We start from the raw sequence: 144,179 nt of genomic DNA on the forward strand, positions 1-144,179 counted from the left end.
AGTGTCACAGCTAGGGTTCCCTCTGGACAAGAAAGGCGCTGGTTTCATTTTAGCTGTGACATGTAGAGCGATGGGGAAAAAAAAAAAATTTGCATGATGATTCATTTCTTTTATTTTAGGTAGCTAAAGGAGATTCCACATGCATGGCGGAAGGCACTTACCTCAATTATTACCTCACTGGCCTCTGGGTTGAAAGACTATGGGTAACCTCATAAGCCGGCCCAGCTGCCTGGGCCACAAGTCCAAGCACGTGCGGTCGGATGAGGCCTTCCTGACGGAGTGCTACCAACGGCGAAAAGAGTGTCTGCCTCCTCAACATGGGCACGATAAGAACAAGGACAGTGTGGCGGAGGCAGAAAAGGAGGCACAAGAACTTCATCACAAGCGAGAAGAAGGAGCTCATACACCAGTTTCTGACAAACCTCTCCACAGCTCCCCCGCCTCCACAATCAGGAGTACTAGTACTTTGGATAATGCCTGGCACAGTACCCCCTCTCCTATAAAAACATCACGCAATGGGACACTAACGAGAAGAACCATGCCCCCAGAGTTTTCTAGATCTCCCTTGGCTTACCCTGACAAGACTGCTGTGGAGAGAAGAGCAAGCTTTCAGAGGAGAGACTCCAGAGAAGGGAGTCCCTGGTCCTGGAAGACTGTGGCATCACGGGAAGTGACAGAAGTGACAGAGGTGACAGAAACTATAGTGACTGAGATCGTGGAAGTGACAGAGTATCCAACGGGAGATAAGGGGGGTGACCCCATAATCACAAGAACTGTTCGAGTACTGAATGGAGTTGCCCAGGAACTTGCTGAGGTTGATACAAAAAAAATAACTTTTTACCATATCAAATCACTTTATTCCATCAATTTCATCCCTGTTTTTCTCACTTAAATTAACATTCTGTCTTTTAGAACAATGCTTGGTCTCAAAGATTGTCATTGCTCTAATGTTCAAAAACTGCGTCTAACTACAACTTTTATTAAAAAAAAAAAAAAAAGTGATGAAACTTTGTTCACTTCACAGCTCCAAAGTGATGGACACTCAAGCTCAGACCAAGATTCCTGCGTGGCTAAATGGAGGGTATGTTTTATTCTCAACGCTGTTACCATTTTACACTAACAACATTTATTACATTTTCCGGCCTTCCATTCATTTAATTGAATTGATGTGGTCAATATAATGTGATGGTCTTCCTAAAGGAAACTAAGTCTACGTTGCCTCTGCGAAACATATCTACTGATTCTGAGACGTTCCTTCAAAGTCTGGAAGCCTTACTGACATGGGTGTGTGAAATAGAAGAGCTCACAGAAAATCAGAAACCTCCATCTTCAGAGGTCAAAGTGGTGAAAGCACAGCTTCAAGAGCAAAGGGTTTGTTTCTTATGACCTCATTTTACACTCCATAATCATATTAGATTACCTACAGTAGTGAAATACACCAAAATAGGCATGCTGCAGAAAGGTGTAGCAAGGTCAGATCCCTTCTCTGGTCAGGGGTGAATGGGCAGAGTTTGTGTCCACAATGGCCCCTTGTATGTTTTAGTGGCCATTTCCTGGGAACAAAGCAGGCAGGTTTCTCACCTTTCCGCTGTAACCTCAGCTATTGTGAGCGCGTCCAATGAGGTGAAACCTACTTGGCAATAAAAATCATCTTGACACCTGAGGAGGGTACAGGCAGAGTGATACAAAGGTAGGTTAAAAAAAAGAAAAGAAACATGGAATGGCTTTCTAGATGAGTGATCAGAAATAATGCCTAATGCATAATAATTTGATATGGGCCTCTGGACCCCCTCCCCAGGGAAATTAATTTATTAAATTAAACACAGTAAATGTCTACAGTAAGATTTCCATGTTTACCTTTGTCGTGTGCATGCCTATGAGCTAAATTGTTGTTGACACAAATAATCTTTACCACTTGACTTTTTCACTTCCTTTTGGTATAGTCATAAATCATTAACCGAGCATAATATTTTTTAGCTCCTGCAGCGCCTCCTTACAGATCGACGGAAAAGTATGCATACTATGATGTTAGAGGGTCCTCGGCTAGTGGAGGCCCACCCAGGAGAGGAGGGGGAGCAGGCCAGGATCAAGCTCTGTGCTCTCAAACAGAAGTGGGAGTCCATACAGCGGGAGGCGGAACAAAGGTCAACCACTTTTACAGGCAATGTCACACTTTAACACGTACATTTCAGTACATCTTATTTACTGTTTAACTATTTTTGTTTTGCAGGAGGGACAGTTTGGAGGGCATTTTACCTAGGGCTCAGATTTTCCAGGAAGGCGTAGACAATCTGCAGCAGTGGCTCATATCTGTAGAGCAGGCCCTTGCTGAACTGCGTAATGCTGAAAGAGTGATGCTGCATCTTTCTGAGGCCACAGACACGGCTAAGGTAGGAAATGTATAACTTTTCTACATACTGTATTTTTCAGTTGAAGTAGAACTTGACATGCAGTCATTTCTTGTCAGGCTGTCACTGATGAGATCCAGGTTAAAACTGCTGACCTTGCAAAAGTTCAGAAAACAGGTCTTGAGCTCATGGAAGTGATCTCAGGTAATAATTTATAACACCCATCCAAGAAGTCATTAGGATTTGATGAAGATATACATGAACCGAAGGTAACATTTCCCCTCCAGGTGTGTTGACATAACAACAGAAGGCAACACGAGGCCGGTTAATATGAGCCACTTACTGTAAATAGTCCGTTGTCATTAAAGCAAAGATGTAACAATCAACACAGGCATGTCTAGTTCATTCAACCCCTCCTTCCAATATACACCTCTCTGCAGTTTAGTAAATAAATGCCCTCAGTCACTATTAGAGGAACTACAGTAATTCATACAAGAGATTTCACGCAAATGTCTGTATTAGTCACAGCGACAGCATTGATTGTCTCACATGAACATTCCAAACTAAGATATGTTTTTCTTACCCAATGTTCGTTGCTGTGACTGTGATTTCAGTGGAGGAGGAACAACAGGTGCAGGACAAATTAGATGCTCTTCGTATCCGATGCTCCGTGCTAAATCTGAGTAGTCTGGATGTGCTCCAAAGGCTGGAGCAGGCTCTGGAGGCCTCCAGTCGCTGTACATCCAGCCAGGAGGACCTCCACCTGTGGCTGGGCCGCATTGAGAGGGAACTCTTGGGTGCAGCAGGTGCACAGACACATGCCGGAGATGCAGTCCTATGTGCAGCTGAAAGACAGAGGGTAAGATCAAGGGTTGAAATAATTGTATTCTAAAATATCCAAGTTACCATATTTTCACGACCATAGGGTGCACCGTATTAAAAGGCATAGTCTCAGTTACGGGGTCTATTTCTGTATTTAACAGATACATAAGGCGAACCGTATTATTGGGTGCCAGCATGGTAAAACATACGCTAGCTTAAAACATACGGTACCATGCATGCACGCTAAAACAATGTCTTTAAAAAGGCAGCGGGAGCAAAACTGAGTTCGGTTGTACTTTATTGAAGTATTTAACAATGTACTGACGTTATTTTTTGATCAATCCTCATCCACAAATCCATCAAAGTCCTCATGTTCTGTATCCGAAATGAACAGCTGGGCAAGTTCTCCATCAAACACGCCAGGTTCCCTCTCGTCATTGTCAGAGTCAGTCTTGTTGCCGGGGGCTGTTCAGCAATAATGCCAGCTTCCGCGAAAGCTTGGACAACAGTCAAAGCAGATACCTTGGCCCAAGCATCCACAATCCATTCACATATGGTGGCATAACTCGCCCGGCGTAGCCTCCCAGTCTTCGTAGACATCCGGTCTCTTTACGTACACCTCACTCAGCCACTCTCTCATTTTCTCCTCGTCCATCCAGCGCTTTTGATTGGCCTTAACGATGACTTCGGCTGGAAACTTTTCTTTTGGCAGTATCTTCCTCTTAAAAATCACCATAGGTGGCAGTTTCTGTCCATTACCATGGCAACCAAGCACAACAGTAAAAGCCGACTTCTCGTGCCCCGTTGTGCGTATCGCTACCGTGGTGGTCCCCTTCTTCTCTACAGTGTGGTTCACCGGGATGTCGAAAGTGAGCGGAACCTCGTCCATTTTGGTGATGTGGTGGGGCTGGATGTGTTTGTCAGCAATCTTTTTACTGCAGTAGGAGCGGAAGATAGCCAGCTTTTCCTTGTACTCCGGCGGAAGTTGCTGAGCCACGGTAGTCCTTGCACGGATGGATAGATGGCGCCGTTTCATAAAACGAAAGCACCAAGACAGACCTCCTTGAAAATGTTCGATTTTCATTTCTTCTGCAAGCGTTATTGCCCTCAGTCGAATGGTGACAGTAGGCGCCGTCAACCTGCAGGGCGCTGTTGGAAATTCAGCTACTGTGGGTCGAAGTCGAAGTCAAAGAAGAAGAAGAAGAGGTGGAAAGCGGGTTCTTCGGCAGAAAGAGAAGAGGAAAACACAGAGCCTAGAACTGAATGTGGGGACTTTGAATGTTGGGACTATGACAGGAAAATCTCGGGAGTTGGTTGACATGATGAATAGGAGAAAGGTTGATATATTGTGTGTCCAGGAGACCAGGTGGAAAGGCAGTAAGGCTAGAAGTTTAGGGGCAGGGTTTAAATTATTTTACCATGGTGTAGATGGGAAGAGAAATGGAGTCGGGGTTATTTTAAAAGAAGAGTTGGCTAAGAATATCTTGGAGGTGAAAAGAGTATCAGATCGAGTGATGAGGCTGAAATTTGAAATTGAGGGTGTTATGTGTAATGTGATTAGTGGCTATGCCCCACAGGTAGGATGTGACCTAGAGGTGAAAGAGAAATTCTGGAAGGAGCTAGATGATGTAGTTCTGAGCATCCCCGACAGAGAGAGAGTCGTAATTGGTCCAGATTGTAATGGACATGTTGGTGAAGGTAATAGGGGTGATGAAGAAGTGATGGGTAAGTACGGCATCCAGGAAAGGAACTTGGAGGGACAGATGGTGGTAGACTTTGCAACAAGGATGCAAATGGCTGTAGTGAACACTTTTTTCCAGAAGAGGCACGAACATAGGCTGACCTACAAGAGCGGACGTAGAAGCACACAGGTGGATTACATCTTGTGCAGACGATGTAATCTGAAGGAGGTTACCAACTGTAAGGTAGTGGTAGGGGAGAGTGTGGCTAGACAGCATAGGATGGTGGTGTGTAAGATGACTCTGGTGGTGGGGAGGAAAATTAGGAAGACAAAGGCAGAGAACAGAACCATGTGGTGGAAGCTGAGACAGGACGAGTGTTGTGCAGCTTTTCGGGAAGAGGTGATACAGGCTCTCGGTGGACGGGAAGAGCTTCCAGAAGACTGGACCACTGCAGCCAAGGTGATCAGAGAAGCAGGCAGGAGAGTACTTGGTGTATCTTCTGGCAGGAAAGGAGAGAAGGAGACTTGGTGGTGGAACCTCACAGTACAGGAAATCATACAAGGAAAACGGTTAGCTAAGAAGAAGTGGGACACTGAGAGGACCGAGGAGAGGCGAAAGGAATACATTGAGATGCGACACAGGGCAAAGGTAGAGGTGGCAAAGGCAAAACAAGAGGCATATGATGACATGTATGGCATGTTGGACACTAAAGAAGGAGAAAAGGATCTATACAGGCTGGCCAGACAGAGGGATAGAGATGGGAAGGATGTGCAGCAGGTTAGGGTGATTAAGGATAGAGATGGAAATATGTTGACTGGTGCCAGCAGTGTGCTAGGTAGATGGAAAGAATACTTCAAGGAGTTGATGAATGAGGAAAATGATAGAGAAGGGAGAGTAGAAGAGGCAAGTGTGGTGGACCAGGAAGTGGCAATGATTAGTAAGGGGGAAGTTAGAAAGGCATTAAAGAGAATGAAAAATGGAAAGGCAGTTGGTCCTGATGACATTCCTGTGGAGGTAAGGAAGCATCTAGGAGAGGTGGCTGTGGAGTTTTTGACCAGCTTGTTCAATAGAATTCTAGTGCGTGAGAAGATGCCTGAGGAATGGAGGAAAAGTGTACTGGTGCCCATTTTTAAGAACAAAGGTGATGTGCAGAGCTGTGGCAACTATAGAGGAATAAAGTTGATGAGCCACACAATGAAGTTATGGGAAAGAGTAGTGGAGGCTAGACTCAGGACAGAAGTGAGTATTTGCGAGCAACAGTATGGTTTCATGCCTAGAAAGAGTACCACAGATGCATTATTTGCCTTGAGGATGTTGATGGAAAAGTACAGAGAAGGTCAGAAGGAGCTACATTGTGTCTTTGTAGATCTAGAGAAAGCCTATGACAGAGTACCCAGAGAGGAACTGTGGTACTGCATGCGGAAGTCTGGAGTGGCAGAGAAGTATGTTAGAATAATACAGGACATGTACGAGGGCAGCAGAACAGCGGTGCGGTGTGCTGTCGGTGTGACAGAAGAATTTAAGGTGGACGTGGGACTGCATCAGGGATCAGCCCTGAGCCCCTTCCTTTTTGCAGTGGTGATGGATAGGCTGACAGATGAGGTTAGACTGGAATCCCCGTGGACCATGATGTTTGCAGATGACATTGTGATCTGCAGTGAAAGCAGGGAGCAGCTGGAGGAACAGTTAGAAAGATGGAGGCATGCACTGGAAAGAAGAGGAATGAAGATTAGCCGAAGTAAAACAGAATATATGTGCATGAATGAGAGAGGTGGTGGGGGAAGAATGAGGCTACAGGGAGAAGAGATGGCAAGGGTAGAGGACTTTAAATACTTGGGGTCAACCGTCCAGAGCAAAAGTGAGTGTGGTCAGGAAGTGAAGAAACGGGTCCAAGCAGGTTGGAACGGGTGGAGGAAGGTGTCAGGTGTGTTATGTGACAGAAGAATCTCTGCTAGGATGAAGGGCAAAGTTTATAAAACAGTGGTGAGGCCAGCCATGATGTATGGATTAGAGACAGTGGCACTGAAGAGAAAACAGGAAGCAGAGCTGGAGGTGGCGGAAATGAAGATGTTGAGGTTCGCTCTCGGACTGACCAGGTTGGATAAAATTAGAAATGAGCTCATCAGAGGGACAGCCAAGGTTCGATGTTTTGGAGACAAAGTTAGAGAGAGCAGACTTCAATGGTTTGGACACGTCCAGAGGAGAGAGAGTGAGTATATTGGTAGAAGGATGATGAGGATGGAGCTGCCAGGCAAGAGAGCTAGAGGAAGACCAAAGAGAAGGTTGATGGATGTCGTGAGGGAAGACATGATGGCAGTTGGTGTTCGAGAGGAGGATGCAGGAGATAGGCTCTCATGGAAAAGGATGACGCGCTGTGGCGACCCCTAACGGGACAAGCCGAAAGGAAAAGAAGAAGAATGGTGACAGTAGAGACGCTTCTCCCGGCTGTTCTTTGGTCATTAATCCATTGCTCGAGTTGGTCTTCTAACTCCGGCCACCTCGCCTTGTTTCCGCGGAAACTTCTTGACTTGGCGAAGCTTGTTTTCCTGCTTCTTCCACTTGCGAACCATGGATTTGTTGATCTTGAATTCTCTCGCAGATGCTCGATTCCAATGTTCCTCCGCGTGACTGATAGCTTGCAGTTTAAAGTGTGCTTCGTAAGAGTCTCTTCGTTGGTGCCATTTTCGGGGGTCCTTAGCCAAACCGATGTTGATTTGCACAATGCACATACCGTCGCTATATACCTACTGCTTGTATATCTTTTTTTCTGTGCACTGCATAATCTTGACTAAATTGTCAAATATACAGTATGTATAATTGGTGATTTTATAAATGCTATTCCACTTTATGTTTTAATAGATGGAACAGGCAGTGGTGAAAGAGGTGGCTTGGTTTAAGGATGCAGCACTAAGGCTTGAAAAGCTGAAAATTCTTCACCTGGATCCACAGCTCATATCAGAACAACTCAATGAGCAGAAGGTTGTGCACAATGAACAATAAGTAACCATGACATTTGTAATGTGTGTGATTTGTTTTAAAGAGGCACTAAACAGGCCCACAAAATGGCATGTAAATTTGACACACCACAGAGAAGAGTAATGTTGACAAGCTTACCAAATTTGAATACAAAAAAAAAATCGCTACATATATAAAATCAGGTTCCAATACTTGAATAATAAGGGCCACCTCTCAGCTCTCAGACGCTGTGTGCGTCTAGAATGGATGCGCCAAAGAGGAATCAAACATACTGAGAGGGTCATAGCTTCTCAGAATCAGAATCATCTTTATTTGCCAAGTATGTCCAAAACACACAAGGAATTTGTCTCTAGTAGTTGGAGCCGCTCTAGTACAACAGACAGTCAATTTACAGGACACTTTGGAGACATACAGACATTGACAAAAAACAATTGTGCGAAAAGATGCAGATTCCTCTAGCACTTAGAGCAGTTCGAATGACTAATATTGCAATAGTCCGGTGCAATGACCATTGTGCAAAGGGGGCTGAGACTTCAAGGAGTGTATGCGGTTTAAAGTGACGAGTAGCGCGATAATCTGGGACAATGTTGGTTGTGCAAATGTTACAGATACTCCTCAATCAGTGTGCAAATGGAGCAGATGCTACTCTGGCATGAGTGGCCAGTATATGCAAATAGTGCAGCATGGCGAGACAACTACAGTGAGTGCACGAGTAATACAAAATTGGCCCCACAGAAATGTGACAACGAACTCAAGTCAAAAAATTGCCAGCTTGTTGTAATGGAATTATAGGTTAGGTGTTTAAGAAGTTGATCGCAAGAGGGAAGAAGCTGTTGGAATGTCTACTAGTTCTAGTTTGCATTGATCGGTGGCCCCTACCTGAGGGAAGGAGCTGGAAGAGCTGGTGACCGGGGTGCGGAGGGTCCGAGAGGATTTTGCACGCCCTTGTCTTAGTTCTGGCAGCGTGCAAGTCCTCAATGGTGGGTAGGGGGGTACCGACAATCCTTTCAGCAGTTATTTCCTCATTTTTTTGGGAGCTTAAAAAACGTCAGCGAGCTGTTCTGTAAATTGAGGCATCCGGTAAAGACTCATTTTCGGAGTGTTGCCATCGTTAGCTTGCCAACTGCACGCTAGAGTGCTCAATGGGCCTTGTTATGGAAGTTAAGCACAGCTAAGTCACAACTGAGGAACATAGCCAAATGAAATGACATCACTTTGTCCATATATAGTGGGGTAGGGAAGTCGCGCTAGAAAGTATACGCCCCAGCCCAGTGACGTCACGGGGCTGTGTTTTTGTCCCGCCCACAAAATCAGGAAAATTCAAAAGGGAAAAAAGATGCTGAAGCTGTATCTCAATAATTCACCACTATATTGTCATAAGTCTTTGCATATGTTTTCAAACATATTGAATGTATTTAGAAACAAAACACGGATATCTGCTCAGAGCCTCTTTCATGGGGAAATTTAACTTGTTCAGAAACCTCAGAGCACTAACAAATCAGGTGTTTTTTTCTCCTGAATAGATTATGTCAGTTGAGATTCTCCAACACAGATTCAACATTGAGAAAATGGTAAAAATAGCTGAAATCTTGCAAACATACAGTGAGGAAAGTGAAACAAGGAATCTGAAGGTAATCTCTTTATAACGTGATACTTTAGGTGAAAAATTTGTTGTTTTTAAAAAAAAATCTCCTTTCATCTCTCTATGCAGACCCCATTAGATGCCTTACAGGAACAATGCGCCACCACCTCAGCCACTAATTCCCATGGAGTTCTGCAGCTTGAGCATGCTCAGTCACTTCTTGTTCAGTTCTCAGAGGGCCTTGCTGAGGTTTCACCCTGGCTAAAAGAAACACAAATCTTTGTTGGGCAGCTCTCCCTCAGCACAATTAGCTACGAAGCATTCCGTGAACAACAAGACGTTTTACAGGTAAACAAAAAATAAATGCCTTCTCCATATTGTATCATTTCGTCACTCTTTTAGTTCTCTTCAACCAAGAACCCCCCTTACCTAGTATTGTATGTGTTACTACTACTTTTACAGCTACTTTTTCCTGTTATCTAAATATCAAGGGCCTGGTTTTCCAAGATGCCAAATTTTGGGTGTTAAATAGAGAGCTCACTAATCAATTGCGTGCACTGTTGGTGGGCATGTTGCACGTGATCTACTAAGGTTGCAATCATTTTCTACAATGCCAAATAGTGGACGCTAAATTGGATGTCCACTCGCTCTAACAGATGGTGCACGCTGTTGGCAACAGGTGTAAAAGTGGCGGAGACGGCGTTATTTTAGTTTTGCGCTCGAGGTAGCTCCGATGGTTTTCACCATGGAAATTTGGGGAGAGCACCAAAGTGAAAAATAAAGTTTGAAGTGATGCAATTGCAAATGTTAGTGGAAGAGGCAGACAAGCATATTACTGAGTCACAGAAAGTAAATGTATTGCTTGGGGAAGCCAGCGACTGCATAGAAGCCATGTTTTGTTTGATTTGACTTCCCCCGATTGTGTGACAATTGGACGTACAGTATCAGCTCATCCTGTGTAACATGGCGTTCAATACGTGGGAGAGGCACCCATATTTCGGCTCCAACTCAGCCCTAAGATCATTCAGAAGCTCCGAAATTGCATTGCTGAATAGTTGATGGTGTTGAAACGAAACACCTTTGAAGCCAGCCTAACATTGCATCTTCAACGCAAACGACAGGACAACACCTTGGAATTCACAATTAAATGAAAATAAAAGTTGTCCAAAACATGTCAGATCGTATATCGTATGGTCAACTACTATCACACTTCTATCATGAGCTGGCATCATCTGACTAACGTCCAGCTTGACATTCTACTCTCCCCTATCACTACTAATAGTTCCAATAATTAAATATTTTTATTAAACTGTATTATTGTATTTTGAAACAAATGAATTCTAATATACCTACTAAATAATCATGACAATTATTTTTGTAACTAAATTATCAAATATAAAAATACGAACACATTAACTGTGTAATAGATTGAACGTATAAACTGACCAATAGCTACTTGGCTCCTCCAGATATGTTGTGATCATTATTGTTTCTGGCATTTCAGAAATGTTTACACAAGCGTAAAAAATATGTTCCTCCCTTTGCCTCTCATTTTGCCTCCGCCACCTCATCAATGTAATGCAAACCATATTTAAAGACGTAAAATCTGCCATTGGAATTTGTGTGAAGTTTACTAAATCACCTTTAGTATATCAGGCCACAAGAGTTTCAACTCAGTGTTGTTAAACTATTTAATGTTTTTCCTCCATTGCTAAGGTTCTGAGAGAGTCAATTGCCGAACATCGGCCATTGATCTCACGCTTATGCTCCTTGGCAAAACGCCTGTCAGAGCTAAACCCAGTTCAGGGAGAGGGATTTTGTCTAAAAGCTACTGAGGCTGAGGAGCAGCACCGAGCCATCAGAGACTGTGTCAGGGAGACTGCCATTCTACTTGAAGAGTCCTTACCCAGATTCACTCAAGTAAGGTTCTACCTATTGTAAAGAAAGAACATGCCAATGCAGTAATCTGAACACTCAGTGTCATTTTATTTGGAAAAAATTGGCTCATAGTACAAGACAATGGAAAAAATAATGACAAACCAGAGGTTATCTATTCAATGCAAAGATGTGTCACACTGTAGAATTAGTTCCACCAGATACTGATGATACTAATACAGATCTCTAATATGAAAGAATTGCTATTGTATTGTAGCTTTTCCACTCAATTATATTAAATACCATATATAGTTATGCATTTTATTTTTAGATTCAAAATATTTTACTCTTAATTTCGTAGAAAACGAGAGCAATCACTGTTACATCAACAGTAATTTTTGTTAAGATAATAATACCGCCGGCGGCACGGTGAACGACTGGTTAGCAAAGCTGCCTCACTGTTCTGAGGCCCGGGTTCAAATCCGGCCTCACCTGTGTGGAGTTTGCATGTTCTCCCCGTGCCTGCGTGGGTTTTCTCCGGGTACTCCGGTTTCCTCCCACATCCCACAAACATACATGGTAGGTTAATTGAAAAGTATAAATTGTGAGTGCAAATGGTTGTTTTTTTTATATGTGCCTTGCGATTGGCTGGCTGGCGACCAGTTCAGGGTGTACCCCGCCTCTCACCCAGTGTCAGCTGGGATAGGCTCCAGCTCGCCCACGACCCTAGTGACGATAAGCGGTACCGAAAATGGATGGATAATAAGCCATTCTTGTTACTGCAGCTGAATGAGAGGATGGTTCTCCTCAGAGAAAGTCTTGACTGCCTGCACAGTCGCATCCAGACTCCAACATCGCTTCAATGCCTGACCCTGACGATTCAAGAGCAGTTGCATGACAACAAGCACACGCTGTCTGAACTGTCCAAGTTGGAGCTGAGTCTCGCAAGTGTCAAGACACAGGCGCAAGACTTGCTGACTAACACACAGGCGGCAGGGGATACGTCCATTGGCACAGGTAATAAACACTGTGTAAATTTAACTTTTATGTTGCCCTAATCCATATTGTAGTCATCTACTCATCCTACTATTCTACACTCATTGCGTCAGTGCTGCTTATCAAGAAGCTCTTTGCTACATCCTTACAATACTAGCAATCCAGGAGCAAGTCTCCACTCTTTCCCAGCTGCTGGGCGAGACACATGGTCAGGTTCAAGAAAGGGAAAGCTGGTTGCTCAAACTACTGGATCTGTGCATGAAGTTTTGGAGTGATGTTGCTGATGTCACAGCAGCTCTCAATAATGCTCAGCAGGCAGTTTTGGATCTTAATGCAAGTCAGACGGACTTTGAAACAATCCGCCAGAGCTTGGAGACCATGCAGGTTAGCCTGAGAAATCTTAAGCCTCACTATAAAACAAAGTTTGACATAATTATCCGCTTTCATCCTGACACGTAATAGACTCTCAGGGAGGATATTGACACTTTACAAGGAGATCTAGACATGCTTGGTGTTCTCGGAATGGATTTGATGTCAGCATGTGGGGACACAGACAAACCGGATGTCACAAAGAGCCTGGACGAAGTAAGCGATACATAAAATGAATCAGTTGTGATGTTATGAGATGTGAGAACAACAATGTGTTTGATATTTTTAAGCTTTATTGCCTGTGGAACAATTTGAGTAAACTGTGGAATGAATGCCACACAAAGCTGGAGGAGTCCTTGCAAATGGCCTTAGATTATCAAGACACTATGCAGGTGTGTATTGGAATGTGAATCTTTTGTATTGAATAAAGGAGCAAGTTCTAAACATTGTATGTTCATAATTCATGCATCTTTTTTATTGCGTAATTTAGACAGCCTAACCTTTTGTATCTTAGGGACTTTTTGAGTGGTTGAAATCTGCAGAGCTGAGGTCAACTGAAGAGTTCATGGTTGGAACTGATCTGGAATCAGTCGAAGAGCAGCTACATGAACTCAAGGTGAGGATTCATTCTGAGATGACCACTATGGCTACTATATGAGTTCCTCCATATGTTCTGTTTGAGAAAATAATTTTGATTATGCTATTTTTAAATTAATGTACAATATATCACCAGTTCATTAACTCTGCATTTGTTTTCCTCAGGAATTCAAGAGAGAACTTTATCAGAAGAAGATTGAAATAGAAAGCCAAAACCATCGCTTTGTGTGTCGATTGTCTCCAGGCTCAGAGCGTCCATGCTCAGTTTCACCGCTGTGCGACTTTCGACTGCGTTGGGACAGTCTGGAGTCAGAGACTGTCAACAGACAGGTGAGTGTATGGCAATATAGATCGAAATAAAAAATGTGTGTTCTGCCACTATACTTACATTTTCCAGTATTCCAGTCATTATCATGCAGTCCAAGTCTTTCTTTTCTATTTGCAGCATCAACTGGAGTGTGCTCTACTGGGTCTGGGGCAGTTCCAAAACACACTGGATGAGTTGCACACATGGCTTGCCCATACTGCTGAACAACTGCAGGGCAAAAAAATAATCAGCATCGACCTGCAGGCTTGTGAAATAGAGTTGGCCAAACACAAGGTTGGCGATGATATAATAATGATCCTAAATAGTGAAAATGCCTGGAAAAGAAGTAAATAATTGTACACCAAGGGAAAGACGCTGAGGCAAATACCAACAGTAAAACCATATCCCTGAGCCTTTTATGATAAGCAGAAACAAAAGTATGTACTGTACCGTGAAAAAGTTTGATTTTAAAAAGGGTGTCCACAGAAATGTGTAACAACACAGTGCAACTGCTCCCAGTTAATTAACTCTTACCAGGACTGTATAACATTGACACATCAACAAATAAAATCCCATGAATTTCCTTGTGAAAGTAATTATGAAATGTCTCACTTTTCTTACAGGTCTTGCGTAATGATATTATGTCTCACGTTCGCACAATGGAGTCCCTGAACCAGGCAGGCAAGGAGTTGCTGGAGGTTGGGTCTGGGGACTGTGCACATGGTATTCAGTCTCGACTAGACCAATTGAGTGAAAGCTGGGAATTTGTTCGTTGTGAAACTGAACGTTATCAGATGGAGTTAGAGAACAGACTCAGTCAGGTAATGCTGTTCACTTGTAAGTTCACCAGAAGTACCAAAATAAAAGCTTGAGGAAGTCAGTGTTTATAGTGTCAAATAATGAATCCAGGGAAATAGACTCTTGGACATAGATTTATGGTGATAATAACTAGCTGAAATAACAAACACATGAAGAAACTTTACATGACAAGTGTCATGAACGGAACAGAGGATAGGACCCAAAAATGCCCGACTCCAAAACAAATGGACAGTTTCCAAAAAGAGAGGTTTAATAGACGGGCATAGGTCGGTACACATGCAGGCAATCCAAGAAAGGCAACAGAATCCAAAAACATGAGGCAAAGAGGCAAGGTCGATAATCGGAACAGGGTCAAGTCTTACTGTGAGTCTGTGACGTGGAAACAAGGAATGCTGGAAAACGACGACAAGGTACAACGAACTGGCAACGAGAAGGAATGAGACACGAGGTTAAATACAAGGGGTAATTCGGGTGAACGAGGCACAGGTGGTGAAGATGCTCACAGGAGCAGGTGTGTGTGAAACAGGGTGGAAGACAAAACCCGGAACACACACACACACACATGACAGACAAGTACGTTGAGTTTTTATGGCCCTTGCACATATTGGGCCATATTCTCCCGTTCACGCATAAGTCCTTTTTTACAGGCAGGGGCTTGCCTATTTTCCATTTACTGTATATCTGTTAAAAAGGTAAATCACAGTTTAAGTTTGAAAATGCCTCACACCAGCGCATGTGAAGTTGCCAGTCGGGATGTGCGGAGAGCTTCGGCTGGTGGGCTACACTTACATTTTGAAGGGAGAGAGTGTTTTTTCTCTCTATCTCTCTCTGAAATAAAGCTGATAAAAGTAATTTAATCAGTATACTGTGCTTCTGATTCAGAGCATGTTTGGAGGTCCATTAATTCTATTTCCCAGCGTCAATTTCCCTGGATAAGATGTTTTTTATTATTGTTTGACACTACAAACACTGACTTTAACAACAGTATTTAAAATAAATTTTAGGTTGACAATGATTTTTGTAAATGTGCATAAAAGTGACTCTCAAAAATTCACGGCAGTTTTAAAACATTGTTTGAAACTAAATGTGACAAAATGTGTCTGTTATTTTCAGGTTGGGCCGTTTTACAAACGGCACCCCATATAATATGACGCACTCTTGTGGCGAATACAATTGTGAACTTTCAGGCGTATCCAGCCTTCCAGCCAGCTGATTTCTCTGCTGTTTATTATGAGAGCTCCTTTGTTGGGTTGCCAAATATGTGTTGGTGCACGTTTTCTCAAGTGGAATGTATTTTTATGTCTTCTTTTGCAGGTGCAAGATATTACAATGGAGATTCAGGACCTTCTACAGTGGCTGGACAACACAGACATCAGGTTGCCATCTTCCAAATCCATGTGGGGTATGCCGGAATCAACCAGTGAGAGGCTTAATGCTCATTTGGTGAGGCACACAAACTCTTCTAACTCTTAGACATAGCTCAAATTTAACTTCCTACTTTCTTTGTTCTGTTCACTTGCAACAGGAGTTGTGCAATGAGATGGAGTCAAAACTTCACACCTACACAAATGTGAAACATGCCATTCAAAGAATGCTGGAAAGCAAAAATGTAGTGCGGGGATCAAGTACAGAACACAGCCTGTCAATCTTGGAACAAAAATGGTCTTCTGTGTACAACAAAGTTCAAGAGCGCAAGGTTTTTCCGCTCATCAGTTTGCTTTCCATTCCAACTACATCACACAATTAAGTGTTTATTGCTATTTTTTTTAGGCAAAGCTTACAAAAGGCTTGAGTCTGGCTAAGGAATTCCACAGTGATATCCAGGACCTTCTCATAAAGATGACCAAGTGTGAGGAGTCTATTAGACTCTGCACAGCTCCCAGCTTTGTTCTGGACACAGTTTATAACCAACTGCTGGATCATAGAGTAGGTCATTTGAATATACAGCATATTGTTTGATTTTCTACTTTGAGCATGGTGTCATGTAATGCCTCTCTTCTCTGTAATGAATGTATCTGTAAAGACACTGGTGGATGAAGTGAATGGTTATGGTGAGAAGAAGACCACAGTGGAGAGTGCAGGCAGTCGACTTGCAGAGTTTAGCAGGAAAGAGGATTGTGATGTCATTCATAACCTCATCATGACTGTCCAGGATCGCTACAAAAAGCTACAGCAGTGTATTACAGAGAGAGGCAGGCTGCTGGAGGAGGTCAAAATGAATGCCAAACAGGTAGTTTTCTATGTTCAATATCACCATCCATGTACGCGTATACCTTAACTGGGAAACATGACATCACAATTTGAAGTAACATTTGCCTGATACTTTCAGTTTAATGAATCTTGGCGCCTCCTGGTGGACTGGATGTTTGCAGTAGAAGAAACCTTCGACAACCATAAAGAGATTGCGCCGTCACATGAGGAGATTAAACAGCAACTAACTGAGCAGAAGGCACAGTCAGCTCTTAACAACAAACTTTTATATCATGTGTGCATGTTCACGGATCATGTTCATTTTCTTCAGGAGTTCCAGAAAGTGCTGAGATCCAAGAGGCCCATGTATGAGGCGACATTAAAGAGTGGCCGCAAACTTCATGAGAGAGCTCAAAGCAGCCATGACAAACAGCACCTGGAAAACCTCCTGGCTGAATTGAAAGACACGTGGGACACCATCATTGGAAAGTCTACGGAGAGGTCCCATGATCTGTTGTTACTGGCAGGAGAACATGATTTTCTACTAAGTTTTAAAGTTGCTCAGTAAACTTGTTTTTCCTCTTGCAGACAACACAAACTGGAGGAAGCTTTGCTGTTCTCAGGAAGGTTCACAGATGCTCTTCAAGCACTGAATGACTGGCTATATCGAGCTGAACCCCACTTAGCTGAGGATGTCCCTGTTAGTGGAGACAAGGACATGGTCAACAATCTGATAGACAAACACAAGGTATGGCACTAAAACAGAATTGTTCCATTACTATGTTCCTATATCATGTTTCATGTTCTGCAAAGCATACAGGACTGCATTGCTTAGCTACAACACATTCCCAAATGTTTTATGTCTTATGGTGATCAGCAGATCACCACATTTCATTCTATACTTTACTTTTTGACTCTTTAAAATTGTGAGAAATGATTTGGAACTACTGTGCTGTCAGCTCCTGCATTTTCTTTCCAGCCCCGCTGAGTGATTTCTAAAACGATTGGAACTACTGGCTAACACACTTTTATTTATTTCGATAACAATGGGCTTTCAGAATTATTTTCTTTTGTATGTATTATATATGTATACAGTACATGTACTGCACAGTCGTTGTATGTACACTTTGTGTCTCAAATCTCCTAAAGTTCTCCGAATTGTTTTTCTCGCTTAGGCATTCCAAAAGGAGCTGGGGAAGCGAGCAGGCTGCATCAAGACCCTGAAGCGCTCAGTAAAGGACCTGGCCAGGAGCAGCACTGCCGATTCACACTGGCTGCAGGAGCAAATGGATGAACTGGAGGGTCGCTGGGAGGTGGTGTGTAAGCTGTCAGTCGGCAAACAGGACAGGCTTGAGGCTGCTCTTCAACAGGTAGTTCATGCGTAGTATTAATGACGCTGTGGTATGTGAACTAATACTTAAACCTGTGTCACAAGATACTGTAGCTTGAGCTGATTTTCTTTGCAGCACCCAAAAAAAAGTCAGAACAAATTAAGAGTACCCATATTTACAAATTTTTACTTTAGGAAATTTAGGTTGCAAGTAACTTGTCACAATCAAATGTCTTGCTTTGTATGAATGTGTTATAGTTGACAGTATTGCTAACTATCATATCTTAATCTTTGCTCTCATGAGGCTGAGAAATTCGATGGCCTTGTCCACTCTTTCATGGAGCGTCTCACTGAGGTGGAAAGGCTTTTTAAATGCGGAGTCATACCAGATGAAGAGGAAGGTTTGCTTGTCTTTCACAAACAGAATGAGGTAAGGACCATTTACACTTCTATGCAGGAAACATGAGAGAATGTCAAATGTGGGATGAGGTCAGGGCCAGAGATTAGGATTCAATAACAAACTCAAGGGCAGGCATTCGGGCAATGAGGGGGTTCGTCACCCATGATCATATTAGGTCATTGAATAATTTATTACATGCAGAAATGCTGACGAAAGCTTTTATTTCCTTTTCCGCAGGAGACAATGGTTGCCTTAAAAGCTCAGACAGCTGAGTTAGAGAATATCCAGTTTCTGGGTGAAGAGATCCTCTCCTTTTGTCACCCAGACTCAAAAATAACCCTCAAGTCCTGGGTGGGTGTCACCAGGACCCGCTATGAGGAGGTGAGCAATTTTGTGACAGCATCATGAAAAGTGACACATTCGTTCCTCAGACAAGGGTTTGTCAGTTCCTGTTAGGAAAATGAAATGAAATAGGTAGGCCTGCAGGACTCATCATCAGAGAATCCTTTTGTGGTTTTCCGAGATAGGTTCTGACATGGGCCCAGCAACAGGGCTTGAGGATCCAGACCAGTTTAGCACTACTGGAGGAAGAAAGAGAGCAAGTCCAGAGGCTGTTGGACTGGATCTCTTCGGCACAGGAAGCTCTCAGTATCAGAGAAGAAGAGCCTGTGCCTGAAAACACAGAGCAAAACCAAGAACTTATTGAGCAGCACTCTGTATGTATTTTTTTTTTTAAGTCAGGCACAATTGTTCACTTTAGAAGTGTGCCTACTCAGAGCTACAGTGTAACCTTTACCACACATAGCAGCACTTGGCTAAATGTATTTTGCTCCTGCAGGTGTTCATGGAGGAGCTGAATAAGAAGCTCCCCGAAGTTGAAGATGCAACAAAGTCCTGCAAACACAAGAGGGTTTCTAAACCGCAAGTTTCCCCCAGCAAACGACCAATCACAAGTAAAGACATCGCTGTTAATTTACATCCCATAAAAACAATATAACCAGTTTCTTTAGCATTAATTTGACTGAGTTTATAATGAACTTCCACTCTTTCTCTACCCAGAGAGAAGGAGCACTCTGAAGTTGCAGCCTCCGGCAGCACTCCCCCTGGAGCACCTCGACCCCCAGACCCCACCGCTCAGTCAGCTGGTCAGTCAGTGGCAGAAACTTTGGCTCCTGGCATTAGCGAGACAAAAACATCTTGAACAACACCGGCAAAAACTCAAAGAGGTAATTGTGTTTTTTGAAGACGTCAATATGAAACACATACATTGTTAGTCCAATGTATATGCACCTATTATATATATGTAACCAATTATTTTGATGTCTCATTAGAAAGTAAGCCCTACATTTTTGCTTTTTTGCAAACAGATAGAAGAATTTGCCAACTTTGACTTTAATATTTGGCGAAAACGCTACATTCAGTGGATCAGCCATTTGAAGTCTCGCATCGTAGACGTGTTCCGCAACATTGACCGGGATCAGGATGGACGCATCAGCCAGAAAGAGTTCATCGACTACGTCTTGGCTTCTAGTAAGACTCTTGCCTTTTGTTGTTTTGTTTAAATGTGAAATTAATACATTACCTGAACTGATTTCACATGACCAGTAAATGTGATGCCATTTAAAACACAGAAAGCATGAGAAAGAAAAAGCAATTAAATGGAGTAGCATGAAAACATTGTGTCTGAACTAATAAAAAATGTCGCTCTGAAAGCCAGTGCAGCCAAGGACATTTACAAATCATCTTTCATATTAAATGCATCCATTCAGACTCATCTGCACCGCTGTCACTGACATCATTTCCATAAAGTTTAGCATTATTTCCCCGTATCAACTCACCAATGATGCATAAAGAGCCTCGTTACCATAGTACACCAAATACTATACAGGTACGTCTTAACCCTGGACATGCCCCCTTCACTGCAGAATTTCCCACCAACTCGCTGGAGATGAACGCGGTGGCAACCATCTTTGACATGAACAGTGATGGCTTCATTGATTACTATGAGTTTGTGAGTGCATTGCACCCCAACAGAGATCCCTACAGGAAAACTATGGATACAGATCAAATCAATGAAGAGGTACAAACAACGCATGCTTACTCGCAATACAATTACTTGCTGTGACTCACTTGTTGCTCAAATGGTTTGCCACACTTTTCGATGAAATTTCTTTTTGCAGGTGAGCCGTCAGGTATCACGATGTAATTGTCCCAAAAGGTTTCAAGTGGAGCAGATCAGTGCCAACAGATACAGGGTGAGTTATCATTTTTGCTTTTACATTTGCTGTTCTGAATATCTCTTGTTACTTTACAAGCTACAGTATATTCTTCACATTCCATTGTCATTGCAAATGTTCAATTGTAAGCAGTTTGGAGATTCCCAACAGTTGCGAATGGTTCGTATGTTGCGGAGCACATTGATGGTGAGAGTGGGAGGAGGCTGGACTGCTCTAGATGAGTTCCTGGTGAAGAATGATCCCTGCAGAAGTAAGGTTACTGCAAACTGGACTTGTCCCAAAAGCTCCTTTCCACAACCTACAAGTGGCATTCGTAGAGTTCTGCAATATACTGTGTGCCCTTGGTCTCCACATAAGTGGACAAACTTGTTGGTACCCTTCTGCTAAACCACTGATTCTCAAAGTGTAGTACTAGTACCACTAGTGGTACGCGGGCTCCCTTTAGTAGTACACGAAAGAATCACTGCCTTTTTTTATTATTTCATTTGTACTTTTATTTATCCACATTTTTTATTGTAACTTTGATGTACAATACACTATAAATGAATAATTTAAGTAGTTTTTTCTCCCTTTATTTAATTGCAGTGTTCACGTTCAAACTGTGCAATTTATAGGAATAAAATCTCTGTCTCATTTTGTTTTAACGCTTAGGCCTACCGCACTACTGTATTTTAACGTTGGTCGTGATGGTGGTGCGTATTTTTTTGTAGTTTTTTTTTTTGGTAGTTTTTTTTTTTTTTTTTTTAGTACTTGGTGTAAAAGGTTTGAGAACCACTGTGCTCAAGAAAGGAACAACCTAAAATGGTCAGTGAAATAAGAATCTATGCTGACACAACTTCAATCTGCAATATAAAAACAAGTACCTGAAAATGAATTATGCTGAATCAGACATTGCATAGGAACATGTTTACCCTAGGTGTAAGAGGAAAATCGAAGACAAACTGAAGACACGGATATGAATGGTGACTAAAAGAGCTGAGAACAACTTTGTACACAGTTAGAGGTGAACTCCGTCAAGATACATGAGAGTAACGATGCACCAACAAAATATTGAATTACCTATGTTTTGTCAAGGCCAGTTTCATTAGGTTTCTTTTATTATTCTGTAGGACCATAATTGAAAACCAATGCTGATTAATGTTTTTGGTTTATTTTCAGTCTATTTTATTCATTATGACCTTTTGTCTTTAGTTATTTCAATGACTATTGTGGCGGATTCTTTCTTTAACTAAAGCAGGGGTGTCAAACTCATTTTTGTCGCTGGCCACATCGCAGTTATGGTTCCACACGGAGGACCGTTATGGCTGCAAACCCATATGATTGCCTCATATTATTACATATACACAAATTAATGGATAATTACTTTTCAAATTAGAAGCCAGTAAAAACTATTTGTTCAACTACAGTATGAATTAATTTTATTTTAAAAGGTGGCTTGGTAACAAAAAATGCTTGCAATATCTTCATATTTTTAAAAGTGAAGCCAATTTGCAATTTTGGTATTTTAGCAAGAAACACAAAGTCGATGCACACTCTTGCGGGCCACATAAAATGACGTGGCGGGCCTTATCTGGCCCCCGGGCCACCAGTTTGACACCGGTGAACTAAAGGGTAACAACAAATTTGTGACCTGTACACATGCGGTCACGGGGCTGTTATTTGATTAATGGCTACTATGAAATAAAATAAAGGCTTTTATAGCATTTTAATAACTTCTCCTGCTCTTTTGCCAACAGTAAAAGGTCGGACCAATCTGAAGATCAAGGAGAAGTACTTGTCTCCAACAGGGAGCGCCTCGAAAGGTTTGACTGTCAGCAGGTCCAACTCGAGCCTGAGTCTCTACAGCAGTGCCTCCGCCCCCACTAGTCCCATGACACGCAAGGCAAGCTTTTACTTCCTCAAACCTTTCCCACCTTTGCTTTGTATAAGTACACTCTGCTGCATTTTAAATAATCAAGTTACATTTACCATTGTAGGTTATTTGACCAGAAACATCTGACTTTCAACTCGTCTTGCTTTTTAGGCTTTACTGCGCCGAAGTTTTTCAGGCGACCGTTGCATTCGTCCTCGAAGTTCCATTGCTGCATTGGGGTCTGAACTCCTGTTTGTCACAACAGAAGGGCTCAACTCTCTATCACCATCAGGTCAGGCGATCACCACAGTTACATGAATAATGAAGTCGTTTTGTTGTGTAATGTAGTTTATAGTTCACATCATGACTGCATGTATATATTAGGTATACAATATATCACTTTGTTTTCGATCTTCTTCACCCTCCAGAAGAAGCTGAGAGGCTGCTCCCCACATGATTGCGTCTGCCTTCAAGCTCTACGTGTGCGCTAAACCCCGAACAGCCTTATGACCTTGAGTGACGGACAAAGTGATAAGTAGGAGTGTTGTGATCGACGGGTTATTGAAGCAAACACAAAAAGCAAACCCTGAAGAGAAAGTACAGCCCAGGTCAGCATGCAGAAAGATCTGCAGCTTTTGGGTGTCTGCGGGAAAATAAAGACATTGGAACTGTCTCGTCAAGTGTGAAGAATCACATTTGTACTGTATTTCCCCACATCCAATTCCTACATGAGAACATAATTGCAAATTGAGTAGTTTTGCAAGGTTCTGCATGGAAACTTAATGCATGGTAGCCTTATGAGCAGTGATATTTTTATTATTTTTTATTTTTTTGCCCCATGAGCAATTTTTTTTCTGACTTTATATCGTCAGAATCGGAAAATGTCAACTGCTACGTAGTAATTGTCTGTTTAACTTAATAGCAAACATCAATGCTCAGTCATGCACGTTTGTACCGAACGGGACTGACATGAATAAAAAAAGTGTGCTCCCTTTGTGTTGCCCGCTGAGTATCCAAAAACACAAATACCAAAACCACTATGAATATGCGAGTCAGTTGTCAGTTGTCTTTGCAGCGAAGATGATATTGTTGGCAGGGCCACACCTTTGCATCTTTTACAATTTCTGATGCTGTGCTTTTAAGTGTTTGTGAATTGTTTTAATGCTCTGCATTTTTACGGTAGTTGAATCATTGAAAATGGTGTATCCAATGTATAAAACAATGCAATGACATTTTGACAAGCCAATTATTTGGCCAGGATTGGTTTTGATGTATTTTTATTGAACATTGCTGGGAAAGAGTAAATCTGATATTTCCTTTTTACTGCAGTAAGGTTTTCTTCTTTTCCTTTCATTTTTTTTCATATATTAAGCACTTTCAATGCATGACTACTTTGCGGTTCGATTTATAAGCAAGAAATGTAGTAGTTAGGAGATACATGTTTAAATCTGACAGTAATGTTTTTGTACATATTCATGAAGTAATCTCTCTACTCCAACAAGACAGATTTTAGAATTTAGAGTATTCATTTCTACTTGTCTAGCCAGCAAATTGTACCAAAAGTGTATCTTGTTGCTTACTTTTCTTCCTTTAATGTAGAATGTCTCTTGTCATCAGCCCATACGCAAACAACATAAATGCGCCACAGCTTTATTGCTCCTTTCAATCTGTGGAACATGAGCGATACCACACCACCTAACCCTGGGGTGACATGATTTTAAATTTCCCTTTGTGGAACTGTCAGTCCTCTACAACTAAACAAACTGGTCAGTGTTAACACTCTTCCTCTTTGACACCTTTGTTAATACTCAGCATAAAAGCACCATTTTTTATTCTTGTTTTTTTTTTACATTTGGCATTACAGAAACCAGCTGCAATACTGTAGGCCAGTTGTATTTTGTCTATGCAGTTATGAATTGATTCATTAAATATTTTTACAGCATAGAATACTCCTATATATATATATATTTCTTAATATCATTTTGGCCTCAATTTGTTTGTATTGGGATGTGGGTTTTGCTGTAAAAAACGACAACCTTTCCACTAAATTACTATGCACCCTTAACTTTATCTACTGTACATGTTTCTGTACCCAGCATTAATTACAATGTCCAATTTTGGTGACCTCTCGATTCGGTCATAATAATTTTCTGTCTACATGTACAAATAAATGCATCGTTTGTTATAAAATCCAAATATTTGTGGTGACTATTGCCTCAATTGCATGATTCTATTAAACTAACAAGCACCTAGTCATTTACTTAGTTGGGTGTAAATATGTATTTTGTTTCACCATCACATGTACTGTAGTAGTACTAATAGCAGCAGCTGATGTGGTGGAGTGGTAATAGAGTCGCGGTAAATATCGTAGAAAATATCGGCCATATATACATAGAACTCTGTTGTAAATATTACATCATGATAAAGTCCAAGTGGCAGAAATTTCATCTGTGGTTCCTTAGCTCAGTTTGCCCTCCTGCTGTCAACCCCACCCCACCCCCAGATCGTTCAGCAAACATGCAGTGGTGGAACCAGTCATACTGGTTTAAACACAGAGGCCAGCAGTTTTCACAAAGAAAGCAGTGTATTGTTCTATGAAAACACTGAGCATGACCCCAGGTCACAACAACACCCTGCTGCTAAGTTTTTTCCAAGCAACTACAGTGTATGGGAGCTAGCCTGTGACCTCTTTAGCACGTCCACAACAAGTAGATGTCAAAATAGAAAGGTTTACGAGAGCAATCCTTAAAAATCCCTGAAAGAAGTTCACATTCTCTTATTTACAGTATTTACATACACCCTCGTGCAGGAGAAATACACATTTAAGTAAGGATGTGTATTATGATCATGCATTAGGAAATCCAGGTGGAATATGCTGTCGCAGTCTGAAGAATAGCTACCCTCCTCAAGGGCTTGGAAAGCAAACTGGCATCTTTCAAGCAACAAGTCCCACTTACTATATTTGGGACTAAAATGGTTTTGAACGGGCTACCTTCCACTCTTCAAACGATGCCATCACACACTTGACTGATGTCACCCTCTTGAATGGAATTACAGTCTTGAAATGTCTCATTTCAGGTCAAACATGACCCTGAAATATTACCTCACTTGAGGACCAGGGAAGTGTTTGTTTTCCAGCAAGAAAAAAATATTTTTTAAGAAACTAATACAATTTCCGTACTGTTACATCAGTTTATTTTTGAAGACGACAACCTGAGGTCACATTATGTGTAGAGAATGCAACACAGTCAGATGAAGTGTCATCCAATGCAGTTAAAGCTCAAAAGGGTTCATTTATTACAGCTTGTTTTTATTCTGGACTAACGATAGAGTCCCTTATCCCCAACAAACACATATACATAGTACAGTACTTATACAAGTGCCGAAGCTGTGCAGATTAACTTTACCAAACATAACTGTAACTTTTAGGGTAAAACTTTTTAATTTTTTAAATTTTTGTATTTATTTATGATGGCTACTCCACGGGTTAAAGGTCCCATATTTTGGCTATTAAGACCGCCACAGAGTGCTTCTCTAAAATGGACTTAGTATAAAAGTGTCAATCTCATTCAAAAAAAAAAAAAAAAACACCTTGGTTTTGTCATACAAGTGTCCAGAAAAGGCAATCTGACGGCTACTTCTGTTTGACCCAGTTTTGTATGCACTTTGTCCATATTTGGCTAAGACCGAGAGGGAAGGTAGAGATCTTCACTAGTGACGTAGATAACCTCGAGAAATTTGAATGACCTGATTTCAGGCCTCTCGGCAGAAAAACATCTGGGACTGAGGAATGCGTGCATGATTTTAATTCATATTTCACATTTACAGAGGCACCATCGAGCCAATGTTACATCCCAAATACCAGAAGAAGTTGGTATGGTATGGTATGGCACCTTTAACTCCTCTAACGGAGACATCTATGTATTATGTTTGTTCTTGTGTTTGATTTTTTTTATCTTAATTTTTTTATACACCTGTTACCCTCAGATTATAACAACTGCCTTTCGTTTCGAACAGCTTCTGAGTTTTGTGACAAAGTAAACGTTGTACATTACCTGTGCTGTTTTTAACTCAACTAAGTTGTAAAATTTGAGTGTATTTCAGTTGATATATAGTGGATTGGTTGGGTCTATGTAGCCAGCTCGATTAATAATTCCGATTTTTGTTATAGGGTGGTTTCAAACTATTTATTTACTTTCTGACACTGTATGTTATTTTGTGCCAACGTTCCTATCTTCTTTCTTACCTCCCTCTAGCCTTGTTCCCTTCCTCCACCCATACATGTTTCCTCTGACTTTGGTTCCCAGGCTGGACCCCTGGCTCAGCCCTCATTGGTCACATGACAATATCCCAGAGATCCAGACTAGTAAAACACTGGAGTCAAAGTGAATAATACATACACCACTGGAGCATCAAAAGGCCACCACTGATTTGCTCTGCAGTGTCTTTATCTCTGCATACTTTTCTCCACGGGTGTGAAGCCTGTCCCTAGAACTGACTCAGCATTTTCATTTCCACAGGCAGGTTGGTAATATTTGTTATCATTTGCAATGACTGCAAAATACAGTAATTGCAAAATTAATTAATTAATTATGAATTACAAAGTATTAGATTCTTTTTTTATCATTATCATCCTCACCAGACCATTGTTAGTAAATCATTGTAAACTGATTTTTGAAATATATCTATGGTTAAGTGATAATAGATATATCATGTAAAAATACATTATTGAATTGAATTTAATATATTTTTAATGTTCCTGTTGCAATCAATGATTAGGAGAGAAGAATAAGATAATGGCAATAATAATTTTAATTAGCGATCAAAACTGTTCTTGAAGGGGATAGGAATGTTTCTCAGAACAAGTTTGAATAAGTTTACATTTGAGAACGGATTTCTGATTGGACATTCATTCAGAAACATGAGCTTCACACTTTGTGTACGCTCCTCCAGTGACACACTGCAGCATTCCACAAAAAAAAAAAAGAAAAAGCACATGACAATGGAATCCAACCAATTGCATTAGGATTATTTGGTTTACTTGACACATTGAATTATTTCAGCTATGTTGAACTATAATATTTCAACATATTTCAAAGCTGAATAGTTTTCATTGCACTGAAACAAAATAGTCAAACTAACTTTTAAGGCTATAAGTTTTGTCTTTTTGAGATCAAAAGAAAACATTGAGGGGAGACACAAAAAAAGAAGTAATATTTAATAAAATTGTTATTTTAGCCTAAATAATTTCCATACTTGATTCTTAATAACTTAGGACAGAAAGCATAAAGTTGTGTGCTGAATGGGGGAGCTTTGCATGTAGGTAGACAGCATAGACATCCATAGACATCATATACAGTACACGTAGACCCCCACTTAACGTGCTGAATCGTGTGTCACTTCACCGCCATACTGGATGTGGCTAAGTGGAGTAAGCAGTGAAGATGCTTCCTTCATTTGCTGCTTGGAGATGTCGGAACCGTTTTACACTTGAAGCCAGATATCATGGGTTCAAAAGTGAAAAATACTTTTGATTGTATTTTGCTATTTTAACATCATTTGGGGAAATTAATTGACTTATTTTGTAGCTTAATAGTCTTATTCATTTATCATGAGTTCAATACATTCAATAAAAATGAAATGAATACTATGGCGGGCACGGTGGTGACTGGTTAGCACATCCGCCTCACAGTTCTGATGACCCGGGTTCAAATCCGGCCTCACGTGTGGAGTTTGCATGTTCTCCCTGTGCCTGCGTGGGTTTTTTCCAGGTACTCCGGTTTCCTCCCACATTCCAAAAACATGCACGGTATGTTAATTGAAGAGTCTAAGTTGCCCATATGTGTGACCATATGTGTGAATGTGAGTGCAATTGGTTGCTTATATGTGGCCTGCGATTGGCTGGTGACCAGTTCAGGGTGTATCCCGCCCCTCCCCAAAGTCAGCTGGGATAGGCTCAAGCAAGCGAGGATAAGCAGTAAGGAAAATGGATGGGTAAGAATACTAAGGAGTCTCATCTGTATACAAAACACTGTTAATTCCCGTGGTAAAACCAGCCTGCTTCTTTTTTATTTCACTATTTGGCCCTAAAGTTACAATAGTACTGCTTATTTTTAGTTGCTCATAGTCAGAAAACCCATGTCAAAATTACATTTCAGGATCGGGTTATTATAATCAACGCTAGATGTAGAATATGAATATTTCAATACTCATTAAGTGTTACATTAATTATTAGCTGTAAAGAGGCATGAAAACATTAGAAAATTGCCCACATTGGTATGGTGCTTACCTATAGCTTAAACATTTGTAATTATTATATTTAAAGCACATACGTCATTTGCCTCTATGTTTTCCCATATACTGTATATTAGTGTGCGTGTGTATTTGGGAAACACATGCATCAAAAACAACAAATTTTATTTTCTCAAGTTTGTATGAGTGCTTATAACTCCCATTACATGGAAATCTGTTACTGTGATGATGAATATTTAGATATATTTGGGTCATTCCATAAGTGGAAGACAACAGCTAATTTATAATTCCATTACAACAAGCTGGCAATTTTTTGACTTGAGTTCGTTGTCACATTTCTGTGGGGCCAATTATGTATTACTCGTGCACTCACTGTAGTTGTCTCGCCGTGCTGCACTATTTGCATATACTGGCCACTCATGCCAGAGTAGCATCTGCTCCATTTGCACACTGATTGAGGAGTATCTGTAACATTTGCACAACCATTGTCCCAGATTATCGCACTACTTGTCACTTTAAACCGCATACACTCCTTGAAGTCTCAGTGCCCTTTGCACAATGGTCATTGCACCGGACTATTGCGATATTAGCCATTCGAACTGCTCTAAGTGCTAGAGGACTCTGCATCTTTTTTTGCACAATTGTTTTTTGTCAAACAGACAGTCACTCACCTGAAATAAATACATTTAAAAACATTGCTGAATAAATCATTTACAATTCAATAAAGTTACATTTTATTTGAATTCTTAATAAAATGATGTACTACTCTAATTACCGTAACAGGGTTATATATTAATGCTAATGTTAAGAGTTTTTGCTGAAGAGTCCATTCGAGCTGTTTTAGCGGCTATGCTAACTGGTCAAGAACAAACTAAGTACATTTGGAGTCATCACTTAACCTGTGTGAATGAGATGGTCTTTGTGTACTTTGCAGATTATCGCTTTATGAAGTTCAGTCTATTTATTTGCATTAGTTTAAGGTCAGATCTGCCACGTTCAATATGGCGTACACGCTGACGAGAGAGGGTTTCTGTGTATAAATGTCTATGCTTCGATCACCGCGTGTGTTTTATGAACTCTCAATTGTGGAGGCTGATAGGTCGTGTGCGCATGCGCAGCCCCGCCTCTCGGTCAACTGCTGTTCAGAAACCCGGAAGTATAATGGAAAGCGGCACGCGCAATACGCACACGCGCGCGCTGACATCTGCACGTTTACGACTGATGTAACAAAACAAAGTCATAGACGTGTGAAGGATTTGTGGAGAAGAGCGTTCCATGTGACCGGAACACGGTAAGCGGCATGCTATAACGACGTCCATATCACCGAATGCCTGTTTCAACAATTAGTAGTTTTTTTAAAGTACTTATTTCGAGGCAGTTACAGACATTCACTGCCATTCACTGCTTTAGAAGGCGAATATCCATGTTAACTGGGAGGGCTGGCACGGAATGAGTTTATATACGAACAATATTTATCTCATATCGTTTTTGTTTTTTTTTGCCCCCACAAATATATGCCTATATTACAGTATTGTCGTTGATTATATACTATAAATGTGAGTAGAACTATATAAAGAAAAGGTGAATTCTTTTCTTTGTATTTTCCATTTCGAGTCTTTGTAGGTGACATTCCCATGGTTCTTTTTATGGGAGCAGTGTGTTAGTGTGTGAAAGTTCATTGCATCCTTCACCAGAAGAGAAGGTCAAGTATACAGTTTCGAAGTGCCAACTACGTCATTTTCGTTCAGTTTGGCTTGTGTTTTGAGTATTGTAAGCATTATATGTACGAAACACAAGATTATTTTTTTTCAATTGGAGCATTATGTACACATTCATAAATGAAATCCAGTGAAAGTGCTCAATTTTTTTTAAAAAAAGTACTGTGCATGAAAAAGTATTGGCCACCTGCATGATTGCTTTTTTTCTTTTCCATATCGATGACAGTCAAATGTTTCAGATCCTCAAGCCAATTTAAAATCTCACAAGGACAACACTAAATAGATGCTGATTTTATTATTTAATGGAGGAGGGAAAAAAATCCAAGACTATCTGGCTCTTTGTGCAAAAGTAATTGCCCCTGAACCAAAGCTGGATGTGCCACCCTTGGCAGCTATAACAGAAATCAAGCTTTTGCGAAATCGAAGCCTTTTGCACTGTTGAGAAATTTCGGCTCACTTCTCTTTGCAGAATTGCTCTAATTCTGTAGTATTGCAGAGTTTTCAAGCATAAATTGCCCGTTTAAAGTCATTAGCACTGCATCTCAATTGGATTTAGGTTTGGACTTTGATTTGACCGCTCCGAAGCCTTCATTTGTATTTAGCCATTCAGAGGTGGACTTTCTCGTATGTTTCAGGTCATTGTCCTGCTGCAACTAAATAATAATTAATACATTTGTTTATTTTCCATTTTTATTGGTGCCCTGGTCTACTGAATGACAGTTCACTATACTGTATCATTATATGTTTATGAAAATAGATTATTTGTTGAGAAGTATCATATGCTGATACGGGCTATCTCCTGACGGATTAATTTGATTTCTACCCTTTATTTAGCTATCTTTAAATGCCCTACAGGGATAAACAAAGTTTTCTGAACCAAAGTATCTGTCTATCCATTTTCTATAGCTCTTGTACTCAAAGTTGTAAGAAACTGGAACCTATGACTTTGGGGTGAGTGGCGGGGTGCACCTTATATTAAATTATCAAACTAAACAAAGCTATTTAATTCCAATTTTGCACATTTGTTAATGGATTTAAAGCTATAATTATGCATTTTAAATCAGTTGTCTTACAAGAAACATTTCTACATTGTACTTGGGATTGTCCAGAAGAAGAGAGTGCACTACAGTATAACTTTTATTCAGGCAGATAAGTAGAAACCTACTCGTTTTTATTGAAACAAAAACAGGTCATACAACATTTTCTCTATATTCATGTGATCAAATTGACCTTTCTCCATGTGTTTCAGATTGTACAGAGCTTCGTTTCCTCCTTAACTTCCTCAACACTGCCATCATGTCACTGCTAACTCACGTGCTGGCATGTTTGTTTGGCACGGGCTCCTGGGTGGCAATCAACGGAATGTGGGTGGAACTCCCGCTAATTGTACCACAGATCCCTGAGGGTTGGTACCTGCCATCCTACCTAACAGTCCTCATCCAGATGGCCAACATAGGCCCCTTCGTCATCACCTTGATGCATCACTTTCGCCCAGGAGTGCTGGATGAGAGGCGGGTTGTCTACTGCATCGCTGTGTTGGGGATCATTGCCACATTCCTTTTGGCTTTCTTCTGGAAGAACACAGTGACTATATGGGGCAACCTGCACAGTGTGCCCCTCTTGATATTATGCTTCCTGCTCTCTGTGGTGGACTGTACCTCCTCCGTCACCTTTCTGCCTTTCATGATGCGTCTGTGCCCGCAGTACCTCACCAGCTACTTTGCAGGTGAAGGCCTCAGTGGTCTGGTGCCTGCACTGGTGGCTCTTATACAAGGTGTTGGTGTAGTGCGTTGTCATAATGTCACTGTGACAGTTTCATTGAACAAAACACTTGAGAATTCCACGGGTGACACTGAGGAGCTCCAAGCAATCTATCAACCAGCAAAATTCTCTGCTCAGATCTTCTTCTTGTTCCTCAGTGTTATGATGGTTGTTTGCTTGATAGCCTTCATCCTACTCAACCATCACCCTGCTGTTGCTCGGGCGAAGAAGAAGGACCTGTATTTCAGAGAAGAACTGACCCCAGGGAAGAGAGAGGAAGTTTTCTCTTTGCACACCCAAACACCAGAGCAAAAGCCAATGTTAAATCCCTTTGAGTCTGCTAGGAGGGAACCTTGCAGCTCCTTTGGCAGGGGCACATACAGTAACTCTGAGGTGGCTTTCATTTTTGTTGTACTGGCCTGGGTGAATGCTCTGACCAATGGTGTGCTGCCATCGGTGCAGTCTTACTCCTGTCTGCCTTATGGGAACCAGGCCTATCATCTGGCTGCCACAATGGCAGCTGTCGCCAATCCACTGGCGTGTTTCATTGCCATGTGTATGCCTATCAGGTATGCGTGCCTATTGGAGCGTTCTACAAATACTCATGTCTTAACATAAGCTGGTCAGAGGCTAAATATTTCTGTAATGACACATGGCTAAGTCTCAGGAGGCATAATAGCATGTAATACTGAAGTTGGAACAATAACAGAATTTGATGTGTAAATAGTCTTCTTTTAGCTCAATGTTTTAAAGACTTAATTAAGATTTTAAAAAAATATCGGATTTCCTTTTATGGGTCTTTGCTTCCAGGTCACTGATCTTCATGTGTCTTCTGACTGTGTTTGGCACTGGATTTGGAGCCTACATCATGGCCATGGCTGCTCTTAGTCCTTGTCCTTTGTTGGTCCACAGTGCATCTGGGACTGTTGTTATAGTAAGACTTGTTTCAACTCTCTCAAGCTATTCATTTACACTTACACCTACAGTACATAATATATCGGTCCCAATTGTAGCAGAGCAGCACAAGAGAACATTTCCGAACGCACCCCAAGCTGCTGTGGCAGAAGCTAAGGCGCCGTTTCAGCATAGCCAGTTGCAAAGACCCTCCTGATATAAAAAATCCTCCACCATCCTTCAAATCTGGCCTTTGGAACTACTTAGGTTTTAGTGTTAAGTATGTCCCAGATGGCAAGCGTGTCGTAGAGAAATTACAACGGTATGTCGCAAGGGTCAAACAATGCTTAATTACATCGGTGACATCACATTTATGCAGACATCACCCCAATGACAAAATAAGTGCAAGAGAAAAACAAGGAGCACGCATCCTACAAACTTTACCCGATGTATTTGGACAGCATGATTCAAAAAGGGCAAAATAAATTGATCGGGCCATTACTACTTTTATTGCTGTTGAGATGCGATCATTTTCTAACTTAGTGACAATGCCAGGTTTCATAACACGCTGCGAGTGGGCACTTGAGCCCCTTCATAAGATTCCTTCGCGAACCTCGCTGTTGCTCTGACCTCAGATGAGTGGACATCACGAGCTGCGCAGAACTACTTGACTTACGGCATTATATGACTGCAGAATGGGAGATGAAATACAACGTTCTTCAGACACTCCTGCTTGACAGTCACTACTGACAAGGTTCCTATGCAAGTATGGAAAGTATAGAATTTGATTTAATAAATTTCCTGGTCTGAAAAAGTATGGGGTAATTGAAACGATTGTATGGAAAAATATTCATATTTCCAAGACTGTTAAAACAGCTCTCTTTTCTATAACAAAAAAATTAAGACTATCGATCGTGTTTTCTTTTAATTCACTTGGAAGCGCAGCTACAATGTTTGTGTGACAGCCCACAGTATGATACCATGGTCTCGGTGAATGCTCAATTCTGACAAGCTCAGAAAATTAAATTCAGCCTTGAAACGTCTCAAGTAAAAAAAAAAATCTATACATTGTTCATAATTAATGCGCAGCACCCTTAGCTGTTAGATTACACGAGCAAACATGGCATCCTGACAAAGTCAGATTAATCTAATAAGTAAACGTAAAGTACTCTGAGGACAGAAATGAGCACATTTAAAATAATGAGTGGTGTTTTCAACACATTCGATGACTGGGATGCTGCTGTGGAATTGCGGTAAAATGAAGAGACGCATCCCAAATAGTTAACTCCGTAAGATTTCAATCAACTCGCAGACGAGAAGGACGAAATCACCGCAAAGGAAACAAAATAGGCAATTAAAATAGGAACAAATACAAATTGAACACTTCAACACCGATGTTTCAAATGATACCCCGCAACAGTTTTATGCTGCCATCCAGTCAACGAAGACCGACAGAGAGACAGCGTTGCCAGCCTGAGAGCGTGCATCAACCGTCACACATAAATATATAAAGTACATAAAATCACTTTTAACTTACTGTCACAATTTGAATAAACAATACCGGTGTGCTGGCTAAAAAAAATCTTCTTAATGTGTAGTTTCCCAATCATCCAGGCCATGAAAATACGCAAAAGTTCAATCCAAGCAACTGGACTCATTTAGTTTATAGATTTTATTTTTCTTGTTTTACGAAAACGACAAATGAATATGAATATACATATATATAGATATATCATTGTTTTATATTTTGTGTTGTGCTCAATTATTATTCTCATGTGTTTATTTTCTATGTTGTCTCCTTCAGGTGCTGGTTTGGATCATATTTGTTCTCTCCCTGTCCTATGTAAAGGTAATAATTGGAGTAATTCTCCGAGACGAGGGCCATAGTGCCCTCGTGTGGTGTGGGGCGGTAGTCCAGTTGGGCTCCATGGTAGGTGCCCTTTCCATGTTTCCACTGGTAAGCATCTATGGCCTTTTTAAGTCAGGTGATGCCTGCAACACCAAATGTCCCATGTAACAAAGAAATATGTTTGAAACACTGCTGTACAAACCCAAAAAATCCAACTTGCACTTGTACTGTAATATAGGCACATTAGTGGGAGTGAAGTTATGAGGCTTACATCTTCCAACTTTTCAGCAGAGCTGAGTGGTCTCAGGTGTTCATCTACCACTCATCTTATTTAAACAGACTTGGTAATAAGTGGTAGATTTCAGTCTTTATCACACTTCAGAAAGAGTAAGGACCACAAGAGTAGATCTAAATATATATATATATTTTTTTTATTTGCTTAGTTACATTATCCGTTCCTTTTCAGAAGTCAGCTGAGTGTTTTTTTTTTGTTTTTAATGTGAACATAATATGAAAGTATTCAAATATTTTGAGTGTGCACTTTGAAAATGTGGTACTTTTTCTTTTTTTAAAGAAAGAATTTGATTTCAGACTACATTGTTACATAATATTACGGACTGCTATATAAATGTACTGTGGTGGAGACACTGTTAAAACAATACAAAATAAACCAAAATAAATATACTCTCTTAGCTTTTATTTTTGTTGTATGTCCCATTTTTTTAAAATATTTTTTTCATCAAAACATCAAATGGCAAACACCAAAATTTTAAAATAAACTCATTTGACTTTCTATCAGGTACAGTTTTCTTTCATTTTTTGGTACTTTTTATGTGATGTGAAATATTAGCAATAAAGGACCTCTTCGGATGATGCAGTTTTACTACAAGCACAATTACAAACGGCATTGTTATGACATTATCATCATTGTTGACATGACGAGAAGTATTTTTAACAACTGAGAGATTGGGATGCTCTGTGCACAGCAACATGTCAAGTCGCTGCTGTCTTTGTGGAATTTTCCTAAAAACAAGGAATGAGCCCTTCAACCGCATCTAAAATCCTCCTCAACAAATAAATTGACAAAAAAAAAGATTAATGAATAATGTTCTATTTGCACCATTTAAGTCGGGTTTGTAGGGCAAGTGATGCCATTTGAAATGTCACGGTAATTTTGATGAGTTGACGTGGAGAACCCCTCAGAATTTACAGCATGTATGAGTTTATTGGTGGATATTTTTAACTGAAACTTGTCAGCCAATTGGAGAATGGGTTCCCCGAGTAGCAGACAAAATGAACGGGTCAATGAGGTATGTTGAAATCGTACATGCAAATCAGACGCCTTTCAGCGAAATTCGCCATTTTTAACCCAAAATAGGCCATTTATGTGGATCGAATAGATCCGATTAGGGGTTGCTGTCGCTGTCATCATAGACTGTTTCGTACTCCTGGAACGCTGGCAGCTAGATACATTCCACACACAGATGTAATTTCTGAATATTAGTCCGCGGCGGACGAATACGGGAGCGCATCTGCCTGAGGTTCCGCCTGTGCACTCGGACCTGCTTTTGATAAATCACAGAAGTTGACGAGAGCAGAAAAAACACTTCCGCCGCTTCTGCTGTTAAGAAGTAATGCTACTTTTACTCCGTTACAATGATTTAAATGTCGCTCGCTGCTTTTATTGATCAATTGTTGCTTATTTATCAACTATTTTGTGCGTGAGACTGCGACTTCGACTGGGCGGTGTTTGCTCCAATTCAATATATGCACTCGTGTCGTTTAAGTTTCGTTCCCCAATCAAATAAAGTCACATGACCTCACACATCGTCTTCTATTGGGCTTCCCGGGCACATGTATTAACGCTAGATAAGCCAGGCCGACTCATTGTCGTGCCTACGTGGCCACCATGTTGGGAAGGTCTTTGTTGCCCCGAAGGCAACGGCGCGCTACTCGTGTTTACATTTAGACGAACAAAAAGAACAGCTTTTATGTATTATAGCATGTTTGGTACTGTCTGCCCAAACGTGGATATTTGAGCCCACTTATAACTTGAGAAAACACCTTGCCGTAAATTGCAGATGTTTTGTTTGTTGTTTTGGCTGTGCATACACACGCACACACACAGCAGAATTTGCACATTCACATTTTATTTAGTTATTTTTATTTTATTGATGTTCATGCTGTGGTCTGACATCTGACAGCTACTTCTGTTTGACCCAGTTTTATATCCGCTTTGTCCATATTTGGCTAAGACTGCCCCTTTTCCTCTGATTGGTTGCCTCCGACTTAACCCTCACGACTTGTGAGCGCACGTGTGTTTGTTATGTTGACAGTGCTGGGTCTGGAACTGACAGGTAGGCGAAGAGCTTCGCGAGTGACTAGGATAAGCTCGAGAAATTCAAATGACCTGATTTCAGGCCTCTCGGCAAAAAAACGTCTGGAACTCAGGAATTCATGGATGAATTTAATTCATATTTCACATGTTTACTGAGGCATCATTGAGACAATATTACATCCCAAATACGAGAAAAAGTTGGTTTGGCAAAACACAGTATGTCCCCTTTAAATATTACAACATCTTGTTTTTAATCAGTGATTGCTTACGGTATAAGATATTGCTATATCAGTTTGTAATACAAGAAAAAATTGCTTTCTGCACCAATCCATTCTTCAACCATATAGCGAAACATATTGTTTGGGCAATACTTTTCTGACAGTGTGCATCCCCTCTGACAATGTGCATTATGTTTGCAAAGGCAATTTAAAAAATATATCAATCTTATAATACCCATAGCACATGTGATCTCATTGTGAAACATTTTAGCTAATGGTCCGGGCTGGTGAGTTTGTTTTAGGTAGGAGCCTTACCTTGCACATGTTGTAAATGAACACTAGATGTCTCTGTTTGAATGAAAAAAAAAAATAATTGCTGTACCTTCATGACCTCAAGCGTCATGATGGAAATGGTATTACACAAAATACATTAAATCAATTTAAAATCAAAATATGAGTTTTGCTCATATTAAGGCTTAATTATATTTCCCCCAATGCACAAAAATGCTGCTGTACTTTGGGGGTGGCCAAGTGATGCATAGCCCTGGAGGGGGTCTGCCCATATTACAGCATCTGCATCATATCCCCCTCACACTAAATCAGAGAGTGTATGTGTGTAAGGAGTGTTTTCATTTATCTTCCCTTTAATCCACAGGGACAGTTAAGAATGAGAAAGTCATAACAAGTCAGAGTCTGATTCAGATCCCAGCGGTTCCTCGTGAACATCTGGGGTCATCATCTCTGTGTGGCTCATACATCACCTGTTGGCTTTTATCTCTTCCAGTAGTTTCTATGACTTATGGTGTGCTTTGTTTAAATACTGCAGTTCAGTTTGGAAGGATTTGCAATGGGGTGACTGAGTCCATACGTTTAAATGGTGCCATTTGACAATGGTCAGAATAAATGTGGGTGGCAAGGAGTTATATGCAATAATTATTAAAGTACACTGTTCTTTAACTTCAAATGTATTTTTTCCGTGCTTCATATTCTCCTTTCCCCTCAACTTCCCTCTTTACGTACTTTTATGTGACCATAATTTCTATCTAAAACATATGAGTAAATATCCTCACTCATGCTGCTTTTTAATGTGTAGTTATGGGACTGGAGAATGCAGAGAATGATTGAATTTTGCAAAACGGCCAAGAACGATCACGCCTCACCTGCTGTTATGCAATCGTCCATTCCCCACTCACAACGCAGTGTCTGCTAAAACCTTGACGAGAGGGAGGGGGGCAAAGAGACTAGGCCGGGTGTTTTAGGGCTGGAAACCTCAGTGTCTGGACCAAAGGAGTGCAAAAATATTTTTTCATTTAAATTACTCAGGACTACATAAAAGTGAAACTAAGCCATTGTGTATATAAAACTGAGAAAAGTGAAATGTGAATGGCTACATCAGAGGAGTAGTTTTTGGGATAGGCTCCAGCACGCCCGCGACCCTAGTGAGGAGAAGCGGTACGGAAAATAGATGGATGGATGGATGATTGGTATTAAAGTTTTTAATGAGGCGTTTTACACGGAAATACATCATATCCAACAACCCCAATTCCAATGAAGTTGGTATGTTCTGTTAAACATAAATAAAAACAGAATACAATGATTTGTAAATCATGTTCAACCTATACTTAAGTGAATACACTACAAAGACAAGATATTTAATGTTCAAACTGATAAACTTGTTTTTAGCAAATAATCATTAACTTAGAATTTAATGGCTGCAACACGTTCCAAAAAAGCTGGGACAAGGTCATGTTTACCACTGTGTTACATCAACTTTTCTTTTAACAACATTCAATAAATGTTTGGGAACACTAATTGTTGAAGCTTTGTAGGTGGAATTCTTTCCCATTCTTGCTTGATGTACAGCTTCAGCTGTTCAACAGTCCGAGGTCTGATGCTATTGAATAGCATCCTCCTCTTTAAGCGCTGCCAAACTGTATTTACTGACATTGGTTTTCTGAAGTGTTCCTGAGCCCATGTGGTGATATCCTTTACACATTGATGTCGGTTTTTGATGCAGTGCCGCCTGAGGGATTAAAGGTCACGGGCATTAAATGTTGGTTTTCGGCCTAGCCGCTTACATGCAGTGATTTCTCCAGATTCTCTGAACCTTTTGATGATATTATGGACCGTAGATAATGAAATCCCTAAATTCCTTGCAATTGTACGTTGAGGAAAATTGTCCTTAAACTGTTAGACTATTTTCTCACGCACTTGTTCACCCCATCTTTGCTTGTGAATGACTGAGCAATTCATGGAAGCTCCTTTTATACCCAATCATGGCACCCACTTGTTCCCAATTAGCCTGTTCACCTATGGGATTTTCCAAACAGGTGTTTGATGAGCTATCCTCAACTTTCTCAGTCTTTTTTGCCTCCTGTCCCAGGTTTTTTGGAACGTGTTGCAGTCATAAAATTCTAAGTTAATGATTATTTTCTAAAAACAATAAAGTTTACCAGGTTGAACATGAAATATCTTGTTTGGAATTAAATATAGGTTGAACATGATTTGCAAATCATTGTATTCTGTTTTTATTTATGTTTAAAAGAACGTCCCAACTTCATTGGAATTGGGGTTGTGTTTCCTCTCAAATGGAAATGTGGATTCCATACAGAACTCGCCATGTTCATTTATTTGCTCCCCTGGACTCACTCCATTTGCACAACATACTTTGACGATTCAAGGAAAGCATTCTTTAGGTGCTAAAATCGTAACTTTGTCTAAACCTTTTACCTGTTATGTTGAATTTCACCTCCACATTTATCATTCCGATGCATGGGAAATTACCTTTCCCGTTAGGTCCATTATATTCAAATGGGCTTGGCTTTTTTTCTTCTTCGCAACATGACATAAAGTAATCAAAAGTTGAAAGCAAACACTCAAGGAGGCACTTAGCAAAAAGAAAAAAGAAAAGCTTTTATGATAAAACATTCATATACCGTGCAGGAGCCAGGTAATCTTTGAAGATGATAGGGTTGTCTTGTGGTCAGTTTCAATATAGTACAGCTTTGGGAGCCTTGTAAATGAATGCTGCTAATAACATCCCCGCCCACCCATCATCCACTGCACCATCCAGGCAAGACTACTAATACCTGAGTGTGTCTCTTCAGTGGTGTGAATGATGCCTTAAAGAGCTGTTGGAGGCTGGACCAAAGTAGGGTTCATTACCTTGACAGACTGATGACGGCGGACACACACACGCGTGCGCACACACACACAAAAACACACAACATTTTCAGTCATTGCTCAAACTGAAAAACAATAATATTCGATAAACCATAAACAAATTGTATGCATGCACTCTAATTTCTGTTAAAAACTACAATTACAGTAGGTTCCTTGAAGCGTTTGAGCGCTTATCCAAAGAATTCCATACCGGATCAGTCGTGGCCCGGGTTAACAATGTCAGCTACTGTGGGTCGAACTCGAAGAAGAAGAAGAGGGGGAAAGCGGGTTCTTCGGCAGAAAGAGAAGAGGAAAGCACAGAGCCTAGACCTGAATGTGGGGACTTTGAATGTTGGGACTATGACAGGAAAATCTCTAGAGTTGGTTGACATGATGATTAGGAGAAAGGTTGATATATTGTGTGTCCAGGAGACCAGGTGGAAAGGCAGTAAGGCTAGAAGTTTAGGGGCAGGGTTTCAATTATTTTACCATGATGTAGATGGGAAGAGAAATGGAGTCAAGATTATTTAAAAAGAAGAGTTAGCTAATAATGTCTTGGAGTGGGAAAAGAGTATCAGATCGAGTGATGAGGCTAAAACTTGAAATTGAGGGTGTTATGTGTAATGTGATTAGTGGCTATGCCCCACAGGTAGGATGTGACTTAGAAGTGAAAGAGAAATTCTGGAAGGAGCTAAACGAAGTAGTTCTGAGCATCCCAGACAGAGAGAGAGTCGTGATTGGTGCAAATTGTAATGGACAGGTTGGTGAAGTACGACATCCAGGAAAGGAACTTGGAGGGACAGATGGTGGTAGACTTTGTAAAAAGGATGCAAATGGCTGTAGTGCAAACTTTTTTCCAGACAAGGCAGGAACATAGGGTGGCCTACAAGAGGGGAGGTAGAAGCATGCAGGTGTATTACATCTTGTGCAGACGATGTAATCTGAAGGAGGTTACCGACTGTAAGGTAGTGGTAGGGGAGAGTGTGGCTAGACAGCATAGGATGGTGGTGTGTAAGATGATCTGGTGGTGGGGAGGAAGATTAGGCAGAGCAGAGAACCATGTGGTGGAAGCTGAGACAGGACGAGTGTTGTGCAGCTTTTCGGGAAGAAGTAAGACAGGCTCTCGGTGGACAAGAGGAGGTTCCAGAAGACTGGACCACTGCAGCCAAGGTGATCAGAGAGGCAGGCAGGAGAGTAATTGGTGTATCTTCCGGCAGGAAAGGAGAGAAGGAGACATGGTGGTGGAACCTCACAGTACAGGAAATCATACAAGGAAAAAGGTTAGCTAAGAAGAAGTGGGACACTGACAGGACCGAGGAGAGGCGAAAGGAATACATTGAGATGCGACATAGGGCAAAGGTAGAGGTGGCAAAGGCCAAACAAGAGGCATGTGATGACATGTATGCCAGGTTGGACACTAAATAAGGAGAAAAGCAACTATACAGGTTGCCCAGACAGAGGGATCGAGATGGGAAGGATGGTGCAGCAGGCTAGGGTGATTAAGGATAGAGATGGAAATATGTTGACTAGTGCCAGTAGTGTGCTAGATAGATGGAAAGAATACTTCGAGGAGTTGATGAATGAGGAATATGAGAGAGAAGGGAGAGTAGAAGAGGCAAGTGTGGTGGACCAGGAAGTGGCAATGATTAGTAAGGGGGAAGTTAGAAAGGCATTAAAGAGGATGAAAAATGGAAAGGCAGGGGGTCCTGATGACATTCCTGTGGAGGTATCGAAGGTATCTAGGAAAGGTGGCTGTGGAGTTTTTGACCAGCTTGTTCAAGAGAATTCTAGCACGTGAGAAGATGCCTGAGGAATGGAGGAAAAGTATGATGGTGCCCATTTTTAAGAACAAGGGTGATGTGCAGAGCTGTGGGAAGAATAGAGGAATAAAGATGATGAGCCACACAATGAAGTTATGGGAAAGAGTAGTGGAGGCGAGACTCAGGACAGAAGTGAGTATTTGCGAGCAACAGTATGGTTTCAAGCAGTTTGGAACAGGTGGCGGAAGGTGTCAGGTGTATTATGTGGCAGAGGAGTCTCTGCTCGGATGAAGGGCAAAGTTTATAAAACAGTGGTGAGGCCAGCCATGATGTACGGATTAGAGACAGTGGACCTGAAGAGACAACAGGTAGCAGAGCTGGTGGTGGCGGAAATGAAAATGTTGAGGTTCGCTCTCGGACTGACCAGGTTGGATACAATTAGAAATGAGCTCATCAGAGGGACAGCCAAGGTTCGATGTTTTGGAGACAAAGTTAGAGAGAGCAGACTTCGATGGTTAGGACACATCCAGAGGAGAAATAGTGAGTATATTGGTAGAAGGATCATGAGGATGGAGCTGCCAGGCAAGAGAGCTAGAGGAAGACCAAAGAGAAAATTGATTGATGTCGTGAGAGAAGACATGAGGCCAGTCGGTGTTCGAGAGGAGGACGCAGGAGATAGGCTTATATGGAAAAGGATGACGCGCTGTGGTGACCCCAAAAGGGACAAGCCGAAAGGGAAAGAAGAAGGCTGTTTAGTGTTGATGATGGAAGTGATTTGTAGTCACCTCATCATTTGTTCTCTATGCAAATTCAGTGAGCAGAGAACTGCAAGAACTCTCTCTTTGCTGCACACTGTCATGTGGTGGATCCTAGCATACTTGTGGACACGGCAGGTATGACGAGCAGCTTTTGTAACCTTGGGACAGAGTCTGTCTGGCCTGCTTTCAAGTTTTTGTGCTAAACTAAGTTGACAGACCCCAGTCTATGGCCTTATAAATGAGTGTACAGACATGTGCAATCCATTTGTCATCTAACTCTGAAAGAAAGCCAATCGCCATATTTTCCAAAATGTCAACCGCTTTGTCATTCTCAAATAAGGACAGTATAATAGTCTTTTTGTAATCATTGTTTCAGTGTGCTTCGTATTTGAATCAATAATAACAAACCGCACTGGATTTGTGGGTAGGATTATTCCTGTTCACAGTTCCACCCTCTGTGATGTGAGAAGTTGTAACCGACACTGAGACAAAAGGCTGACACAACAATCTCCAGCATGTGCGGAAATCGTGCATTACATGCAGGGTCAGTTTTAGGTCACAATGTGCATCCATTAGTGGCCTTATTTAGAGTCTGATTCCTTTAAGGAGAGTGATTGGCCAGCAAAGACAAAGAATCATTACCTTTACCCGCCCCCTCCCTGCCAGCAGTCAATAATGAAGGATCATTAAAATGAATAGATGGACATTCCCCTTTTCTCCGGATCCTTATTGCAAAATCAGTGTCAGGGGAAATGAAGATTGAGCTTGGAGAAGGCGTCTAAAAGCCTCACAGTGTTTGTCATGAACTCATCTTCAGTGCCCGTCTGCTTTATCTACTGTATGAGTCTGCACCTGCCTCAACTCTTGACTAGCCAGGGCTTTTACTGGAGCCCATTAAGCACAACTCTAATGTACGCTACAATACATGTATACTTCAATGTAAACATCATGCATATGTGCTAAAACATTTACAGCAATGGAAGGCTGATTGCTTGGGAAGGCTCCATGAAGAAATACAGCACACAAAGTGAACCAGAAAGGGCATATTGACTCCATTCACTTCCATGTGGAGAATTGAGAACAGTTGTGATTATATAAACACACACACAGAGATAATGTTCAGCAAAAGTGTTTTTTTTAAATGAATAGTGTCAAATAACCAACATGAGTATTGTAATGTAAAAAACAGTAAACCATTTATGAGTACATCTTAAATGATAAAGGTGAAATGAAAAGATGATTTGCATCGTTATAACATTCTTTCTAAGTCTTATTATACAAAGTGATAGATAAAAGTACATGTCTTAAAAGGAGAAAAAAACAAACTGGTAGAAGTTAAAGTCACTTGTGGAGAAGTCTTTGCTGACATTTGCTGTACTGGAGTATCCAAACTCATTTTCTGATGTTAAATGCATTTGAATATTGAAAGTAAAAATATTGGAAAAAGTGGATGCTTCAAATTCAAATTGTTTTTGTTTCAGTTTTATTTTAATCTATTGAGATTACTTCAGAGATGTTGTAAAACATCTGCGAGTTGGCTAATGTGCGACGCAGGCGTCTGCTGGCCTCAATTTGGAAGCAGCGACATAGAGAGAAAAATGTGCTACCCATTTAAAAAAACAAAACAAAAAAAACTTCCTGATACCTGCGTCTAATTTTCTAATTGTGGGCTGTGGTAGCCATGTTTGATGATATCGGGAATGTAAACACAAGGCTTTTGAGTGGTTGTGTAGTCATCACATAGTAAAATATGTTAAAATGGGAGAAAGCGAAGGGAATTTATGGAGAAAAATTGGACAGCGAAGCCAGAGACCAATACTGGGCTAAAAGAAACATTAGAAATGGGTTGTATCCTACAGAATTGCAAATGCAGAGTGGAGCACTGGTCCGGACTTACTGCCTCTGTGTTCCCAGCGGATATTTTCACTAACTTTGTGCGTGGCGTGAGTGCTTACACAAAAATTACTAGTCATTCGCCAGTCATGTACAGTTTATCAATGGGTAGGTGCAGGAGCTTTCCATGATGAAGCTGGCAAACAATGCCAACACCATCAGTCAGACTAAGGTACTGTATTTTCACGACCATAAGGCGCACTTAAAAGTATTTTTTTTTACCGCTCGACTGACTGGGAGCATTTCCTGCCGACACGCTGCTTATACAGAGGAAAAGTGGATATGGCTGAGGACAGCATGCGGACGTAAAGGGGGAAGGGTGTGTGAAGGAAGACGCTAAAGTCACGCCCCCAGTAGGTATATAGCCCCGGGCTGTGCATTGTGCAAAACAACATCTGTTTGGCTAAGGACCCCCGAAAATGGCACCTATGAAGAGACACGCTTAGGAAGCACAGTTTAAACTGCAAGCTATCAATTACGTGGAGGAACATGGGAATCGAGCAGCCGCGAGAGAATTCAAGATCAACGAATCTATGGTTCGCAAGTGGCGGAAGCAGGAAAACGATCTTTGCCCAGTCAAGAAGATGAAGCTGAGTTTCCGTGGAAACAAGGCGAGGTGGCCCGAGTTTGAAGACCAACTCGAACAATGGATTAATGGGCAAAGAACAGCCGGTAGAAGCGTCTCAAGTCACCATTCGACTGAGTGCAATAACTGCCATGTGCAGCAAGTGAGGAAGCTTGGCATCCTTCCGGGAGGCTTGACGAACCGCTGGACATCCGTGTAAACAGGGCGTTCAAAGTGAAGTTGCGAGCGGCGTGGGAGCGATGGATGACAGATGGCGAACACAGCTTTACTAAGACTAGGAGGCAGCGCCGATGTGGATGCTTGGGCTAACGTGTCTGCTTGCACTGTTGTTTGAGCTTTCGTAAAAGCCGTCATCATTTCTGAGGAGCCGCACGGCAACGAGAATGACTCCGACGAGTACGAGAGGGAACCTGGCGTGTTTGATGGAGAACTTGCCCAGCTGTTCATTTCGGATACAGAACATGAGGACTTTGATGGACTTATGGATGAGGATTGATCAAAAAATAACGAGAGTACATTGTTAAATACTTCAATAAAGTACAACCGAACTCAGTTTTGCTCCCGCTGCCTTTTTAAAAACATTGTTTTAGCGTGCACTCATGCTACCTTATGTTTTAAGCTTGCGTATGTTTGACCGTGCTTGCGCCCAATAATATGTATGTATGTGTATGTGCCTTATGTATGTGTTAAATACAGAAATAGCCCCCGTAACTGAGACTGCGCATTTTAATACGGTGCACTTTATGGTCGTGAAAATACGGTACATGAAGCTAAAGTTCGTAGCGTGTGTGTTTATTTTTAACCATGTGATTTAAAAGTCCAGTTTACTATATAAACTAACATTCACAGTAGAGATGCAACGACGAATCGATTAATTGACAACTAATTGATTATTTAATTAATAATAATGTTTGATAATCGATTAATGGTTTAGAGACCTTGTTTAACTTAAAATTGTCAAAATCCTCGGAATTTCAGCCTCTCAACAGTAAATATATATTCGTCACACTCTTTTGTACCTCCAATTTACAAGTTTCTTTAAAGGTAATGTTTAAGAGTACGCAGACAAGTCATACAATTAGTGATTCATTATTAAGCAAGACAGAATTCAGAGGGTAAAGTAAATGTAAACTGCTCCACAGACCAATGACCATTGTACCAGCTACAAGTTTATTCAAATGTAAGAATTGAAAAAGGAAGACAGACAAACAAGCAATAAGGAAATGAGATGAGATTATTTTACAAATTTGTGAATTGAATCACTATTGTGTATTCAAAATAAAATGCACATGTAAATAAAAGGAAAGCAATAGCAATGAGTCGCCACTGATGCTCACTCGTCACATTTTCAGGCTCATACATCTGTCACATGATGTTTGTAAAACCAAGCGCAACATTTCAAACATCACAAAAGAAAGAGAGTGTATCAATTTGAATGCTTGCAGATGGAGAGTAAAAGACTCCACAAGATTTTCCATGAGCCATCTGGTTGTTTTCCTGGTGGTCTCTTAAAGTGTCTTTTAAAACGGTCGTTTGTCGGAAGGTCTTCCACCATGTGATCATGTTAGCAGGTCATCTGCAGAAGGTGTCTCAAGAAAGGTTTTGTGGACACCTGTTGAGAAGCTCTGCCCTCGAAAACCAACACACAAAATCACATGCAAACACTCCAAAATCACTGATTTATCTTTATGGCTGGATTTACACAGCATAGTTCAGGTGACACGATTCAGATTTTTTGCACTCAGGTGGGGTGTCACAATTCAGATATGCATCATGGCAGTGTAAAAAAGGGGAAAAATGGATATTCTCATAAAATAAGGAAAATAATTGAAGACGGCCAGTGGAGCAATGTGGAGATTTCCGTCATTTAAATAAATAGGGGAAGAATAAACCCAGGCACAGCACAGTAGCATGTAACATTTAATATTTAATATTTTTATGATCCATTGATTATTGTTTACTTCCTTGTTTTCACTGACTGCTGCTCACACTTGTCGACTGCTTGCTAAATCGAATTCAGGAGTCTGTGCATGCGTTTCTCAGTTGGTCTCAGCCCTGACACCTGTGGGAAGCCACACACAATGTCCAGTGACATATCATCCATAATCACTTTGTCTTCTCTCCAAATAGCTCCTTACCTAATTCAAAACTACCTCCCGAATCCAATATTGTTTTAATTTTGTCATTAATATGTTGTGATTTTTTGTATCCAGTACTTTTAAGTCCATGAATTTCCCAATCTCTATTTTTTGATCGCTATGATATCCTACGATGTACAGTATTACTAGTATCAAATACGGGAGATTTGTAGTTCTCAAGTGATTTCTTCAGCATTTCACCTCGATGAGAACATTTCTCATTGTGCAAGCTCATTTTGTTAGGTATTAATTTATTATTACGTAGGGGATCTCATTTCAGAGATGGAACGTGAAATTGTTCTTGCAAAATTCACTCAGTTTTTTTTTTTTTTGTAGCAGTGAGTGCATGGCTTTTTGAAAAATAAAATAAGCCAAATCCAACAGAGTTCAAATAGAAAATTGTTGAAGTGTGCATAAATGAGTGGAAAGCATGGCCTGGCTGAGTCATTTCTTCACTGTCTTCCAGGGAATCACGCTGCCAGTGGAAGAAGACCAAGGTAAAGAAAGTGTGCCAGGAAAAAGGGGGTGTGTCTGCCAATGTGCATATATTGTGGCGCTATTTTGGGATTGCCACAGTCATACAGGGGCGCACCGCTGAGGCCTGCCCTCCGTCACCATGGGGATGGGCGTTTCATAACTTTGATGGATGAGAAAAGATTAGAGGAGTGGCAGGTGGTACACAGGCATGTGGCACAACTCCCACGGCGAGGAGCTGTTTCACACAACGACCCGCCACAAACCACTCTCCCCGGAAAACACGCAGGCCTCTGCTTGCAGCTGGATGATACGCAGCTTGTTGTATTTTATAGCTTGACACAACAGTAACGTTGGGGCCAGAAGTTTTGGCAGTGATTCAAATTTTGTGTCTCACTAACTTTGCTGCTTAGGCATTTTTTACTGGTTTCTTTTAAATTCTGAAAGAAAGAAAAAAAGAAGTTGTTGTCTTTTGTGAATAAAATTTGCGCAAAGATTCAATCCCTTACAATGCTGACCTGTTGTCAGAACCTGCAATTCAAGTAGGCAGACCAAATTTGATGTATTCAAAAGATAGTTCTGTCACTAATCATTACAACAATTTAGAAGCAATTCAACTAACAAATCTAAAAACTGAAGCAGTAAAGTTAATGGAACAAAATCTGTGTCACTGACAAAACTTTTGGAGCGTGATTGTTTGTTTATGATCGTGTTTAGATGGAATCAGGCGTTTTTCAAAATTGTAGTGTGACGTGATGGTGCTCGATACTTTATTCTTTGTGCATCAGAAAATGTTTAAAAGGAGAAGCTCCATCCATCCATCTTCCGCTTCTCAGGATTCACATCGTGGGGGCAGCAGCTTAAGCGGGGAAGCCCGGTCTTCCCTGTCCCCAGCCATTTCGTCCAACTCTTCCCGGGGGAAAGCAATAAAGTATGTGCCTGAAGCTACCGCTGTTGGCCAATGCTAGTCTGTGCATTTAACAGAACTCATATGGGTGTTGTTGCCTGACAGTGTACTCCGGCGGCCGGACTACGGCCATCGATTATACAAAGTGTCACGTTTTCAGAAATACGCAGATAAAAGATTTAGTGGTTCTTCAATCGCACATGTGATGGGTTGGCAGGCCCTCCAGATAACAAACTATTTGTATACAAGCAATTAAAAAGTAATATTTCCGGCACTGAAAAAGATAAAGCATAGGTGTCAAACTGGTGGCCTGGGGGCCAGATCCGGCCCGCCACATCATTTTATGTGGCCAGCAAAAGCAAATCAAAATTGCTCATTGTGTTCTGGTGTAATACCATTGAAATATTTGCAAGCATTGTAATAAGAAAGAAATGTAGTAAATAAATGTAATAGTTAAATAATATGTTTTTATAGGCTTCTGATTTCAAAACTGGTTATTCATCAATGTGTTGTGTATACTGTATGTAATTACAGTATATGAGGTAATCTTTCATTTATATGGCTTCACAGTTGTAGCGGCCCTCCGAACTACGATGTGACCCGTGACAAAAATGAGTTTGACACCCCTGAGATAAAGTATCAGTTCGGATTTTATTCTTTTTTAATACTGAATCTGACCCTGTATATCATAGAATACAGGTCGACAAGTTAAAAGAGTGGGTGAGACTTTCCAAGGAAGTCCGCTCTTTGCTCAGGCCTCATTAGAGATAGTTTGTCACAATAATTGTGACTTATGAATTTCCCCAGGGATCAGTTCTTGGAAACCTTGAGCCTGATTTACGCAGATCCCAAATAGATGGCACTAAATAGTGTTTCCGCTTTAACAGATTGCTTGGACTGTTGGTGGGTGCGTGATTTAGGATTGCGAGATTCCAAGTAGCGGCCCCTAAATTCTGTGTTCACCTTCTATTAAGACTTTGCAGGCACTGTTGGCAAAAGGGCTGCAAAACTGAACAGTGGATATGAGACACAAGTTAATAGCTGAAATCTTCCCAGCAAACAACATCAGGACATCATTGTTTTTCTCTCACCTTTACTGGTGAGCTGGGCTAGTAGATCAGCTACCACATCTGTTTCTTGTCCAATTAAGTTGTCGCCTGTTTTTGCATATGCAAACCTTCAGTAAATCAGTCAGGCTGCTTGTGTTCAACCTACGCGCTCCAATTGTGCCAAAACTCTAACAACAATTACTAGATGTATTTCGATGATGCACAGATATATTGTCATGTCTGTTTCTGTAACTAGTAGTTTTGTTTTCGTTTTATTGTTTCTTCCTGAACCTCCTACCTTGTGATATTAAAAATCACCAAATTGTTTAGGCACTTAGGGGTACTTTGCTAAGAACCAAGATGGACACATAGCTCTATTGGCTCCGTTCAATTAACTGTGACCCGAATGCAACCTAAACATAGTGAAGTAGCATTTGGCTTTATATTGCAAAAATTGCTTTGTACTGTATCTTCTTTTAATCATCATTCAGTTTAGTCTTCATTTTAACGCATTTGTTAGTGTATTTTATTCTCTGTATTTAGTTTTTTAATTAATGTGCCTGTGTCCAAACTCAAATATGTTGTAAAGGACCATGTAGTAATTGGGAGAATAAAAAAAAAATAAAAATAAAAAAAGTCATACACTAATAAATTATTCTAATATTTTATTTAAACAAAACATGTAACAAACAAGAATATTTTAATATAACCACAATAATAAAAAAAGGAAATAAAACATTCAGTTATTCAATCCTTAGCGTAAACACCAACACACAACAAACGTGTTACTTTTTTAACACCTCAAAAAATGATTGGGGACTTAAGTTAGGCACCACTACACCATTTATTAATTCACACTTAAATGCACTTAAAACACATGTCATTTCATTGTTCATAAATATATCCTATTAATAAGACATGTGGTTCACCTTGTGCCTACACAGAAAACCAATAATAGTAAATGATCTTGAATCCCAGAGGGACAATAAGGCACGTAATAGAAACCTTGCTCATATAGTTTAGTCATGCTTTTATACTATCATTCCAAAAATGTATGCAAGAGCTACATTGAAATCCATTATCAACTAAATAATATGAACTATTAGGACAATGTGCATGCTCCAAAAGACAGGTAACATAGAAATGGCAGGTTGATATGAGAGCAGGAAAGAGCACAACATTTGGTCTGGGAGCACTACTACTTGCCTCCATTTCTATGGTAAAGTGCATAATATTTGTGTATTGGGCGGAATCACTGGAAGTTAAAGTCTGAGAGAGAGAGAGAAAAAAAAAAGAGAAACTTCGACAATAATATCACCAAAGATAAAATCCTTTGGTTTACACAAATCAATTATTGCCAGTAAGAAGTAACAGTCCTGCCAGGTCCTCATTTAAATTACCAAGATGGGTAAAACTGAGGCGGGAGCATACTTATCCTTCTGTTCATTTACACATCAGATATGCAGTGCAAGAAGTAAAAGACTAAATTGCTTAGGAGTACTGTATTTTTGTTCAAATTCAGCAGGTAAGCATACCGTTGTTCAACTAGAAATGTGAAATTGTATCTGCGCCATAAAATGAAAATAAATGCTTTCTATTCTATTCTATGATAGTCTAATCAAAATGTGACTTTATATAGTCATGCCAAAAGGAAACCTTGGTCCTGGGTTGTGTGATGTTGAATGATTGTCTGTATATTACTGTCATGGTCTGGGCATGACAAAACAGGCACTAGGGTGAAAACTGTCATGAAGCGTACTAGAAATAGCACTAATAATAATAATAATAATAAACAATATACAGTAATGGGGAAGACTATTTGAAAGATTTTTAGCAAAATGAGTAGAAAAAGCATAAGGCATATGTTAAATTTGTGTTTATACAAAATAATATAATACATAACATTCAGTAAAAATGAACAATGAGAATTAAGAACAAAAAAAAAATCTATTTGTTCACATACTCCCTATGTCATTTCCAACCTTTGTCAATTTCCCGATAGACAAATCATCAAACTGATACAAAAGTCAATATAAAAACGTTGCACTTGGGTTATAATTTACCATAATTTGCATTTCTATGCTTGCAGCTATCTGTCATCTTCACTACAAGTAAGGCACCAATTCAGTTTCTGTAGTCTGACAGCAAAAATGAAACAAAGTGATGACGCATGACAGTTATTATTGTCCCATCTATGAACATAGCATCAAGATGACACTCCAAATGAAGATTGTCATTTGTCATTTAAGGCAAGTGTTGCCCTCATTATCACTTCCCGTTTGTACAAATAATATTACATACAGTATATACTTACATAATTGTAATAGTAAAACTGTGCCAGGCAGTCAATGTGAATCTGCAGAGAGTCTTTGAGGAAGAAGGAACTGATCGTAACTTTGGACCGATGGGATCCTGGTGGGGGTGACTCCTCTTCATCTTCTGGTTCCTCTCTCATTTGTATTGTTGATAGTTGTGTGTGTGTGTGTGTGTGTGTGTGTGTTTACTGCTGCTGCATAAAACTTGATCAATGATCTATGCATGACTGTGAACGGAAATGCTGGAAAGGTCGTTCCTGATGATCTCGTTAACTGTGGAAACACAAAAGTCGTAGGTAATTTTTCTAAAATCATACTGTAGCACCAAAGTGCATACGAAACAGTATAGTTATTGCTGGAGGTTAAGAAGTCACACTACAGTTGTGCATAAAAAAAGAAATGAAAAACAATCACATGATTCTACTTTAAATGACATTCTTCTTCTTTATATTACACGCCATCCCTCAGTGTCATCCAACTCAGTCACAGAACAAAATGTGTGTCTCATTTGGAATGGTTAAATTATTACCTCTTCTGCCCAAATGCTTATTTACACCTGATTATTGGTCTTGAAATCACAGTTGACATCATGAACGGAAATGCTTTTTAATGCAGCAATGATATTATGGCATGCTATCAGAGCAGTTTTCATATGCATATGACTGCTGACAGCCCCAAGGGGCCATATTTGCATGGTTGCCGGGAATTGCTATGATATGTCGTTAAGTATTGAAGATTTATACTTTTATGAGAATAAAAATCATAATTTTATGGGAATAAATCATTGTACCAGTAAAAAAACCAAAAAAAAAAACCCTCAATACTTCAAGAATAAAGTTGTAATAGTGCATTAATGTGTACATGCTTTTAAATGAGCTGATCTTGTCAGGTTACACTTACTGATGACTGCATGATGCATCTACAGTACATATTTCCCAGACATATGGGTCACTTCCATATAAGTTGTTCACTAACAGTAAAGACATGGCCCACTGAATTTCCTTTGTGAAATTAATAAATTTTATTGATATTATTATTATTTTTATTATTGATAAAAAAAAATCTAAAGTAATATTTTTCAAACTTTTAATGTTGTTTAATGTTTTTACCACTAGTTGTCTGAATTGAAGTTTGATGATTTGCAACACGTTTCCTGAAGAGGTTAATTTCATTTTTGGACATATATATATGATTTCTCTCCTCTTGCTTAATATGCCTTTTCTATAAAAACGAACACACATGCATCTTAGTCCTTTAAGGGTTTGTTTTTTTGGGTTCTTTTACAAATGTTTTTTTCTTCTTACACAAGCTTTGCCGTTAAAGCCAATGGAGAGAGCCTCATTCTGTTGTTGCTATACACCATAGGAGTGTATTGAGTGTGAGCTGAAGTGCCAGGATGAATCAGCCATTTTGCATTGACACATTAGCAGATAGCTAAATAAATGGCACTATTTCTGAGATATGAATGAATATGTATACATTTGTGAAAGTGTCATAACTATTGCACGACTTCACCATCATTGTAATTGTATAAAGACAAGAGTGTAATGGGTTTCATGAGTAGTTAGAATATTTTATGTACAACCCCAATTCCAATTAAGTTGGGACGTTGTGTTAAACATAAATAAGAACAGAATACAATGATTTGCAAATCATGTTCAATTTATATTTAATTGAATACACTACAAAGACAAGATATCTAATGTTCAAACTGATCAACTTGATTGTTTTTAGGAAATAATCATTAACTTAGAATTTTATGGCTGCAACACGTTCCAAAAAAGCTGGGACAGGTGGCAAAAAAGACTGAGAAAGTTCACCTCTTTGTGAACAAATGCGTGAGAAAATAGTCGAACAGTTTAAGGACAATGTTCCTCAACGTACATTTGCAAGGAATTTAGGGATTTTATCATCTGCGGTCCATAATATCATCAAAAGGTTCAGAGAATCTGGAGAAATCACTGCATGTAAGCGCCAAGGCTGAAAACCAACATTGAATGCCCGTGACCTTCGATCCCTCAGGCGGCACTGCATCAAAAACCGATATCAATGTGTAAAGGATATCACCACCTGGGCTCAGGAACAATGTCAGTAAATACAGTTCGGCGCTACAGCCGTAAGTGCAATATGAAACTCTATGCAAAGCAAAAGCCATTTATCAACAACACCCAGAAACTCCGCCGGCTTCTCTGGCCCCGAGCTCATCTAAGATGGACTGATGCAAAGTGGAAAAGTGTTCTGTGGTCCGACGAGTCCACATTTCAAATTGTTTTGGGAAATTGTGGACGTCGTGTCCTCTGGGCCACAGAGGAAAAGAACCATTCGCACTGTTATGGATGCAAAGTTCAAAAGCCAGCATCTGTGATGGTATGGGGCTGTGTTAGTGTCAATGGCATGGGTAATTTACACATCTGTGAAGGCACCATTAATGCTGAAAGGTACATGCAGGTTTTGGAGAAACTTATGCTGCCATCCAGGCAACGTCTTTTTTTTTTTTAAGCTGTACATCAAGCAAGAATGGGAAAGAATTCCATCTACAAAGCTTCAACAATTATTGTCCTCAGTTCCCAAACGTTTATTGAATGTTGTTAAAAGAAAAGGTGATGTAACACAGTGGTAAACATGACCCTGTCCCAGCTTTTTTGGAACGTGTTGCAGCCATAAAATTCTAAGTTAATGATCATTTGCTAAAAACAATAAAGTTCATCAGTTTGAACATTAAATATCTTGTCTTTGTCGTGTAGTCAATTAAATATAGGTCGAACATGATTTGCAAATCATTGTATTCTGTTTTTATTTTTGTTTAACACAACGTCTCAACTTCATTGGAATTGGGGTTGTACTTGTATCTGTAGAGTTTGAAGTTTTGAAGCCTTTACTAGGAATGGCTAAAATTTTAAATCATCAAAAACTTTTGGAAAATCTGACTTTAAGTTCTCCAAACCTGGTTGATTTTTTTTTTCAATTAAAAAAATGACATTTCATTAAAAGACCAAGTTCTAGAACACGACTCAACAGGCTTGCTGTACATACACGATGGCTGACATCATATTGGGCAAAAACGACATCATATTAGTGGTATTCGGACATACCATTAACCTAGAATCCAAACAACCTATTGTCCTTTAAAAGTCATATCGGCCGCATACACACATCTCTTTAAACAAGTCATCCTCGTGTCTTTCCTGTGCCCGCGGCTTTCCCACAGTCGGGCAGGCGCAGATCAGCCTGCTGCTTTTATCTGCTTTGTGTTCTTTGGCAGAACAGAGGGAAGTGACCGAGAAGATGGCGAGGACTTCGAGTCCTGCAGCTCAATGCAAACAAGAAGCTCCCCGCTTAGACGGCTGGTTGCGATAAAGCTTACTGATGTAGACAGAAGCAGACGGGGTCTAACAGTGAGAAGTCAAGACAGGAAGTCCACCCACCTTCAGGCAGTGTGTTAATACAAGATACTGTTTGGTGACATGCTGATTCAGTCAAGGGAGTCATCTGAATATGAAACAAAACTAAATGTAAGGTGAGGCACTCACTGGACATTTCAAGAGGCACAAGTGCACAATCTAGTGGGATCAATAAATGAGGTGAATTTGATAATATTGAGTGATATTACAATTGGGTTTCATATGTCTTATCGTTATATTGTAGTTTGCCACACTGAATTTGACTGACAAGTTTTCTAATATTTTGTCCTTATCACAAATTGATGAAAGTACAAACATCAAAGATTGCACTTTTAAAACAGATTACACACACACACACACACCTATAATAACGCACGCACACACATGCTGTATGGGACTCACCTCCCGAAACAGGAGGAACTCCCATTGGAAAAACACAACCTGTGCCAACACCGCAGGGTGTTTTGAACTCCATTTGGCTCAAAATGCTCAAGGTTATTTTTAGCTCTGCCATTGCAGGGCACGAAAGATGTGCGCACACATTTAACACTGAAACCATCCAATTTTTATAACACTCCTCATCTCTGGTGCCAAGCTGAGAATCAGCGGCAGGTAATTCGGAGGAGGGAAGGGACAACCCAAGAGCTTGGCAGGAAAAAAAAAGAAAAAGCTACAAATACCTTTTATATTGTTGTTGAATAAGAAAAAAATTATATATATATATATATATATATATATATATATATACCCTTTCTTCATCCACACAGTACTGAAACTGCAATGATGCATCACTGCATACTTTCCATACTTGATGATGTTCCATTCTGAGAAAACGGGTGCTAAAGTGACACAAAATGTGCAAGTTTCCCATTATTTTTTTTTAAATTTACATACACAGTGTCAAAGTGAGGACTATAGAAGCAGGATGTGGTCAAATGTCACCTCAAAAGACAACACCAAAAATGTTATCTTTAGAGCTTTAATGTGGCAAATTGCATGGATGAAATAGCCACTTCTCATTCATTATGACAAAACTTGCAAAGGCTCTATAAAAAGTAAAAAAAAAAAAATATTTTTTATTTCTTTTTTGGCATCAGTAAAACAAAACAAGAAGACAAATTCAGTTATGTGTCATGGCAGACAAAGGAAAGCTTTTCATTTTGGAATCAATCTCACCTTCTCTGAAGTGACTAGATAACCTCAAATATGCAGTATTATGGAACACAGTCAGACTTGCTTGGGAACATTTTGTTCAACGTGGAGTCTGGCTGCAAAATATCATTCTATTTCATAATGAGCATGGAGAGGTGGACCACTTTAAAATGAAGACTATTTTAAACATTATGTGTTAGCAAATTAATCGTGTCATCTCAGTGAACAGCTGAGCATACACTTTTGGTTTGGTTGTTTTTTTTTTCTGATTTAGTTCACAGTTGCTGAGTCTAATCATGGAAAGCTGTAACTGAGAGGATACCCTCTAATGAATAAACACAGTGGAAAAAAATGAACTGCATTATCCCCTGGTGAAAAAAGAAAAACATGTCGCATTCGACTGACTCAAACATAAGTGACATTGTTCATTAATAGCGGAGCCTTTGCAGTTAGCGGACCATAGGGCCGAACTGTCACGACCTATATTGACACTGCATGGGCAGCTTAGAGATCTATTTAATGAGATGTGAGACACAAAACATCAATACATTTTACATACATGTAAATTCTACTGAATGATTGAATGGGTAAACGAACCTGGCACATAGTCAAAGAAATGTAAAAGACTTCCCTGAGACCAGTAATGCTTGCAACATTTAGTTTAAGTCATGATGAACAAAAATAGCCCCGCTTAAAAGAAAAACCCACACCAGGCTACGTAGGTGGGAGCTTGTTGGTTCAGGTTTTAATAAAATAATATAATCTAGAAGGGTCAGTAAATTAGAACATCAATCAGACACCACCACTTGACAATAGGTTATGCTCATTACGGCAACAGCCACTTTATTTTGTGCCTCTGCCCAGATAAACACAGCAGAGAAAGTTGAGCAGGTTTAATGTTTTCGCCTCAACTTCAGCAGAAATCGAATGGACACATTGGCTACAGGATTTATTTTTCACTCATCATTGATCCGCAATATAGTTTGTTTTGTCAAAAAGGTGTCCAGACTGATGCAATCACTGACATATTTATCTGCTTTGTCTTCATTTTCATTAAACACAGATTTTATCTGTGATTTTAATAAATGTCATATGCTCGTTGACTGAGTTGCTACTTCTGTACATCCATTCATCCACCCAGGATTATCAGAGATTAAAAACCCAGAACCTCTGGACTGTGACGCTCAAGTGTTAACAACTACATCACTTCTGTAATTCAGCCTGAAATCAAATATAATATAAAGAAGAACGCATATGTGTTGGCCTTTGCTTGTTATAATGGTGACATGATACTTTTATTTTTGCCTTATTTAGTGTCAGATACCACAGTGCTTAGCTAATGGCAGATGGACCCGAGTCATAGATATGAATCTGGAATCAGGCAATTTCATTTTAAACTTTTAATTAAGTTACTTTCTTAAATTAAATTTAAACTATAATATATTTAATAGCCAGCATGGTGTCGACTGGTTAGCACATCTGCCTCACAGTTCTGGGGACCGGGGTTCAAATCCCTGCCCCGCCCCTGTGGAGTTCGCATGTTCTCCCCGTGCCTGGGTGGGTTTTCTCCGGGCACTCCAGTTTCTTCCCACATCCCAAGAACATGCATGGTCGGTTGACTGAAGACTCTAAATTGCCCGTAGGTGTGAATGTGAGTGCGAATAGTTGTTTGTTTCTATGTGCCCAGCGATTGGCTAGCGACCATTTCGGGGTTTACCCCGCCTCTCGCCCGAAGATAGGCTCCAGCACGCCCGCCACCCTAGTGAGGATAAGCGGCTCAGAAGATGGATGGATGGATGGAAGTAATCCAACCTTGAGGATTATGCCACAATAGGTTCACCCTGAAGCTGACCTGTTCTTTGCCAACACTGTTAGGGAGGAGTGTTGTGCACTTGGGTTCAATAACATCGGTCTTCTTTAGAAAACAGTGGATACCCTGTGGTCTGGAACCCATAGCCACTCAGAGGTTTCAGCAGCTTGAAACCTGATCTTCAGCTAAATCAGTTGTGACTGGCAACGAGCTGACGGAGAGTGACGCCACCTTCCATCAGCTTCTGAACTGACTTCAGAAAGTGGGACCTCTGACCTATAGGCTGTAACAGAGGTTTCCTGCCAGGGACTTCTGTTCTCACATTGAGTCTCATGATACCAAAGGAGAACAGCGCAGCCTCCTGAACTTTGCTCACTTTCACTGAACGAATAAAGTTTCAGCTGCGCTGGGGTCACGGACCTTCATGCTGTAGTGAATGGTGATGTTTCCTATGCTTTCTCAACACTCGTGTATGAGCACATCAGCCTTGTGAGAAAGAGGAGGCAGCTTCCTTCTATTGTGGCACTCCAGCTCTCGCTGCATGTGAGGAAGTGTGGCTGTAATACAGTATAAACACTACTCACAAGAGTCAAAGGGGACTGGTAAGACCAAGTTAAACCTCATTTGAACTTCATGTGGAATTGATTTGGTGGGGAAGCCAAACTAAGGGTCCAACTTGCTGGAGAGAGACAATTGAATTTCCTGCTACATATTACTTTTGTTTCCCCACTATATCAAATCTTCTCTTGGCCTCAGCAGAAACACATAATGGACAATTTGCTGCCTCCCACACCACAAATACACGCACACACACAAACGACTTAAATGGCTGCGAGGAGAGCCTCTGACAACGTCACTTATCCTGTGCAGATAACATAGCATGAAAAGAGAGAGACCTCAAATATAATGGGACATACTATAAGTACTGTACATATACAAAAACTCATTTGAAAGATATGATAAAGCACCTCATAAGTCAATTAAGTTTTGCAGGCAGACATCTAATCTATCATACATTGGGCCTAATGATCTGAAGATATATGAGGATATCAGAGTTCATCTCCAAAGCGACGCTGAAGTGTCAAGTCCTGGGATTTCCCATGTGGAAACACTCAGTTTACCACAGACACAGAGGATGGAGGCATCAAAGAATGTTCTAAAGCTCAGGCCACGTGGCACTTTGCGGACAAACATTGGCTCAGACTACGAAAGGTGAAAAAATTACCCATAAAATCCTCCATGTCCTTTCTCAACATTTGCATGTCTCTGCACACACCACTATACCACATGACTGTCAGGGACACGCCAAAGCAAAAGCTAGTGCTGTGACTCCTAATTGTGGGACCAATTTCAGCCAATCAGAAACAAACTGGCCAATGACACTCAAAAAAACAAAAACAGTAGTAGGCAACCATGTCTGCCTCAGCGTCAGTCAGAGGTTTTGTGTTTTAATCTCAGCTGGGGCCCTTCTATTTGTTTTTTGTTTGTTCTTTGTGTGCTTGCATTGGGTATGAATTTGAATTTTTGAATTCAATTCCAATTCAATTCTATATTTCGAACATGTGAATAAGTAACAAAAGCAAGATTTGAACAACAACAAAAAAATTATACATATTCGAAAAGGAGTAGGAAGAAGTAAATCTCATTTACTCCTACCCCTATCTCTACTTCCTTTTAATCGTATAGAACATGAATATAGTACTACAATAAGATAATATAATAATATTTTTCTCTCTGGGTATTCTGGATTACTTACACATTCCAAAAACATGCATGGTAGGTTAATCCGGTATATGCCTAACCGAATTCGACATTCGGCAAAACAGGTAGAAGCCCCTTCTCCTGGCTCGGGTGAAGGACGAAGGGGACCGTGACAAAGCACCCATAGAAACTTTAAACAGCTAGAATGTCTTTTTTTAACACAAGATGTTAAAACACGAGAACTGGGACTACCTCATCCTCGTTTCAGGGAAAATGTGTATGTGTTGTACACACAGAAATGTGAGGGCAGCATTTTGAAATCAATCCCCTCGGGCACTTGGTTGAAAAAATTATCGTTTTTCTGGCTTCCAAAACGTGGCTCCGTGTGGACAAAAAGTCAAAACGATAAAAAAAAAAAAAAAAAAAAAACCTTTGCGGGTACACTGAAATGCGTTTCTATGTGGACAAATTGCTCAGAGGTGTGAATGTGAGTGCAAATTGTTTTCTAAATATGCCCAATGATTGATTGTCCAGGGTGAACCCGAACCCAAGAAAACCTGACCAAGGAAAATGTGGGTTTTTACTTTAAAATTACAAAAATAACAACAACAAAAATAACGACAAAAAAAAAAAAAGTGATCCAAGCTCAGCAATATCCCAAATTAGATTATCTAAAAAGCTTCCCGAAAATTTCCACCTCTGGTTTGCTTGTTTTGGCTGCAGTGGTGCGTAACATTTGTCTTTGATCATGCACTCAACTGATGTGCCATTCCCTGTCACACCTCCCGCTGTGGCTCATAGCATCACTTCCTTCTCCTCCTCTTTTTCCTCATTTCCTCCAAGACCCAGGAGGCTGCGGGTGTGCCTATGAGAGGGTCGTCCCCAGGGAGGATAAAGGAAGAGGTGTTTACATGGTGGCTGCTGCTTTCCAATGCTCCAATCACTGTACTGACCGTGATATTTAGTAGTCAGCTTGGCACAGTATAGTTTGGGCAACAGTAAATAGTAGCATGGAAATATAATTCTTAAAACTGCCACAATACAAAAAATAGAAATAATATAATAAAATGTAATAATGTATGCCAATAATATGTAAAGTATATTTGATGAAGACACATAGAGTAATCATGGCTGGATAGCATGGTTTTCATTTTTGTTGTCACATCGTACAGCGCAAGCTATCGTCCTCAGAGAGCTTCCATGGCATCAGAGGAATCTCATTGTTTAACGGTATCAGTCAGAGGAAGGGTACAAAACTATTCCAAGGCATTGCATATAATATGGAACACAGTGAATACGGAAGAAAACTGGTCAGGGAGGCTGCCAAGAGCCTGACAGCAACATTGAAGGAGCCGCAGGAATTTCTGGCAATTATTGGATATTTAATACGTGACAACAATCTCCTGTCCTTATCATAAGTCCAGGCTATGGGGTGGTGTGGCAAGATGAAAGCCTTATAATAACAATAAAAATAATATAATATAATGTAGCACATCTGCCTCACAGTTCTGAGGACCGCGGTTCAAATCCGGCCTTGCCTGTGTGGAGTTTGCATGTTCTCCCAGTGCCTGTGTGGGTTTTCTCCAGGGTACTCCGGTTTCCTTCCACATCCCAAAAACATGCTTGGTAGGTAAATTGAAGACAAAATTGTCAGTTGTGGTAATGTGAGTGCGAATGGTTGTTTGTTTATATGTGCTCTGCGATTGGCTGGCGACCAGTTCAGGGTGTACCCCGCCTCTCGCCCGGAGTCAGCTGGGATAGGCTCTAGCACACCTGTGACGCTAGTGACGATAAGTGGTATGGAAAATGAATGAATGAATAATAATAATCATCATCATCATCGTCATCATCATCATCATAATAATTCATTTTATTTGTAGGTGCCGTTAAAGGATATCAAGGCCACCGTAAAAACATAGTATAGTATCGAAATACAATAAAAAATACAAAACATCAATTAAAATGGCAAATGATATGGGAAATGTTAAAATGAGTAGTCAGTCTGGAATAGGTGTGTCTAAAGATTATCTTACACATAATAATAATATATTAAAAAAAAAAAAAAAAAAGGCTTAAAAAAAAGGCTTAAAATATCCCAAAAGCATGTAGTAAAATGTGTCATGGCCCGATGAAACCAATATTGAACATTGTGGCCACAATTCCTAAAGGTATATTGGCACGAACACAACACTGGTCGTCACCAAAAGAACCCCGTACCAACAGTGAAGCATGGTGGTGGCAAGCTTTACATGCCTTACAGTAGTCGAGGTTGATAGAATTATGAACAGTTTTAAAGACCAGTCGGTGTTAGCACAAAACCTTCAGTCTGCTGTTAGAAAGCAAAAAAGAATGTCAGGAAAAGCCTACTAGAACATCCTAACTTCATCCATCCATCAATTTTCTGAAACGCTTATCCTCACTATTTAGGGTTAATCTGCGGCACTTAAAATGGTGGCAGTTGGGTGATTCCAATTGAACTTGAGTTTGAATGTGATTGGTTAATTCTGAACAAAGCCACATCCCCATTTTAAGAGGGTGTGGAACTTTGTGCAACCACATTTATCACAGTTGTTATATTTTTTTCTTGCCCTGTAAATTTTTTTTCAATTGCGTTCTACAGGTTATAGGTCACATTAATGGTGGAAAAGGTTTTGAAAGCAAATGATTTCATGATGATGATGAAGATTTTTTTATCTTTTACAAAAACCTGGGATTTGACAGAGGTGTGTAGACTTTTTATATCCACTGTACAGAGGGAAGCACATGACTGTGGGATTGAGGAATGAAAGGAGATGGATTGAAAGCTTTAGTATGGCTTATTACCAACAGGTTTATGATAAAATAACTCAACCCTCTGATAAACTCACTATGACTGATTCAGAATTAGAAACGTATGCTCCTGTGGAGGCTGATGCTGAATATGAGCATACTGAAACGATCAGACTTCAGCCAGTTTCTCTCGTCTGAGTGAGAACTTGGCTGTGTGACGGAAAAGATGATTTATAGCTGCATTTGTGCATTTGCTTGAGCTTCATTAAATCACCTGTTGCATGTTAGTTGTAAGGTGGGATTTTGAAATTGTATTATTTTATTTATACACAGAGAAACAGTGTTCTCCCTGTCCAACAAGGTTAACCTTAGTGCATGCTTTATTGTTCACTATCCATCATAGACAGATGGCTTAGACTGACTCCCTACTCTATCTTGTTTTTTGAGTGTCTGTGTATAACAAAAGTGTGGCCTTTGGTGAACATTTCTTCAATCTGTAAAGCCCCTCTGTGACAAGTTTAAGTTTTTTTTCTCCTTCTTGTATTGGTTGGTTTTTGGTCAAGTTCATTGTGATACGTAATACCACCTTTCCCAAAAATTTCTAACGATTCTGGCAAAACTACAACATTCTCCTCCACACACAAGCAGTCAGAAGTCACACAGAAGACACATTATTACACAGAGGGTAACTAAATCTTCTAAAGGTCCTTGTGGGTGCACAAACATGGTTTCACTTTTTAAACAGCTCTTGGGATTTGACTGGATGTGCTGAAGTCTTGTCTGATTAATGCTCTACATGTGCACTAAACTCAAAAGTTGCCCTCCAACCTTAAATCCTAAATTGCAGAAGACACAGAATGGGGTGTTTCCTTGGGGTACATCCTGATTTTTTTTTTTTTTTTTTAATTATATTCAAATATTCTAGACACCTCTTCAAAACCCATCCACAAGACATAGTTCTACATTAAATACTGATAAATGTAATCCAGCTGGAGGCTTATACTTTTGATATTTTGCATCTGAATGAAAGGTGAGGAGCGTCACGGTGGTCGACTGGTTAGCACATCTGCCTCACAGTTCGGAGGACACGTGATTGAAATCCGACCTCTCCTGTGTGGCGCTTGCATGTTCTCCCCGTGCCTGCGTGGGTTTTCTCCGTGTACTCCGGTTTCCTCTCACATCCCAAAAACATGTATGGTAGGTTAATTGAAGACTAAATTGCCCGTAGGTGTGAATGTGAGTGTGAATGGTTGTTTGTTTATATGTGCCCTCCGATTGGCTGGCGACCATTTCAGGGTGTACCCCGCCTGTCGCCCGAAGATAGCTGTGATAGGCTCCAGCACGCCTGCGACCCCAGTGAGGATAAGCGGTACGGAAAATGAATGACTGAATGATTGAATGTAAGGTGAGGACAGTGTGATGTGTACATCATTTTCTTTAAAGCCATCAGGGATGCATCGTCATAGGAGATAAATCATGCAAAAAAAATGCAATGATAACTTAAATCCACCTAAAGGTATGATCCGATGCAATGCGAGTTAACCATAACACCCAAATACAACCCCAATTCCAATGAAGTTGGGACGTTGCGTTAAACATAAATAAATCAGAATACAATGACTTGAAAATCATGTTCAACCTATATTTAATTGAATACACTACAAAGACAGGATATTTAATGTTCAAACTGATAAACTTTATTGTTTTTAGGAAATAATCATTAACTTAGAATTTTATGGCTGCAACACGTTCCAAAAAAGCTGGGACAGGTGGCAAAAAAGACTGAGAAGGTTGAGGAATGGTCATCAAACATCTGTTTGGAACATCCCACAGGTGAACAGGCTAATTGGGAACAGGTGGGTGCCATTATTGGGTATAAAAGGAGCTTCCCTGAATTGCTCAGTCATTCACAAGCAAAGATTGGGTTTGGTTCACCTCTTTGTGAACAAGTGCGTGAGAAAATAGTTGAACAGTTTAAGGACAATGTTCCTCAACGTACAATTGCAAGGAGTTTAGAGATTGCCACGGTCCGTAATACCATCAAAAGGTTCAGAGAATCTGGAGAAATCACTGCATGTAAGCGGCAATGCCAAAAACCAACATTAAATGCCCGTGACTTTCGATCCCTCAGGCGGCACTGCATCAAAAACCGACATCAATGTGTAAAGGATATCACCACATGAGCTCAGGAACACTTCAGAAAACCAATGTCAGTAAATACAGTTCAGCACGACATCCGTAAGTGCAACTTAAAACTCTACTATGCAAAGCAAAAGCCTTTTATCAACAACACCCAGAAACGCTGCCGGCTTCTCTGGGCCCGAGCTCATCTAAGATGGACTGATGCAAAGAGGAAAAGTGTTATGTGGTCCGACGAGTCCACATTTGAAATTATATTTGGAAATTGTGGACGTCGGGTCCTCCAGGCCAAAGAGGAAAAGAACCATCCGGACTCTTATGGAGGCAAAGGTCAAAAGCCAGCATCTATGATAGTATGGGGCTGTGTTAGTGCCAATGGCATGGGTAACTTACACATCTGTGAAGGCACCATTAATGCTGAAAGGTACATGCACGTTTTGGAGAAACTTATGGTGCCATCCAAGCAATGTCTTTTTCACGGACGCCCGTCCTTATTTCAGCAAGACATTACCAAACAACATTCTGCACGTGTTACAACAGCGTGGCTTCGTAATAAAAGAGTGCGGGTACTAGACTGGCCTGCCTGCAGTCCAGACCTGGCTCCCATTAAAAATGTGTCCCGCATTATGAAGTCAAAGTCAAATGAGATCGGCTCCAGCTCACCCGTGACCCTGAACGGTATAGAAAATGGATGAATGGAAAATCATTGCTGTCCTTCAGTCTTAAATACAGTTTGTGCATTTTAATAGTGAATCCCTTCTTCAAACTATAAAAACAATTTGCGAGTATGAAATTATTTCCATATTTGTTAGAATGTTGCTTTGAAAGCAGCTGGGCTTGGCAGAATACAATCAGTAGAGTCCAGGGACTTGTCGGAGTTAATAGCTGCTGTGGGTCACACACCAACAGTAGGACACTTGCAATTCAGTGGTTATGATCATTCCCTCCTCAAAAATAAACACGTTCACCCATTGCTTCGTAGGTCCCTATGCTGCAAAGAGATTAGTTTCGATCTTTAACTTTGCTGCTGTTTATCGCTCGTAGATATCTTTCGGCACAAAGGGGGCACGTTGAGTTTGCGTGTGTGTGGGTGCACGTGTATGTGTCAGGCAATGGGAGAAGCTGCCAGGGAAAAATCACTAAGATCTCAACCAACTTTCTTCCACCTCACTTTTTCCCTTCTTCCTCTCAGTCTGCCTGTCTGTGTCTATGTCTCACATCTTCATATGGCTGACCTGCTTTTTCTCATGCTCTTTGAATATTCCTGGATGGGAGGACATGATGAAATTTTTCTGAGCCTAAATTTTCCAGATTCCTATCTCTAATTTAGGCCCATCAGCACACTGGGTTTAAACATTTAACAACTCTGTTTAAACACATAAAACCACATGTTGACAAGTTTGAATGATGACAGATTCTGACAGATTCAGTGTTTTGAGAGTTGCACTTTGTGTTTACCTTGTCAACATGTATGGAGAGGGGTCCGTAATGGACTGTAACATTGAAACTGGGCTCATAAATTACTTTCACACTTCTGCAAAGTATTTCAGACAAATAAATCAGCGTTTTACTTTTTATATTTAAAGTCATCAAGACTACCTTCCCTACTGTATTTCTTTCTGGGTTTACGACTACAGCCGCACTTCCGCCTGGTTCTTTCAGGGTGTTACTGACTACTTCTGCCAAGTGTTGCAAACCCAAGGGCTTCCCCTATCTCCCACAGCTGTAGCCAAACTTTCTCCGGACTTCCGAACAGCAGGATACTTTTTCACTGAGGGAACACATTTTCGACAGTGGGGAGCTGTTATTAAAGGGTCTGTAATGGCGACCTGTTTCTGTTTACTGATGCTATAGCACGAAGAATTCACCCATCAAGCAATCCATTTTCTACAGTTTTTCCCATGGCAAAATGTATGTGTTAATGTCAGGTACAGAGATTTCCTACATGAAATATTAATTGATTGAATATTAACTTTGAACTGAACTTGTGTCGCTACAACATCACGATGACTCTCTTGTAGATCTGTGCATCCATCCGAATGTGCTCAGATTTGCTCTGACTTTTCCATTCCATATTTTGAATGCCAGCTGGAGATATCCTCCATTAAAGGCTAATGTATGGTTTCTGTTACTCTGCAGCATTTGTGGCGTTTTCAGCAAGCTCTCCAAAGAGGAACAGTGGTTAAACAGTAGTGGTAGAATGTGCTTTTAATCACAAATACAGCAGCTTAGTCACTGTCATTCAATCGTTACCTCAAACATGACTAAGGGAGGGTAGTACTGGACCGACCACAAAAACATTGTTCAGTCTATGTACACGAAATCATAACTCAGTCACAGATAAGGAACATAAAGCTTTCTTGGGAAAATAGACTCCCTCCGTGATCATCCTGTCAGTACAATCAACCACACTGACATTTGTCATATTCCGAGTTGGTAGCTCCATGATCACAAATACTGTGTACACAGATACATATCCAAGCCAAGCCACAGGCCCTGTCTGAGTCCTGACCCGCTACGATCTGTGTGTCTCTGTGGCTTTTCAACTTGTGTTCCCTTAACCTCAGAATGTGAGCCACGTAAACCGACCCTGTAAATGGCTGTGTCAGGAGAAAGTTTAGGAGCTACGTCATGCGTGATTAACTTAAGAAACGGAGCTTCAAATATTTTGTGCGGCTTGAATCAACAGTGTTCTTGTAAGTAGTCCAATTGCACTTTTCAAGCAATATTTCATATTTTATTCAAAGTGTGCTGTTCCTTTCTCTTCACAGCTTGGGTGAATTATAGAAAATAAGTTACACTTTCCTCCAGTAGCAAATCTGACAAATTGACGTTTTTACAGAATAAACACTAGTAATTGAAAATCAGAACCGAAGAATCACATCTATAATTTATGTGTGCCACATCCCCAATGAATGGGAAAATCAATTTATTTGTATAATTTAGGTGCAGTTTTTTTTTAGCAGACACATTCTTTGTCAGTGACTGTGGATATTATGACAGAGCAACTGAAACCAGACCAGATCTTCTGGTTCTTCTGCTAGGGCTGTGGCGCACACGCAGGCAAAAGCGAGCCAGCGCTATTGGACAATGAATGGATTTATTTTACACATTAATCTTTCTTCTCTGATCAGGACTAATTGTGTTCAAGATAGTTTTGAAAATATGTAATATGTGCAGTTTGACCCCATTCCCGCTTTCACATGTAACCACTTAGTTTCAGTTATTTCTTCAACGTGCACACAATCCTGACAATAGTGTCAAATATGTGTTACAAAAAAGAAAGCTGATCGCTACCAGGAATCTAAAGGCTCTCATGTTCAGCCAATGGTAATAAATGATGTAACGGGAGACAGAGGGTAATCCAAAGGCTTTCCACTGAACTGCAGTGACATGGTGGCTCAACTCTCCTGCACATCATTTCTTCATTTTCCTTTTAATAGTAATAAAGCACACAACTATTATATTGTATACAAGACCACAAGTTAAACCGGTTCCAGTAGACCCTCACGCGCTTAGTCCATAATCTTATGTGCATCCCTCTTTATGTTATGCAAGGCTACATGCAATACTGCTGCCCACTCTATTATTATTATTATTATTATTACCATTTGTTTGCATTTCTATACATAGTCATAACATTTATCTATCCATCCATTTTCTGATGGCGGACTTCGGTTGAAAGGCAGACTAGAGCCTGGAGGGGTTGCCAGTCAATCACAGGCCTTATACAGAGACGAACAAACATTCACACACAAGCATTCACACTGTCACAGAGTGAGTACTGACCCCCCCCCCCCCCCCCCCCCCCCTCCCAAAAAAAAAAGTCTCTGGCCAGTACTGTAGCTGAGGGAATACAGTACTTATGCATCAGTGTTCTGAGGCATTTGATGTGGCTACCAAATTCGTAATATATATATATATATATATATATATATCCAACCATCCATTTTCTGAGCCGCTTATCCTCACAAGGGTCGCGGGAGTGCCGGAGCCCATCCCAGCAATCATCGGGCAGCAGGCGGGGTACGCCCTGAACTGGTTGCCAATCGCAGGGCACATAGAAACAAACAACCATTCACACTCACATTAACACCTGCGGGCAATTTAGAGTCTTTAGTTAACCTACCACGCACGTTTTTTGGATGTGGGAGGAAACCGGAGTACCTGGAGAAAACCCACGCAGGCACGGGGAGAACATGCAAACTCCACACAGTTTTGTGTGTCAAGACAAACCTCCCCACCAACTCTTCTACTTATGGCTTGTCATGTTTAAGCTGCCAGGAAAACAGTATGCTAATAAGAAGGCATCAATAACAACAATAGTAAAATACCTACATCCTCTTTGTGGTCATTAATAATAAAAAAGCCATCACCATTTCTCTAGTACCTGTCAATATCACTTTGTCTAGAGGGCTGTGTTCTTGGCATTGCACTTAACCACATCCTTTTTTTTTTCAACAGACATTTATCTGGTCTTGAACTTCATAAAAGGGGACATAGGTTAAGAGGGTTGGGGGGTCACTTGCCCATGAATACTTACACAGTTTGCTGACTCCACTACTTAAAGACATACAGGAAGTACAAAAACATGCAGTATTTAAGCAACTCTGCTTTAGTTTGTCCCATTAGACACTTCCAACCTTGAATTTAATATACACCCTTCCCCCTAACTCTTTTTTTTCAGTCCTCCCCTCTGATCCTAAAGCCAGCCTTGCGGCACACTCCAATGTTATCGACTCAGCATGTTTTCAGCGTGGTGTGGACGCACTCTCAATCATCATTAAGGGTTTTGGAGAGTCCTGGGGTCTGGGAAACCTTCCAGAATGTGTAAAAGTTTCCATGAGGAAAGCCTTCAGTTGCTTTCAGAATCATCAGGGATAGACGGAGATCCTCTACAAGAAGAGAATACCCCTTTTTGTTCACCAAGGGAAGGAGATTTGACAACATTTTGATTTTCAAGTTGAGAAAACAAGCCTAGTCGAGTTTCAAATGCAGAGACCCCGAATTGAAGAGGAAACAATCACAAGTAAAACTACCCTGAAATGCAAAGCAATCAGAGCACATATGTTAACTGTCAGAAATTGACAGAGGCTGCTATGTTTTTTTTTTTGTTTTGTTTTGGAGAATAAGGGTTCTCTGTGTCCCAGAGAGGCAGCTGGTACAAATCGGACCCTCTGATTAGCACTACTGTGCTGCATTCAGCTGCATTTCATGATATCACCAGTCACTACAGCAGCTAATAAGACAGGACACACTGCAGTAGCCTCGCAGGACCAATGCCTGGCCTAGTTAGCATACTTCTCTTGCTACACGTACACACACACACACACACACACACACACACACTCACACAGACACGCAGACATACACAATACATATGCAGCAAAATCATATAAAACTGAGTTAAAAATCAAAGTAAATTACGAGGGCTATGACAAAAAATTGTGTGGAAAAAAAATTCACTTCGCATTTTGCTTTGATTAAATGAAACTAAAAGCTACAAAACAAGTTTCATGTTTTTCAGTGAATTATATTGCTATAGCCATTGATATCTTTTGACTTTGGTCTCAGTTATTTTTATTTATTTTTTTGATAGTGGTGTTAATAAGTATAGTGCACAATTTGGATTCTGACCAAAATCTTTGGGAGTACAAAAAATATTAAGGGGTTCATTTTTATCTAATTTGATCAATAACGGTAAAGACATGGCCCAGTGAATTTCCATTTAAAAATCAATTAATTTTACAGACATTTGAATTAATTTGAATGACAGTTGTTATCCGACAAGATGTCATAATTGTTAAGAATATTTTTTTCTAAAGTAATATTTTACAAACTTTTAATGTCAAAATGTCTTTTAACGTTAGGTGTCATAAAAGAAGTTTCATGATTTGTTTTCTGGAGATACTAATTACAATTTTGTATGTATATAGGATTTTTCTCCTATTGTTTAATATTAGTTTTTGGCACAGAATTTGAAGGGCAACATGTAAATTGTGCAACTCACAAAATTTTTATGAAGCTGTTTATGTCGTTACTGTTATGCACTTTTGTCTTTACCGTTGTGCAAGAAGTGTATTTCAGTGGACCACCACCATTTGCTGTGTCAGTAAGGATTTTCTTTTTCTGAGTGTCTGAAATTTTAAATCCTCAATAACGTTTTGAAAATAGGACTTTAACAGTGGCTGTTTCAGCATGGAAGACATTTACCCATATAAAACTAAGGCGACAAAAAAATTGCTAAAAAGTGTCTTCACTGTTACTGATCAAATTATATGAAAAGGACCCGAGAGTAAAAACTGCTGTTATGCTTGATGTCACTCAAGACTTTTTTTCCCTTTTTTTTTCTTCTGAGGCTTCATCACAGTGAGTATCTAAAAGATTACACATCCACCGGTCTTTTCCATCAATCCATTTCCTATACTGCCTATTGGGTCTTTAGAATGTTTTTTAACGATGCCATCACAGGCAGAACAACAACTGAAAGTGGGATGCACTCAGTCTTTATGTGAAGCAACTTACAATTAAATGTTTGCATTTACTGTTCATTCAACTTCCATTATGACCTATGGGACAAATGTATTCTAAATTCAATCAAAACAGGTCTACGACATCCTGGAAACAGATTTTACTCGACCTTTGAAGTTCCACTGTCCATGATGTCTTGGATAGCTTTTATGTTCAGTTTTATAAGCTCCAGAATGCACTGTCTGATGCCAGCAGTCTTCCAGCAACATTTGGCATCCCCTTGTGTTCAAAGGCCATGTTCAGCTAGGAGCAATGATACGGAAGCTGGCGATAGGGGTATTGCATTAAGCCTTGCTCACAACAAATAGCGCAGGTAAACAAAAGCTACTATGGAGATTGCGTATTGCAGTCAAGGGGTTTAATTCTCAGACTCCTGCCATCTTAACAGTGCTCCTTGTGGTACAGTAGCTCACTGTTGATAAGTTGAGTGATTTCTCAAGGGCTATATAAAATCTCATCCTGGCCAGAGAGACACATTTCCTTTGCCTGATGAGAGCTAGAGGCCTAAGCATTGGAGCGTGGGAGGCGCTGCACTCATGGGGAAGATCAAGTGTGCACCCATAGACTCCAAATAACCAACCCCCAATTGCTGAGGAGCAACACAATGCTACATCCCTGGCGTTAAATCACTGCTGCTAAGGTGAGGTCATCTGCTTGTCTTCCTCTCTAATAGAGAGCTCAGTTCACTAACGCACAGCGGTAATGCATGGAGAAGGGGAGCAGGAGGCACTGTGAGCAACCTTCCAATCTTATTTATTTGAACTTAGGACTCATTTGAGGAGTTTGCGAGTGAACTGGGAGCGGCAGATGCCTTTGGAGTATGCTGTTACCACCGCATACTTACCACGGCTCCAGAAGCTTACCACAGAATGCAAGAGAAAATGACAGGTGATGCAAAACTGTAGTATGGTGAGGTTTTTCATGAGGCTTCTACACTGTCAATCAATACACATTCCTGTGCGTCCCTAATGCAACTGTAATCACTGATAGAATACATTTGGCCACTGGGTGAAGAAAGATCAAGCCCTCTAAGTGACAATGGATGGAGTAGTGGCGAAGGGAAACTAGGTTACACAATTTGAACCCGGTGTTTCAATGGACTTCTGGCACATCTTAATTTCTGTACATTTGTGAAAAAGGACACCAATACATAATCAAACATAAAGCTACAGTTTCACTTAATTGAATTATTCAGAATGAAATGAGAGCTTCGGTCTGTCATGTTGGTAACATTGAGAACAACATTTATTTTAACATGGTTTTAGGTGTGTTGGATGCAAATACTGTATGAACAAAACAAAAAAAAAGAAAACTCTGGACTCTGGGTTCCACTTAGCAACAGTGATCTGAATGCATTGTGGCTGAATAGTCTCAGTGAATGGCATTTCAAATCCGGCTTGCAAACATTGTTGTTAAAGTTCTTGTTTTAATATCCCTCACATTACGTGTTCATAGTATAGAAATTATGTTAAAATGATCTGTATTGGGACATCGTTTTTGTAACAGCTCAATTATGTGACAATGTATTCCATCAAGGCTACGGGGTAGAACAAGAACAATCAAATTCAACACTTGTCTATCCTTTCTTTCATTTTTACAATTGACGGAATTCCGTCACAGCAACTTTAAGTCCTGTCTCAGCGTCACTCTCTTAGCTCTGCGGAACAAAACTATCCATAGTAACCTCCTGACGGGGAACAGCAAAATGAGGCCTTTACTGAAGAGGAAAGTGATTATGGATTGAGTCACAGTTCACACAATAATCGATGAAAATCAAAATCAAAAGCATGTTTTAGCCGAACCTTGAAAATCGAATCATTTATAACATTAACTGCCATAAAAGTGTAAAAATAAGTTATACACCGTACAATATACAATCAATAAAACACTATCCTTGATAAAGACTGAGGACCCATTTATATAGCCAATTGCCAGCTAATGTAGCAGTTGTCCCCACTATCTGAAAAGTTCAGCCTCATAACCTTCACTCACTGTTCCTTCAGGTCACTAATTCCTGTGGCGAATGGCGATCAATTCATGGCTCAACATCATATGAGCTCAGGTTGGCATGGCTAGACACTCAATTGGAACCCGCTGGAGTTCGGCATTGCTTTGACAACAACCCTTCTTGAGTCTTTTACTGTAACCATACAAAAATGCCACAAAAACCCAAAGCTAAAGCAAGACATGCAGAGTTAATTATTTGATGCTAACCCTAATGAGGATAAACAGTGTAGAAAATTGATGGATGGATGGTCTGAGCAAAGTGCAAGTGTGCAATGCGCTCACATCTCACAACGTATGATGATGTATATGATGATGTTTAACCTTCAAGATGTTAATGGCAAATGTTTCCCCCAAATTTTGGTTGAACTAACGACCATTGGTGTATTCAAATTTTGCAGCGCCACTGTAAGAAAACACATAAACAAACAAGTGTGGAATAACTTAATAAAGCTGAGAACAATGTCCTTCTTTGTCTGTATTGCCTGTTTATGACGACAAATGGGAATCATCAAAGCTGCCAGATATGCTGACAGCACAATTACAGTTCACCAGCAACAACTCCCCACTCCCCTGTTCCCCTTATGCCTCCTCTCGCCTCTGTGAGTTGTTCACACACACCCCCCCACACACACACACACACGCACACACACACACACACACACACACACACGCACACGCATTCACACTGCAACAAATACACACACTAACGTTTACAGGAAGGTTGATGAAGCAAGAGTTCAATGGGGGTTACCCACCTCTATTACAACACAGGGGACTGATACAATTTCAAACTGGCAAAATCCACTAGATGTGCTATGAATACATATCATAACAACAAGTGGTGCCTCTGCTAACATAGATAACAGGTTGGTGACCCAAGAGACAAGCTGTGGGATGGACACAGGAGGCAATAAACTCGGCCATACGCTCCCTTGGGTGTGTCTGATCTCATTGCCAGGTAGACCTGTGACCTTTTAGTCTCCCGTGATGACGACAGCTGCATGGCCTGGACTCCAGGGGGAAAAGACGGGAAAAGAAGGCCTCTGCCTCAGAGCTCCCGGCATCCCTCCCAAAAAGCCAGGCGGGGATTAGGAAACCCCTACCTATTGTTTTTGCTTCCTTCATTAGTCGATATGTCAACAGTTTGGTTTGCTACGCGTGTGCCACTGTTTTTGTTCTGCTGGAATCTGGCTGACCCCAGATTCTCTGTGATGTTTTGACAGATTGTTTCAAAACCCTATCAAGGCAATGTTGTGTTTTAAACTACTTGGAAAACACAAACAGGACCACACGCTATAAGAAAAGCAAATAAATATTTCGAGACTAAAATTAAACAGTTGAATTTGTTTCTGTTTATTTGCATTTCTGCTTAAATAAAACAGATGTGATGTAAATCTGAAGCCTGGATTCCGGAAGGAAAAAGTGGAGCGAGGTAAAGTAGGGCGTTGGTTGACAATGCGTGATGGTTTTCGATGAGTCATTTTAAATCCAATCAATGTTCTGAGTAAATAATCTACCGGTATATTGTTTTATATAATATTATAGATAATATCAAATGTAATTTGACATTGTATTTTTACCATCATGATATTGAAACTCACCATCATCTAGGTACATCTGGTCCAGTTCTTGGGGTTCTTGTTTGACGGTGATGGCAGGTGGACTTAATTCCTCATGAAGCAGGCTGGGTGAGTTCCCTCCAGCCTGGGCTGAGGTGGCTGCTGCCCTGCCCTGGCTGGGGCTGTAGGCCTGAATAAATGGACTCTCTGCATTCCCACTGGGAGTAGAAGCATGGGAGGCTGGGGAGGATGAAGGGCTGCTGTTGGCATAGGTAGGGTGGAATCCATGGGTTCCTGGACTGTTGAGGTGACTGGGACTTCCCTGAGTTTGGAGCATACCTAGGGGAGAGCTGTGGTCAGGAGATGCTGGGTGGGTAAGGATTGGCCTGCCATTCTCCTGGAAGGTAGTCACCAGCTGACCTGAAGGTGCTGCATGGGTGGGACTATTTGGGAGGCACTTGCTGAATGCAACAGGGGAAAGGTCGTGCAGGGTTGGGCTGGAATTGGGGGACGATGACGGTATGGAAGCATTGAGAGAGGGGCAGGGAGGGTAGCCACCAGCCAGACAAGCATCATGATCAGCGACAGGCATTATGGGATTAAGTCTGGGATGACTGAAGTAGGACTTTGAATGCATTGGCAGCACTGAAGTCCCCAAAGAATCATATTCATCACTGGGTTCTGTCTTTATCATCGGCACTGAAGGGTGGAAAGTAGAAAGAAAAATGGACATATTAAAAAACGTGCAGAGGCGTCCACGTGGCAAATGCTTGCATGAGGGAGGATGAGTAAAGCAACGAACATGCACACTTGTGGCAGCTATGCCGTTGACAATCCAAACAAACAACCAGTGACTATGGCTCAGTGTTTCAATGAGAAACCCTCAGTACTCGATCATGAAGAAAAAAAAAAAAGCCGAAGAATAGGGGGAAAAGAAAAATGGATGAGTCATCAGAGTGGAAAACCACAGCTGGTTCTAATAAGGAATAAGACCTATTTTCTTTGGACTTTCCTCCAGCTCTGATATCCAATAAAACACTACTTTAAAGCAAAAGGTTGCTGCTGCTGTTGCTGCTGTAGGAGAAAGAACCACAAGTCCCTTGGTTTTCTCTGCACTCTAGAAGCAATTGTTTCTCTTAGGACCAAAATGATAGGCCAAAAAAGGAGATGACTTGATTTTGATTGGGCTGCCTGGGCTTCTTAAGAGGCCAAAGAGTTATGCCTGTGGTTTCAGGAGCTTCAGGCCGAGGCTAATGCAAGAGAGTGCAGTGACCCCACTTCATCATCCTGTCTCTGGAACTTCCATTCCAGCACAGGCAGTCTGCAATGTTTCCTGATGCTTTCTGACAGACAGGTATCATATGCTTCTCTTCAAACAGGACATATGTATTGGAGAGTGGAGGGTACTGGACATAGGATACATTTTCTTTTATCGTAGTGTTGAGAGAGAGAGAGAAAGAGAGAGAGAGAGTGAGAGAGAGAGAGAGATTGAGAGACTAAGGAGAAACAACAATCTAGGGTGAATTTTTACATACATTCACATTTAGCAAAAATTTGTATGGTAGAATAAAAACACAAATGGATAAGAAAAGCTTTGAATAATATTGGCTATATGGTTTCTATTTGTACACAGATTAAATTATGGTGTTAGTTTGGGGTGTCCAGATCCAATATTTGATATTGGATAACTGTCTGAATTATGAAAGAGTAAGTAAGAGTAATGTTGACCGAATGGCAGTATTTTTCATTTAAGTCCCAAAAAAGTTTCCCGTGGTGGCACGGAACCGGGAAAGTTTAATATCACCATCACTTCATTGCGCAATTGAAGCAGCGTCAAAATAAACACAGCGTGAGAATTTGTGATTGAAATTGAGAACCACAGAGGCGAAATTACAAACCTCTCGCTCTCTCAAACAACCAACACTGCCCGAAACATTCGCAAAACATGGCAAACTCCCAAAGGATGGCCAAACGGCAGTGGTGAGTAATATTAGGTTTAAATACCTCAATACAGCACCTTGACCCTCATTACATTATTCCCATGTGTCACGACATTTTTGATAAAACTATCCCCCTGATGCATAAAGAAGTTCCAAAGTGCATTACTGCAAGCAAATTCTGTTTCCACCATATACTCACAGTAAAAAAATAGCTGACATGAAGTTGAATTGTTATTTTGGATTTTAAAAGTATAATTGGTATTTATTGGATTAATTGAGGTTATTTTTCTGTATTTTTTGATTTTTTATTATTTAATCTATTCAATTGTAGAATATGCTTATGTGTAAGTGAAACATAGTGGTTATGTTGCAATTTACATGTATATTTTTTGTTTATATTGGTTTTATTAAGGTTTTTCTCGATTTTCTAATTAAATTTCTATTTATTTTATTTACTTGTAATATATTCTTATACTTAAGGTTCAACTTTCTGTAACCAATTGGTTAATAATAAATGGGTCAGTTTTTGTCATACTGTTGCAGAGCAGTTGATGCCAACTATTAGGAGCATTCTAATAAAACAGCAGTGACATTTAATTAAAGGCATAAGGATGTCAATGTAAATAGAATTTAAATTAATATAGTTTTTCTTGTATACAATAATGATTGAGTGATAGGAAAATAAACTGCAATATATCAAGAGTCGTATGAAAAATAACCTGTTTTTCAATGTGTTGTTATTTTGTGGGAAGAGGATTTAAAAGACAGTAATCACGCCTGTCTGCCTCTGGGGTCCTGAGCTGTGGTGCAGTGATAACAAAGCAGGGAGCCCATTTACGTCAGTCCTGTCTGCTTTCAGAGCCCAGGGAACAGGTTGTCTGGAGAGCATCGTAAGGCAAGTCGCATGATTCAAGGACCTCCTCTCATGCCTGGGGAATAACATCAACCTCACATGGTCCATTCTACTGTCACACCGTCATTTTCTTTCTTCATTTACCTTCCTTCTCTCCCATTTGAATGGATGGCAAAGGTAAATTGAATCAATTGTTGTACTTTGGTTGAAATGTAACAGTAAGGTAATTTTGCTTCAGTGACAGTATATTGCCCTCTCTTAAGTTTTGATACTATCATTTTTGCCATTTTGTTAAAAAATGAAATAAAAAGGCAAAGGTAGGGATCAGAAGAGCAACATATTGAGGCCTGTGGATCAGACAGGTCCCATGCAACGTGTCACATCCGATATTAATCCAACAGATCTCTCTAAAGCTTAATCCATATGTAGGTCTCCTTTTCACCTCATATCAGAGTTCAGAAAACAGATTCCTCAGACAAGTCCTACTTCATCATGCTTTTTTCCCCCCACCCCCAACCTGTGGGTTATGGCCCAAAGACAGCTGATGCTTTGCACATGTTTTTTCCCCTCTATTTCTCGTAGCGTCTATGGGCCTGATTTACTAATATCAAGTAGCGGGTGCTAAACTGTGTGTTCACCCTAACAGATTGCACGCGCTGGTGGGAGTATTGTGAGTGATTTATTAAGATTGCAATCTTTTACGAATATGCCAAATGGTTCGATCAAACGCTAAGGACTCGGTGAGTCGGTCTCAGGGATTCACACACTGTGTGCATCCGTTCTGTTCACTGCACTCGTATGATCGGTGATGTCACAAAAATCATTTTGTTTTTCCAATTAGGAAGGGTTCGCTGAATGCATGTATAAAACTTGCAAGAACCAGTGCTCTAACCAATTGCGCGCACTGTTGGCAGCAGGTGTAAAAGTGGTGGAGGCTGCTGTATTTAGAAAAGGTTTTTGCACTTCAGGTATCTCTGATGGTTTTCACCATGTAACATTTGGGAGAGAACCACAAGCACAGATGATAAAGTTTGAAGAAATGGAATTGCAAACCAGTGACACTGAAATGATCCAGATGCATGAAGTGCAGTGTTGAAAGGAGTTTTGTCCTAGTTGATATGACATGACTCTTGTGACTGGCTCCAAGTAAGCCCTTAGATTGTTTAGAAGCGCGAAAATTGCATTGCTGAATAGATGATATGTTGAGATAATATTTTGGGGCCTTTAAAAAATGTTTACACAAATGGAAAGGTTCTACCCACCGCCTCTTACTTTCCCTGCGATTTGTTCGCACCGCTTTGCACCTGGTTTCCACCTGCCTTTCAGATGTGTTATGTAAAGCAATTGGTCTCAGGTTTGATCATTTACATTGCGCATGCTGAATTCATGTATTTGCATATATGCCTCGCACAATGCGCAAAAAGGACTGTCTGACAATGTAGTGCATTTGGCAATCCTGATTGCACCCAGTTAGTAGATCAGTTTCCACATCTGTTTGCGTGCATAATTAAGTTTGCGCCCGTTTTTGCACGCACAGACCTTTATTAAATCAGGCCTGACATGTTTGCTTCACTAAACTGTTCACCCCTGGGAAAAATGTTGAAATTTTTATGTTCCATCGGCAATAAATTACACTGACATTTACCACGGCAAAGGTGATAGTTTATTTGGTCACAGGTACCAGGTGCACCATGTCCAACAGTGTGCAATGTGATCACCCAGTATACTGTGGGTGGACTTTTTATTTTGGGAATGCGGTGTCTTACAATGACCAAAGCTATAGACATAACAGTATGCAGCGCAACAATTTTATTAGAATCTTAGGGATAATGTGTGTGATAATGTGCAAATATTTATATAAAATAAGAACAATGTGTGCGTCATTAATTTTCCTGTATGTGACAGAAAACATGTTTCTCTAACTCCTCCTTTTAGCTCTAACCACCAACCAATACACTGAGGAGACTGGGCATGAGTTTGTTTTAAGAATAGTTTGATATTAAAAAGGCATCTCCAAACAGCCTGTAAAAATAAAGGGGTTCCGAGAAGCTCATGCTTTGGTCAATGCCAGCCATTTTTGGCATCTGTTCTACAGTGTGGTTGGTAAAACTGGTTCTTATTTGAGGATCAACACGTCACGTCTATACTCATGCAAGAATGATTGGAAGAGGTCTCGGAAAATGTTCATCCCTTCAGTTAGATGGGATACTTGACTTGGCTATAAACGCAACAGCTGCAGTACTAGGTGCACACTCACAATCTAATGACATCCAATGCAAAGTCAAACTATGTTAGAAGTTCTGCCTCTATTCATAATTATGACACTAACAACAAGCACGGGGGACAATATGCAAACTCAGCACAGGAAGGTCAGAGCCGATACTCGAACCTCTCAACTGTAAGCTGGATATGCCAAGCACGACTCTGCTGAGTGGCCTTTCCATAATAATAATAATAATAATAATAATTAATAATATGGTGGAACGGTTGGTGACTGGTTTGCACATATGCCTCACAGTTCTGAGGAGCCGGGTTCAAATCTGACCTCGGTTGTGTGGAGTTTGCATGTCCTCCCCATGCCTGTGTGGGTTTTCTCCGGGTACATCCCAAAAACATGCATGGTAGGTTGATTGAAGACCAAATTGCCTGTAGGCGCGAATGAGTGTGACTGGTTGGTTGTTTATATGTGCCATGCGATTGGCTGGCGACCAGTTCAGGATGTACGCCGCATCTCGCCCGAAAGATAGTTGGGATAGGCTCCGGAACGCCCGCGACCCTAGTGAGGATAAGCGGTACGGAAGATGGATAATAATAATAATAATCATCATCATCATAATACACTATTCCTGCTGGCACTGTAATATGGATATTTATTTGATTGCATAAGTAGTTTCAGTTCTAAAAAATGTCCTGATATTATTTGGATTATTATTATTAATATTATTATTATTATTATATTCTAAAATATAAAAATCAAAGCCAAGCATTATTATTAACAATTTCATCTTATGTTTATCTTATGAAAGCTTATGTTTAAACAGTAGTTCATTACTCTGTTCATGCACTATTATTATTATTAGCGTGTTCTGCATACTGCATCTATATTACAAACTGTGATTGAAAAATACAAAATTCATATGTTTGAAGTGACTTAAAAAGTGTATGAGCATGAGCAAGGACAATCACTATTGCGAGACAGGTCGAAATATGGAGAATACGTCGAAGAACTTTGTGACCTGTTCAAATATAACACATTTGAAAAAGCAATCAAGAAGAACAAGTCGGCAGCACCAGAATGGAAAATAAAGGTAGTTTCACTCGCATCTGTGCCGCAGAGGTGTTTGAGAAGTCTATTTTAAGGGTGGGTTTTGTCTTTTTATAGATCAGCAGGCACCAAAGTGTGAAAGAAATGTTCTGTCAATAACGTCATAGACCACAAATGTGCTAGAAGGGGGACAGCGGTCAGGAAGAGTCCCTTTCATAAAGGAAGGTAAGAAAGTGTTGACAACAGTGTACATGTGTGCATGTGTGTGGGTGTCCTCTGAAGCCCAGCCTAGGATGTGGTTGCAGCGTTCGTTGTTTCCTTATTAGCTGACACACACCAAAAATGTACAGCAAAAAGTTTAGACAGGATTTCCTCATTCTTTGTTGCTGTATTGAAAACATGATTGCATTCAAGATAATCTAACTACTGTGGGTATGCTAAAACTAAATGTTGAGTTTAATGCAGCCTTTATTGTGAATGCTTTTACATTAAGAGATCTGTAACGATACCCTAGAAAGGGCATGGAGATGCTATTTGTATATTTGATATTTCGTGTATAATGTAATAAGTGGTTTTAAATGACTAGCACATCTCGAACAACAGTACTATCAAATTGCTTGTTGTTCACAGGCTCCTTGGCTTTAACACCAGAGAGATAATTATGCTCTATTGGCCCTGCCCGTGTGGTCTACACTGTACTTGTGGTTGACTTGGCAGCAAAAGAGAGATCTTTTAATTAGACTGTTATTTATGCTCAGGGAAATGATTGGGGATGCATAGTGGGGACCAATAAGACTTGCTTTCTTCGACGCAGTACAGTATATAAAATGAATATCGCCACCTCCTATGTCCAAATTTGGCCAATTTCAAATTTTTTCAGAAATCAATATTATTATCAGTCTCCACAGGGGTCTGTTTTTTTGTTTTTTTTTAACAAATTATTGACCAATCAAGTGTTGAATATGACTTGCACTCTTTGACAATGCAATGTAAATGGCTCACCAAACATTGTTTTTTTTTTTTTGATTTCCTGAAAAGTGATGGTTTTGGAGATACGGGCATTCTGCCCAACGCCAGCGATATACTAAATATGGCCAGAGTTTGTCTGCCTTGAACTGACCAAATTACCCACAATGCACTTATAAATCAAAGCGATCAGGGATCTCCAAATAGGGCTGTCCTCTGCATTTCTCTCAGAGCCTTGTCCAAAATGTGTCTTATCTCCAGTGGGCATAAATACATCTGCTGATAATTCTAGACAACACACCTTATTAAGAGCTGTATATAGTACTTCTAACACAGTGCATGATACCCTAGCAACACTAGACCCATTAGATGCTGATCAATGAAAACATCCTGCTGTCGAAGACTGAGTTGCAAGTACAATATTGTTGGTTGGAATCCCAAAACCTACTGGGAAAATCGTCCATGCATCCATCCATCCATCCATTTTCTGTACCACTTTATCCTCACAAGGGTCGCACGCATGCTGGAGCCTATCCCAGCTATCTTCGGGCGAGAGCTGGGTACACCCTGAACTGGTTGGCAGCCAATTGCAGGACTGGAAAATGTTCCTCTGATTTTTATGACATTAATTCAAAGGAAGACACCATCCATTCTGTCCTGTTATCCTGCTAAGGGTCATGGGGTGAGCTGGTGTGAGCTCGAGCCCAGCTGACTTTTAGTAAGAGGCGGGGTACACCCTGGACTGGTCGACGGTCCATCACAGGGCCTGAACCAAGATTCAAAAACAGAGCCTCTAGACTGCAAGGCAGATCTGCTAGCCAGATTTACACGTGTTAAAAGGTAGACTCAGATAGTGGGAAATTATATATATATATATATTTTTTTTTTTATAAAAGAGCAAGCTATGCTTTTTAACAATGTCACAGCAGGCTGATATCTCAGCTCGGTATATTGGTCATGTATGTAATGCACAATGTAATTTACAAGCAGAGCACCTTCACTCTCACCAATACATTCTTTAAATTCCAATGTGAGGGCCATCTATGAACACCGAGAGGAGTATCCCTGAGTGTTCAGGTTGCTACACGAATGACTGAGTAAAGCACTGCATGTGTGAATGCAGATGTGGACACATACACATCTCTGTTCATTGGTGGGTGCGTGGGTGAACCAGGCAGGTATTGTGTGTGATGTGGGGGTGCGAAAGTGAGGTCGCAGGGGGATTGACTTGTCTACATCAACACTGCTCCAAGGCTCTGTCACTCAGCAAGTACACCTCATTGCTGGGGAACGTAGTCTCACTGTACAATAAATACACCTCACAGGCTACCACGCACTGCCCGACAATAATGTAAAAAAGACACACAGAAATGAAATTGTGTTGACATACGAATGTAAAAAACTAGAGCACAATCATGTGTATAATATTAATGATGATTACCACTGGGAGGAAGATAGGTAAAGTTCTGGTACTGGCTCCTCTTCCTCTTGCCATTGCAAACGTAGAAGTTCACCAGAAGCGGGTTGGATATTCTCTGGTTTCGGTATGGTGGGATCTCAACAAAAAGTGAATTCTGAAACAGAAACAACATTTTTACCCCTTTGAGACAGATAGCTACACAGATATATAAATGGTTTAAATGAGCCCATCTGGACTGTTTAGAGGCAGTACAGCCCATGAGGTTGGGCCAGTGCCCGTGTTTGTGTCTGAGGAAACCCAAGGGCCTTAGCTTTATCCCTGTACAGCATGAGCAAAATAAAATAGCTAGCTTTTTTTGCTGTTTTTTTGTTTTTTTATGTGCACATTACTAACGTCACCCCCCAACTCTGCGAATCTGGATGTATGTGAATATTTTTCTACTTTCATTGTGACACAGAAACAAGGAGAAACATTTGTTCATGTATTACTTGGCTGTCACTCTGGTTGGGGTCTAACAGGACAGAAAAGTCCGCTGTGACAGAGAGCAGGTTTACATTGGCCATAGCTGTGAACAAAAGAGGTGGGTGGGACTGGGGTCTGCCGTCCAGATGATTACAAGGAAAATATGCAGGTGGTTGAGTGAGTGAAAAAGTCTGTGTGTGTGGGTGTGTGTGTGTGTGTGTGTGTGTGTGTGTGTGTGCGAGCCTGTATTTGCTAGGTTATCCCTCACCTTCCCTCACAGTGAAAGTTAGCATACTTCCAACGGCAATAAAAGTAAAAGCTGGTCGGCAGTCTGGAGTGCTTTAAGGCAGTCTTGTGACATAAGAAAAGAATTCCATTGCTCTCCTGCTTTTGCTTCCTTCTGCGGTATTTGCATTTCATCAGCCTCAGGTCTCAAAAGTACTGCTGCTCATATTTTTTTTTTTAGCTGTTGGGACTGCAGCCATGTATATTAGACCAAGCGCCTTTGGCCAAGTATCATAGTCCATGCTAACTCTCCTGATGCAACCAATTTAATTGAAAAAGAACATTAAGTTGCCGCGTTTCGGTGTCCATACTTTATCTCAGATCCTGTGCAAATTAGCAAAATGACATATTGACGATGAAAGGTGGTTTAAATCTAAACACACTGCTACCACTCAGTCATGTATTTCACTCTGAAGACTTATCTCAATGATAAGTTAATTGACTCATGCAGCTTTCTATGGCATAGAAAACAATTAACCTTTCCTTCTCGGTGATTCTCTTATGCACCATTTTTTTTTTATTAAACAATGTTAGTATAATATGCTGGTTTACTTTCACAAAGAAGATGAAAAGTGGCAGGTTAAAGTGGTGTAATTAGCTCTTACTAGCAGAGCCCCAGCACAGATGAACTAATTTATTACAAAGGAACATTTCACTGTGAACTAACCGTCTGGCTATGTTGGGAGGGTCATGGTGTTGAGTTTGTGCATGTGTGTGCTTGGTTATGTTATCAATGTGAATGTGAATCAACACAGTTGCTTGTGTTTACCATTCGTTAGAGCAGAGATTGAAAATTCCATTCAGGATTGCATGGGCTAATCATCAGTCTTTATGTAGCAATCCCTTAGCAAAGCTTACGTCATGAAGGGGGATAGATGAGAAGGAGACAGTGAGTAGCGAGTAGCGAGTGTCAGTGAGGATATGGAGAGCGAACAGTCAGATCATGAGGGCACTTACAGATTTGACAGAGTCTTTGTCAACTTTGGCTTCCGTCTCCCACAGATGATGACCATCTACATAACAGAAAATTAACATCATGAGATTAGCATTAAAAGCACGTGGGACATTGTCAATAATGTCTTGACATGTTTGCAATTCGATACGATATAAATTCACATTATATACAGTAAAGTGTGAAAGAAAATATGTGATAGTGTGATTCAATATAGTTAACAGTAATGAATTAATCATTTTATTAATTGGAGGTTTTCTAACGAAAGGTTAGCGGATGGAACGTGTTATGAAACTTGATTTTTTTATTTGCCTCCCTATCAAGTGTGGAGTTATGCAACCATGTATATGTTTTATGAGCTGTTTATTTCCCAAAATGTGTCTGTGAGTTTTCGGAATTTTGCTGGATTTTGATGCCACCTGTTTGTCTGCTGGACAAATTACATATTAGGTCTCCTGTAGGGATTACTGTTAGGAATCCTGAATTAATCAGTTATCCATCCATCTATCCATCAGTCAATTTTCTATATTGCTTATCCTCACTAGGGTCACGGGTGAACTGGGGCCTCTCCCAGCTAACTATTTTTGCTGTGGTGAGGAATTTCTTTTCCGACATGCAATGGGTGTCTACTAAAGCTCTGCACACATTCTGTAGACTTTCAACTGTAATATCATGCCACACCTTAAGTATCAATTGCTCAAGGCTCTGTATAAGCTATTAGAAGTGACCACATTTCCATTTGCATTTCTTTTTTACATGAGCAAATGATTCATTAGAGCAGACAGAATTCCAAGGGGGCACAGACCAGCATTTGTGCCACACCACACAAAGGAGCAGGATGAGCAATGTGGTACTGCTATTATACTTTATTAGACTGCGTAGTAGGTGTAACTTCCAGGCTTAAAGCAATATAGTACTTCCTGCTGCTGTGCTGAGGCGTGTCCCATTTGAGATATTTTAGCACCCTTGGAATATATGAAAAAAAAAATACTGTTAAATGTGTTTTTCGCATTACATGGGAAGTAAAAGAATTAAGGATCATGAGTGGCTTATTATAGTGAGTTGTAGAAGTAAGGTCAGAACTGCCTCCGCAATGGCTATATTAAATCTCAGTCAAATACAATAATATAATGTCTTAATATAATTTCTTAATTGATATAAAGGCCATCAGAAAAGAGCAGAGGTTTCATTTGAAAGATAGTACATATGGATAGTTGCACACTGTGTTAATGGTTCTTATATGAATGACAGAGGAAAATAGATTCACTGGATAGGATCACCAAGGGGCATGAAGGTGAATTAATTGTACAACACAATAAGGAACTCTAGATGAATTGGATAAACAAATTAGAAACCCTGTTTTTTTTCCTGGGCCATCAGGATTAGTGAAGGTTTGTCAAAGAAAGGGAAGGGAACAGAGAAAGATTAACCTTCCTTAGGTTACGTCAGGGGGACCAAAAGGGTATCTAACCAGCCTTAGCCATGGGAGACACTCCGAGACGGAAATTTTAGACTGTAATGCCAACGTCCTCTAGTGAACCCATCCATCCATTTTCTGTACCGCTTATCGTCACTAGGGTCGCAGGTGTGTTGGAGCCTATCCCAGCTATTTTTGGGCGAGAGGCTGAACCGGTCGCCAGCCAATCGCAGGGCACATATAAACAAACAATCATTTGCACTCACATTCACACCTATGGACAATTTAGCTTTTTCAATCAACCTACCACGCATGTTTTTGGGATGTGGGAGGAAACCGGAGTGCCCAGAGAAAATCCACACAAGCACGGGGCCGTATTTGAACCCGGGTCCTCAGAACTGTGAGGCAGATGTGCTTACCAGTTGCTCACCGTGCCGCCCCTCTCGTAAACATCTTTTAAAAATGTTTTCCTCTGTACGTGTCTCTAAATATTTCCTAACACGGTTTATGAGTCACAATTATCATTTGATAATTACTTAAAGACTGACCTCGGCTGAGGCCAGTAATGGCATTATTTTGCGACTCAAGAGTGCTGTTCGACTGATAACCACAGAAATTTCCATTCACCTGTTTTCCCCCGCCACATCAGCAAAACACTTCTGTTACCGTCAAAGCCTCTTCATGCAGGCTTCACCCACGCATGATGCAACCACAACATCATCAACGTTTGTGCCACCTTTCAATTGTAAATATGTGAGACATGCGCTTTAAGGAGTAACCTTTGTTAGAGTCGCGTCTAGGAGGTTTTGGGCTACAATTCACTCCCCATTAAGCAGCGAAATGAACTAAAACATCTTTCAATGTAAACTTGCATCACCTATGACTCGCTTAAAGGTGTATAGGAGCTTGACAAAAGCAACACAGACAGACAGGCATCATGTAATTAGTACACATGTAGGGATTTGCTTCTTCGTTCCAGCACTTTCACTTTCACAGTCCTTTACAATAAGATTTTACTATCATCTTATTTCAAGTACCAGAATAGACAGTCAGATGATAGCTTAAAAAGTGGAAAACTGGGCCACTGCCCCGGCAAAATCTCAACAGAGGTTTGGCGGAATAATTGGAGTGGTTTGAACTGCATATCGTCACTCACTGGCGGAAAACCCCTATGTCCAAATTTTTGGTCAATTTCATATTTTTTCACAAATGTATTGGTCGGTCCCCACGTGGGTCTGTTATTTCTACAAATTATTGACTACTCTAAAGTGTTGAAATGGCTTGCACGCTTTAGATGACGCGGTTTTAATGGCTCAACAAACATGTTGTTATTGTGGTTTCCAGATGGTTTTGGAGATGTGAGAAGTCTACCTGACAGCAGAGATATACTACATCAGTAGTAGGCAAATATTTTTTGCAGGCCAACCTGTTTTGGATATGAACCTGCCCCCTAACTACATAAGAAACTTCTGCCTCACACCTACCACATCTCAAACCACACCTACAAATTACATACTGTATCTGTCATTCCGCATATCATATTCTGCAAATTGTAATGATGGAACACAAATAACAATTTTTTTTAAAAAAGTGCAAGACAACTAATTTGCCATAGTGGACATTCAAAGCTAACAATTGACTGCTCACAAATGTTGTAACAAGAAAAGCTGTAGTTGGCAGTAATTAATTGGTCATCTGTCAAAAAAAAAGAAAAGAAAACTATTAAGACAAAGACGAGAAGGACGAAGCAGTCTCTGAACTCGGAATGCCGATGTGAATAACAATGCAAACAACATTGAGCCATAATTTATGCAGACCACATGAGGGGAACAGCCAAACTTAATAAATCTACTCAAAACTTTAGGAGCCAATTGTCACTATGCTGACAAGGTATAGATCGTTAGAATACTATAGATAGATAGATAGATAGATAGATAGATAGATAGATAGATAGATAGATAGATAGATAGATAGATAGATAGATAGATAGATAGACTAATCACAGCAAGACGTGCTCTCTAGCACCTGTTTAGCTGCCACCCAAACAACTGGTGAAAACTGAAAAAGATGCATCTGCTTCAGATCGTGATATCTAAATTATGACTTTGCAGAGGAAACATGAGAGTATTTGAGTCTGGAACAGTTATTCCTGGAAAAATTTACAAAGTTAGTACTTTGACTTGTAGTTGTGGTACGAGACACTCATTGCTTGGAGTTGGGTTATATCTTTTACTCAAGTTTCTGCGTGTTGCTCTTTTGTCCAGTGTTGGATGGTATAAGCAACAGCTCATCACAACTGTGCACAATATAAATGATATACAGTAGATCATGTACAGATGGATGAATAACATTCACAAGACTGAGGGCTTGGTTGTCTCAGATGCACAGCTTTTTCTGATCCAATGTTACCAGCCAAAATGAGCAGGTAACAGCCTAAATCATCAAGCCAAGTTTATCTGAAGATGTAATCTTGATAAACCAATATACAGTAAGATCTCTCTGTGTATAATATTTAACTGTCCCTTATACCCTATAGGAACAGCCTTAAACCATGGCACTAAAGAAAAGGGACTTCGGAATAGAATAAAAAAAAAAAAAAAATGTAACGTGGGCATCGTAACTGCAAATGGAAAGGGGATTGTTCCGTACAAATTCTTTTCATCTATAATCTGAAGCAAGGGTAGTGGCTGACCTTATTCTAATACAGTGCCAAAACTGGGTGTCAACAGTATTGAAGGCAACCTTGTCTGAGGGCAGTCTAGACAATGCTAGAAGTGCAATACATGAAGCAATCTGTCTGATGTTTAAACTTGCCCCAGGTACCCAGACTCAACAAAGTTGAGTTTGAATAAAATCTAACAGTGCCAATCACCATCTGAGTTCTATTAAAAGGTGTTTTTACTTCAGTTTTGGATACGACAAAAAGTATTTGACAGGTTTTGTTGTGCACTTCAATCTCTTGCAGATCATACTGCAGCTAGGAATTCTTTTAGCTTGGGCTGTAAGCTACAGCAGCCTGAGCCACACGTGGATAAGAGCAGACTTTAGTCTGCTGTGGCCCAGCCTGTGTGAGGCTGCTGAACTCTGGGCAACGCTCCAGTCTAACCAGATGTAAAAACTATCCAGCTCACAAGGGAATTCCCTTAGACTACCCCCAACCTCCTCTGAGTCAGAGTGTAGGATTACCCCATCTCTCCATCTCGCCCGTTTGTCTGTCTGTCTATCTGTTTTACCTGCTGCTAACAATCATTTCATCCAGGAAAAGCAGGGCAAGCCAGAACACACACTGCATGAGGTGTGCCAGGTATTCCTTCATACTTCAGCATTTAACAGAATCTAAACATTCAACTTTACATGCGTCTGCATAGTGTACAGTACTGGTGAGGAACTGATGATGGCCGAATTATAGATTCAATGCTATTTGTATTATTTAAAATTGAATTTTTACATAATTTTTTTTCTGCCAAGAAAAAGAAATCATCCATTAATCTGGCAGGGCTGAAACCTATCCCTGCAGATTAAATTCAGCTCAATTCAATTTTTATCTACACAGCTCCAACTCATAACAGAAGTTGTCTCAGGACACTTTGCACATGGAGCAGGTCTAGAACCACACTATTCACTTATTAAAAGACCAGCTGAACCACACACGAGAAAGCACTTGGCAACAGACAGAAGAAAAACCTCCCTCTAAGGAAGAAACCTCGAGCAGGCCATTTAGGCAAAAGGAAGGACATTTAGCATTTAGGCAAAGGGGCGAATCCTAAACTTCAGTCAATCGCAGGACACTGTGAATGAGGCACTGAGTGGGAATTTATCCAATGCTGCATAGATGTCAGCTATGTCAAACACAAAACTGCTACTGAATAAAATCATACTGCAAAAATTGTGTATCAATTAAATATGAGCTGCCTTGTGTAGAAAAAAATGGCAACAATATTTTTAGTTATTGTGAATGGACTGACAACCAGTCCAGGGTTACCCCGTCTCTCGCCCAAAGTGGATGGGTGGATTGTTAGTTCAAAATGCTAACATAATTTCACTGCCTACCTGCATATATGCCTCTTGATTTCTTTTTTATTCTTAATCAGTGGAGCTCAAATGATTGGACCCTTTGCTAGTTGCTGTTGAGCTAGGAAAATGTCAACACACAAGACCAGGTAATCGCTTCACTGTCAAGTTTCAGTGCTATAGTCAATTGCAAGACTTCTAAGGAAGCCCTATGATTTTCTGCCTTCCTTCTTCCTCACTCTTCCCTTGAATATTTCTTTCTTTTCCGTTTTGCCCAGCTACAGGGAATCTCTTGAAGATGACTTATTGAGAACACTTTTCACAGAATGAGCAGACAAAAACAAATGATAGTGTTCGTGGAGTTTGCATCAGTTATCCTGTTGGTCAAACAAATTAAAAGAAAGTATCATTATTTTGCAAGACAGATCAAGTTCTCCCACAGTGAGATCAGCTATGCACTGTGCTCAGTGTATATTGAATAGGTCTCCCAGGGTGATAGAAAAAAATCAAAACAGCTACAGTGGAAGTGTGAATCTCTTTTAAAAGACTGACAGTCTAATGTTCTGACAAGTAACACAGTACATTATTCTTTTGAGCATTAACCTTTTTATTCTACATTATTTGGGGAAAGGCAGCTATTGCCTTCTCGTACGCTCCGGCTTCACCGGCAGTATGTTCACACAAGAAATAGTAATATTATTGCATTAATCAGGGAATGGCAGTGCATAAACTACAACACTTTGAAATGTATATTTCGATTTTTTTTTTCTTAGAAAATCTATTGGATTTCATAAGATGTTCCAATGAACAATTGTTTTCTTGTCTACTCAGTTGCATAATAATGCCACTAATGATTAATTCAAATCTAAAATACAGGAAAACTGTATAAATAACCCACAATGCTCTAGAGATGATTGAAGGTTTATTTTCTATTAACTTTAACAGATGAAATGGAAAAGGTTCAATTAAAGCTTGATTATATTATTATTATATTACAGGAAGGAAGACAAGCAAAAAGAACAACTGCGTGAGCAAGCCCAGGGACAGGCTTAATGGACTATTCACGTGATGTGTGACACCTCTGACCGAACTTGGATGATGTGTGGGTATTGTTTACTTACGTGGGGCCACTCAAACATGTTTTATTGTAATTTATTTGTGAAATTTCTCGGAAATTAAGCAGCTGTTCTGACCAAAAATGGTAGCCAAAGTGATAACTTTCACCACAATGGTGAGGGTGTTGATTAGTGTGCAGTAGTTCAAACTTTATGAAACTGTTGGATTATGTTTTACTGCCAAAAGACTTTGTAAGTGTAGATCTGTACTAGATAAGTACTTTTCCACACTCATAATACATAGATACAGTAGTTTTCAGAAAGACCTGAATAGGTGCCAAGTGTGGAGCACAAAAGAAAGCTGTTACTATGGTCTTTGAAATAACTTGAAACTGATAAACACAACAATAAATAAAATAAATACTGAAAATTAACTAATACAAATCTGGCATTGCTATTTGTGGTGCAACAAAATCCATCCATCCATCCATTTTCTTTACCGCTTCTCCTCACTTGGGTTACGGGTTGCTGGAGCCTATCCCAGCTATCTTCGGGCGGGATACACCCTGAACCGGTCGCCAGCCAATCGCAGGGCACATAGAAACAAACAACCATTCGCACTCGCATTCAGACCTACGGGCAATTTAAAGTCTTCAATCATGTTTTTAGGATGGGGGAGGAAACCGGAGTGCACGGAGAAAATCCACCCAGGCACGGGGAGAACATGCAAACTCCACACAGGAGGGGCCGGATTTGAACCCCGGTCCGCGGAACTGTGAGGCAGATGTGCCAAGCAGTAGACCACCGTGCTGGCCTCCAACAAAATCATTTAACAAAAAACAATTACAACTTACTGAGACAATCTCTGAAATCAGACAATTTCTCTAACTCTCAATATGACCGAAGCACCTGTCGACAGGTATTGCATTTTGGCCCAGTCCTCATGAGCAAACTACTGTACTCCAGCTTCCTCAAGTTTCAAGTGTACTTTTTCTAAGCAACGTTTCAGCTGTTTCCACAGATGTTCATGAGGATTTCGATCAGGGCTCATCGAAGGCCACGTCAGAATAGTCTGATGATTTATTTTTAGTCATTCATGGGTGTTTTTAGCTGCGTGTTGGGTATTTTTTTTCACTTTTTTCTGACACCGGGAAGCACTTTCATGCCAAAATGCCTTAAAAGTCTTCAGATTTCATTGTACCTGCACAGATCCGAGTCATACTGTACAAAGATCGGCAAACCAACCACAGAATATACTGTAACTGCGCCTCTTCCATGTTTCACATTTGGTACTGTGTTCTTTGGTACACACGGTACCGGCAAAATAGTTAGTAACCTTAAGAAAAAAAAAGGGAAAAAAAAGAAAACCCACGGTAGTGACTGAAATAAAATTGACGAGACTGGAATTGGCCAAAATGCATATTGACGAGCCACAAATCTTGAGGGAAAAATTGCTTTGGATAAATGAGACATACAGTAACTCGACTTTTTTGGCATGTCTGTGTTTACACACACACACACACACACACCCACACCCACACACACACACACACACACACGCACACAAAGAAGACCACTGTACCTACTCAAACATGGATGTTGCTTTTCTGCCTTTGGAACAGGGTGTCATGAATCTGTGCAGGGTACAATAAAATCTCCACGCTATAAAGGCATTTTGAAGCAAAATGTGCTGCCCAGAATCAGAAAGCCTAGTCTGAGTCACAGGTCATGGTTCCTCCAACAGGATAACCACCCCCCAAAAAAGAAACAAACAAAACAGCTAAATGCAAAACAAACCAAATGGCTACGTACAAAACATCAGTCATTGGTGGCCTTCTCTGAGCCCTGATCTAAATCCTATTGAACATCTGTGGAAGGGACTGAAACAAGCAGTTGGGGTAGTTTCCCCACAAGGAAATGGCCAAAATCCCTGAAAGAAATATGAAGTAGTCTCATTGGGAATCATTTGATTGGAGTGATTGCCTCAAACGTTTACAAATTATACACTTAAAGGGTGCTATGATTTTTGTCCAGGCCAGTTTTATTACTTTTTGTGTTGAATAATAAAATGTAAAATTGTTCTACTGGAACACAAAAAGAGCAAAGATGGATTCCCATTAGTACATTTTCATCCATTTTTTTTCTTTTCAATTTATTGCTTTTGACATTTTTTTTCTTTAAAGGAAGAAAGCCAACATTTGCGTGCGTCCATGTGCGTGTACTGTAGGTGAAAATGTGTTTGTAATGGGCTTTTGACTTGGGAGACCCTGGAAGTGGTGGGTCATAAAGGTTTACATAAACGCAGACTAAGTACTAGTCAGGGAACCTCAATTTACTGCTGGACACCACAAGGATGGAAACCATACAAGTGAACTCTTGATGGCAAGCTAGGGTGCAGGGATCCCAGTAGTGCAGAGCTCCAAACCTGTTAATGTCTTTAGCCGATATTAAGGACAGGGGTAAGAAAAATATGAGGATAAAGTGCAGGGTTGTTTGTGAAAAGAGAGACAGAAAGGAAAAAGTGCAGCAAGAGAGGAAGAGAAATTGTCGTTGAAGGAAGGAAAATACATCCTACACGAGGTCATACATCTCATATGGCACGAGGGGTTAGACAAAGGTGCTCTGGGGGAACCCCCTCCATGACGACGGCAGAAAAAGGAAGAGCCCCATTTGACCAACTTCATCTACTTCCTCTTCCTCCACCTTTAACTCACCATTTTAGGTGCTTAATAATTTTAAACAGTATTTGAAACTGGACAGCTATGGAGGTGAGAATATTAGCATAGTTATTAGCTGTCATTATGAAATGACTAGTCTGTGAAACAAAACCTGTGTTTTTCCCCTCGGCCGTTTCCATATTTTATTTTTAGAGGTCTGTTTTGAAAGTCGTTGAAAGAGGAACCAAAACATCATAACTTGACAAGACCCTTCATCGAGGTGGTCCATGGGGAACTACTGATTCAATCAAGCATAAAACGTAAATTAATAATTCTAATTCCTTTCCTACTGTCCAGAACATACAAAGTGACAATTTCCTATCACTGTGCTTGACACTTCTCTACCAAAACGACAATTTCAAATTTGAGAGGTTGTTTTGTTTTGTTGAGGGGTTTCTTCTTTTACCCTAAAGACAAAAATAACTATATTCACTGAATCAGTATTGTGATTTGAAATTATTTATTTGTAACTGTTTTTCCTCACCAAATTAAAACATGAAGTAACGTTATGGGTAAAGACATGTTATTTAAAGACACATGCAAATATATACAGTATTCCCTCGCCACTTCGCGCTTCACGTTTTGCGGTTTCAGGGCTTCGCGGGTTTTTCCAAAATATTCATAAAAAAAATTCATCAAAAAATAAAAATGAAAAAATACAGCCATATCAGCAGCCATATTGCGGAAAGACTTGTTGTTTCATGCTGATGCACGAGAAAGAAGGTTTCCCTGCATGCCAGCCAAAGAGATGAGTTGGCTCAGAGGCTTTGTACATGCCTGTACTGTATTGTACATGCCACGGGCACTCATACAAGGCGCGTGATTGGTTCCCGGCGTGACATCAACCAATGAGAGTGCGAGTGGATTTATCCCGTGAGCTGATTGGCTGTGCATCATCGCAGCCTCACCAGCATCTTCCCTTGTTGTGTCTCGCCAGTCTCGTCCACGCTGTTGACTGTCTCGCATACTGTATCTTAGTGTTGTGTTCGTGAGAACTTTTTGGGATTAGTTAAGCCCTTACAATGCCGCCTAAGCTCTGTGCCCCTGCGAAAGCTTCCTCCGGGGCGCCCAAGAGGAAGAAGAAGATGATGACCAGCAGCGAAAAAAGGAAACTTTTAGATATGATCAAAGAGGACAGAAGTTATGCATCTGCAGCACGCCATTACGGCGTGAATGAATCTACAGTGCTGTACATCAAGAAAGAGGAAGCAAACATCTGCAAAACTGATTCAATAAGGAAGCGAAACGCGTGGTAACTCCGCGTAATAAGAGACGGGGTTATGTCCTTGTACAGGAGAATTTTGAAGCAAAAGAAAAAACAAAGACAACAACTACCCATCACCATGTTTTTCTCCAAGGTAAAATCCCAACTACACCATCAGCGCCTCCCGCAGAAGAGTCTCCGAGTGAACCTTAAGCCTCTACGAGTCAAGTGAGGGCCTCTCCTCCGCCACCAATGCAAGCCTCTTCGCCTCTCACAGAAGGCAATGTTGATGAATGTTAATTACTGTATAAAGTTTTATAATTAAAGATTTAAGTCAATACGTGTACTGTTGTAATCTTTGTCTCAAATATGTAAAGTATAAATACTGTTTACATATTTTAAACATTCTGGTACCCACATACACATACACGAAAATTCCTCGTGGGGGGCAAATCCTACTTCGCGGTTTTTCACCTTTCACGGGGAGTTCTGGTCCCCATTAACCGCGAAAAACAAGGGATCACAGTATATTTATTTATCATTGTTATATAGTTTTATCAAATCATGTATTCATATTTATAAACCCTTAAGCCTTACAAATCATTAAATACAGTACATTAAGACAATGAGTGTAGAATATCCAAGTATGGTGTATATTTGAATGTTCAGCAGGTTTTATACCACAACACATATATTATGAAACTTAAGGTTGAACTACGATTGTACTTTAAATGTAAAAAAATATATATATATCTTTCTTTTGCTTTCGTGTTAACAATTATCTGCCGGCGGTGCTTTAGTTGAGTGCCCAATCAATGAGGGTCAGTATTTTGTTTTATTTTTTTGCCTCCCACACAAAGAAGGAAATGTTTTTTCATCAAAATTAACGAATCGCATCTTTGGCATGACTCACTGCCAAGTAGTCAGGGGGAAGCCGAGGTTGAGAAAGAAGCAGGTGAAAACAAGTGAAAAGGGTCAAATGTCCCAAATCGTGGCATAAGACGGACTGAGACAAAGAGAGTCCGTGAACATGGCGTGATTGTGATTCATTCCTTAAACTTGTGGCGAGTGCCAGTGAACCGGCTATGGAAACTTCAGCAAATGTAAATAGCTTTGGTTAAAAATATAGTGGCCTAATGCGCACCACATGTGACTCGATGGCAAGTCCTGCTGTATTTTGACGGGTGGAATTGAATGTGCAAGCATAGTGAAGGGAGAGGAGAGGAGGCACATTTGAAAGAAATATTAGATAAGATTGGAAATGTATACTTGGTAAATATGTACTGGTCACTGCGACTTACCCTGGGCCTTTTCCACGAACACCACTTTTGAGTCAGGGAGGAAATTGAGACCACTCAGGACCATCATTTTGCCTCCAGTTGCAGGGTAGCTGTCCATACTCTGCTTTTCCACCAAGGGAAGCTCCTGTGCTGAGCGCTGGGCTGTAGGTGGGGAAGAGCCACATATTTAATAAAAATTTGTCCCAGATTATCGCACTACTCGTCACTTTAAACCGCATACAATCCTTGAAGTCTCAGCGCCCTTTGCACAATGGTCATTGCACCGGACTATTGCAATATTAGTCATTCGAACTGCTCTAAGTGCTAGAGGACTCTGCATCTTTTTGCACAATTGTTTTTTGTCAATGTCTTTATGTCTCCAAAGTGTTCTGTAAATTGACTGTCTGTTGTACTAGAGCGGCTCCAACTACCGGAGACAAATTCCTTGTGTGTTTTGGACATACTTGGCAAATAAAGATGATTCAGATTCTGATTCTGATTCTGAAAATGTGGAAAACTCAGATTTGGGCAGAAAAAAAAAATCACGCATTTTGTCTAATCAACAGGCTTCAACATAATGTACTATTTCAAATTTTCACATTCACTGGGTTGCAAAAACATTTTTTTTGTAAGTTGTCCATGTTTTTTTTGTTTTTTTACTGATTTAGGACAATTTTGCATCAGTGAATACGAAAATGACCCGTTACTCTTGTTCAGGTCGGAGATTTTTGCTAAGTTGATTTAAAAAAAAATAAATCTGATTTTCTTACTAAATCGATTATTCTTGTAAATATTTCTTATCTGAGATTGGTTTTCAAAGAGAAAACCATAAGCACCCCTGATATAAAGCGAAAATACCTGTACATGCAAACAAAAATGTAAAAGACAAAAAAAAAAAGAAAACGTAGCCGTAGTACAAAATGTTGACCTGATTGAGCAAAACCAACATGATATTTGGATTCAGCACATCAAAACTGTCCCAAATCAGCTATAAAATCTTATACAATAAATTTGTTGTAGACCAGTGTTATTTGTCTACCAATGTCCCAAAAGGTTTTGTTTTTCTGATTTAAAGGCTCAAATAAATTCTGGGGCTAGCTTTCTTCAGTAGAAATTGATAAAAACCTATTGAAACATTTGCGTTTTTTTTTTTTTTTTTGTCTACATGTCACTCAAACTGAATATGGTATTGATTTTAGCATGGCAGCAAGCATTAGCATTGAGCCAATGTCCCACAGTACAAAATACAGTTGCAGGACATTAATCATCAAGACTAAATGGTAAAATGCCTCAGAACAATAATCCTAAATTTTATTCCCATTTCTCACTGTCTAAATTTAACTGGCTACCCTGTATGCTAATAAAATGCCTTATATGCAACATGACTGAAAAAGGAAAGAAATGTGCTTCAATGTGCTCATTCAGCCCTACGGGGTCCTGTATCCTTGTGAAACCTGCGGTCATAAGACTGCCTAAACATGCTCTCTTTCTCCCTCTCTCTACACATACATGTATGTTCCTCATCATGAAATACAAATTGAGATAGATAACATATGTCTGGCATCATGCATGATATATCTATTACCTTGGCGAATTGCTTTGATGATAGGAAACTTATTGGGTGCAGATGCTCTAGAAAATAGATGTTTGGTTTATTGAAACCATTTGATGCCACCTCTCAATTGAGTGCAAAGCCAAGAGAAAGGCTTCTCATTGCGTGTGTGAGAGGGACTATTAGGAGAGTAATACTTACAACACTCAATGGGGTTTGAGGAAGCTTGTAAGGACACGGTCCTGCCATTGGGCTGGTTGATGTGTACTCGGAACACCAACCTCACTCGGGTGTTTTTACGTCCAATATCTGTTTCCCCTTTGCGAAGCTCAATGTCTGAGTTGCGCAGCTTTAGGATGCCTGCACAATCAATTCTGGGGCAAAATAAAAACAAACATATAATGGTATCATTTAGCACCATTTAAAATTACGACATAGAACTAAGAATAAAATTGTGGACTTTTTGCATGTGTTTTCATGCTTACTACAACTAAGAAAACAACATATTTGAGTTTCCCCAAAGAAGAAACAATAGTGAAGTTACCGTTGGAAGTCAATTAGAGCATTTTTTAATCAAAGAAACACATCACATCTCAGTTTAAAGGGTCACGCTGGGCATCTTTTGTCCTTTATCCTTATATGGGCTATTCTCCTATATCCTTATGTGAGCCTTACACTTTTACTACTTACATAAATCAACAACATGAGGAATTGTTACTGTATGCAATATGTATGTGTGATTGTTCCACATATGGTGCCAGCTTTTTGCTCTTAGCTAAGATGTCTACTTATGTCATCTTAGTAAAAATACAACACATTCTTGTTAACATATCCCAGGCCTTCATCATACTAATAAATTCTGGATGGCTCAAATATGTCCCTCTGTGCAGCAATATTTGGCAGCTGTTTTTCTCATGAAGTCAACACTGTGTATCTTTTTCACCTAAGAAAGAATATGTCCAGGTATATGAACTTTCATGGGTTACTTAGGCATATGGGATGTACAGTGTCTCTCATCAGATATTCTGCTTTTGGCGCTAACAAAAGATGGTGTAAAGAAAGAAAACTGTGATTTGTTTGTTTATCTAAAGGTAGCGGCTACTAGTCAAAATGTGTAAAGTGAAACATACTATATAATAATAATAATAATACTGGACATTTGAAGCTCTAAGATGACTCACATAGCCCTCATGTTGTTTTCAGGAAGCAGTGGGATCTCCAGAATTTTGGTGTTGGATTGCAGGACTTCATGACTGGCAGTAGAGACGGTTTTGCCAGTGATGCGGTGAACCTGGTAAAAGGCATGGGGGCGCAGGAGGCGGTCGTCCGCAGTCCCTATGAACAGCTGTAGGGTGAGGGGCTCACTTTCCATGTAGCCATAAAGCTGGCGGGACAACAAAGGAGCCAGGTAAGAGCCAAAACCAGGTTTTAACTAACACAATTCCTCATTTATATATACTGTGTGTCTATTTTATATAGATATATTAAAAACCATAAAACCATCCATTTTCTACACTGCTTATCCTCACTAGGGTCGCAGGTAAGCTGGAGCCTATTCCAGCTAACTGCGGGCATGAGGCGGGGTACACCCTGAACCGGTCGCCAGCCAATCGCAGGGCACATACAAACAAACAACCATTCACACTCACATTCACACCTACGGGCAATTTACAGTCTTCAATCAACCTACCGTGCATGTTTTTGGGATGTGGGAGGAAACCAGAGTACCTGGAGAAAACCCACGCAGGCACGGGGAGAACACGCAAACTCAAAACTATATATATATATATATATATATATATATATATATATATATATATATATATATATATATATGTATATATATATATATATATATATATATATATATATATATATATATGTGTGTGTGTGTGTAACTTATCAAACAGTTTTGAAAAGGACTTGAATTTTTGGACAATTACAAACTCGAATCGCCAATTTAATTTCAGCACCGAGGATTACTTTCTGACTGTCTAAGGTAACACAATTATATAATTCAGCCAAGTGTACTGTATAATGGCACAGAAATGTGAACAGATATGCTTGGCTATAAATTCTAGAAGACAACTGATACTTTATGAGGGATTTCTGACCTGACCAAAATCTTGGTTTGTGCTGGAATCCAGCTGTCTTCTGCAGACCTCCCAAGATATGCTCACTCGTTACAGTTCAGTGTTTATGCAGTGTTATGAGCAGATGTTGGGGGGTTGGGGGGAAGATAAACAATATATGTTGACTTAAGATTTCAGAAAGGTCCATTTGTTACATCAAAGAGGTGTTGGATCCATTCAGTTGGCTACTTGACTGTATGGCTTCTACTGTGAATGATCACATACTCAAAACCAAGGCTCAGCAAGCCATGGCCATGTGACAAAATCACACTAATTGGTCAATTACCCCAGCAAACACCAGCACATCACCTCAGACCAATTTTCTTTGAGCTCAGTCCGAGTGAAAACAGAAGTACTGTCGAAAGGAATAAAAGACCCCGGCTGTTTGTCTAATAGCCTGAGTCACCTAACAAAATAAATACCACATGTAACCTATGACATGATCAGATTAATGGGTTTATAATTAGTTTTGAAAGGGCATGGATAACATCTGAGGATAAGGAAAGCAGGCAGAGGACCAGAAAGGTACAGTATGTCACTTGACATTTGTTGAAATTAGTGCTTCATTGGCAACCTACTGTATTTCTTTGCACGGGAAGACATTTGAGATCATGCTATAGGGATTTTCATTTTGGTAGCAATGACACACTTTCAAAATTCAATTCACATATTTAATGTATATGCCTGAAAAGATGCTGGCTTGCTTAAAATGAAACTAATTATTCCTACATAAAATAATGATCAACTTTAGTCAATTAAAGGTTGACTGGATTTGTTCTGTAATTTAGATTAATAGACTTAATGGGTCTAGCACTGTGATCTCTGCTTTTCTTACAGTGCACAATTATAATTTGTATGTTGAAAAAGTGTGGTTCATGAATTATAGACCAGATTGAAGATTGTTTGTTGCAGATATGAAAGGGTGTAAAGGGACTGGTGAAATAAAGATTCCAATTTCTATTGTATTTTTCTCTCCTCCCTGCACTGAGGGTCTCCAGCAGCTGCCTCAACCTGTGAGCAAGCTACACATGAAAGTCATCAGTGAGTTAGGCCGAGGTCAGGAGCTTCTTGAAGTCTTGCCATCCCAAGGGACCACTTCATTTATGTGGTGATCTCACCACCAGAGCCGTTTTTTTTTTTTTTTTTTTTTTGCTTGTTATACTTTACTTACGGTGTCACCAGGAGTAATTATCCATAGCTACACATGCTACTAGTTACTTGTGTATTGACTCTTGAGAGTAATATGGATTATTGTGTGGTATAAATCTGACAGATGACAAGCATTGAATTTATGATTTAATATAACCCAGAAAATCATGGCACGAAGCTGTTTTTCAAATGTTTTGGTGACCTCCAACCAGTCCCTCAAGTTGTCATGTGGCTACATGGAGAAAGGCAGTTGCGGGGACTGGGTATTAGCTTGGAGGGAGGTTCTTTATCCCCTCACTCATCTTGTGGTAGTGCACAATGATGGTGGCGTCCCCATTTCAATCCTCGTGAGCTCATGGAGGAAATGGTTCATGAGGTCAGGTAGTTCTTCATGCTGACTTCTCAGCAGCCTCTTCAAGCTGACTTCCAACTATTTGGACCATGTACCATATGTGCTCCTCTGACCCTCTCCCGATGCCACCAAGCTACCCCTTCTAGATGCACTTCAATGATTCTCATTCAAATGCTTGAGTAGAATGCACAACTTTCTTTTTCATGTCCTTCCCAAAGGGGGGACTCTAAGGTGGTGCTCTAAACTTTGAGTGTGGCCTGTCACAGAGGCCTCCCTCAGATATGAAGCAGAGGTTGACCAAATGAGCCTTCCAAGTTAATTTTTTTCTTGTCGTTTATACTGCATATTTATTTTCGAATTCTGAACCGAGGCTTGATTTGCAGATTGCCAACTTCTGCCACTGTGCCAGCTCGTACAACCCCCACTGCAAGCAAGTGTGGCTGAGCAATTTGTCAGCTAGAAACATTGTGGATATGGCAGGTGATGCATTAATTGTGTAATTGGATGCAGCTGTATTGTCTGGGTCAGTTGTGATGATGTGGAGAGGTGTCAAGCTGCAAAAGAGGGAGGAAGGTGCACCCCTCGCGACTTCCCATCATTCATCTCCTTGTGAGCCACCGCAGAGCCATTATACCTTTTGATAATTCCACAGAAAAGACACAGAATTGTCTGCTTCAATTGTTCAGTATTTGTGTACTCTTAAAATGACTTGCTAGAGAATAAGACATTTCCAGTCCGATTGAGTGAGACTACACTGTGCAGGCCTGCAGAGGCGGACTTTTTTCCCTGATTTCATCACTGCCTGGAGAAATGTCATGACTTGTAGAAGTACACGTGGCGCAGAGATTTGGGGAAAAGAAAAGAAGATCAGTAGCAGCAGCAGCAGCAAAATACCCCTCCTTAGGCAGGGGAAGGGGAGGATAAACAGAAGAGTGGAGTCAGACTTTTTGACAATATCACATCTGCCTTTGACACATGCTGACAGTCATGTAACAAGTGTTTGCTGTATCCAATTTAAACTACGCTCATCACAGCTATCCCTTCTTTCTGAAATGACTTTATGATCACAATGTTTTACTGATTAACAACTTGATTTGGCATTAAGTGCATTCGTTAACTAGGTAGTCTTGCTGAAAATTGCTTGTGATATAATAAAAATACTTATTTGCAATCAGGCAACCCTCATCTATTCATTTTCTAAACTGCTTTTCCTGTTAAGGGCTGTACAGCAGCTTGAGCCTGTCACAGCTGCCTTAGGGCAAAAGGAAGACTACATTACCATTATAAATTTGCAAAGAATTGAGCCCACGGCAGTACCATGAAGATGTGAACTACTACACTACCAGTAGACAGTGCCCTCGAGTTTATGGTAACTAATTTTTCATCCTAACCTGTAGGATGATTCGGGCAATAGGGCTGCGCGGTAAATCAAATTTTATATCAAGAGATCAAAAGTTCAGCTTTTTTGTTTTTCCAGGTAGCGTGAACCTTTTTTTTGTTTGTTTTTGTTTTGCTGGGGATATGTTCCAGGGTTACGGATCAGCTAGAGCCTGACCCAGCTGTCTCTGAGTGAATGATGGGGTACACACTGGACTGGTCAGCTATTCACTGGGCACATATCGACAAACAGCCATTCACATACACTTTTTCAGACAATTTTGTCTTTGATGAGTCTAGCATGCATGTTTTTGGAATGTGGGATGAGGCTGAAGTCCCTGGAGAAAACCCACAAAAGCACGGGGAGAACATGCAGATTCCACACAGAAAGGCTGGAGCTGACATTCAAACCAGTATAATAAAATATACAAATAAAAACAATAAATAGGATACCCGGGCGGCAAAACAAACTGACCATACAGGTCGGTCACCTGTTCCAATACCTTTTATTTCATTACTGAAAAGGTGCGTTGCATTGTGGGCTACCGGTTTCTAGGGTAAACATAAACAACGCTTGCTTTCTACTTGAGCCTGCTAGCTAGCCGTCAAAGGGAGAGCTGTGGACTTCGAACCGGCTGGATCCACCAAGGATCAAGGTCCCCCCCCAAAAAATACCGGGGATATGTATTTTGGGCGCTAGCGTCCAGCCTATATGGGTAATTAATATTTTATGGGACAACAAATCAACAACCTGTATTATAGTGTAAGTTTTCTGAGTGCAACTCCCATTTAAGAGTGGCATAAATACCCCTTTGGATGTTGAATACAGCTATGGCTTAGCACGCTAATGACGCTATGGTATAGCACTAAAGCCTTGTTTATATAAAAAAAAAGTGGTGGCATTACATGTAATAAGAAATGAATTGACATTGTATACTGTCTATGGTATTTCTTGGCAAGATTGCACAGAAAGCGAACCCCGGATCCAAGGTGGACTTACACGTGCAAAGGACCGAACACATGTTTCCCTGAGGTCTTTCATGTAGCAGTGGTGGAAACATACTACAAATGTGATGTGTATTACATATACGTTCAGAGGAAGAGAGATGGGTATTAAGTCACGCACATGTTAATAGGGATGATGGCCACATCCTGTTGAAATTACACTATGTCTGTTGCTGCTTTAGACTTAATGAGAGAGTGAGTGAGGTTGTGTGTATGTGTGACTGAGGAAGGCAGAAAGCCCTATAGGCCTGTCATTATCCTATATGAACTAGCCATATGCAGGATTGTGCTGTGTGTTAGGGTTAATACGCCACAGGTGTTATTGTCTTTTGTTACTAAGGGCCTGTTGAATGTCTGTGTGTTTCCCGACGGAATATGAGCCTGAAAGCTGTTGCATCATCTTCATCAGAACCCGTATTTTAGATCAGTGCCAGTTCACAATAATCACAATGAAAACAATTCATATTGCATTTGGTCTCTCCCCCCCCCCCCCCCCCCCCCCCCCCCCCCCCCCCCCCCCCCATTGTTTCCCTCTGGACAAAAATACATCACTCAATGTCAGAGAGATATAGGTACACTAGGTTGTTGGTTTTCCAAAGCACAGCTTTGAAAATCATTTTGTGGACTTTTGGCATATTTGTGGTAAAAGACCAGATTGTTTGGAAAACTATGAGAGGAGCCAATTGATTACCGTGGACCCTCTCAATTCCGAATGGTCGACTGCTTGTAAATAAAGTGAAAAAGCAGCCGTGGGTGTTGCAAAAAGTCCCAATCATGAGTCAATGACTGTCAAAGGGAGTCAGAAGGATGGACCGCAAGTCCAGAATAAATTACAACATGCTAAAGAAAATTGAGACGGCACGGTGGACGACTGGTTAGCAGATCTGCCTCACAGTTCTGAGGACTGGGGTTCAAATCCCTGCCATTGTGGACTTTACATGTTCTCCCCGTGCCTGCGTGGGTTTTCTCTGGGTACCCCAGGGTGCTTCAGCTGCTCCCTGCTCTAGTGTGTTCCACTAACATGTGTATGTGTTCACTGTGATGGGTTAAATGCAGAGAACAAATTTCATGTACATGCATGCATGTTGATGACAATAAAACGTGGTTCTTCTTACTCTGGTATCTTGTTCACGAGTGAGGGAAGAATGGAACGCGAGATTGACAGACGGATCGGTGCAGCGTCTGGAGTGATGCGGACTTTGTCCGTTGCGATGAACAAGGAGCTAAGCCGAAAGGCGAAGCTCTCTATTTACCGGTCAATCTATGTTCCTACCCTCACCTATGGTCAAAAGCTGTGGGTTGTGACCGAAAGAACGAGATCCTGGATACAAGTGAAATGAGTTTCCTCCACAGGGTGTCCGGGCTCTCCCTTAGAGATAGGGTGAGAAGCTCGGTCATCCGGGAGGGGCTCAGAGTAGAGCCGCTGCTCCTCCGCAGTGTGAGGAGCCAGATGAGGTGGCTCGGGCATCTGTTTAGGATGCCTCCCCGGTGGGGTGTTCCGGGCATGTCCCACCGGGAGGAGACCCCGGGGACGCCCCAGGACACGCTAGAGAGACTATGTCTCTCGGCTTGCCTGGGAATGCCTCTGGATCTCCTCGGAAGAGCTGGAGGAAGTGGCTTGGGAGAGGGAAGTCTGGGATAAGTGGAAGACAATGGATGGATGGATGGACTCTGGTATCCTCCCACATCCCAAAAACATGTGTGTTAGGTTGATTGAAGACTTTAAATTGCCCGTAGGTGTTAATGTGAGTGCGAATGGTTGTTTGTTTATATGTGGCTTGGGATTGGCTGGCGACCAGTTCAGGGTGTACCCCGCCTCTCGCCCAAAGATAGCTGGGATAGGCTCCAGCACGCCCGCGACCCTAGTGAGGATAAGCGGATGGATGGATGAAATTTAAGTTGCATTGAGACTCAGAAAAAGCACAATTTGGAAATGACAGTGAGTTAAGCAACCATAGTTCTGTGGAACAATTCAATTGCCCCACTCAACCATGCCACAATAGATGAAAGTATTAAACATGCTCTCACCCCAAAAAATGTAAGAAATTATACCCAATGTTTTTGAATACTACAGTATATGAAGTGGACTACGCAAAACTAACGATCTGCTGTAAAAAAATGGTGCAAGCACATGCTGCGCTGAATGTTGTCATAGTGTCTACTATAGTGTCAGACCTTATCACTGCACTTGAGAGCAAAGCAAAACATAACTGCTTGTTTTGGGACATGACAACAATACTAAATGAGCAGTTCAGCATTTCCACTTGAATGTCTGTCATTTTCTCCAGGGCACTGTACAACCACTGTATCCCTCATTGTTTTCAATCTTGCTTTTTTTTTCACCTCTAGTTGCTTTCCAAAACACGTCACCATTCACTATATGTTTGCCCATGAGCATGACTGAGCTTCAGTGCAGGGTGTCCTGCTTGTGTAGGTTTGGGAAATGGTTAAAGGATGAGCACTTCAAAAGGAGTGACATTCTCAACTCCCCCTGAGAGGGGGGCACTGAAGCATGGAGAGGGGAGGTGCAGTCCGGAGGGCGCTGTGATTGTGACTCTTTACCACAAACATCCCCCCTGCTTCTACTACTACCACCATGCTCAGCCAACCTCAGGGCTTCCAAGGCCCTAATCAGCAGGATACAGAGCATCTCCAGAGGCAGCCGAAGCAAGCCCCAGCTGCGCCGATTCCCTCTGCCCCTTCTCATTCTTTCTACTCTGTCTTTTGCAAACACACTTCCTTGGCTGCTTCCTTCACCCGTGCCCCTGTGTCATTATTGACTTATTCTCCTTCACTGCACCTCACCCATCCACCGCCTGCCACTCATTACCACAGGGCACTGGGGAATATGACATGTCCTATCCTTCATGATTACAACAACACAACTGAAGACACATTAAATGAAACTTGAAGGATGAAAAATAATACTTCGTATCTCACACTCACTGCATTTACATTATACACTCTCTATATCAGACACTCAAGCACATAGGGTGGGCAATTAATTTTCCAAAAGGGCCACATGAGAAACTGGAACACTTGTCAAGGGTCATGCCAACATGCTAACCTCAACTATGTTCCAAGTAATCTCATGTATTCATATAACACGATAGATTGTCTTGTTTTAATAAGATGCTAATTGTGTTGATATGGTATATATTGTTATAATTAAGAAATACACATTTGAAACAAAATTATAAGTAGCCATTCAAATAAAATTATAACATATCACTATTTAATTTTTATTTAAAAAATAAAGTTGTTTTTTTCCCATGTCCCTTTAGGGACTCCATAAGTTTTTAATAATAATAAAAAAAATAATTCTACATATTTTAAAGTGAATCACTGATGGTGTAGTGGTACACTAGCTTGACTTTGGTGAAGGCAGCGTGGGTTGAGTTCCCACTCAGTGACTGTGTGAATGTGAGTGCGAATGGTTGTCCGTGTCTATATGTGCCCAGCGACTGACTGGCGACCAGTTCAGGGTGTAATCTGCCTTTCGCCCGAAGTCAGCTGTGATAGGCTCCAGCGCCCTGCGACCCTCAACTGGATAAGCGGTGTTGAGAATGGATCGATGGATATTTTAAAGTGGTATTTTGTGCACCAACCGCCAACTCATATTAGCCTCTCCTAGTTAGGATTCCTAAATAGATAGCTAGATAAGTGGGAAGTATAAAATTATTCACAGTGATTTATAATGATACAATGATGAATTATAACACTCCCAATTCATACAGTCTATGAAGCTGTTGATATGCGTATTATCAAGCCAAATCCAACTGGCCCTCTTCCCACCACCGTGCAGGAAATAAGAATGTTACTAACATTAGGACAACAGGTGGGCTTTTTTAATAGTCTTCTTTTTTGAAAAGTAGTCGCTAGACGGGTCAGAAAGTCACTAGATATTTTTAAATAGTTATTAAAACATACAGTCGGTACGGTAAGTATTCACACCCCCTTAGGTTTTTCACTTCTTTCATTTTTTCCCTCATTAATGTACACACATCACCCCATATTGACAGAAAAAAAAACGGAATTGTTGAAGTCTTTGCAGATTTATTAAAAGAAAAACTGAAATATCACACAGCCATAAGTATTCAGACCCTTTGCTGTGACACTCATATATTTAACTCGGGTGCTGTCCATTTCTTCTGATCATCCTTGAGATGGTTATACACCTTCATTGGAGTCCAGCTGTGTTTGATTATACTGATTGGACTTGATTAGAAAAGCCACACCCCTGTCTATATAAGACCTTACAGCTCACAGTGCATGTCAAAGCAAATGAGAATCATGAGGTCAAAGGAAATGCCTAAAGAGCTCAGAGACAGAATTGTGGCAAGGCACAGATTTGGCCAAAGTTAAAAAAAATATTCTGCTGCACTTAAGGTACTTAAGAGCACAGTGGCCTCCATAATCCTTAAATGGAAGACGTTTGGGACGACCAGAACCCTTCCTAGAGCTGGCCGTCCGGACAAACTGAGCAATCGGGGGAGAAGAGCCTTGGTGAGAGAGGTAAAGAAGAACCCACAGATCACTCTGGCTGAGCTCCAGAGATGCAGTCGGGAGATGGGAGAAAGTTCTAGAAAGTCAACCATCACTGCAGCCTCCACCAGTCGGGGCTTTATAGCAGAGTGCCCCGACGGAAGCCTCTCCTCAGTGCAAGACACATGAAAGCCCACATGGAGTTTGCTAAAAAACACCTGAAGGACTCCAAGGTAGTGAGAAATAAGATTCTCTGGTGTGATGAGACCAAGATAGAACTTTTTGGCCTTCATTCTAAGGGATATGCATGGAGAAAACCAGGCACTGCTCATCACCTGTCCAGTACAGTGAAACATGGTGGTGGCAGTATCATGCTGTGGGGGTGTTTTTTAGCTGCAGGGACAGGACGAGTGGTTGCAATCGAAGGAAAGATGAATGCAGCCAAGTACAGGGATACCTTCTCCAGAGTGCTCATAACCTCAGACTGGGCGAAAGGTTTACCTTCCAACAAGACAGTGACACTAAGCACACAGCTAAAACAACAAATCAGAACAACTTTGTGACTGTTCCTTAATGGCCCAGCCAGAGCCCTGACTTAAACCCAATTGAGCATCTCTGGATGGCTGTCCACCAACGTTCACCATACAACCTGAAAGAACTGGAGAGGATCTGCAAGGAGGAATGGCAGAGGATCCCCTAATCCAGGGTTGAAAAACTTGTTGTATCATTCCCAAAAAGACTCATGGCTGTAATAGCTCAAAAGGGTGCGTCTACTAAATACTGAGCAAAGGGTCTGAATACTGTGTGATATTTCAGTTTTTCGTTTTTAATAAATCTGCAAAAATTTCAACAATTCAATTTCTTTCTGTCAATATGGGGTGTTGTGTGTACATTAATGAGCAGAAAAATGAACTTAAATTATTTTAGAAAATGGCTGCAATATAACAAAGAGTGAAGAATTTAACGGAGTGTGAATACTTTCCGTACCCACTGTATGTTGGCAACACTGTGGCCACAAGTCGACCAGTCCACACGTGTGCACATCAAAATAAAAGCGCCACATATAGACATTTTAATTTGACTTCATGGTCACTGTGACGGCCGGTCAAAAACTGTGGACGGGCTGGACGTGGCCCGTAGGCCGTACTTTACCCAGGGCTGCTCTAGCATGTACACATGCTTGACTAATCCTTGCAAATTTCTCTTCCTGCTAACTGACATGCTTCGAGTTGTTTCCATGAGTCCCATATTACATCCAAATTGACTCTGCACACATAATCCGAGGAATACATCCACTCTCAATCAAGTGTGGAAATAAAGTATGAACTGCAGTATGTATGTGAAACATTTTTGGGTAGCAAGTACCAAGTGCCGTCACTTCTGTCTTTGTGGATACTAATTTTACATTTTTTTAAAGGAAATATTTGTAATATTTCAGAGGCCTTATTTAACTCCATGAGAGGTGAAAAATAGTGGAAACTCCACTCGTTATGATACATAGGAGTTGTATTCATATTCATACACCCATTGGTTTATGAATGTGTGTGTGAATGAGTGAATGTGAGGCTTTGTAAAGCGCTTTGGGCACTGTGATTGTGTAGATAAAGCACTATATAAGAGCAGTCCATTTACCATTTACACCACTCCAAACACGGTAATAACTCTGTCTTTGTAAAATGAGATTTGGTTTTACTTCACTCAAGCTTTGTATTTTATTAAATTGTGCAGGTGTACCCAAAAAAGTGTCTGGTCAGTGTAAAACGTGAGTATTTAAAGTTGTTGGTTGTTGTTGGAGTTGTTGGTATTTACAAAACCCAAGGGTTGACAGGCCTGAAGCTGTCAAGTGCCTTTGACACCAAGCACACCAGGATGTGCTGACAGCATCATTAGGTCATCGACATCATTACATCATTGACAAAGCAGCTGTGTTGCCAGCAAAGTTTTAGGCTAAATAGATGAAGTGGATGGACCACCAACCTCAAACTTTGCTGGTTAATTATAAAAACGTAACCTTTGGAATTTGTGTTTTGTGTTTGCTCCACCTAATAATGATAAAAAGCCATTTTAAACATTTGAATCCACCCTTGGCTACTGAGCCTTTTTAACTCTAGTTTCCAGAAGTCAAAGTCAAGTGTTCTTCTTTCTTCATGACATAGTTGCTCTGCTAGATCACCAGGTTGTGTAAACCAAGATGCCCACAGAGTGTGAAGAGGCTGAAAGAAGCTCTGTCCTATGCTGTTGGCGAGACTAACGTGCTCCTTAAGTGTTTGCCAAGCACAACGGTGATGGTCCTGATCTATACTAATTGAGTCTAATTGACGCTAAGACAAACATTTTCAGCAGCAGAGTGACTGTTATTGAAATTGAATTCAAACACATTGCAACACTATAGATTATAGGGCAAAACTTCAGATTCCCTTTATATAGAAACTGCCAATATTTTAGTCAGGGAAAGATTTATTTCACTCATTGGACACTTCGATGGTCATTAGGTATCAAATGAGATACATCAAGTGAGTTATTTTACGTTGGCAAATGAAACTCCTTAGTTTAATGACTGATGTTTCTAATATTTTGGTTTTAAGCTTCAAGAGAAGGCTAACATATTATAAGCATTTCTGAGAATTATGCAGTGAAGATCTACAAAACTACACACTATTACAGTAATAATGAATATATTGACTTTGTAAGATATGAATTTTAGAAGTTTATATTGCTATGATTGCATACAGTATATTTTAATGGTCTGGCCATGTAACACTAAATACTGAACTGGGTGGTACATAATCAACAGCAACCTACTCTAATTCCCAACATGCCTGGATTGTTTTCTCTTTTTTTGGGGGGTTTATCTAATTAACAGAAGAGCAATTTTACAAAATGTCTGCACACTTGATTGTTTCCTACTACATGTCTCTTGCAGTACGGTATCACGCAACTTTACGTAGGAGGAACCAGTCACTATCTGGCTTAGTTTGGCAATTTTAGGCACCACTGAATTTGCCAAATATTTACTTCCTGCTCTCTCAGCAGAATGACAAAAATGGACAGTATCTAAGAATTTGGGAAAAACCTGTCACAGAGTATCCAATGATCCTTAGATACAGACATAAAAGTGGTCAGTCTGTCCCCGCTGATGCAGGCAAGTTATTACATTACTTTCAGAGCAGAATCAGTTAACCTGTTAAAATGTAGTGTAGTCAGCATACCTGGACAACTGGGTGGCCTCCAGACAGAGCCTTGACTGCCCCACGGCTGCCTTCAGTCTCATAGTGAGCCCTGTGGTGGGACTTTGGCTGTAACTCGATCTGTAAACTGTATGGACCGGAGCAGGACGGAAGCTGCCAGTCAAGCGCTGGCAGGGATGGGCTGCAATAACAGTGCACATTAAAAATTAACATTAGTGTAATTTCTGTAACAGTTTTAATGTAAAATTACTTAACAAAATCCAACTTTGGGACTGTGGTGAAAACATGACTGCTGTTTAATATTTCCAGCCTACTTTGAACACATGTGACACACGGCTGCAAGTCTCTACATTTGTCTTTTCATTATTATCTATTATATTCAAAGAAACTGTTTGAGGTTTTATATTTTTCCCCACAGGCTCCAGTTCTGTCAAAGAAGCCCAAGTCAGTCTTCTGACCTTGTTCAAATTGGCCTAAATTTTGGACACCTTTTGTAATTCTTAATCCTTCTCTATTTCATCATGGTCCGTAATCTAATCGTCTCATCCCTTGAGCCTAGGTAATAATGTGTATCTCTCTCTCGCTCTGTTTTTTTTTAAATGAAATAAAAGAGAGACCAATCTGCTTTGGCTGCAACTTCAGTATGTTATACTTTATTGTCGCAAGTGAGAACTGACACTGTGAGCTAGCAAGGTGGGGGGGATGAAATTTCTGGGCTACAAAAACAATTCTCACACATACACACTGTCACTCAGCTCTGTTGATAGAGTGTTGATCTATTTAAATTTGATAAGAAGAAAAATATAGTCACACTTAAATACCAGACAATAGAGTAAGACAGTGGAATGGGATCGGCATGTGTACCATGATATCTGCCTGTTGGAGCTAGAACCGGCCTCCCTCAACATCATTGTTCTCTACATGGCGTGTAAAACGCTTGCTATGTGACCACTGCACAGATATCTTAACCAAAACAAACACGTATAAGACAATGGTAAACGCAGAATCCCTGACCTGAAGCGTGGCTCAGCTGAAACCAATCTCTGGCATATTTGTGGAACTTCCACGCTGTTTGTTGACCCAAAATGAACTGATTTCCCACCACAAGACTTTATCTGTCCGGTTGGCGCATGACATCACCGTGGCTACAAAACGAGGTGGTCTGATGGCGCGACAACCACAGCAGAGAGACGGCTGATTAACCCACAGACTGTTTCCCCTTCAGCCAGGCCTGTCACTGTAACTTCCTGTTGCTCACTATCTTAATCAAACACTTTATTTCCGACAGGAAGGTGTGCTATTGGCATGGAAAATGATGCCTTAATGCATCATTTAAATCAACAATTTAAATCTTTAAGAAGTGTACTTTGTTGAAAAAAAAATATGTGGATGACATCATCGTGCATGGTACTGTACAGGTAATTTTGGATTTGCATTGCCCATCTTTATATTTTTGAGCTCAAAAAGGGTAAATAATGTATTTAAAACAAAATGTGGTGGTTGTAGTGGTTACGCTCCTCTGTATTTTTAAAATTTGTGTCAAAAAATTGCAAATACACGAGTACTTACAGTCATCCTAGATTTATCGTCAATCTATTTGTCTGCGTATCTTTTGATGTCACAAGAACCATGAGGTACCCACCTGAGGTAATGCTTGGGTTTAGACCAAGAGTAGGGATGCTGGGGCACCTCCAGAAATCCTCCACAGTAGTTCTCCTTCTTTAAAACGAGGCGAGAAGGATAGTCCTCGGGGGTAATCGCCCCTTCATGACTGATCTCCTCTCCACTAGGCTCCACTTTGAGGCTCATGGAAGGTGAATGATCGACTATCTTGCGTGTCTTTATCGGGATCCCTTCTCCCATGTCTACCACTCCATCTGTGGTCAGAGCATTGATAGCAGCCACAATTGCAGAGTTGGTGTACTGGTTGGCATTGGCAAGCCAGTTCTCATCTGTGACACTGATTCTAGGGGAGCCATGTGGGGAGGGGGTGGCAGATTGGTGAGGTGAACATGAAGTCTGGCGGTAGGGAGTGTCATGGAAGCTGTACTTTCTCTTCCCAACTCCAGCGATGCTGATATTGTTGCATCCACCTCCTCCACCGAAGGAAGGAGAGTTAGCCCTGGAGTCACGAGGCTGAGCTGGCCAGCCTTCCTCAGCCACTGCTCCAATCTGTGGGGATGTGGAGGGCGAATTGTGAGGGGAGGCTGCAGGTCCGCCGGCATGCGGGCAGGACAAAAGTGAAGATGAGCCTCTGGGAGATACGCAGGGAGACTGCCAGGGGGAATTCTGTAGAGAGTTGTCATAGTTGTAAAAGCCAGACTCGTAGGAGGATGCTTCAGAGTTACAGCTGCGTGAAGAAATGCTGCTTGCAGGACTGAGGCAGCTGGGATCACGGTAGCCATCTGCATTGGGCAGTGTTAGTGTCACAACGGAGTTAACACCTCTTTTGTTGATGTGGTCCTCACAGTTTCTTTCTTCTACTTGATCGTCTGGGCACTGGCTGTACGCAGTGATTTCAATACGAGGGCTTTCCAGGGCTGGAGCCCCATTTGTTCTCAGGCCATGGGGTAGGTAATAACCTGATGCTACAAGGTTGTCATTTTGGAAGTTGTAGCCTGTCTGATGGCAAGATGTAACAGAGATAACCGGGCTGGACTGTAAGGTGTGGTATTGGGTGGCCAGACATGGGTTGCCCATCCCGAGAGGAAGGGACAGGGTGACATTTGGCGTGTAGCTGAATGCATCTGAAAATAAACAAGCACATTTTCAACATGGAACCGTGTTTCCAACAGATTAAGGTGGCCAGAGTCATTATACTATTGCAGTAATTAACGGTGATTACATGTGCAAACAATACCCCTATACAAATCTTACCAGCGACAGACTGACTCCTTTCTTTATTCTAAGAACATCTGGAGAAGCTTAGCAATCATTTCAAAGTAGTTACTGTATATGTGGTTCATCTGTAGTCCCAAGTTGCACAGCCACCCTGTTTGCTGGATAAGTTCATTTAAGACTCTGCTTGGCACTCCTTACTGTCAAATGTACACTACAGGAATCCATCCAGCAGCAGACTGATGGATGCTTTATTTGATTGATTGCATCACTCACTGAGTGAATTAGGCCCTCCCCTGTGGAAATCTGACAGCACTCTCGCTTCGCTCTGGGCTTGTGATTAAGTCAAAGAGAGGCTGTTGCAGCATTACATACTCATACTCTGAGGTGCAAGCATGAGAGAGCATGCAAGATAAACAACAACAGACACACACACACACAGACCCTAAATCCTTATAGGTTTGCCTCCTCTGCCAAACAGCTGCTGTTGTATCAACAATTGTAAACATCATGTCTGTCTTTTATTAACATTGACAATGAGGGTGAATGCTCAAAGAGTAGACACCATTCAGTCAGTGTGCCAATCAAGGGCATCCCCCTTAGGTATATTTGTTCACTGCAATGCTGTGCATAACATGAAATCTGCTGCACACCACATCGTATATGGGTTGGCCAAAGAAAAAATTAGCTTGTGGGAGTCTCTTTCAGAGTTTATAATGTGCCGTGCATCACACAAGTTTATTATACCACAAGTGCAATGGCATGCGTGAGGTAGAAGCGTAGCATGCCGTATAGCTAATCAAAAAATTGTACTTGTTCGTTGGTAAAATGTGCATTTTGTCTTTAAAACAGTGTTAAACATGACACCTACCTCTGACTTCAAAATGTGTAAATATGCTGTGTTCCATGTTAACTTGTTATTGTCATTTTAATGTAATCAATTCATAATTACAAAACCACAGTATTGTAACATTGCTTAAAATATACATGGCATTAAGAAATAAATGCATTTTCATGACTCACCTCTCTGAGGCTGATAAACACACTGGCTGTGCTCAAACATATAACTAAAATCAAATTCTTGCTCTTCTTGTTGAAAACTCATCTCTACTCGCCTAAAGATTTCTCCCAGCGTAATCTCCTCTGATGCTTTTCTTTTCTGGTTAACGCTCTTCTCGAGCCCAGCAGATGACATACTGTGTCTGTCTGCTCCACCCAGTGTGACACACCTCCTTACTTCAAGCCTGACTTACTTTGCTAAGAGTTGCAGCCGTTTTTTTGTACAAATCAGCTGCATTTGTCACACCGTACTGCACCTAATGGGGGTTTTTGCTCTTCCTGTCTTTTATGATTTTGCATCGTTTTGAGGTTTCATCTTCCACATTGACAAAAATAAATCAGCATTTGCTATTTGAAAGTCCCACTACGATCCGCACTATTCAAATAAAAACAAAAAACACTATCACACACACTATACCCTTGTTTCCAATTATGCCATTGGTTTTAAAGCACTCTCAGCACAACCAAGCATGCATGCCTAAAGAATGAATATATTTATCCACAGGGATCGTGGTTTACAGTGGCGTAAGACTGACGGGACCTCAGGGACAGATAGGTGGTTGCCCACATAAGCCATCTGTATCTTCTGGAGCTAAGAGTCCAGGGCCAACATTCATTACACAGGCTGAGTGCAGTCCATGGCAAGACCCCAATAGGATGTGTGTTTTCAGCTGTGTGTGTCGGACTTGTGAAGTTGTGTGATAATAAAGCAGGCTTCGGCATACTGCTGAGGCTGTGAGTGGTTAAGCATGACTCCCTGCCAAGCGAGCTCCTCGGCATCCCTAAACGGACACATCACAATTCTATGCCGCTCTCGCTCACACACATATGCACGCACAAACACACACGCCATACACACACACAAACATCTGTGACCAATTATAAGACTGTAGGCCAAAATGAATAATAATAAAACCCGCACCCGTTCATCTGAAATATCAAAGCCGAAATGAAATCCCAAATCCGCAAAACCAGTGACATCAGCACTGGAAACCACACAAGGCAGACTATCAACGACTTTTGGAGTACCCAATGAAATTTTGCAACATTAATCATATATACAAGAGGCAATGCAACTTGCATTTTAAAACCAGGCTGAAGCATTACACGAGCAGAAGCAATGCACAAAGTTTGTAGACACTTGATGAAACCTGACCTCAAACCTCCATGTACAGATAAACAATGATAATCCTGTGTACTTTAATTCGGATTATTATCTGAGGTCCTGTGAGACTAAGTGCAACGCACCCTGCTAAAAACTGAACAGGAAGTTATGAAACACCTGCCGGGGACACCTAATGGTGCAGATGATGTCCATGCTGCTTAATGTAGTTCACTAAATTCAAAATTATACATTTAAATTTTTTTTTTTTTTTTTTTTTTTTACAAATACAATTTAATTAATTAACTTAAATGATGCACGTCATACTAAATCCACGTAACATTTAACAGAGCTTCCTTATACAACAGAATTATTCTTGCTGTACTTGATCCCACTTCATCTGCTTTTCACTCAGAAATGTCGACAAATTATATTGCGGAGATGATTTCACTATCAGTTTGTGTCAGTGCATGCGAATCCTGCCATCAAACATATTGCAAGCTCAGATAGTGAGGAAGGCATTACCTTCTTCTGCAGATTTCATTTCGGCCAGAGAGGTGATTGAACGAGTGGAGTCCCCACTCCTTGCTGGCTGGAGCTTCAAAACTGAACTTGGAAGAGACGCTCTGGCTGAGTATCCTGCATTCAACAAGCGGTGCACAACTTTCTCCGGACTAGAGTCTGCATGAGCAACGAAGAATAAAATAGTGCACGCTAGGTAATAAAGTCACGGGTAAAATACCAATCTGAAGTAAAGTTAATGAATGGATTATTAACGTGGGGAGTATTGCACATCGGGTGAGTGCTGGACGAGTGAATGAGGAGGTGAGCGCTGCTCAAGAGTCTAGTGTGGCTGATGTGAGTTATTCTGCAGTGTGCCCATTGAAGGTCTCCAAGAGTCTCCCCAGGTCAATGACGCAGCGCGGCTTTGTCAGAGGGGCAGTCTCTGGTTCTTTTAAAGCTGGAAAACACCCTCAGTTCTCCGTCAGCGCGCCGCCCATCCATGACGCCAGCGACCGGCTCCTGCGAGATCCGAGTCGGAGCGATGTTTTCCACCGTAAGATCCCAAGGTGTGTGTGAGTGAGTGCGCGCACCCTCACTTGCGCGTGCGCTTGTATTTGCATACGCGCCCTTAAATAACCATCACTGTAGAGTGTAAATTATTCTTATTTTTTAATTACCGTATTGTTTTGCCTTAATTTATTCCTATATATCCCTCAGAGATTACCTGCCCTGACACTGCTAAAGATTCAAGGTGATTTTGTCACATGCAGTTTTACTTATTGTTCCCTCACATGGGAACGTGCAAAATGCAACGATCAGGAAATACAGTACATTTTAATTATAACAACACTAACCTTAAAAAAAGGAGGCACAAAAGCAAAAAAAAAAAAAGAAGCAAGACAGCATTTGTTGTACCTGGAAAGACAATACAAATAAAAACAAACTTTAATACAATAGAACATTTCATACTAATTAAAAAGAAAACATTAATTAACATACTGGAGAATGCATTGCGTCCTCGTCATTTGCCAGAGAAAAATCTTCTTGATGTCATATTCTGTTTTGTTCATGCTCAACTATTGTACTGTATTTATTTATTTATTTGTTTATTTATTTTTAATCACATAGTTGCCTGCATTTATACAACAACAAGAGTAAAAAAAGTAACGTGTTCCTGCATAACTGACTCAATGACCCTTTCTACAAATAAAGTGGTCTCTGGATCCACATCTGAACCAAATTATTTGTTGTTATATAGCAGCCATTTGCTAAAATCATTTCATTTAATTTGTTTTCCTCATTAATGTACACACTGCACCCCATATTGACAATTATTGACATTTTTTTCAGATTTATTAAAAAATAAAACAAATAATATAACAGGCGGCATGGTGGTAACTGGTTACAGCGTCTGCCTCACCGTTCTGAGGACCGGGGTTCAATCCCCGGCGCCACCTGTGTGGAGTTTGCATGTTCTCCCCGTGCCTGCATGGGTTTTCTCCGGGCACTCCGGTTTCCTCCCACATCCCAAAAACATGCATGGTAGGTTAATTGAAGACTCTAAATTGCCCGTAGGTGTGAATATGAGTGCAAATGGTTGTTTGTTTATATGTGCCCTGTAATTAGCTGGCAAACAGCTCAGGGTGTACCCCGCCTCCTGCCCGATGATAGCTGGGATAGGCTACTGCGCTCCTGCGACCCTTATGAGGATACAGTACAGTAAATACAAGTGTCAGATGTTTTTAAACAAAATATTACAGACTGCATACTGTATTTTAATTACTTGTGGTGTTATATTCGTCTGACTTTGATGCAGGCAGCGTGGGTTGATTTCCCACTCAGTGACAGTGTGAATGTAAGATTGAATGGTTGTCCATCTCTATATGTGCCCTGCGACATACTGGCGACCAGTCCAGGGTGTAATCCACTTTTCGCCCAAAGGCAGCTGGGAAAGGCTCCAGTTCCCCGTGAACCTGAACAGGAAAAGTACTATTGAACATGGTTGAAAACTGTTCTTAAACAATGAAAATGTAGCGCACATAGAAGTTAATAAAACATGTTTTGTAATGTATTGTACCTTAAAGTTAAATACAGCTGAACTGTAATTAGGCATTAATCCTTTTGTGCGCCACTTGTGAGAGCCCACGTACCACTAGTGGTACTAGTACCACACTTTGAGAAACACTGCTCTAGGCTATTTATCCATCAATCCATTTTCCATTTACCACTTGTCCTAAGTAGGGTTTGACAGTATGTGAGCTGGAGCGTATATCTGAGACTGGGCGAGATGGGGGGTACACCATGGACTGGCTGCAAGTCTATTGCAGGGCTGCATATACAGTGGGTACGGAAAGTATTCAGACCCCCTTAATTTAAGTTCATTTTTTTGCCTCATTAATGTACACACAGCACCCCATATTGACAGGGGAAAAAAAATAATTGTTGACATTTTTGCAGATTTATTAAAAAAGAAAAATGGTTCTAGACCTTCATTGGAGTCCAGCTGTGTTTGATTATACTGATTGGACTTGATTAGGAAAGCCAAACACCTGTCTATATAAGACCTTACAGCTCATAGTGCATGTCAGAGCAAATGAGAATCATGAGGTCAAAGGAACTGCCTGAAGAGCTCAGAGGCAGAATTGTGGCAAGGCACAGATTTGGCCAAGGTTACAAAAAAAGATTCTGCTGCACTTATGGTTCCTAAGAGCACAGTGGCCTCCATAATCCTTAAATGGAAGACATTTGGGACGACCAGATACACCACTGATACAGTTTCACTAAATAAAACGGAATAAATAATCACCTACACCACATATCATGCTTAAGTCAATCTTCATGGGGTTCAGCGTATATCACATATTGATAAACAATAATCACCTACATGCAGTATATTCCATCACGGAGCACTGATATAATTTGTGATTGTTAGGTAGTACAGATAAGTATAACCACATGTAGGACTTGTTTACTGAAAATGTAATTCCATTAGTTCCCTCAGGACATTGGAATACTGTGGGGATTATGAAAGTTGAGTATTCAGCAAAATAGCTGTCAGTTCTCATGAATAATACAAATTTGAAAATTTTAATGATTCTTGGAGCTCAGATTCTAATGACTGGCACTACGAATGTATATGGCCCAATACAGTCAAAATTACGCGGGTTGCAAATCATGTGGAAATATTTATAGCTTTAAAGAAAAAGCCATACATCAAGATGAGTTGGACTATCGCTGGCCACAAGGGCAATTAACCGCAGCTTAGACAAGCTCCTATGTAATACATTTTGGTTGGGGGCCAGATTTCTAGGGAAAAAAAAAAAGACTGCTGCGGGTCTGAAAGGCTGATGGCAAACCCAAAGGATGATCACATAATCAGAAGCAGACTCAAGTTTGGAGGTAGGCACAAGCATGGGGAGAAAGTGAGTGTGTTGTGTTTTCTTTGCCTGCAGTAGCTCCATCTCTGGCGTCAGCTGTGGCTTGGCTGATGTGCACGTGTGAGCTCAAAGATGAAAAAGCCGCATCATATAGTCGACGTGAATTATGATACAGACCTGCGGTAGGAAAAAAAAAAAAAAAAAAGGAGCCCTGCAAACTGATTGGCACCGTCAGCAGGATGAGCTTTCACTAGTAGACAAGCAGTTTTAAAACCTTGTGGCATGGCACGGTTCAGTAGCAGTTTCTTGTCTTATCTTGATGGATTCCGTGCTACTGAGCAAAGAATCATTAGCTTCAGTGTCTGTCAACAATAGAGCATTTCAGACCTTCTCTGGAGCAGCAACTCGTCAAGCTATTCAGCAGCCTATATGTCATTACAAAGGAGCATATTCTCAAAATCTGATAATGTAGCGCTTCGCTTAATATATACAGCCATGTGTTAAGCCAACAGCCTGAAAAAATATTGATTGATTTAGCATTGCTCCCCAGTCATATCATAACAATTTAGAAAATGAATCAAAACTGATGCACAAGAGTCAGACTTTTTTTTTTTTTTTTAAACATACTTAATTCTTCCTTGGGGATCTATCAGACTCGTCTTTTGTCTGTCCATAAATTTGAAGACCAAAAGACATGTTTTCTTGGGAAATTGGTGTTGTTCCCTATTTAATAAATGTAATGTTTGTTTCATAAGCTTTTTATATGTATTTTGTCAAAAGCTTGGCTGTACCGTTGTGGAATTGGGACTCATTTCTACATTTAAGTCCTCTACTAAAATTTAATTCTACACGAGATGAGGAATATCCATTCTGAGACTGGTAATGTGCCAGTACAAACTTTAAACTGTTGGACGACATGCTCTTTGGAAGAACTAGTCTGCTGGTTTCAAAATGTGCTTTGAACAGCAACGACATGACACTTTTGATTGTCAAAAACTCACTTCCAAAATGTAAAAGTAAAATACTACTCGAGTCACTATTTCTGAGATATTATTTTCCAGTATTGCGTATTTTGTATCTATTTTTCTCTTAATATATTAGGTTGTAAATCATCAAATGAGCTTTCACATGACCAGTATAGCACTCTTCTACCTTCAAGGTACTCAAATGGTATTAACACCGTGGGTTCATTCATCCACTGATGATGCAGTATTGGGAGCAACTGGGGGTTGTATTTCTTGCTCAAGGATGCTTTGTCATTTTCATCCTGGACCTGGGGATGGAACCTACAACCGTCGGAAGACCACTCTACAACCTGAGCCGAGCCATTTTCATCTGGCAGCAGTTTGGTCACTAAGTATTTGGAAAGTCACAGAGATTTAGGATCACAATGGATTTAAAATAAAACAATCAACAGTTTCAACTTGAATTTAAGAGGTTTCACCCCCCCCCCCAAAAAGAAGAAAAAAAGGGTAGAACTTAAAATGGAAGGATAGCTGTATCATTGAGACAATAATTTGTTGACTGCTTAAATTTCCTCAGGATACCAGTGGCAAAGGATTTAATTTCATGATGATTTTATTATTGAAAACAATGGTTAATGTCAATCGTCCAAATAGGCTTGAGCCTCCAAAAATTTAGACCCTCTATATTCAATAGCTTTTATTTCTAAATGGTACTTGCCATATTATCGTAAAAACTCATAAGTTAAAGCTGAAATGCAGGTTTTCTTCCAACATCGTTGGAAATGATGTATAAAGGCAAAATCATAAAAAACTTTGCTCAAGTACCTCTGCTACCTGCCTTGTTATTTTCTGTTGTTTTTCTCAATTAAATGTTGTGATGCGGGCAGCACGGCGCTAGACTGGTTAGCACATCTGCCTCACAGTTCTGAGGACCTGGGTTCGAATCCGCCCGCGCCTGCGTGGAGTATGCATGTTCTCCCCGTGCCTGCGTGGGATTTCTCCAGGTACTCTGGTTTCCTCCCACATTCCAAAAACATGCATGGTAGGTTAGTTGAAGACTTTAAAGTGCCCGTAGGTATGAATGTGAGTGTGAATGGTTGTCTATGTGTGCCCTGCGATGGGCTGGCGACCAGTTCAGTGTGTTCCCTGGCTCTCACTCAGAGTCTGCTGGGATAGGCTGCAGCAGGCCCGCGACCCTAGTGAGGATATGCGGTGCGCTACAGAAAATGGATGGATGGATGTTGTGATGCTTTCGAGTTAACAAGCCAAAGATCAGATGCAGGGTCTGGAAGAGCTTGAGATATAAATATTTTAATTTACAGTACAGCTGCATCTGGCCTTGTGACAACACACGTACAGAGCAGCCACAACATGTCTGTGGAGAGCATGAGCGACACGCTGAGATTTATGAGCTGCCTGCGCTTTGCTCGTGTTTCGCACAAAGTGATCACTGCTCACGGTGTGTAAACAGAAACATGCGGCCTTCGCGTTCACAATTGAGATGTTGCACTGGCATCTTTTTGTGCTTTCGCTTCTTTATCGAGTTGCATGAAGGAATTGTCAATTGTTGAGCAGTGCAAAATTAAATACATACTGTATGAGTATGTATCAGTTTATGCCCTTAAATTGGTCTTTGCTTGCTACAGTGTTTCATTGTGGTCCATCATAGACTGGGAATCATCACCATTTGCTCTGACTATATAATAATGACAAGAGTGGATTTGGCTTTAATAATACTGTAGTTGGCATCCTCTCAAATGTTTACTGCGTGTGGTTATAGGCTACAACTTGACCTCACCAGGGAAGATTTGCTCCCATTAGCACAGACCAGTGATATTAATATTCTGAATTTTGGCTAAGTTTTTCTTCTTTTCATTGTTGGTTAGGAGTCCTAACCAAGATATTTAGATAAACAGGGATGCTAAAAAGTATAGCTAATGTTTGGGAAATCCTAGCTCTCTCCTCCCCTGTTGAGCCTCTCGCATTACATGCATATAATCCTTGTTTGACATATCCGGAAAAATGTGCACATTGGCATCCCATCTTGACTTCCCTACACTATTATTATTTGTTTTTTTTTACTAACCACAACCTGAATCAGACAGCTTTTAATACCATTTAACGCTCCATTGTGTTCATCATGTTGATACAAGTTTATTAGTCAGCCATCCCAGTTGTTAATCCTCAGCATCAGTGGCAACTGTAACCACTGACATGATTACTCATCATCTTCTGCCTTTTTTATTTTTCAGATATAGCTGGTGATGTGGTTAAATTAAGATTTTAGGCAAATTGTGAATCGTTTTGGTCCTTTTTTCCTCTTTCAGAATTTTGATGCTAAGAGGTGCATACTTCATCGCTCCTAATAGAGAACTGCTTGGAGCTATCTTGGGCATGTCTGGACTCTGCTGTATGTTTAGCTACTGGGTTTTTCAGAGATTCCTCTTATGAACAGGAAGTAACATAAATGTCTGTCTCTTCAACCATAGAAGCAGGGTTGTCATAGTCACATGGCCATTGACGGCAGAATGGGGGGGGGGGGGGGGGTGTTATGTTTTGACATAACATCCTTCAGAAAGAACAAATGATTAATACAACCAAGCGTGGTTATATTAATGCAAAACTTGAGAGTTGAGCTTCCCACTTCCCGATTACTTGATGATTTATGTATCCATATCTATGTATAGGCTACACAATGTTAATAAAACTTCATCTTCGACAAAAAGTGCAGACACTTTGGCAAGGGTTTGTGGACTATAATCTGTGGTGCATTTTGAAACGATTTGCAAAGTGTCCCCACTTAGGTTGAAACTGATGAGTAAAGCTGGTAAATGAGTGTACCTTCATGTATTATCTTTTTAGCGTCACATTAAAGAAAACAAAATCATAAAGGTCTATTGAGGCTGCGCATTATTCTCGACAAAGAATGGTTCTGTGGGGTAAGAATGTTCGCTCACTGTTAACTGATGACCTATTACTGCACTTGGTCTAAGTTTTCTTTCTCTACTACTGGTTTTGCTGACAGTGAGTTTTGATAAGAGCTCCATGATGACTACTCTTATCTTACCCACATGTGCAGCTAATTCAAAGCCTGTGGCCAATAACACTTGCTATACGTCAAAGATATTTGACCTGTGAGACAATTTTCCTACTTCAACACGGATGATTACTCAAGCAAGATCTCTGAAAAGGACCATATTATCAGTTTGATAATATGATAACATGATACATAATACACAACATAATATGATAATGCAACTTGGCTGCTCTCTGTGACACACGCATGCAGTGCAGTAGTAGAAATAGGGGATTAGTCACAAACAATCATCCTTTGCATTTGTTTTGTTTTGTAATTTCCATTAAAACAACACATTATATGTATATCGTGTGCATTCTTGCTAATACATAGTGTACATTCTTACTGTGCCAAGTGTACACAATATACATAATCACAGTAAAACATGAAAACAACAAAACTCTTCATCAGCAAGTGACACACACATTCTTCTCTCACACACCTTGTAGTTGCTGGTTCTTCTTTGGAATAAGTTTTGCCAAAAAGCACTGAAATGAGTTATTCACTTGATACGCACTGAACTAAGCTCTCGTCAAGTATCCATTTCCCATGGCGTCCTCCATAATGGAAGTAAATCTTTTTAACGAAATAAAAACCCACAAAAAAAACAAAAGAAAAAGCAAAATACCCCTTGAGTATGAATCCATGCTGTAAAGATGTCTTTTGACATCAATTGCAAATCCAAGTTTGAGGAAGTCCATACTACTGAAAGACAGACTTCATTTCTGCCAAACTGTGACATGGAAGCGGAGTATTGCTTTCCAAGTGTTTTCCCCATTTCAAAGAAACTGTTTTTGTTTGGCCACTCATTACCTTTGTTGTATTGCAGACAAGTAGGACACACATACACCTCTTACCACCTCTTACAAGACATGCTGAAACATGATCCTCGCCATTGGGTCTTTGAGCTGCATTCTTTATCTCTACAGTTCAAAGTTGAGCATGGCCACCGTAAGTGCATCTGTGATGGACTGTCAGGGTGACAAGTGACTGACAACAGGAAAAGAAGCAATAGAAGTTTCTTTCTTCTCAAGATTTACAAGGTCTTGCTCAGGTGAGCTTGTGGCCAACCTATTGTCCTTTCTTTTGTGTTGGTATTCACAACGATCAGTATATTATGTTATCCATCATACCAAGTAACACAGAGGTGCAACATTGAATGACTGTTATTCTAACAGGACAGTAGAGCAAAAACATCAATATTGCAGGACATTTATTTCTGGGGGTGGGAGTGGAGGGGTCAGAAGGGATCAACTCATGTCTGCTTCCTCTTTTTTTTTTTCAATAATTTCTCAAGTCAGTACCTTCCTTTTTTATGTACGCTCTGTGATGGGACCCCTGTTGTGTTTCCTGCTGTTTGCCTGGAAACCATGGCAGCTGTCCAGTTGGCCGTTGTGTTTTTTTTTGGGGGGGGGGGGGGGGGGGGTTGTTGGGAGTGTGAGGGGCTCAGAGGGTTACGAGGTCCGTGTTTGTTTCCATGTTTGGAGGTTTATCCTTTTGATGCTGGCAATATGGCATTTTGCTAAACATGCCCCCACCCACCCCATTTTTAGAAAGTCTACGTCTCAGTCACTATATCGCCACTCTAGTCCATTAAACAGATGAAAGATCTTTATGTATTGTCATCCAAAGGTGTTTACAGGTTCTAATCTGTAAATCATTTGATAGCATTTTTATTTCTAAATGTATCACAGTTATAGACACATACAGGGCCCTATTTTAGTGATCGGCATAAATCTGGCGCAGCGGGCGGCGCAACTGTGCACCAGATGGAGGTTAGACAGGTGTTGCTAATTTCGTAGACGAGCGCAGCCTGGCAGATCCAATGATGGGCAGGATGTGCCACTGTGGGTGTGTTTACACACTAATCAAATTCGCTAAAATTGCGTTAATCCAGCTGCGCCGGCAGTTTGACACGGTCTGAGAAAGTGTAAGTTCAGACTAACATTCTGTCACCAAATTGTCACTCCGTCAGGCGCATCTCCAAGGACACTCCCTCCCTGCACCAGAAATCCCAGTTTGGTGCAATCCGGTCCACCAAATTGGCAAATGGGCAGCGAGCCTTACGCTTGCACAAAAATCAGGATACACCAGCATTTACGCCCCGCCACAGATGCGTGGTCTAGAGAAATAGAGGCCATAGAGTAAAAGATATTCATGCCGTGTATATAAATCCATTGTGTTTGCCATTCAATTTGTCAACACAGGTATGAGGTTTTTTCCACTCTGATGTAAAAGCCATGATTATACAAATTAAGTAGAACAGCACTCATAAGGTCGAACAATCCTAATGTTGTTCAACCTCGGCATGCATATGCCTAAATTTGATCACTGAGGCTACATTTACACAAGCACAATCTATTATAAAAGGGATTTTGTTCTTTGTGGTTTTGTACCACTGAGTTGAAGAATATCCCGGTTTGATCAATCCAGAGTGTAGTTCGCCTTTCGCCCCAAATCAGCTGACATCTCTCTGACAGCTCCAGGTCTCTGCGACCCTGGACAGGATTAACGGTATAGAAAATGGATGGACATTAACATTAGTGTAAATACTTGGCTCATAGTATTTGCAAAATTTGGTCAAGGTCCTATTTTAATGTGAAAATTTGAGATGTATTCGATGTATTATTAAGTTCAAAGGCAAAGAATAACTAAGTTTGCAATATGCCTTGATTCAGTTACACTCGCAGCAACAGAACAAAGCCTTATTTAAAAAAATAATGTGATTCACGCCATGTTATTAGTCAGCCCCCTCAGTTGATTCACCTCCATCTGGCACGGATACAAGTGGTGTGAGAATGTATCACATGAGGAATAAGCCACATAGTGTGACGCTCAAGGTTTGGGCGACATCTGAGGCCGAGGCTTGATCTTCACATCCTTCACATCACTTGTGTACTGACAGCATGGATGTCGGGCTTCAATCAGGCTGTGTTCTCATTCTTGAGGCCTTTAACAACCACTCATATTCACAGGCATGTGTTACATATGCTTGACAGAGGCACAACGTCCAGATTAGAATGAGTCTCCACATGAAAAATAAAGCATCTGGTCCGAATAAGTCACGAGTTGCTGTATTCAAATATTTCCTCGCATTTTCATACAGACATTAACACCAGTGGCGCAAGAGGGTTTTTTTTCTCTCTTTTACTTTTTACGCCAATGAATTTGTGCTGAGATGAAACCTGACACAATTAAGTGGTGCTCAACAGGGAGAGATTGTGCTGCCATGCAGTGTGGCTCAATCTGACACCCTTTCCTTTCACCATGCATCCTTAAGCAAATTCCTAAGTTCTCGGAAAGCCGATCCAGTGGTAGATGTTTCGTTTATATCCTAAAGTGGTGCTTCTGACCTCAGACAGTGAGTCCAATAAGGAGGAATACCGTGATGCTGCAGTTTGGACCCTCTGCACTGAAACCAAATAGCATAATCATGTAATAAGGGATCCCTCATCATAAAACATCGGAAAACTGGCTTCTTCTCCTGCTGATCACTTGCATGGTTTATAATAAAAACACATTTTGAGTATACAGTAAGTAAGTAAGCAGTTTCAATTGTCAAATTTCTTTTCAACAACGGTTGGGATCTGGGATTCATTTTTTTTAGTTGTTTCACATTAGTTGCTGCCAATGTTACCATCGTAATGGCTACCCACAGTATAAATCAGCTTTTTCATTTTTTACAATGTTTCTTTTGAGGTTTACTCAGAATGAGTCACAAACATAATTAATGACAAATACAAGGAAGAATGATAGATAGATCGATAGACAGACAGACAGACAGACACACGCGCACACGCACACGCGCGCACGCACACACACACACACACACACACACACACACACACACACACACACCAATAGATACTTCGCTGAAGTGTGTGCCCATACTGTATTACTGGCACTTGGTTCATTGCCAGACATCCAAATGCCTTGTGACAATATAGATACTTCTGTGTTTTCTAACTGGGCATGGCTGTAGTTGCACATTGCAAGTTGTGTACATAGAGATTCTTATATACAAAGCATTGGGTGGGATGTAATGTAACAATTGTTTATTCTTAGGGAGTGGTATTTGTTCAGTGCAATGACAATATGTTGGATTAATTTGGATGTTCCAGGCTTGAATCTATGTTTGAATCTATGTTCATTAATATGGCTAAAAAATGTAATGTTTTTTATTTGTAATTTACATTCTATAATTCTTAATTGTCACACAAGTGTTAAAAACATTAACCACACAAACAATAATTCTTTAATTTTTTTTTTAAACCTGTCCTGTTCAGCTGCATGGCCTTGCAGAATGGTGGCTCTGTATGCCTTTGTGCTGGAACAGTTTTGTTGTGCAACAGGGGTTTGAAATACTCCCTCTGCTTATTTTTTATTTATTTTTTATTATTCTGATGGGCGGCACGGTGGACGACTGGTTAGAGTGTCTGCCTCACAGTTCTGAGAACCGGGATTCAATCCCCAGCCTCGCCTGTGTGGAGTTTGCATGTTCTCCCCGTGCCTGCGTGGGTTTTCTCCAGGCACTCCGGTTTCCTCTCACATCCCAAAAACATGCATGGTAGGTTAATTGAAATCTCTAAATTGCCCATAGGTGTGAATGTGAGTGCGAATGGTTGTTTGTTTATGTGTGCCCTGCGATTGGCTTGCAACCAGTTCAGGGTGTACCCCGCCTCCTGCCCGATGATAGCTGGGATAGGCTCCAGCATGCCCGCGACCCTCGTGAGGATAAGCGGCTCAGAAAATGGATGAATGTATGGATTATTCTGATGTTTATTGAAAATGCAGCCGGACAGAAAATGGTTTTAGGGGACCGACAGAGGGATAGAGTGGACAAGGGCTGAGAACCACAGCAGAACAATAGTGAGTCTGAATCAAGGGTGGTCAAACTACGGCCCGCGGGCCACATCAGGCCCGTTGATCATTTGAATCCGGCCCGCCAAAGATGGGTACAGAATCGCCCAAATCATGTCAAAATCGTGACTAAATTCATTTGATCTTGTCCTGTCATGCCGAGTGGTTCCGCCAGGTTGTCCTATAATGCCGAGTGGTTCCACTAGGTAGAGCAGTAGATACAGTGATACATTGACTTGACTTTGGCTATTCTGTTTTTACTCTGCTACTGCTCCTTTATTGTTCTCCGCTTGGGGTGGATGATCGCTTGTGGCTTGCCAAACAACAGTACGGCGCCGTCAGGGAAGGTTTCACAAAGCCACGTCTGCAAAGTATTTACTGGTCTTTGTGAGGAGATGAAGCTTATCCATTTTTTGGGTAGAGAGCGTAGATTTGCGAGGTGAATCGACAGAAGTGGCATTCGAAATCCTCGTTGTTGGCGCTTCACCTGTACTCTGGCACGCTTTCCTCTGTGGAGACGGTATTCTCCCACTCAACTATGCGCTATAGAGTGCGGCCGCTCCACTCATGAGTAACTACAAGAAAAACTTTGTGGATTTCTGAACATTGGCGAAAGAAGTAAACTCTCTAATGTTTAGCAAGTCTTCCCAAGTAAGTCGCATAATGTCTCCAAAGACACACGAAAAAGAAAGAAACATGGTCAATACTAGAGAGCACGTTACTGAGGCGTCCACCTGCGTAGGCACCATCTTGGTTCTTCTTAAAACCTCTGCCTTCATTTTTATGCTACTGGATTTGGAGAGTAGGGCTGGTCCCTGGCATAAACACCGCATGTGGTTGTTTAGGGCCAAAACCGCTAGAGGGGCCACATTAATTTCTGTGTTGCCTGCCACAGGCATATAGGAAATACAAATTATATACAAACAGTAAACAAATTATATACATATGTTATGTCCCGTGGCATTGTTAGGCCTATTTTAGGGGGGCTTCAGTGTGTCAGTCACCATCTCCTCAACATTTCCAACATATTAACCATAACCACAAGCACACCAACTCTTCACTATTTTCTGCCGAGTAGCTTGGCAAATTACTCCCCTCCAAAACATTTGGCCAATCACAGTGTATATCTTTTGATTGACATCAATATGTGACCAATCACAGCAAAGTAAGGAAAGCGAATACCAGGTTGAACTTCATCAGTGAGAAAGGTAAGGTAGTTTTTCCCCCCTAATCTATTGCACAATAACATCTAAAACGTTGTATGCATATTCATTCATATTGATATTCATGGTAAAGATGGCAAAAAATAAACGCAGGTGCCAGGTGACTGTCTGTCGTCATATTAGAGCGGCTCCAAATACCAGAGACAAATTCCTTGCGTGTTTTTGACGTTACTTGGAAAATAAAGATGATTCTGGTTCTGATTGTAGATTGGAAGCAGAGTTCACTATTTGGCTAAATGTATCATTTGATCATGTTCATGTTGTCACTATTTTCTTTGAGACAATCAAGCTCAGCCTGTTTTTGTACAACATTAGCTATTAGCAAAAGCGAATGGGCCGAGGGCTCCAGACTTTGAGGTAATACTTTGTTCAAGCCACAAAATAACACGATTATTGATGTTGAATGTATGTTTATCATCACACTGCATTATTGTACAGGTATATATTGAGGTGTGTTTGTCAGGCCCTAGCCATTGTGGCACCCTCTGTGACATTTTCTATGGCGCCCCCTGCAACAACGATTTACATAAGCTTACATAAGCTTGAATACCAATAGTTTATTTAACATTGCCGTTAATTCAAAAGATAACATGCCACACAATTTAAAATACAAAATAGAACATTGTCTTCATTTCAGGACTGTATCGTTACTGCCAAACAAATCATATGAGTAACTTGCTGTTGCAACATATAATGGTACAAACCAAAAGTAGCAATAACTTAACCTCTCTTTATCCCATTTGTGCCCCTATTTTTTTCTTCCCTGTGTTCTGGACAGTTTTTGGTTCTTTTGAGATGTTTCCAGAGTTCTCTGGGGTCTCATCAATAAATTTGCCACTGCCCCAACAGAGAGCGAGCAGTATCCCAATCAGCCAGAAGAAGGAGTATTTGTTTTTATCATCCATCCATCCATCCATCCATTTTCTGAGCCGCTTCTCCACACTAGGGTCGCAGGCGTGCTGGAGCCTATCCCAGCTATCATCGGGCAGGAGGCGGGGTACACCCTGAACTGTTTGCCAGCCAATTGCAGGGCACATACAAACAAACAACCATTCACACTCACATTCACACCTATGGGCAATTTAGAGTCTCCAATTCATGCATGTTTTTGGGATGTGGGAGGAAACCGGATTGCCCGGAGAAAACCCACGCAGGCACGGGGAGAACATACAAACTGCACACAGGCTGGGCCGAAGATTTAACCCCGGTCCTCAGAACTGTGAGGCTGACGCTCTAACCAGTCGACCACCGTGCCACCTGTTTTTATCCATCCATCCATCCATTTTCTGAGCCGCTTCTCCTCACTAGGGTCGCGGGCGTGCTGGAGCCTATCCCAGCTGTCATCGGGCAGGAGGCAGGGTACACCCTGAACTGGTTGCCAGCCAATCGCAGGGCACATAGAAACAAACAACCATTCGCACTCACAGTCATGCCTACGGGCAATTTAGAGTCTCCAATTAATGCATGTTTTTGGGATGTGGGAGGAAACCGGAGTGCCCGGAGAAAACCCACGCAGGCACGGGGAGAACATGCAAACTCCACACAGGCGGGGCCGGGGATTGAACGCGGGTCCTCAGAACTGTGAGGCTGACGCTCTAACCAGTCGGTCACCGTGCCGCCTACCTGTTTTTATCATCAATCCATCCATTTTCTGAGCCGCTTCTCCTCACTAGGGTCGCGGGCGTGCTGGAGCCTATCCCAGCTGTCATCGGGCAGGAGGCGGGGTACATACAAACAAACAACCATTCACACTCACAGTCATGCCTACGGGCAATTTAGAGTCTCCAATTAATGCATGTTTTTGGGATGTGGGAGGAAACCGGAGTGCCCGGAGAAAACCCACGCAGGCACGGGGAGAACATGCAAACTCCACACAGGCGGGGCCGGGGATTGAACGCGGGTCCTCAGAACTGTGAGGCTGACGCTCTAACCAGTCGGTCACCGTGCCGCCTACCTGTTTTTATCATTTGTAATAATATTGATTTGGCATTTGAATCTATGTGTTCTCTGTTTTCCATGTTAAAAGTTATTGCAGAGATGTTGTGCAGCCATCCCATGGGCTCACCACCTGTGGGAGGGGCCATAGGTGCAGTGCGAGCTGGGCAATGGCCGAAGGCAGGGACCTTGGCGATCCGATCCCCGGCTACAGAAGCTGGCTCTAGGTACGTGGAATGTCACCTCTTTGGCAGGGAAGGAGCCCGAGCTGGTGTGCGAGGTTGAGAAGTTCCGACTAGATATAGTCGGGCTCGCCTCCACACACAGCTTGGGCTCTGGTACCAGTCCTCTCGAGAGGGGTTGGACTCTATTCCACTCTGGAGTTGCCCACGGTGAAAGGCGGCGAGCAGGTGTGGGTATACTTATTGCCCCCTGGCTCTGCGCCTGTACGTTGGGGTTCACCCCGTGGACGAGAGGGTAGCCTACTTCCGCCTTCTGGTGGGGGGACGGGTCCTGACTGTTGTTTGTGCCTATGCACCAAACAGCAGTTCAGAGTACACACCCTTTTTGGAGTCCTTAGAGGGGGTGCTGGAGATGGGGAATGATGGGAACTCCATCATTCTGCTGGGGGACTTCAATGCTCACGTGGGCAATGAAAGTTAGACCTGGAAGGGCGTAATAGGGAGTAACGGCCCCACCGATCAGAACCCGAGCGTTGTTCTGTTATTGGACTTCTGTGCTCATCACGGATTGTTCATAACGAACACCATGTTCAAGCATAAGGGTGTCCACACATGCACTTGGCACCAGGACACCCTAGGTCACACTTCAACGATAGACTTTGTGGTCGTGTCATCGGACTTGCGACCGCATGTCTTGGACACTCGGGTGAAGAAAAGGGCGGAGCAGTCAACTGATCACCATCTGGTGGTGAGTTGGCTCCGATGGTGGGGGAAGATGCCGGTCCGACGTAGCAGGCCCAAACGTATTGTGAGGGTCTGCTGGGAACATCTGGCAGAATCACCTGTCAGAAGGAGTTTCAAATCCCACCTCCGACAGAACTTTGCTCATGTTCCGGGTGAGGCGGGGGACATCGAGTCCGAGTGGACCATGTTCCGCACATCCATTGCTGAGGCGGGCGACCAGAGCTGTGGCCGTTAGGTGGTCGGTGCCTGTCGTGATGGCAATCCCCGAATCCGTTGGTGGACACGGTGAGGGATGCCGTCAAGCTGAAGAAGGAGTCGTATCGGGCCTTTTTGTTCCTGTGGGACTCCTGAGGCAGCCGATGGGTACCGGCTGGCCAAGCGGAATGCAGCTTTGGTGGTCGCTGAAGCAAAAACTCGGGTATGGGAGGAGTTCGGTGAGGCCATGGAGAAAGACTTCCGGATGGCTTCGAGGAAATTATGGTCCACCATCTGGCATCTTAGGAGAGGAAATCAGTGCACCACCAACACTGTGTATAGTGGGGATGGGGCGCTGCTGACCTCGACTCGGGACGTTGTGAGTTGGTGGGGAGAATACTTCGAAAACCTCCTCAATTCCACCGACACGCCTTCCCATGAGGAAGCAGAGTCTGGGTTCTCTGAGGCGGGCTCTCCTATCTCTGGGGTTGAGGTCACCAAGGCTCCTTGGTGGCAAGGCCCCCGGGGGTGGATGAGAATTGCCCGGAGTTCCTAAAGGCTCTGGATGTTGTGGGGCTGTCCTGGTTGACACGCCTCTGCAACATCGCATGGACATCGGGGACAGTGCCTCTGGATTGGCAGACTGGGGTGGTGGTCCCCCTTTTTAAGAAGGGGGACCGGAGGGTGTGTTCCACCTACAGGGGAATCACACTCCTTAGCCTCCCTGGTAAGGTCTATTCAGGGGTGCTGGAGAGGAGGGTCCGTCGGGAAGTCGAATCTCAGATTCAGGAGGAGCAGTGTGGTTTTCATCCTGGCCGTGTAACAGTGGACCAGCTCTACACCCTCGGCAGGGTCCTCGAGGGTGCATGGGAGTTCGCCCAACCAGTCTACATGTGTTTTGTGGACTTGGAGAAGGCGTTCGACCGTGTCCCTCGGGGGGTCCTGTGGGGGGTGCTTCGGGAGTATGGGGTACCGAACCCCCTGATACGAGCTGTTCGGTCCCTGTACGACCGGAGTCAGAGTTTGGTCCGCATATCCGGCAGTTAGTCGGACTCGTTCCCGGTGAGGGTTGGACTCCACCAAGGCTGCCCTTTGTCACCGATTCTGTTCATAACTTTTATGGACAGAATTTCAAGGCGCAGCCGAGGCTTAGAAGGGGTCTGGTTTGGTGGCCTCAGTATTGCATCTCTGTTTTTTGCAGATGATGTGGTTCTGTTGGCTTCATCAAGCCGTGATCTCCAACTCTCCCTGGAGTGGTTCGCAACCGAGTGTGAAGCAGCTGGGATGAGAATCAGCACCTCCAAATCTGAGACCATGGTCCTCAGTCGGAAAAGTGTGGCGTGCCCTCTCCAGGTCGGGGATGAGATCCTGCTCCAAGTGGAGGGGTTCAAGTATCTTGGGGTCTTGTGCACGAGTGAGGGAAGAATGGAACGGGAGATCGACAGGCCGATCGGTGCAGCGTCTGCAGTGATGCAGACTTTGTATCGGTCCGTTGTGGTAAAGAAGTAGCTAAGCCGAAAGGCGAAGCTCTCAATTTATCGGTCGATCTACGTTTCTACCCTCACCTATGGTCACGAGCTGTGGGTCATGACCGAAAGAACAAGCGGCCGAAATGAGTTTCATCCGCAGGGTGTCCGGGCTCTCCCTTAGAGATAGGGTGAGAAGCTCGGTCATCCGGGAGGATCTCAGAGTAGAGTTACTGATCCTCCACGGCGAGAGGAGCCAGATGAGGTGGCTTGGGCATCTGATTCGGAAGCCTCCCGGACGCCTCCTTGGTGAGGTGTTCCGGGCATGTCCCACCAGGAGGAGACCTCGGGGACGACCCAGGACACGCTGGAGAGACTATGTCTTTTGGCTGGCCTGAGAACGCCTCGGAATCCCCCCGGAAGAGCTGGATGAAGTGGCTGGGGACAGGAAAGTCTGGGCGTCCCTGCGAAAGCTACTGGCCCCCGACCCGACCTCGGATAAGTGGTAAAAAATGAATGGATGGATGGATGGATGTTGTCCAACGTTACCACTTGAAAGAGATTGATTCAGCAATGGAAGATTTCATCTGCATTTTCCCCAATGATCAAGAAACATTTTTCTTTTGTCTTTTTTCATTTTACCATTCAGTAGTTTCACAGTTCATCAACAAGTGTCATTCCTTACATTTGTCTCTTCCAATGAATTGCTTTAATCAAGAAGTGTTCCGTTGTGCTTAACGCTTGACCGACCATCAGTTCAGTGTGTACCCTGCCTACTCATCCCTGATTCAGTTTAGATAGGCTCCAGCTTCCTCATGACCTTAAACAGCATAAGCTGTATAGAAAATACATGGAGCTAGTGTCATCACAGCATATGGTATATTGTCTTGCATAACTCTCGAGAGACCCTAGATACATGATGGGTTTATGATTATGACACACTCCCACCATGAAAGATGCCTCCGTGGTTTGTTGGCTCGTCAGCTATAGCAGCAGGAGGCAGCGTTACTCAGCAGCTCCCATGTGTCACAAATATAACTGCTATGGCTTCTGGGAAACGGTCTGGGCCCCTAATCATTCTCCAGTAAAAGGAGATCGGTAGCAGTGACGCGGCCCCCACCCAAAAAAAAAAAAAAAACACACACAAGGACACCAAGAAATGCACATATGCTTCAACAAATGTAGGAACATACAGAAAGCTATGCTTGCTACACACATCTGTGCACCAACAAGCAAGATCTTTCCCAAACAGAATGGTTCTCTATTCTCAAGCGATTGTGGTTATGCGTGTAAATACATCTGGACAATATAAATTCACACATCGTCACCCACTCACCCCCTACCCTCCAACATTCCCCCTGTCCACTCACCCCCTCTTTTCTTCATAAGAAAATAAAGCGTGGGTCTTGTCAAAGGGAATCCCTGCTCGCCTTTATGAGAATACACACTCCATACAGGCCCCTCCAAGATAATTCTTTTCCAACAGTCTGAAACCACCCTGACCCAAGAACCAGTGTGACTCAAGACCTCGGCTTTCCTCACTTCCCAGAAAGCCATGCCAGGCCAGGATTGAGGAGACCTCCAGATGAAGGAGATTTCCTACTTTGGCATTGATCAGGGTCTGCCTCCAGTCGGAACACATTACTGGTGTGTCTCCCTGTGTCTCCTTTGTGGGTTTTTGCATAAATCCAGGATTGCTAAACTGGAAAATTGTCCTGAAAGTATTCGTATGTCATTGTGTTCACGTGTCCGAGTTCCACATTAGCAAAATTTGTCTGGCTGCCGTGCTGTTTCATATAAACAGTCAGAGGCTTTGAGACACTCTCTGACCAAATAGGTTTTACTTTCTGAGTTCAGTTCAATATGGATGGCACCTGGTTTTAAAGGCAAACTGAGTATTACTTTAAGGGTTATAGAACATTCATAATTTATTTAATAGTTTCTTAAATGCATGATGAATCAAAGCAATTTCATTTACAGATGGGGTCAATAATGAGTCAATTGAATTTATTGAATAATTTCCAAATCAATGTCAACACAGTAGATACTTTTATGAATTGACAGTCTACCATTAAGATAATTTTTTGGCAATAAGTATGCCATTTTGATTTATATAGGTCGTCCAGATTCCATAATCGAATTTATGAACCACAATCCTTTACCAATGTAAGGCTTTAATATACTGTAACTAAATGGTACTGATACTTAATGACACAAACCTGAAAAAGTATTGGAACCATGAGGCCAATTCCTTTATTTTTGCTGTAGACTTAAAATATTTATGTTTGACATCATGAAATGAACGGGACAAGAGATCAGATTTAATTTACAAGTGCTTCCTCCCTCAATTGGGTTTTAGTCTGGAGATTTTCTTGGCCAGTCTGAACCTTCCACCTCTTGCCTCTGATGAACTCCTTTGTTGTTTTTAGAAGTAATAAAAATAATATGACCACTTCAGTGTGTACCCCGCCTCTCGCCCAAAGATAGCTGGGGTAGGCTCCAGTATACCCGTGAGCCTAGTGAGGATAAGTGGTACAGAAAATGGATGGCTGGATAAAAATAATAATAATAATAATAATAATAATAATAATAATAGATTTTATATAGCGCTTTTCATAAAACTCAAAGACGCATTAGAGACAAATAAAACAGACAAAAAGAACAAGTGGAGGGGTTTACGGGGGTTATATGCTTGTCAAAAGAGGTATGTTTTTAACTGTTATTGAATGATTGTGGTGAGTCAGAGGCACAGATGTGTGTGTGGGGGGGGGGGGGGGGGAGAGTTTCAGAGAGTGGGGGCAGCAATGGCGAAATTTTTTTTAATTATTATTTTGCTGTAATTTTAAGGATATACTAATCCCAATTGGTTGCATTTTTATTTAAATTGAAAGAAAAATTGCTTTTGTCAATGTCAGAGTTATTCTAGAGTTTTAGTTTACTTAGTCTGTTTTAGAGAGTCATTTTACTGTGGCCATCATGCTGTTCATTAATGTGGAGTAAAGAGCATGTCCCAGAAGAAGCTATGCAAGCTCAAGCCATGACATTACCACCACTGAGTTTGACAGAAGTTATCATAAGCAAATCTGTTCTGCCCCAAATGTTACCCTTTTCATCACTTTGGTAGAGTTTCATCTTTGTCTTGAAGATTTTTTAGGCTTGCCTCTGTACATGTCAGCATATTCCAGCAGGCCTTCCTACCTGTCTTGATAATGAGTGGTTTGCATCTTCTGATGCAGCCTCTTTATTTTTGTTCATGAAGTCTTTTGCAAACAGTAGACTGTAATACCCTCACCCCTGCCTTCTGGAGGGTGCTGCTGATGTCACAGTTGCTATAGGCTGTCGTTATAGCGCTCTCATGTTTTTATCATCAACTGCTGTTTTCCTTGAGCTACCCATTCAACGTCTTTTACGGAGTACCCTAGTAGTTTCTTTCTTCTTTGGGACATTCAATGTTTTATTGGCTATGGTCAATGTTTGGGCAATGAGACTGACTGATATTCAATCTTCTCTCAGCTTCATATTTGCTTGCTTTTAAGTAGTAGACACTTTTCTGGATTTCATTTTGGTGTCACCAATGTTCAAACTGATAAACGTTATTGTTTTTAGCAAATAATCATTAACATAGAATTTTATGACTCCCAAAAAGCTCGGACAGGTGGCAAAAAAGACTGAGAAAGTTGAGGAATGCGCATCAAACACCTGTTTGGAACATCCCACAGGTGAACAGGCTAATTGGGAACAGGTGGGTGCCATGATTGGGTATAAAAGGAGCTTCCCTGAATTGCTCAGTCATTCACAAGCAAAGATGGGGCGAGGTTCACCTCTTTGTGAACAAGTGCGTGAGAAAATAGTCAAACAGTTTAAGGACAATGTTCCTCAGCGTAACATTGCAAGGAATTTATGGATTTCATCATCTACGGTCCATAATATCATCAAAAGGTTCTAAAAAGGAGAATCTGGAGAAATCACTGCATGTAAGCAGCAAGGCCAAAAACCAACGTCCCAACTTCATTGGAATTGGGGTTGTAGTATGAATCTTGTTTTTGCACAGGCAAAATCCAAATCTGAAATGGAGTGTACAGATTTGGTGTTATTTATCTTTGAATAGGCCACACATTCTAATACTTATGCCCACATAAAAATGGGTGCATTGAAAGCTCCGCTGTGAAACCAGATGAAAAAACTCAACTTTGATGTCGAACTCAAAAATAATGGAATTGCCTTCATTGTTGCAATACTTTTGGAGCAGAATGTAGGTGCTTAAAAACACCAATATTTAAGTCCATACTGTATAGACGAACAAGCATTCACACTCACGTTCACACCTACGAAGAATTTAGAGTCTTCAAGGGATCTAACATGCATGTGTTTGGAATGCAGGAGGAAGCTGGAGTACCCGAAGATAATCCAAGGAGAACATGCAAACTCCACACAGTAAGGCCGCAACTGATACTTGAACCCCAACCCTCAGAATTGTGAAGTAGAAGCGCTAACCACTGTTTGCTAAAATATGCCAAAAATAAAATGGTGATCTGAGCGAGGCAATCTGGGTTAGCTTTACAAATATAAAAGCAAATTCTTGTATATAATGTTTTTAGTGAAAATCGAAATAAGGCCAAAGTATGGGTAGGAGAAATTTGACCGTGCAAAGAACTAAGAGTTGACTTTTTGTGAGCTGAGGCACAGGTTCACAGGTTCCTCCTGGTAAATGTATTAATACTGCCATCTGCTGTATAACAAATGAATTGCGAGCCTGGTATTGCTTTGCTTAAGATGGGCCTACTTAGTGTTTAACTTTTTTTTTTTTACCGGATTCAAATCAGCTATTTGAAAAGTAATTGGAACCTGGAACATTTGAACTGAACAACACTATGGTTTGTACATTGATTGCGTTGCGTAATGCAATCTCATATTTCCGTGACACAAAAAATATACTGTACTATCAAAAATATATATATGTTTTGACAGGCGATCGGTCAAGGGTCGACCCCGCCTCTCCCCCAAAGTCGACTTGGATAGGCTCTCGTTCTCTCACGACCTTAATGAGGGCAAACGATGTAAAAATGGATGAATGGATAGATTTTAGAAACAGAATGAGTTTCTGTCTGACTTTAAGTCTGGCACCATCTGGTGGAGAGTGGAGTCATATAGACATACTGCATTTTACAGCGACAGTATTAAAAAATGTAATTGCTATTCATTTTTCCTTCCGGCTATAAATTAGGTTCTTTGCCATGATTTGTTTTCAGTATTTGGTTTAAGGTTATTACAGTCTAATAGTGGCAAATGACATCATGGCTGCACACATTAAGCCTCCTTACAAAAGAGCACCAACTGCCACAGACTGTGTATTAATTCGGACCTTCCACTTTTCTTGTAATGTCACATTCTATGGTTGCAGTCTATGTGAAATAAGGGAATTGTTGTAGTGATTGAATTGCAAATATTATCCTATTTATTCGGTGTTAATAAAAAGCAGAGGTGGAGCTCCATCAGCCATAACATTATATATGTGCACAATCTAATGAGATCCGTATTTTTCAACAAGATCCTCACAAAGAATAATACTTGCTTATGACTGACACCAGAGATTAATTTACCAATTATTGTTGTTGTCATTTACGGTAATGTAGAACAGACCAGTATATGCTGCTTTATACTGATAGACTTTTTAAACTATAGACTCCAAGAGACTCTCTTTCGTTGTCTACCCTCCTAAATATGAATATCACGTAATTTGATATTACAGGCATACCTAAAGTTATGGCTACATATCACAAACCTAGATGTAGAAAAATAATTAAACTAATTCATTTTAATTAAGGAAACTGAAATTCAAACATCTGGAAAGGTTGTGAGAAAAAGTATTGAAGTTGTTTTCCTGAATCCACTTCTTTGTGATTTCTTTTTCTTGTTCTCCTGCTCTATTTTTAGGAATTCAGTTAAATATAAAGTACATAAACTTTTGAACTTATTTTGTTGTCAGGCTTGTTTGCTTCACGTTGAGTGACGACCCTCATAGGGCCCAGATTGCGCTCTTCTGAAGCAACACTAACTGATAATGAGCATCCATGTCTATCACCTGCTGCTCTGATACACGAGTAATAAACATGAGGCAATCTGTGTTTGGGCTATTTAAAGACCCATAAATGGAGGCGTAGGAGAAATGGGGGGTCTTTTTCTTGTCCTGGTGTCAGTGTGCGTCAGCCATGTCAGCCAAGTTTCATTAGCATGGGTCCGATTTGGGCTGTCAAACGTGATGGCATGCACGTGTGTATACATCATGACACACATATGGCATCAGGAGCAAATTAACACATAGATGTGTATTGCTATGCTGCCACCATGTGGAAAGATATTGCTTCCATCCATTCGTCCATCCATTTTCTGCACCGCTAATCCTCACAAGGGTCACGGGAGTGCTGGAGCCTCTCCCAGCTATCATCGGGCAGGAGGCGGGGTACACCCTGAACTGGTTTCCAGCCAAAGATATTGCCTCTTTTCTGTAAACTAAAATTGAATGGTGATGCAAAAGATCGAGAACCACCATGTCAAACCCATCCATCCATCGAGTTTCTGTAACGCTTTATCCTCCATGTCAAACCATATTAATATAGGGGGGGGGGGGGGGGGGGGGGGGGGGGCGTCTCTGGCATTGCCTTGGGGCCTACCCAGTTCTTGTGGCAGGCTCATGGGCTCCCAGTGGGATCTTGGCAGGGCTGGGACCAAGTCAATTTAAACTCAAGTCCCGAATCAAGTGCTACACTTTGAGTTTGGAGTCATTTTAACAATATAATATGATATATATATATATATATATATATATATATATATATATATATATATATATGTGTGTGTGTGTGTGTGTGTTTTTTTGCTCCTTCAAAACCAACTAATAGTACCTTTTCAGTTATTCTATAAAAAATATATGACTTACAACCCCAATTCCATTGAAGTTGGGACGTTGTGTTAAACAAGAATAAAAACAGAATACAATGATTTGCAAATCATGTTCAACCTATATTTAATTGAATACACTACAAAGACAAGATATTTAATGTTCAAACTGCTAAACTTATTGTTTTTACCAAATAATCATTAACTTAGAATTTTATGGGTGCAACATGTTCCCAAAAAGTTGGGACAGGGTCATGTTTACCACTGTATTACATCACCTTTTCTTTTAACATTCAATAAACATTTGGGAACTGAGGACACAAATTGTTGAAGCTTTGGATGGAATTCTTCTTCTTCAGCTGTTCAACAATCCGGGGTCTCCGTTGTGGTATTTTACACTTCATAATGCGCCACACATTTTCAATGGGAAACACGTCTGGACTGCAGGCAGGCTAGTCTAGTACCCGCACTCTTTTACTATGAAGCCACGCTGTTGTAACACGTGCAGAATGTGGTTTGGCATTGTCTTGCTGAAATAAGCAGGGGCGTCCATGAAAAAGACGTTGCTTGGATGGCAGCATTAAATATCTTGTATTTGTAGTGTATTCAATTAAATATAGGTTGAACATGATTTGCAAATCATTGTATTCTGTTTTTATTTATGTTTAACACAATGTCCAAACTTCATTGGAATTGGGGTTGTACTTTTTCTCACTTTATTTCTGAAATGACACTAAAGACAAATGAGAATTTGCATCCAGTAGTGCAGCAATTAGTGATCGAGTATCCTACTGACAATTCTATTGAATAATCAAGTAATCAGCTAAAATATATTTTTGTTTGGTAAAAGAGCTGTCATGGTCTGTGTTTTGGTTTGGGTTCTGTTTAGTTTTGGTTCATGTTTTCCTGTGTTCCATGTTGTTCATGTCTTGTGCTCATTTAGTTATTGTTCTCTTCAACCGTCTACCTTGTGTCGACCAATCAGCTCCTTCCAGCCACTCGTGTCTTGTCCAGGTGTTCCTCGTTATCTCGTCAATCTGTTTGTATTTAGTTTCCTGGTTTCTTTCAGTTCTTGTCGGTTCATTGTCACTGTGGTATGCCATTGCAGTTTGTCATTCTGGTATGTCATTGTCAGGTGTCATTGTCTCCGTCTGTGCCAGGTCATA

General features: G+C 41.0%; 3 protein-coding genes and 2 long non-coding RNA genes across 16 annotated transcripts in view; 2 read left to right on the forward strand and 3 right to left on the reverse strand.

Moving 5' to 3' along the window:
- The window catches only part of macf1b (microtubule actin crosslinking factor 1b), a 45,353-nt gene extending 20,775 nt beyond the window's left edge, over positions 1–24,578 (forward strand). For 3 of the 11 annotated variants that reach the window (XM_061776184.1, XM_061776185.1, XM_061776186.1), the window contains 38 exons: positions 120–814; positions 1,025–1,081; positions 1,201–1,371; positions 1,978–2,144; positions 2,231–2,390; positions 2,468–2,552; positions 2,963–3,207; positions 7,712–7,831; positions 9,352–9,459; positions 9,540–9,758; positions 11,127–11,330; positions 12,071–12,302; positions 12,439–12,665; positions 12,744–12,866; positions 12,941–13,042; positions 13,165–13,266; positions 13,413–13,577; positions 13,693–13,848; positions 14,178–14,375; positions 15,688–15,816; positions 15,899–16,069; positions 16,144–16,299; positions 16,397–16,603; positions 16,703–17,064; positions 17,152–17,311; positions 17,739–17,933; positions 18,198–18,323; positions 18,531–18,674; positions 18,821–19,009; positions 19,132–19,246; positions 19,353–19,519; positions 19,661–19,823; positions 20,219–20,373; positions 20,474–20,548; positions 20,663–20,780; positions 22,267–22,412; positions 22,554–22,674; positions 22,811–24,578. In XM_061776184.1, the coding sequence (XP_061632168.1) occupies positions 200–814; positions 1,025–1,081; positions 1,201–1,371; positions 1,978–2,144; positions 2,231–2,390; positions 2,468–2,552; positions 2,963–3,207; positions 7,712–7,831; positions 9,352–9,459; positions 9,540–9,758; positions 11,127–11,330; positions 12,071–12,302; positions 12,439–12,665; positions 12,744–12,866; positions 12,941–13,042; positions 13,165–13,266; positions 13,413–13,577; positions 13,693–13,848; positions 14,178–14,375; positions 15,688–15,816; positions 15,899–16,069; positions 16,144–16,299; positions 16,397–16,603; positions 16,703–17,064; positions 17,152–17,311; positions 17,739–17,933; positions 18,198–18,323; positions 18,531–18,674; positions 18,821–19,009; positions 19,132–19,246; positions 19,353–19,519; positions 19,661–19,823; positions 20,219–20,373; positions 20,474–20,548; positions 20,663–20,780; positions 22,267–22,412; positions 22,554–22,674; positions 22,811–22,839 (6,384 nt within the window). In that variant the 5' untranslated portion in view covers positions 120–199 and the 3' untranslated portion in view covers positions 22,840–24,578. Of the gene's footprint in view, positions 1–119; positions 815–1,024; positions 1,082–1,200; positions 1,372–1,566; positions 1,691–1,977; positions 2,145–2,230; positions 2,391–2,467; positions 2,553–2,962; positions 3,208–7,711; positions 7,832–9,351; positions 9,460–9,539; positions 9,759–11,126; positions 11,331–12,070; positions 12,303–12,438; positions 12,666–12,743; positions 12,867–12,940; positions 13,043–13,164; positions 13,267–13,412; positions 13,578–13,692; positions 13,849–14,177; positions 14,376–15,687; positions 15,817–15,898; positions 16,070–16,143; positions 16,300–16,396; positions 16,604–16,702; positions 17,065–17,151; positions 17,312–17,738; positions 17,934–18,197; positions 18,324–18,530; positions 18,675–18,820; positions 19,010–19,131; positions 19,247–19,352; positions 19,520–19,660; positions 19,824–20,218; positions 20,374–20,473; positions 20,549–20,662; positions 20,781–22,266; positions 22,413–22,553; positions 22,675–22,810 lie in introns of those variants that run through there. The other 8 variants (XM_061776192.1, XM_061776193.1, XM_061776191.1 and 5 more) reach the window with 6 other exon arrangements.
- LOC133479344 (uncharacterized) lies at positions 932–3,132 on the reverse strand. The gene is made up of 5 exons (XR_009788924.1): positions 2,932–3,132; positions 2,419–2,498; positions 2,257–2,343; positions 1,635–1,659; positions 932–1,553 (listed from the first exon to the last, which is right to left on the reverse strand). It is a non-coding gene; the product is annotated as an uncharacterized LOC133479344 (long non-coding RNA).
- Positions 12,924–14,868, reverse strand: LOC133479343 (uncharacterized). Its single transcript, XR_009788923.1, has 3 exons — positions 14,736–14,868; positions 13,636–13,782; positions 12,924–13,563 (listed from the first exon to the last, which is right to left on the reverse strand). It is a non-coding gene; the product is annotated as an uncharacterized LOC133479343 (long non-coding RNA).
- Positions 24,579–29,761: 5,183 nt separating the features above from the next.
- zgc:91890 (solute carrier family 52, riboflavin transporter, member 3-B) lies at positions 29,762–35,555 on the forward strand. Its single transcript, XM_061777385.1, has 4 exons — positions 29,762–29,925; positions 31,602–32,682; positions 32,924–33,047; positions 34,812–35,555. Exons 2-4 carry the CDS (start codon positions 31,649–31,651, stop codon positions 35,022–35,024), a joined length of 1,371 nt encoding a protein of 456 aa, XP_061633369.1. The 5' UTR covers positions 29,762–29,925; positions 31,602–31,648; the 3' UTR covers positions 35,025–35,555.
- A 13,519-nt stretch (positions 35,556–49,074) lies between these two features.
- Positions 49,075–118,600, reverse strand: LOC133480004 (nuclear factor of activated T-cells, cytoplasmic 1-like). 2 transcript variants are annotated; one of them, XM_061777621.1, is made up of 10 exons: positions 118,115–118,600; positions 114,233–115,337; positions 112,612–112,771; positions 100,084–100,286; positions 99,104–99,276; positions 97,372–97,512; positions 85,672–85,727; positions 83,989–84,121; positions 75,566–76,222; positions 49,075–52,727 (listed from the first exon to the last, which is right to left on the reverse strand). In XM_061777621.1, the coding sequence occupies exons 1-10, from the start codon at positions 118,131–118,133 to the stop codon at positions 52,672–52,674; spliced, it is 2,703 nt and encodes a 900-aa protein (XP_061633605.1). In that variant the 5' UTR covers positions 118,134–118,600; the 3' UTR covers positions 49,075–52,671. The 2 variants fall into 2 exon arrangements, with proteins under 2 accessions (XP_061633605.1, XP_061633604.1); XM_061777620.1 differs by lacking the exon at positions 118,115–118,600 and adding an exon at positions 116,452–116,564.
- Between the last annotated feature and the right edge of the window lie 25,579 nt (positions 118,601–144,179).

The sequence above is a fragment of the Phyllopteryx taeniolatus genome, chromosome 6 (genome assembly GCF_024500385.1).
Source record: "Phyllopteryx taeniolatus isolate TA_2022b chromosome 6, UOR_Ptae_1.2, whole genome shotgun sequence".
NCBI classification, from domain to species: domain Eukaryota; kingdom Metazoa; phylum Chordata; class Actinopteri; order Syngnathiformes; family Syngnathidae; genus Phyllopteryx; species Phyllopteryx taeniolatus.

Bases quoted from the DNA above. Each gene is read 5' to 3' on its own strand.
- zgc:91890 (XM_061777385.1), top strand. From the start codon at position 31,649: ATGTCACTGCTAACTCACGTGCTGGCATGTTTGTTTGGCACGGGCTCC. The intron at 32,683-32,923 runs GTATGCGTGCCT...CTTTGCTTCCAG, and splicing joins GCCATGTGTATGCCTATCAG to GTCACTGATCTTCATGTGTC. The intron at 33,048-34,811 runs GTAAGACTTGTT...TGTCTCCTTCAG, and splicing joins CATCTGGGACTGTTGTTATA to GTGCTGGTTTGGATCATATT.
- LOC133480004 (XM_061777620.1), bottom strand. From the start codon at position 116,533: ATGAGTTTTCAACAAGAAGAGCAAGAATTTGATTTTAGTTATATGTTT. The intron at 115,338-116,451 runs GTGAGTCATGAA...GTTTATTTTCAG, and splicing joins TGTTTATCAGCCTCAGAGAG to ATGCATTCAGCTACACGCCA. The intron at 84,122-85,671 runs GTAAGTGCCCTC...TTTCTGTTTCAG, and splicing joins ACAAAGACTCTGTCAAATCT to AATTCACTTTTTGTTGAGAT.